General features: G+C 36.3%; 4 protein-coding genes and 4 pseudogenes across 4 annotated transcripts; all 8 read right to left on the bottom strand.

Annotated features, from left to right (window-relative positions):
* Positions 1-7,479: 7,479 nt before the first annotated feature.
* On the bottom strand, positions 7,480-8,722 carry LOC136320841 (ras GTPase-activating protein-binding protein 1 pseudogene; annotated as a pseudogene).
* Positions 8,723-16,924: 8,202 nt separating this feature from the next.
* On the bottom strand, positions 16,925-17,872 carry LOC136320842 (olfactory receptor 5B2-like). Its single transcript, XM_066253987.1, has one exon. It carries the CDS (start codon positions 17,870-17,872, stop codon positions 16,925-16,927), a length of 948 nt encoding a protein of 315 aa, XP_066110084.1.
* Positions 17,873-46,838: 28,966 nt separating this feature from the next.
* On the bottom strand, positions 46,839-47,799 carry LOC136320843 (olfactory receptor 5B3-like). The gene has a single exon (XM_066253988.1). It carries the CDS (start codon positions 47,797-47,799, stop codon positions 46,861-46,863), a length of 939 nt encoding a protein of 312 aa, XP_066110085.1. The 3' UTR covers positions 46,839-46,860.
* A 7,582-nt stretch (positions 47,800-55,381) lies between these two features.
* Positions 55,382-56,329, bottom strand: LOC136320844 (olfactory receptor 5B2-like). The gene has a single exon (XM_066253989.1). It carries the CDS (start codon positions 56,327-56,329, stop codon positions 55,382-55,384), a length of 948 nt encoding a protein of 315 aa, XP_066110086.1.
* Positions 56,330-63,072: 6,743 nt separating this feature from the next.
* Positions 63,073-112,435, bottom strand: LOC136319710 (olfactory receptor 5B2-like; annotated as a pseudogene).
* An 8,587-nt stretch (positions 112,436-121,022) lies between these two features.
* On the bottom strand, positions 121,023-121,961 carry LOC136320845 (olfactory receptor 5B3-like). Its single transcript, XM_066253990.1, has one exon. It carries the CDS (start codon positions 121,959-121,961, stop codon positions 121,023-121,025), a length of 939 nt encoding a protein of 312 aa, XP_066110087.1.
* A 6,097-nt stretch (positions 121,962-128,058) lies between these two features.
* Positions 128,059-129,003, bottom strand: LOC136320846 (olfactory receptor 5B2-like; annotated as a pseudogene).
* An 8,297-nt stretch (positions 129,004-137,300) lies between these two features.
* On the bottom strand, positions 137,301-138,231 carry LOC136320847 (olfactory receptor 5B2-like; annotated as a pseudogene).
* Positions 138,232-144,179: the final 5,948 nt, after the last annotated feature.

Genomic DNA, 144,179 nt, shown 5'->3' on the forward strand with positions numbered 1-144,179 from the left:
ACCTTAAGGAACTAGAACAAGAAGAACAAAGACAACCCAAAACCAGCCGAAGAAAGGAGATAATAAAAATCGGAGCAGAAATAAATGAAATAGAGAACAGAAAAACTATAGAAAAAATCAATAAAACAAGGAGCTGGTTTTTTGAAAAGATCAACAAAATTGACAAACCCTTGGCAAGACTCACCAAGGAAAAAAGACACAGGACTCAAATAAATAAAATCCAAAATGAAAGAGGAGAGATCACCACAGACATCATAGAAATACAAAGAATTATTGTAGAATACTATGAAAAATTATATGCCACCAAATACAACAATCTAGAAGAAATGGATAAATTCCTAGCACAATACAACCTTCCTAGACTGAGTCATGAAGAAGCAGAAAGCCTAAACAGACCAATCAGCAGGGAGGAAATAGAAAAAACTATTAAAAATCTCCCCAAAAATAAAAGTCCAGGCCCAGACGGTTATACTAGTGAATTCTATCAAACATTCAAATAAGACTCGGTTCCTATTCTACTCAAAGTCTTCCAAAAAATTGAAGAAGAAGCAATACTTCCAAACACATTTTATGAGGCCAACATAACCCTCATACCAAAACCTGGCAAAGATGGCACAAAGAAAGAAAACTACAGACCAATATCTCTAATGAATACAGATGCTAAAATACTAAACAAAATACTGGCAAACCGAATACAACAACATATTAAAAAAATAATACATCATGATCAAGTGGGATTCATCCCAGAATCTCAAGGATGGTTCAACATATGCAAAACGGTTAACGTAATACACCATATCAACAAAACAAAGAACAAAAACCACATGATCTTATCAATAGATGCAGAAAAGGCTTTGGATAAAATACAACACAATTTTATGTTTAAGACTCTCAACAAAATGGGTATAGAAGGAAAATATCTCAACATGATAAAGGCCATATATGATAAACCATCAGCCAACATCGTATTAAACGGCATAAAACTGAGGACTTTCTACCTTAAATCAGGAACAAGACAGGGTTGTCCACTCTCTCCACTCTTATTCAACGTGGTGCTAGAAGTTCTGGCCAGAGCAATCAGACAAGACAAAGAAATAAAAGGCATCCATATCGGAAAAGAAGAAGTAAAGCTATCACTTTTTGCTGATGATATGATCCTATACATCGAAAACCTGAAGAACTCCACAAAAAGATTATTAGAAACAATAAACCAATACAGTAAGGTCGCAGGATACAAAATTAACATACAAAAGTCCATAGCCTTTCTATATGCCAACAATGAAATATTAGAAAACGAACTCAAAAAAATAATCCCCTTCACGATTGCAACAAAAAAAATAAAATACCTAGGAATAAACATAACAAAGAACGTAAAGGACCTATATAATGAAAATTACAAAGCATTGTTAAGGGAAATCGAAAAAGATACAATGAGATGGAAAAATATTCCTTGTTCTTGGATAGGAAGAATAAATATAATCAAAATGGCCATATTACCCAAAGCAATATACAAATTTAATGCAATTCCCATCAAAATCCCTATGAGATTTTTTAAAGAAATGGAAGAAAAAATCATCAGATTCATATGGAACTATAAAAAACCCCGAATAGCCAAAAGAATCCTAAGGAAAAAGAATGAAGCTGGGGGCATTACAATACCTGACTTTAAACTATATTATAGGGCCACGATAATCAAAACAGCATAGTATTGGCAAAAAAATAGACACTCAGACCAATGGAACAGAATAGAAAGCCCAGAAATAAAACCACATATATATGGTCAAATAATCTTTGATAAAGGGGCCAACAACACACAATGGAGAAAAGAAAGCCTCTTCAACAAATGGTGTTGGGAAAACTGGAAAGCCACATGCAAAAGAATGAAACTTGACTACAGCCTGTCCCCGTGCACTAAAATTAATTTAAAATGGATCAAAGACCTAAATATAAGACCTGAAACAATAAAGTAGATAGAAGAAAACATAGGTACTGAAATCATGGACCTGGGTTTTAAAGAACATTTTATGAACTTGACTCCAATGGCAAGAGAAGTGAAGGCAAAGATAAATGAATGGGACTACATCAGAATTAAAAGTTTTTGCTCAGCAAGAGAAACTGATATCAAAATAAACAGACAGCCAACTATATGGGAACTGATATTTTCAAACGACAGCTCAGATAAGGGCCTAATATCCAAAATTTACAAAGAACTCATAAAACTCAACAACAAACAAACAAACAATCCCATAAAAAAATGGGAAGAGGACATGAACAGACACTTCTCCCAGGAAGAGATACAAATGGCCAACAGATATATGAAAAGATGCTCAGCTTCATTAGTTATTAGAGAAATGCAAATCAAAACTACAATGAGATACCCCCTCACCCCTGTTAGATTAGCTATTATCAACAAGACGGGTAATAGCAAATGTTGGAGAGGCTGTGGAGAAAAAGGAACCCTCATTCACTGTTGGTGGGACTGTAAAGTAGTACAACCATTATGGAGGAAAGTATGGTGGTTCCTCAAAAAACTGCAAATAGAACTACCTTATGACCCAGCAATCCCTCTACTGGGTATATACCCCAAAACCTCAGAAACATTGATACGTGAAGACACATGTAGCCCCATGTTCATTGCAGCACTGTTCACAGTGGCCAAGACATGGAAACAACCAAAAAGCCCTTCAATAGAAGACTGGATAAAGAAGATGTGGCACATATACACTATGGAATACTACTCAGCCATAAGAAATGATGACATCAGATCATTTACAGCAAAATGGTGGGATCTTGATAACATTATACAGAGTGAAATAAGTAAATCAGAAAAAAACAAGAACTACATGATTCCATACATTGTTGGAACATAAAAATGAGACTAAGAGACATGGACAAGAGTGTGGTGGTTACCAGGGGTGGGGGGAGGGAGGACATGGGAGGGAGGGAGGGAGAGTGTTAGGGGGAGGGGGAGGGGCACAGAGAACTAGATAGAGGGTGGCGGAGGACAATCTGACTTTGGGCGGGGGTACGCAACATAATTTAATGACAAAATAACCTAGACATGTTTTCTTTGAATATATGTACCCTGATTTATTAATGTCATCACATTACCATTAATAAAAATTTATTAAAAAAAAAAAGGTAGCAACAGAGTAAAGAAATATGGAACACAAACAAACAAAAACAAATGATAGAAAAACAAAAGAGAAGAATCAAACAAGATACAAAACTAACAGAAAGCAATTTATAAAATGGCAGTAGGGAACCCACAAGTGTCAATAATTACACTAAATGTAAATGGATTAAACTTACCAATAAAAAGGCACAGAGCAGCAGAATGGATTAAAAAAGAAAATCCAACTATATGCTGCCTACAAGAAACACATCTAAGCAACAAGGATAAAAACAAATTCAAAATGAAAGGCTGGAAAACAATACTCCAAGCAAACAACACCCAAAAAAAGCAGGTGTAGCAATACTCATATCTAATAATGCTGACTACAAGACAGAAAAAGTACTCAGAGACAAAAATGGTCATTTCATAATGATTAAGGGGAAGTTGAATCAAGAAGACATAACAATCCTTAATATATATGCACCAAACCAAGGAGCACCAAAATATATAAGACAGCTACTTATTGACCTTAAAACAAAAACTAACAAAAATACAATCATACTTGGAGACCTCAATACACCGCTGACGGCTCTAGATTGGTCATCCAAACAGAGAATCAATAAAGATATAGTGGCCTTAAACGAAATACTACAACACCTGGATATGATAGACATCTACAGGACACTTCATCCCAAAGCGACAGAGTATACATTTTTCTCTAGTGTACATGGAACATTCTCAAGAATTGACCATATGTTGGGCCACAAAGACAATATCAGCAAATTTAGAAAAATTGAAATTGTACCAAAAAATTGTACTAGAAAAAAAAGAACAAAGACAACCCAAAACCAGCCAAAGAAAGGAGATAATAAAAATCAGAGCAGAAATAAATGAAATAGAGAACAGAAAAACTATAGAAAAAATCAATAAAACAAGGAGCTGGTTCTTTGAAAAGATCAACAAAATTGACAAACCCTTGGCAAGACTCACCAAGGAAAAAAGGCACAGGACTCAAATAAATAAAATCCAAAATGAAAGAGGAGAGATCACCACAGACATCATAGAAATACAAAGAATTATTGTAGAATACTATGAAAAATTATATGCCACCAAATACAACAATCTAAAAGAAATGGATAAATTCCTAGCACAATACAACCTTCCTAGACTGAGTCATGAAGAAGCAGAAAGCCTAAACAGACCAATCAGCAGGGAGGAAATAGAAAAAACTATTAAAAATCTCCCCAAAAATAAAAGTCCAGGCCCAGACGGTTATACTAGTGAATTCTATCAAACATTCAAAGAAGACTTGGTTCCTATTCTACTCAAAGTCTTCCAAAAAATTGAAGAAAAAGCAATACTTCCAAACACATTTTATGAGGCCAACATAACCCTCATACCAAAACCTGGCAAGGATGGCACAAAGAAAGAAAACTACAGACCAATATCTCTAATGAATACAGATGCTAAAATACTAAACAAAATACTGGCAAACCGAATACAACAACATATTAAAAAAATAATACATGATGATCAAGTGGGATTCATCCCAGAATCTCAAGGATGGTTCAACATACGCAAAACGGTTAACGTAATACACCATATCAACGAAACAAAGAACAAACACCACATGATCTTATCAATAGATGCAGAGAAGGCTTTTGATAAAATACAACACAATTTTATGTTTAAGACTCTCAACAAAATGGGTATAGAAGGAAAATATCTCAACACGATAAAGGCCATATATGATAAACCATCAGCCAACATCCTATTAAACGGCATAAAACTGAGGACTTTCTACCTTAAATCAGGAACAAGACAGGGTTGGCTACTCTCTTCACTCTTATTTAATGTGGTTCTAGAAGTTCTGGCCAGAGCAATCAGACAAGACAAAGAAATAAAAGGCATCCATATTGGAAAAGAAGAAGTAAAGCTATCACTTTTTGCTGATGATATGATCCTATACATCAAAAACCCGAAAGACTCCACAAAAAGATTATTAGAAACAATAAACCAATACAGTAAGGTCGCAGGATACAAAATTAACATACAAAAGTCCATAGCCTTTCTATATGCCAACAATGAAATATTAGAAAACGAACTCAAAAAAATAATCCCCTTCACGATTGCAACAAAAAGAATAAAATACCTAGGAATAAACATAACAAAAAATGTAAAGGACCTATATAATGAAAATTACAAAGCATTGTTAAGGGAAATCGAAAAAGATACAATGAAATGGAAAAATATTCCTTGTTCTTGGATAGGAAGAATAAATATAATCAAAATGGCCATATTACCCAAAGCAATATACAAATTTAATGCAATTCCCATCAAAATCCCTATGAGATTTTTTAAAGAAATGGAACAAAAAATCATCAGATTTATATGGAAATATAAAAAACCCCGAATAGCCAAAACAATTCTAAGGAAAAAGAATGAAGCTGGGGGCATTACAATACCTGACTTTAAACTATATTATAGGGCCATGATAATCAAAACAGCATGGTATTGGCAGAAAAATAGACACTCAGACCAATGGAACAGAATAGAAAGCCCAGAAGTAAAACCACATATATGTGGTCAAATAATCTTTGATAAAGTGGCCAACAATACACAATGGAGAAAAGAAAGCCTCTTCAACAAATGGTGTTGGGAAAACTGGAAAGCCACATGCAAACAATGAAACTCGACTACAGCCTGTCCCCGTGTACTAAAATTAATTCAAAATGGATCAAAGACCTAAATATAAGACCTGAAACAATAAAGTACATAGAAGAAGACATAGGTACTGAAATCATGGACCTGGGTTTTAAAGAACATTTTATGAACTTGACTCCAATGGCAAGAGAAGTGAAGGCAAAGATAAATGAATGGTACTACATCAGAATAAAAGTTTTTGCTCAGCAAGAGAAACTGATATCAAAATAAACAGACAGCCAACTAAATGGGAAATGATATTTTCAAACAATAGCTCAGATAAGGGCCTAATATCCAAAATTTACAAAGAACTCATAAAACTCAACAACAAACAAACAAACAATCCCATAAAAAAATGGGAAGAGGACATGAACAGATACTTCTCCCAGGAAGAGATACAAATGGCCAACAGATATATGAAAAGATGCTCAGCTTCATTAGTTATTAGAGAAATGCAAATCAAAACTACAATGAGATACCCCCTCACCCCTGTTAGATTAGCTATTATCAACAAGACGGGTAATAGCAAATGTTGGAGAGGCTGTGGAGAAAAAGGAACCCTCATTCCCTGTTGGTGGGACTGTAAAGTAGTACAACCATTATGGAGGAAAGTATGGTGGTTCCTCAAAAAACTGCAAATAGAACTACCTTATGACCCAGCAATCCCTCTACTGGGTATATACCCCAAAACCTCAGAAACATTGATACGTGAAGACACATGTAGCCCCATGTTCATTGCAGCACTGTTCACAGTGGCCAAGACATGGAAACAACCAAAAAGCCCTTCAATAGAAGACTGGATAAAGAAGATGTGGCACATATACACTATGGAATACTACTCAGCCATAAGAAATGATGACATCAGATCATTTACAGCAAAATGGTGGGATCTTGATAACATTATACAGAGTGAAATAAGTAAATCAGAAAAAAACAAGAACTACATGATTCCATACATTGTTGGAACATAAAAATGAGACTAAGAGACATGGACAAGAGTGTGGTGGTTACTAGTGGTGGGGGGAGAGAGGACATGGGAGGGAGGGAGGGAGAGAGTTAGGGGGAGGGGGAGGGGCACAGAGAACTAGATAGAGGGTGGCGGAGGACAATCTGACTTTGGGCGAGGGTTATGCAACATAATTTAATGACAAAATAACCTAGACATGTTTTCTTTGAATATATGTACCCTGATTTATTAATGTCATCCCATTACCATTAATAAAAATTTATTAAAAAAAATTTTAGGTATTGTAAATAATGCTGTAATAAACATAAAGGTGCATATATTCATTACAATTAACTTTTTGGGATTTCTGGATAAATTTCTAGATGTGGAATAGCTGGGTCAGAAGCAGTTTCATTTTTATTTTTTTAAAAAATAATTGTACAAACTCAAGCAGTTTATAGAAGAGCAGGGTCACACTGCAAGATACCAAGGGTGGTTGAGGATTCCCCATTTTGTAGGAGCAGGTTTGTACTGCTGCGTGAAGACCAGTGAGGAGCAAGTAACTGCCTCGGAGCAACTCCCCTTCCCACTCCAAATCCTGGCTTCTGTACCATGTCTCCACAGGGAGGGCCTCTCATTCCTCCACGAAGTCCACCTCGAGGGCCTCCGGGTCCCCACAGGTGGCTGTCTTGCCGGTCCCCTTCCCAAGCAGCTCGAGTCTTCTTTTCTTCCACATTCAGACTAACGTCATCTTGGAACATGATGGGCCTGTTGCTAAGGACCTATTGAACAGGTTCAGAATCATCAAGCACAACAAAACCAAAATTGGGTAACTTCCCACCACTATTAATGTGCATCTCCACCACATTCCCATAATTTTGAAAGAAATCTTTAAGCTATGATTTGTCCATCTCATGAGGCAGGTTGCCAATGAAGAGCTGGTGACTATCAGTGTGTCTCACAATTCTTCAGGGTTCAACATCACCTTGCTCACCAACCTTATGAATTGGCCTTGGTCCCCTCTGGGGAGGAATATTTATTCGTTGTTCTTGAACTCTTTGATCCCTCTGAGTCCTCTGCAGTGGAATCTGAGATTCAGGCTTAGACTCTGGGCAAGGCTGTGAAGCTGATATTTTAACAACATGAGGTGGTATTCCAGTAACTGGAAGAGCTCCACTGGGTGGAAGGTTCTAACTGGTCACCGATGTCCAGGAAAATGTCCTCAAGTCCTTCTGCACTGTCTGCGCTATGTCAGCAGGGGCTGAGGAAGAGCTCTTCTGTGCATCCTCGGGTGCAGCTTCTTCCAATCCTGGCTCACACTTCTCCTCTTGGATCTTAGGTACAGGCTCTTGCTCTGGCTCTGGTTCAGGATCAGGCTCTGGTTCAGCAACAGGTTCTTCTAAGTGTTCTTCCAAGTCATTGCTCACAGGCTGATCATAGAAAGTTCCAGAATCATCAGGTACCACCTTAGGTGTCTGCTGTCTTTCTTCAGGTTCCTCAACTTCTTCCTCGGATTCTTCCTGAAGCTCAGTGACAAAGCCACCAAAGACCTCATCTTGGTATCTGAAGATATCATTGTGAACATAGAACTTATTTGCAACAGAGCCCTCAGGAGCAAGGACAAATGTCTGCATGAATCTCCTCAAAGCCTGGTTATTATTAGATAGCAACCCCATCACCCGGACTACTACACTATCATTCAGAGTTGCATGAGCATCAACATGGTGAATCTTAGTGTGGCAATTGGTGAAGTTTTGTGACATCACTTTTCTATGGATTTATTTCTGTCCATAGACTGCATCTTCAGGTTTTCCATTTGAGTCCAAACCCCCATGGACATAAGAAGAGTTCTTACCATAAAATCTGTGCAGTATGTCTAGGGCCTGGTTCAGCAGTGTGTAATATTGTCTCACAAATTCCCGCCTGACCAGCATGGGACTAGGCTTCTCCATAACCATTACTTTGGTCAATTCAACCTGTGAGGCTGAGTGGGAGAGGAAAAAGCTTTGCTCCACAGATCGGAGAAAGGGGAAAAAAACCTCATGTAACTGCATCTTTCCATTTCTAATATTTTGAGGTAACTCTATCCTGCTTTCCACAGTGGCTGCACCAATCTGCATTCCCACCAACAGTGCACTAGGCTTCCCCAAACCACCAACAAAATGAAGAAAACCCACTGAAATGGAGAACATGTTGGCCAGACATCTGATAAGGTGTCAATTCTCAAAATTTATAAAGAACTTATAAAATTCAACACCAAAAATTAATCCAATTAAAAAATGGGCAAAAAACTGAATAGACTCTTTTCCAAAGAGGATATACAGATGGCCAATAGGCATATGAAAAGATGTTCAATGTCACTAATCATCAGAAAAATGCAAATGAAAACCACAATGAGATATCCTCTCACATCTGTTAGAATGGCTTTATTAATAAATACAACAGATAAATAATATTTTTATTTTCCTTTCTGTATTGGCAGTGAACACACAAATATGATATAAGAATCAGAAAGATGGAGATTAAAGTAGGTTTAATACTTAAAAGTTACTCAAAAATTTGGTTCAGCTCTGTAGGCAGACAGGGTTCTTTCTAGCATGAATTATTCTCCCCTAGTATATACTGTTGGTGCTCTATCTACAAACCTATAGCAATCATTGTCTCTGGGTAGGCAAATACTCACGATAAAAATGGTAGCAACTCTTAGAATATGGGTTTATTTTGTTGCTAGAGTATTTCAGCCTATGTGCAGACCATGTACTTTCTTTGGTAGCAGCCATCACTAAATATTATATAGAAGTAGAATAATAAATATACCATATTCCTTATCTTTCAGGTAGTATAACTGTGAAGAATGTTTACACAGTCTTCAAGTGGTTCTTGGTATAATTATATTCCATTGTTAGCCTATATAACATACTCATCAATGAAATCCTGCATTGGTTTCCTTCTGTCCTTGACTCACACTTTTACTACACTATTAGTGCTTTCTGCTATTAATTCTCAAATAAACTACTTAAGATTAAATCCTTGGCTCTGGGTCTGCTTATGGGAAACCTAAACTAATATAGGTCTCTCCTTTGACAGGCAGGTGCTATCTCATTATTCATACTCTATAAAGAGAGCAAATGGAAGATCAAAAGGCATCCTGCTGCAGATAACCAAGAAGAAGAAAGAGAAAAGAGAACAAACTATGCTCTATTTCTTCTCCTGAACTCCCCATAAGATGAATCTCTTCCTAATTGCAGAAGAACTTTCACTGTGCTTCTTCACCTGTGAAGATAATACTAACTTTTGGTTTTCGTATATCTCATAATGTTTGATTTTGTCATCATGCGCAAATTGTAGTTTATCTGGGTATAAAAGCCTGAACTGATATTTATTTTTCTTCAGTTTTTTAAAGATATCAGTTCACTGACTACTGATGTTATTTTCTGGTGAGAACATGGATGTCAGGATGACATATGTATGTTACTTTCTGCTATAAACTGAGTTTTTGTGTGCCCCCTACATAATTTCCAAAGTGATAGCATTTGGGGTTGGGGCTTTGGGAGATAATTAGAATTAGATTAGATTATAAGGGTGGAGACTTTATGATAAATTTAATGCCCTTAAAAAGAAATAAAGAGCCTGACCTGTGGTGGCACAGTGGACAAAACGTCGACCTGGAATGCTGAGGCTGCCAGTTCAATCCCCGCCCCCGCCTCTGCTTGCTTGGTCAAGTCACATACAAGGAGCAACCAGCACAAGCTAATGCTTCCCACTGCCCACCCCCAACCTCCCCCCTCCCAAATCACTAAGTAAAATATTTAAAAAAGGAAGGGAGAAACATAAGATTTCTCTCTTGCCACTGTTTGAGAATGAAGCAAGAAGTTAGCCATCTGCAAGCCAAAAAGAAGGCCTTCACCAGGCACCCAATTTGCCAGCTACTTTATCTTAGACTTTTCAGATTCTCAAATGGTGAGAAATAAATGTTTCTTGTATATTTTACTTAACCCATGGTATTTTTTAATCCTTAATAATTTAAAAATCCTTAGCCTGAACTAAGGATTTTTCTCTGTTATGTAAAAAGTTTGATGGTTTAAAAAATGTTTTAAAAATATTTTTATTGTATAGATTTTAGAGAGAAGAGAGAAGGACAGGAACATTGATTTGCTCCTGTATGTGCCTTGACTGGGAATCAAACTGACAACCTATGTGCTTTAGGGCAATGCTCTAACCAACTGAGCTATTCTGCCAGAACTAAAATGTATTTTTAAGGTAATTAATCTTTAAAATAAAAGTCACATACAACATGATAAATTGATAAACATATACATAGTTAAATGGTTATAACTGTCAAGCTAACATATCCATTTTCTTGCACTGTTACCATTTTGGAGGGCATGGTGAGACCATGTGAAATCTACTTTGTCAACTGATTCCTAGTATTTTATACAGTATTATCAATTATAATCATTATGCTATACATTAAATCTCTAGACTTATTCACCCTAAATAACTTCAACTTTGTACTTTTGACCGTCTCTTTATTTTACCTACCTCCCACTCCTCGTAACCATTATACTCTCTGATTCTATGTACTTAATGTTTTTAGAGTCTACATATAAGTGAGATCATGCAGCTTTTTCTGTGTCTGGTTTATTTCACTTATTATAATAACTTCCAGATTTATCCCTATTCTTGCAAAGAACAGACTATCTTTTTTAAAGTTTGAATTATATTCCATTTTATATGCATATCAAATTGTCTTATCCAGTCATCTGTGATTGATGTTTAGGTTTTTTCCATATCTTGGCTATTGTGAATAATGTTGCAATAAATATGAGAATGCAAATATCTCTTTAAGGTATTAGTTTCCTTTTTGAAGAAAAGAGTTCATACCCTAGAAAGGGGATGCTGGCTTATATGGTAGTTCTGTTTTTTTTTTTTTTAGTTTTATGAGGAAGCTCTGTACTGTTTTTCATAAAGGATGTATCAATTTACACCCTCATCCACAGTGTACAAATATTCCCTTTTCTCCACATTTTTGCCAATACATATCATTTATCTTTTTGTGAATAGATGTCTTACGAGTCTGAGGTAATATCTCTCTGTGGTTTTGATTTACATTTTCTTAATGATTAGTGATGCTAAAAGCCTTTTTATATACCTGTTTACCATTTGTATGTCCTCTTTGAAAAAAATGTCTATTCGAGTCTATGAATTTTTACAATAAGTTGTTTTTTGTTTGTTTTGTTATTGAGTTGTATAAGTTTTATGTATATTTTTTTTTCTAGAAACTCATTATGGGATAATATTGCAATTATTTTCACACATTTTGTAGTTTGCCTTTATTCTGTTGATTGTTTTCTTTTGTTAATTGCTTTCTTCAATAAATGGTATTAGAAAAACTGATATCTACATGTAAAAAAATGTAATTGGGTCATTATTTTATGCCATACACAAAAATTAACTCAAATGGATTAAAGACTTAAATGTAAGATCTAAAATAAAAAAAATTTTAGAACAAAACATAAGGAAAATGCTCCTTGACATTTATCTTGGTAATGAATTTTTGCACAAGCAATAAAAGCTAAAATGAACAAATGGGACAATATCACACTAAAACTTTTTCACAGCAAAGGAAATATTATTATATCTTATTGATAAGCTAATGCTTTTATCATGATCTAATAACCTTTTTTTCTTATGACTGTTGCCTTAATATTTACTTTGTATGATGTAAGTATAACTTGTACCTTTTTCCATCCCTTCATTTTCAGTATATGTGTGTTCTTAAAAGTAAAACGAGTTGCTTATAAGCAGCATGTTGTTGAATCGTGTTTTTTTTTATCCATTCAGCCACTCTGTTTATTTTGATTGGAGAATTTGATACATTAACATTTAAAGTAATTATTGATGGGTAAAGACTTATTATTAACATTTTGTTAATTGTTTATTGACTATTACATAGTTTCTTTATTTCCTTTTTCCTTTCTTATTATAATATTATTTTTTATAGTGACAGGCTTTCTTTTCTTCCTTATCTTTTTATTTTTTAAGTATCTACTGTAGGTAAATTCTGTGTAATCATTACAAGGTCTACACAAACATGTTAGAGCTATAACAAGTTATTTTAAGCTGACAGTAATAATACATAAAAGAAATGAAAACTAACAAATGTTGGTTTAGGACATGAATGAATTAGAACTTGTATATTTCTGGCAGGAATATGAAATGAGACAGTTGCTGTGGGAAATAGAGTGGCCTTTAAAAATAAAACACAGAATTACCATATAAAGTAACCATTCTACTCCTAGTGATATACCCAAAGAATGAAAACAGATCCTTAAACAATACTTGTACATGAGTCTAAGTATTCATGCTGTATTATTAACAAATCTCAAAGAGTGAAAACACTCCAAACATCCATCAATTGAGAAGGGATGAACAAAATGTGGTATATGTATTCAATGGAATAATATTCAACAATAAAAAAGACTGAAGAATTGATATATGTTATAACATGGGTGAGTCTTGAAAACATTACACTAAGCAAAAGAAGTCAGACATAACAGTCACATATATGGTATTATTTACATGATATATCCATAATATGTGAATCCATAGAGGTTTAAGTCAGATTATTGGTTTCCAGAGGCAAGGGATCTTAATATGTACAGGGCTCTTCCTTGTGAATAGAAAATCATTAGAATTGCATAGATGTGATGGTTTAACAACATTTTAAATGTACTGAATACAATTGAATTTTACACTTTAAAATAGTACATTTTGTTATATAAATTTCATATAAATTAAAATGGGAAAGACAAAGGGAAATTGGACAGAAAATAAGAGGCAAAAACAATATGACCACAGAGGCACAGAGTATACTGATGCAATAATACCAAGAAATGCTGGCCCTGTGAGAATATGAATTATACAAGGGACAAGGTTTCCCCTAGAGCTTCTAAAGACTGATATCTTGGTTTCACCCTAGTGAAACTGATTTCCAACATCTGGCCTCCAAAACTGTGAGAAAATAAATGTTGTTTTAAGCCTACAGTGTATGAAACTTTGTTATAGCAACCATAGGACACTAATATAAGATTTTCATTGTGTTAAATCACAATGATTTTCAATTTAATGTGTCACTGCAGCATGGCTGAGCATGTTTTATTGTCTGTGTTCTGTTTTTACAAACAGATGATGAATTTTTCTGTTTTGTTCCTGTATTTAGTGGTCTGAATCCTCCCTATCCAGCTGATGACAAAGAATGAGAGTGAGCAGGGGATTACCTGGAATATTTCATGAGACACCTGAAGGCACATGACTCACACATTTAATTGACAAGAACACAATCACATGGTCTCAATTAACTGCATGAAAGGTGAGAAATTGAGCCTATCTATGTGCTCAGAAGTGAAAAGGAAGTATCTTGGGAAACAATCTGTCTTTTCCATTGTAATACTTTGATAGGCAAATATCTGTTTTATAGTTTCTCGATACATATTATTCACTTCCACCAGGAAGGCAACCTAAAATTCAACTTATCATTGTGGAAGTTTAATATCCAGGCTATTGAATAGTTTAAGTGTTCCTTTCCACCTAGTCCACATATGGCTTCTTAAGGTCTAATAACTTATGAACCACCCCCCCCAAAAAAAAAAACCAAAACAACTTACATCATTCTACATGAACACCCAGTAAATAAAAAATGTTGGACTAGAGTAAAGACAGTTAAAAAACAACAACAGGCCCTGGCCGGTTGGCTCAGTGGTAGAGCATCGGCCTGGTGTACGGGAGTCCCGGGTTCGATTCCCAGTCAGGGCACACAGGAGAAGCGCCCATCTGCTTCTCCACCCCTCCCCCTCTCCTTCCTCTCTGTCTCTCTCTTCCCCTCCCGCAGCCAAGGCTCCATTGGAGCAGCGTTTGCCTAGGCGCTGAGGATGGCTCTGTGGCCTCTGCCTCAGGCATTAGAATGGCTCTGATTGCAGCAGAGTGACGCCCCAAGATGGGCAGAGCATCGCCCCCTGGTGGGCATGCTGGGTGGATCCCAGTCAGGGCCATGCTGGAGTCTGTCTGACTGTCTCCCCGTTTCCAACTTCAGAGAAATACAAAAAAAAAAACCCCAAACAATAACAACAACAACAAAAATCTCCCATTCATAACAGGCAATAATAAAAAACACATTGGCCAATTTAGAAATCTTACTGAGTTGATATTAGGAAGCCCCTTCAAACCTAGCATTGGGAGGTATTTCTTTATGTGACCTGTTTTTTCCCCCCTCTAAATATAACTCAATTTTCCACTGTTTTCTTTGAGCCCTTGTTCCAACAACTTGAATGCCCTTTTCCTTATTCATTATTCTTCATTTTCACTTCTGAAGCATCGGAAACACAAAACTCGGTCCCACACAAAATTAACATGCAACAAAGAAAACCATCTTCAGTTGAGTTCAAGGGTGTTAGGGAAGAGAGTAAGTTCATAAACATGCAACAAAGAAAACCATCTTCAGTTGAGTTCAAGGGTGTTAGGGAAGAGAGTAAGTTTATTGAGTAACATGAATAAATACGGAGTCATTGTAGGGTTGACAAGCATTTTATTTATTATGATATGAATTTTGGAAGTGGTAGAGATACTCTAATTGATCTTGAGGCATCTTTTGTCAGTTGTTGATTGGCTGCAAGTAGTCAGGCAAACCGTTTGGAGAATTTCAAAAAAGGAAGGATTATTTAATGTTAAGATAGAAAGTTTATTGAGACTACTAATTTTCTGCATAAAAGTTGGAGTCGTTATAAGTGAATATTGGTGATATTCTCTCCTTGAAGGGTATAGAACTTTTGTAGTTTACTTCCACTCATATAATGCAATGTCTGAAATTGTTTCAATGCTTATTAAAAAGACTTTTAAGTCAAGGTTTAATGTTTGATGTCTAGGAAAAAAAACAGATTAGGTTAATGATCAAAGGGAAATACATGAACAGGTGAATAAGTAAATTCAAGAGCTGAATGTTGATGATTACTATGAAGAATAGAGGAGGTTTAGGGAAAATATCCATGGGAGGAAAGGGAGTATTTTATAAAATAGTTCATGGCAAGTCTCTACAACCTCCTTGAGTGAGTAACACTCACAATCTGAAATGAGTGTGGGAATATTTTGTGCAGAGGAAATGGCAGATACAAAGAAACTGAGACAAAGGCAAAGTGAGAGCTGTTCAATATAGCTAGAAACCATGGATACAGACAAAAGTGAAGTGGTTACCAGAGGGAGGGGTTTAAGGAAGGAATGATAAGAGGGCCAAAAATATGATGATAAAAAGTGTTTTGTCTTTGGATAATGGACACACAACACAATGAATAGTTCATAGGCTATGGAGATGTATAAATGAAACCTATATTTTCCTATAGACCAATGTCACTCAATTAAAATTAATTTCTAAATAAAAAAAGACAAAACAGTGTAAAGAGATGGACAGGGAGTGGGTGCTGGTATGGATGAAACAAGATTGATATGAATAAATAATTTTTGAAGTAGGTGAAAGGACATGCGATTTCTTCATTCCATTTGCTCTACTTTTATAATTGTTTGAAATTTTCCTATAATAAACAAAAAAAAAACAACAAAAAGAAAGAGTGTAAATGAAGTGGGAAAACTGGTAGAAGAGTGATAAGACATGATGGCCTAATTAAACTATAAATGAGTGAGTAGCATTAAGTATTTCAAAGTATTTATTGCCAAAAATGAGTATTATTATTATTAACTTCAGTGCAATTTTTAAAACAAAATATAAAGAATTGGTACTCAAAAGATTAAGGTAAAAATGACTTAACCATAGGTCTTTAATTCTAATGTGATTATTTACCTTTGAAAACTTTCACATGCATATACGTTTTCTTCCAAATCACTCAGGAATGACTGAAGCATTAATTTATTATGCTGTTATAATTATTTAGCCAGAGAAAAAATGCACTAATAAAAGCACACACATTATTAAATAAACTTTATTAAAGACCATTATTATATTTTTTCCTATATTTTAGATGATTGAAACTATTTCCCAACTAAAGAAATAAGTAACTAGACAGAACATTTGTTCTATTAAAGCAAGAGGCCATTGAGATTTGAGTTATTTCATGGAGCAGATGAAAGAGGGGTAAAATCAATTTTTGTAGATTCTATGCATTGTGACAAAATCTAGGGATAATTGTCTTCTCAACAATCTTCTTAAAGGCACTTTTGACCTCTTTGTTCCTCAGGCTGTAGACCATAGGGTTCAGCATGGGGATGATCATAGTATAGAACACAGATGCAATTTTGTCTGTGTCCATGGAATGACTGGAACTTGGCTGCAAGTACATAATGATGACAGTCCCATAAAATATGGAGACTGCAAGAAGGTGAGAAGCACAGGTAGATAAAGCCTTCTGGTATCCCTCTTTGGAGTGCATCTTTGAAATGGTAATAAATATGAACACGTAGGAAATAAAGATAACAAAAAGTGCAAGAAAGATATTAAAGCATGAAATAAGAATGAGAATCAGTTCGTTAATATGATTCCCAGTGCAAGTCAGAGTCATGACTGCTGGAATATCACAGAAAAAATTATGAATCACATTGGACGTACAAAAAGAGAGATAGAATGTATCTCCAATGTTAATAGAAGCATTTAGGAAACCACAGACATATGAACCTATGGTTAGACATGCACACACACCTGTAGTCATGGTGGTGGTGTAATGTAGGGGTTTGCACACTGCTGCATAGCGGTCATAAGCCATTGAGGCCAAGAGATAATTTTCCGCAGTTGCAAAAACTACAAAGAAGAACATCTGAGTGGCACATGCATTGTAGGAGATGACCTTGTTTCCTGTTAGAAATCCAGCCATCACCTTTGGTGTGACAGCTGAGGAGTAACCAAAATCCACCAGAGACAAGTTACTAAGGAAAAAATACATAGGAGTGTGGAGATGAGAGTCCAGCAGTATCAACACGATCATGCCCAGGTTCCCAATCAGAGTGATGAGGTAAATGAGGGTGAACATTGTAAAGAGGGGGACTTGCAGTTTTGGGCTATTGGTTAGTCCTAGCAGGATGAAATAAGTCACTTCTGTATGATTCTCCATAGATGATTTTTAGTGTGATTTGTACTCACAAGACAGCTGTAGCAACAAGAAGTGAGGGAACAGAGTGAAGAACAAAGAAGGGTTGCACAGAAATTAAAATGCATAACATTATTTTATTTTAGCAATAACTTGTTTTTAATATCTTCCTTTTCTACAGCATGGGAATGACAATGCAATTTAATGGATAACTTATCTATACAGCAATAGGCTTTTGTACAGAAAAGTTCTTCCTGAATCACCTTCCCAACTTAATTTTTTATGTGAGTAAACCAAGTCAAAGGAATAAGTAATAACTCTCTAAGGTCACGTGCTGGAAATGAATTAATTTCCCAAACTAGATTTTTTGAGTCTACTAATAGCTTACACTTCTTTTGTGCTCATTCAATACTCTCATTGTCCCCACTAAATTATTTACTTTTAGGTCTATTTATACTTGAAGTAATTTGGCAACAAATATATTGCATAATTTATTAATTTATTCAAATTTGCATGTTTTTAACAGTCATATTTTAGACCCAAACAGAATGGTTTTGAAACTAAATGTCATTAATAAATTTGAATTGGTAAATTTAATTTTATTTAATTTACTTTTAGTAGTTCACTCCATTCACCAAATTTAATGCTTTGGGTTGCACAGTAGTCATTCACAAATGTATACATATAATAAGGCAGTGAGATATATTAAAGTATTAGAGACAAATATAGCCAACAAAGAAAACTCTAAATAAAAGGCATAGAATTGTTTGTAAAATAATGGGCTGTTGGGTGAGGCCCATATGCATTCATGTATGAACTCTACTATTTACTGTGTGGGTGACATTGGTCCTAAACTAAATTTCCCGAGCCTCATTTTATCCATCAACATCAAAGTGATATTGGAATCTATTTCAGAATGTTGTGAGAATTAAATGAAATTATCATGACAGTTTACACAATGTGGGTGCTCAGTGAATTTCTGATGAGAACTATATTTAAAATAAAATGATGACGTCTGTTTTTTTAGGACATGTTAGGTGGTAACATGTTAGGTTCAAGGTGTGAGTGGATTTTGAAGTCCGGTAGCTTTACTCTTTAATTTGCATTTTTTTTTACACACTATAGCCATTTAGATCTTTTGTTTTTTCTAATATTTCTTATTCTGTTTTACCATATTAGTGACTTTGTCAACCATTCATATGAGAACTCAAGGATCTTTAAGTCTGTTTTTGTTTAATTTCTTTTTTTTTTCTTTTTTGATCTTGTGTTGAAAATATTCCTCTTCTGTCTTAGTCTCATTCTTACAGTCATTACTGTTATTACTTAGCTGGATCACTAAGACTAAAGGTAGAAAATTTATATCTGCAAGGTTGACTCTAGCCCTACAAATTGTTCATGAGCAAGAACAATGTTTTAAATTTATATATTTATTTATGTATATTTAAGTATATGTGTTTGAAACCTTTGGAAAGGCATTCATATTCCAATAATCTACTGCTTCTTACCATTTTCCTCTTGGCCCCTCTACACATTATTTTACATATCTGAAATTTACAGTATTTGTATTTGTAAACACATTATTCAAGTAACAGTATAAACTGCATTTCTTTGTTTAGCATTTGCTAGATTTTATTATGACTGGTATGTTCTTATTGAATACACATGGATAATCTAGTGTAATTTTGTCATCTTAAGATCTTTAACTTAATTACATTTATACATTTTACCACATAAGAGAACACAATAACCAGTTCTATGGATGAATTAGATTGTAGGCATACTTGGGCATAATTTTTCATCCTGTCACAATGGGAATAAAAAGAATATAATATAAGTAAATTGTCTGTAGCTTTGGAGTTTGTTGAAGCTGAGGCATCTTCACAGATCATGTGGTCAACCTTCTAACTGTATTTATTAATCCACAGAAGAGCAGAAAGAAGTATTAACTTGCCCAAGGTTATATATCTGGGATATATCTATTCCCAAATCAGAAATCCAAGTGTTAGTAACAGCTTTAACAAAGTGCTTATGTGCTAATTTATGTCATAGATCAGAAAGGACAGGTAGACAATCAGATAAACAGAAAGAGTCAGAAAGATGGAGGATGGATGGATGAATGTATTATAGGTGAATAGATAGATAGAAGGTAGATAGAAAGAGGGATAGAGAGTGTGTGTATACATATCCACATACAGAGTGGACTAAAAAGTATTAGCATTTGTTTAAATAAATGGTAACTAATTAAGCTCTTCTCAGAGTCTACCATCTTTTATTTATTTTTTTTTTATTTTATAATTTTATTTTTTTAAAGGGGTGACATCAATAAATCAGGATACATATATTCAAAGATAACAAGTCTAGGTTATCTTGTCGTTCAATTATGTTGCATACCCACCACCCAAAGTCAGATTGTCCTCTGTCACCTTCTATCTTGTTTTCTTTGTGCCCCTCCCACCCCCTATCCCTCTCCCATTCCCCCCTCCCCCCTGTAACCACCACACTCTTATCAATGTCTCTTAGTTTCACTATTATGTCCCACCTACGTATGGAATAATACAGTTCCTGTTTTTTTTCTGATTTACTTATTTCGCTTCGTATCATGTTATCAAGATCCCACCATTTTGCTGTAAATGTTCCGATGTCATCATTTCTTATGGCTGAGTAGTATTCCATAGTGTATATGTGCCACATCTTCTTTATCCAGTCATCTATTGATGGGCTTTTTGGTTGTTTCCATGTCCTGGCCACTGTGAACAATGCTGCAATAAACATGGGGCTGCATGTGTCTTTACGTATCAATGTTTCTGAGTTTTGGGGATATATACCCAGTGAGGGATTGCTGGGTCATAAGGTAGTTCTATTTTCAGTTTTTTGAGGAACCACCATACTTTCTTCCATAATGGTTGTACTACTTTACATTCCCACCAACAGTGTATGAGGGTTCCTTTTTCTCCACAGCCTCTCCAACATTTGCTATTACCTGACTTGCTAATAACAGCTAATCGAACAGGTGTGAGGTGGTATCTCATTGCCGTTTTGATTTGCATTTCTCTAATAGCTAAAGAAGATGAGCATCTTTTCATATATCTGTTGGCCATTTGTATTTCTTCCTGGGAGAAGTGTCTATTCATATCCTCTTCCCATTTTTTTATTGGATTGTTTGTTTGTTTGTTGTTGAGTTTTATGAGTTCTTTGTATATTTTGGATATTAGGCCCTTATCTGAGCTGTTGTTTGAAAATATCATTTCCCATTTAGTTGGCTTTCTGTTTATTTTGTTATCAGTTTCCCTTGCTGAGCAAAAACTTCTTAGTCTGATGTAGTCCCATTCATTAATTTTTGCCTTCACTTCTCTTGCCATTGGAGTCAAATTCATAAAATGCTCTTTAAAACCCAGGTCCATGAGTTGAGTACCTATGTCTTCTTCTATGTACTTAATTGTTTCAGGTCTTATGTTTAGATCTTTGATCCATTTTGAGTTAATTTTTGTACAGGGGGAGAGACTGTAGTCCAGTTCATTCTTTTGCATGTGGCTTTCCAGTTTTCCCAGCACCATTTATTGAAGAGGCTTTCTTTTCTCCATTGTGTGTTGTTGGCCCCTTTATCAAAAATTATTTGACTATATATATGTGGTTTTATTTCTGGACTTTCTATTTGGTTCCATTGGTCTGAGTGTCTATTTTTCTGCCAATACCATGCTGTTTTGATTGTCGTGGCCCTATAATAGAGTTTGAAGTCAGGTATTGTTATGCCCCCAGCTTCATTCTTTTTCTTTAGGATTGCTTTGGCTATTCGGGGTTTTTTATAGTTCCATATAAATCTGATGATTTTTTGCTCTATTTCTTTAAAAAATGTCATTGGAATTTTGATGGGAATTGCATTAAATTTGTATATTGCTTTGGGTAATATAGCCATCTTGATTATATTTATTCTTCCTAACCAAGAACAAGGTATATTCTTCCATCTCATTATATCTTTTTCGATTTCCCTTAACAATGGTTTATAGTTTTCATTATATAAGTCCTTTACATTCTTTGTTATGTTTATTCCTAAGTATTTTATTTTTTTTGTTGCAATCGTGAAGGGGATTATTCTTTTGAGTTCCTCCTCAGTTGTTTCATTGTTGGCATATAGAAAGGCTATTGACTTCTGTATGTTAATTTTGTATCCTGCGACCTTACTGTATTGGCTTATTGTTTCTAGTAGTCTTTTTGTGGATTCTTTGGGGTTTTCGATGTATAGGATCATATCATCTGCAAAAAGTGATACCTTTACTTCTTCTTTTCCGATATGGATGCCTTTTATTTCTTTGTCTTGTCTGATTGCTCTGGCTAGAACCTCTAGTACCACATTAAATAAGAGTGGAGAGAGTGGACAACCCTGTCTTGTTCCTGATTTAAGGGGGAAAGCCTTCAGTTTAGTGCCATTTAATATGATGTTAGCTGATGGTTTATCATATATGGCCTTTATCATGTTGAGATATTTTCCTTCTATACCCATTTTGTTGAGAGTCTTAAACATAAAATTGTGTTGTATTTTATCGAAAGCCTTTTCTGCATCTATTGATAAGATCATGTGGTTTTTGTTCTTTGTTTTGTTGATATGGTGTATTACATTAACTGTTTTACCTATGTTGAACCATCCTTGAGATTCTGGGATGAATCTCACTTGATCATGATGTATTATTTTTTTAATATGTTGTTGTATTCGATTTGCTAGTATTTTGTTTAGTATTTTAGCATCTGTATTCATTAGAGATATTGGTCTGTAGTTTTCTTTTTTTGTGCCATCCTTGCCTGGTTTTGGTATGAGGGTTATGTTGGCCTCATAAAATGTGTTTGGAAGTATTGCTTCTTCTTCAATTTTTTGGAAGACTTTGAGTAGAATAGGAACCAAGTCTTCTTTGAATGTTTGATAAAATTTGCTGGTATAGCCGTCAGGGCCTGGACTTTTATTTTTGGGGAGGTTTTTAATGGTTTTTTCTATTTCTTCTCTACTGATAGATCTGTTTAGGCTTTCTGCTTCTTCTTGACTCAGTCTAGGAAGGTTGTATTGTTCTAGGAATTTATCCATTTCTTCTAGGTTGTTGAATTTAGTGGCATAAAGTTTTTCATAATATTCTACAATAATTCTTTGTATATCTACGGTGTCCGTGGTGATTTCTCCTCTTTCATTTTGTATTTTGTTTATATGAGTTCTTTCTCTTTTTTCCTTGGTAAGTCTTGCCAAGGGTTTGTCAATTTTGTTGATCTTTTCAAAGAACCAGCTCCTTGTTCTATTAATTTTTTCTATAGTTTTTTCTGTTCTCTAATTCATTATTTCTGCTCTGATTTTTATTATCTCCTTTCTTCGGCTGGTTTTGGGTTGTCTTTGTTCTTCTTTTTCTAGTTCCTTAAGGTGGGAAGTTAAGTGGTTCACTTGGGCTCTCTCTTGTTTGTTCATATATGCCTGAAGCGATATGAACTTCCCTCTTATCACTGCTTTTGCTGCATCCCATAGATTCTGATATGTCGTATTGTCATTTTCATTAGTCTGTATATATCTTTTGATCTCTGCACTTATTTCTTCTTTGACCGATTCATTTTTTAAAAGTATGTTGTTTAGTTTCCACATTTTTGTGGGATTTTTTCCTCTTTTTTGCAGTTGAATTCTAGTTTCAAGGCTTTATGATCAGAAAATATGCTTGGTACAACTTCAATTTTTCTGAATTTGCTGATGTTGTTTTTGTGGCCCAACATATGGTCAATTCTTGAGAATGATCCATGTACACTGGAGAAAAATGTATACTCAATCACTTTGGGATGAAATGTCCTGTAGATGTCTATCATATCCAGGTGCTCTAGTGTTTTGTTTAAGGCCACTATGTCTTTGTTGATTCTCTGTTTGGATGACCGATCTAGAGCCGTCAGCGGTGTATTGAGGTCTCCAAGTATGATTGTATTTTTGTCAGTTTTTGTTTTAAGATCAATAAGTAGCTGTCTTATATATTTTGGTGCTCCTTGGTTTGGTGCATATATATTAAGAATTGTTATGTCTTCTTGATTCAGTGTCCCCTTAGCCATTATGAAATGGCCATTTTTGTCTCTAAGTACTTTTCCTGTCTTGTAGTCAGCATTATTAGATATGAGTATTGCTACACCTGCTTTTTTTTGGATGTTATTTGCTTGTAGTATTGTTTTCCAGCCTTTCACTTTGAATTTGTTTTTATCCTTGTTACTTAGATGAGTTTCCTGTAGGCAGCATACAGTTGGATTTTCTTTTTTAATCCATTCTGCTACTCTGTGCCTTTTTATTGGTGAGTTTAATCCGTTTACATTTATTGTAATTATTGATACTTGTGAGTTCCCTATTGCCATTTTATATCTTGCTTTCTGTTAGTTTTGTGTCTTGTTTGATCCTTCTCTTTCGTTTTTCTATCTTTTGTTTTTATTTGGTTGTATTCCATACATCTTTCCTCTGTTGCTATCTTTTTTATCTCATGTGCTTCTGTGGTGGTTTTTTTCAATGGTGGTTACCTTTGAGTAATGAAAAGGGTCCCTACCCTGTTCATTGTAGCGAACTATTTTGTGAGTACTTTTGCACTCCATCGTCCTTTGCTACTGTTAATCTCCGTCTTCTCCCCCTCTTTCTTTTTGTTGTTGTCACAGTTTAAATTTGGTTTTATTGTGTTCTTCTTGGAGCTTTTACTTGTGGCTCTGTTTTTTTTTGTTCTTTGTATCTGATTGGAGAACCCCCTTTAGTAATTCCTGGAGTGGGGGTTTTCTGATGATAAATTCCCTCATCTTTTCTGTATCTGTGAATGTTTTTATTTCTCCTTCGTATTTGAAGGATAGCTTTGATGGGTATAGTATTCGTGGCTGAAAGTTCCTCTCTTTCAGGACTTTAAATATTGGGGTCCACTCTCTTCTAGCTTGTAGAGTTTCTGCTGATAAATCTGATGATAATCAGAGGGTGGTTTTGTTGATAGTATTAATGAGATTTAATAAAGAATAAAAAGTTAAAAAAAATAAAAAAATAACAATGGGCCTTCCTTTATATGTTGTATTCTTCTTTTCCCTGGCTGCCTTGAGAATTTTTTCTTTGCTGTTGGTTTGTGTCAATTTCATTATGATATGCCTTGGAGTAGGTTTGTTGGGGTTAAGAAAACTTGGAGTTCTGTTTGCTTCTTGAACTTGAGGCTTTAGTTCTTTCCACAGGCTTGGGAAGTTCTCATCAATTATTTGTTTAAGTATGTTCTCCATTCCATTTTCTCTCTCTTCTCCCTCTGATATACCTATTATTCTTATGTTATTCTTTTTGATGGAGTCAGATAATTCTTGTAGGGCTATCTCATTTTTTTTAATTTTTGAGTCTCTTTCTTCTTCTCTCTGTTGTGCCTCAAGTTGCTTGTCTTCTATTTCTCTAATCCTCTCTTCTATCTGACCTGTTCTATTAGCTAAGCTTGTTACTTCGTTTTTCAGCTCGTGAATTGAGTTTTTCATCTCTGTTTGATTTGTTTTTATAGTTTCAATTTCCTTGGACATATATTCTTTGTGTTCATGGAGTTGTTTTCTGAGCTCCCTATATTGCCTTTCTGTGTTTTCTTGTATATCTCGGAGGATTTTTAGGATTTCTATCTTGAATTCTCTGTCATTTAGCTCCAAGGTTTCCAATATATTAAATTTTTTCTCCATAGATTTTTCCTCATCTAGCTGTGTTACATCTCTTTCTTTTGTATCCATGATATTCGATTTTCTCTTCCTTAATGGCATCTGAGGGTGGTTTTGTTGATAGTATTAATGAGATTTAATAAAGAATAAAAAGTTAAAAAAAATAAAAAAATAACAACTCGAAAAGAGTTGTTTTTTTTTAAAAAAATTAATAATGAAATAAAGAAAAATAAAATAAAATAAAAATTTTTTAAAAAAGGAAATTATTCCCCCCCTCTTTTTTTCCTCTCCTCTCCTCTCCCCTCTTTCTTGAGAAAATCTTGTGGTGGACTGTGAGTTATAACAAACAATGCCTGTGATGGAGGGCCTGAATTGGGGAAAAGTAATAAAGGGGCAAAAAAGAGAGAAAGAAAAAAAAAAAAAAAGGAAAAAAAAAAAAAGAAAAAAGAAAAAAAAAAGAGCGTATGGACCCACAAAAAGCAAATAAGGAAAAAATTTGGGTCAAGAATAAAATGATTTGCTTTTAGGTGTTGGTTTTCTAAGAGTTATGATGAGAGGAATAAGAGGAAAATGGAAAAATGGGGGGACAAATTACAAACTTACTATTGTATTTAGTGGAACAAGAACTAGATAATATGGAGAGCCAGGGATGGGAGCACTGCTAGTGAGTTAAAAAGGTGAAGTAAAAACCCCCCAAAATGCCACAAACATAGGTTTGAGTCCCAGATAAGATAATTTGTTTGTTATTGAGGTTTGAATGAGAGGAGATGTAAAGGAGAAAGGAAGAAACTAATATGGAGGGAGAAAAGAAAGAGAGAGAGAGAAAAAAAGAGGGAACCACTAAAAGAAGAAAAAAGAAAGGAGAGAGAGAGAGAGAGTTAAGGGTTTTGGAGTGCAACCCTCATAGAGAGGAAGGAAGAGAAGAGAAATGATAATGGGAGATGAAACACTTATGGGTAGTGTAGTTCAAGGAGAGGAGAGAGTAAGACCGGTAGAGAGTTAATCGGCCAAATTAGAGGAGGAAAAAAAAGTCTCAAGAATGAAGATAAGAGAAACAAATGAACAAATATAATAAAATGAGATAGGTTATAAAGTCTGCAGATTATTCTTGATTTTGAGAGGTTATCTTCTTGCTTTTTCTTTTCTCTCCCTCTTCCTGGTCGGTGACTCTGTACCCCAGGTTCTGCCCTTTTGGCACGCTCAGGTAGAGGTTTGCAGTTGATAAGTCTCTATGGAGATGTCATGTATTGTGCTTTATTCTCGTTGGGAGTCGAGGCTCATTAGCATTTATAGGCTCCGACAGTGAGAGAGTCTGTGTTCCTGGAGCCTTTCTCCTAGTCTTTCCTTCCTCAATTAGTAGCCTGATAGTCCAGGTATGGGGTTGCTGCTGCCTCTGCCTGGATAGTAAGAGGCTCAAATTGCTGGCAACTCCCCACTCTATTTCCACTCAGCACAGGGCTCTGGGTAAGGCTCAGTCAGTCAGAGCTACTAGCATAATCAGGCGGGCTTTCCGCCCACTCGAAGACCTCTGGCTCTGCCACTCTATCCGGTAACACAAGCGGGCGCCCACTTCCGGGGCGCTTGGAGGAAACTTTCACTCACTGTATGCAACCAGGATATCCGGTCAGCAGTCTCACGCTCTGAGTGAAACCCCCAACCGCAGGGAAAAGTTGCAGCGTTGGAATTGAGTCTCGCTCCGTCCCCGTGTGCGGCTTTTGCAAGGCGCTGGGGCGGCCCGAGATTCCGCTTTGGCCCACACAGAGGCCCCTGACTCTGCCCCTCTGTGCGATAACACGGGCGCGCACACTCGGAGGAATCGCTCACTCCTTATCTGCGTGCGCAAACCAGGATATGAGGCCGGCCGCGGTTCCCTCTGAGTGAAACAGCCTCCAGCACGGAAAATCTCCACCGTTGGGATTAGTTCTCACTCCCTCCCTTGCGTGGCTTTCCCAGGGCGCTGGGGCTGCCCAGAGACTCTGCCCTCAGCCCACAGAAAGGCCTCTGACCCTGCCTCTCCGTGGGGCAACACGGGCACCCACTTCCACGGCTTAGGAAGAAATCTCTCTCCCACTAACTGCGCACCGACCAGGAGACCGGGTAAAATGGCCGCTCCGCTTGTCTTTCTTTGTTTGGGTTTGGCGCGAGTGTTAGCTTGTATTGCCCGGGTTGCCACAGGATCAGATTTTTTTCGGCTTGGATCTCTGAGCCACAGCCTGGTTCGGCCGTTTTTGCTGCGGCGGCCTGGATCTATTCACCCCCTTTGCCCGCCTCAGTTTCTATATTCACAGTTACCAGAGAAAGCCGCCCTGTTTAGGTTAGTGAGGAAGGAGGAGCATTTCTTACTCCCTATTTCCTTCGGGGTTTGGTTATATATTTAGCCAATTTTTCACTCAATCATACCTTTGGGTGTATTGCGAAGAATCTGGAAGCTCCAAGTATAGGTTTTTCTGTTTCTGGTTGAAGATCTTGTTGAGTTTTGGGGGAGATTTATCGGTATCGCTTCCTACTCCGCCATTACTCTGACGTCATCCCTCTACCATCTTTTAAATCATCTTGTGGAGTCATATTAAGATTTCAGAGACTAATAAATGGGAACCAGGAGAAAATTGTAGAAGCATATTGTTCTTCCGGGAAAAGGTCCCCTGTGATAACAATCAATTCTTTTTACTTATCTAAGGGAGAAGAAATTAAACTGCACACAGGGACATAGTTTGTTATGTTGAGTAGCACAAAGATGCATTTTTAGCAATTCATCAATTTAGCATGTCAACCCTTTCATTTTTATTTAGTTTATTGTACATACATGAGCCGCATATCTAAATTATTTAATTTGTGATAATTATTGATATTTAGAAAATATTACTAAACTTTTATTATGTTTCTATAGACAAAACATTTTCTTTTTTTTTTCTATGCTTTTTTTTTAAATAAATTTTTATTAATGGTAATGGGATGACATTAATAAATCAGGGTACATATATTCAAAGAAAACATGTCTAGGTTATTTTGTCATCAAATTATGTTGCAAACCCCTCGCCCAAAGTCAGATTGTCCTCCGTCACCCTCTATCTAGTTCTCTGTGCCCCTCCCCCTCCCCCTAACACTCTCCCTCCCTCCCTCCCATGTCCTCCCTCCCCCCCCACCCTTGGTAACCACCACACTCTTGTCCATGTCTCTTAGTCTCATTTTTTATGTTCCACCAATGTATGGAATCATGTAGTTCTTGTTTTTTTCTGATTTGCTTATTTCACTCCTTATAATGTTATCAAGATCCCACCATTTTGCTGTAAATGATCTGATGTCATCATTTCTTATGGCTGAGTAGTATTCCATAGTGTATATGTGCCACATCTTCTTTATCCAGTCTTCTATTGAAGGGCTTTTTGGTTATTTCCATGTCTTGGCCACTGTGAACAGTGCTGCAATGAACATGGGGCTACATGTGTCTTCACGTATCAATGTTTCTGAGGTTTTGGGGTATATACCCAGTAGAGGGATTGCTGGGTCATAAGGTAGTTCTATTTGCAGTTTTTTGAGGAACCACCATACTTTCCTCCATAATGGTTGTACTACTTTACAGTACCACCAACAGTGAATGAGGGTTCCTTTTTCTCCACAGCCTCTCCAACATTTGCTATTACCCGTCTTGTTGATAATAGCTAATCTAACAGGAGTGAGGTGGTATCTCATTGTAGTTTTGATTTGCATTTCTCTAATAACTAATGAAGCTGAGCATCTTTTCATATATCTGTTGGCAATTTGTATCTCTTCCTGGGAGAAGTGTCTGTTCATGTCCTCTTCCCATTTTTTTATGGGATTGTTTGTTTGTTTGTTGTTGAGTTTTATGAGTTCTTTGTAAATTTTGGATATTAGGCCCTTATCTGAGCTGTTGTTTGAAAATATCAGTTCCCATATAGTTGGCTGTCTGTTTATTTTGATATCAGTTTCTCTTGCTGAACAAAAACTTTTAATTCTGATGTAGTCCCATTCATTTATCTTTGCCTTCACTTCTCTTGCCATTGGAGTCAAGTTCATAAAATGTTCTTTAAAACCCAGGTCCATGATTTTAGTACGTATGTCTTCTTCTATGTACTTTATTGTTTCAGGTCTTATATTTAGGTCTTTGATCCATTTTGAATTAATTTTAGTGCAAGGGGACAGGCTGTAGTCAAGTTTCATTCTTTTGCATGTGGCTTTCCAGTTTTCCCAACACCATTTGTTGAGGAGGCTTTCTTTTCTCCATTGTGTGTTGTTGGCCCCTTTATCAAAGATTATTTGACCATATATATGTGGTTTTATTTCTGGGCTTTCTATTCTGTTCCATTGGTCTGAGTGTCTATTTTTTTGCCAATACCATGCTGTTTTGATTATCGTGGCCCTATAATATAGTTTAAAGTCAGGTATTGTAATGCCCCCAGCTTCATTCTTTTTCCTTAGGATTCTTTTGGCTATTCGGGGTTTTTTTTAGTTCCATATAAATCTGATGATTTTTTGTTCCATTTCTTTAAAAAATCTCATAGGGATTTTGATGGGAATTGCATTAAATTTGTATATTGCTTTGGGTAATATGGCCATTTTGATTATATTTATTCTTCCTATCCAAGAACAAGGAATATTTTTCCATCTCATTGTATCTTTTTCGATTTCCCTTAACAATGCTTTGTAATTTTTATTATATAGGTCCTTTACGTTCTTTGTTATGTTTATTCCTAGGTATTTTATTTTTGTTGTTGCAATCATGAAGGGGATTATTTTTTTGAGTTCATTTTCTAATATTTCATTGTTGGCATATAGAAAGGCTATGGACTTTTGTATGTTAATTTTGTATCCTGCGACCTTACTGTATTGGTTTATTGTTTCTAATAATCTTTTTGTGGAGTCCTTCGGGTTTTCGATGTATAGGATCATATCATCAGCAAAAAGTGATAGCTTTACTTCTTCTTTTCCGATATGGATGCCTTTTATTTCTTTGTCTTGTCTGATTGCTCTGGCCAGAACTTCTAGCACCACGTTAAATAAGAGTGGAGAGAGTGGACAACCCTGTCTTGTTCCTGATTTAAGGTAGAAAGTCCTCAGTTTTATGCCGTTTAATAGGATGTTGGCTGATGGTTTATCATATATGGCCTTTATCATGTTAAGATATTTTCCTTCTATACCCATTTTGTTGAGAGTCTTAAACATAAAATTGTGTTGTATTTTATCCAAAGCCTTTTCTGCATCTATTGATAAGATCATGTGGTTTTTGTTCTTTGTTTTGTTGATATGGTGTATTACGTTAACTGTTTTGCGTATGTTGAACCATCCTTGAGATTCTGGGATGAATCCCACTTGATCATGATGTATTATTTTTTTAATATGTTGTTGTATTCGGTTTGCCAGTATTTTGTTTAGTATTTTAGCATCTGTATTCATTAGAGATATTGGTCTGTAGTTTTCTTTCTTTGTGCCATCCTTGCCAGGTTTTGGTATGAGGGTTATGTTGGCCTCATAAAATGTGTTTGGAAGTATTGCTTCTTCTTCAATTTTTTGGAAGACTTTGAGTAGAATAGGAACCAAGTTTTCTTTGAATGTTTGATAGAATTCACTAGTATAACCGTCTGGGCCTGGACTTTTATTTTTGGGGAGATTTTTAATAGTTTTTTCTATTTCCTCCCTGCTGATTGGTCTGTTTAGGCTTTCTGCTTCTTCATGACTCAGTCTAGGAAGGTTGTATTGTACTAGGAATTTATCCATTTCTTCTAGATTGTTGTATTTGGTGGCATATAATTTTTCATAGTATTCTACAATAATTCTTTTTATTTCTATGATGTCTGTGGTGATCTCTCCTCTTTCATTTTGGATTTTATTTATTTGAGTCCTGTGTCTTTTTTCCTTGGTGAGTCTTGCCAAGGGTTTGTCAATTTTGTTGATCTTTTCAAAGAACCAGCTCCTTGTTTTCTTGATTTTTTCTATACTTTTTCTGTTCTCTATTTCATTTATTTCTGCTCTGATTTTTATTATCTCCTTTCTTCGGCTGGTTTTGGGTTGTCTTTGTTCTTCTTTTTCTAGTTTCTTAAGGTGGGAAGTTAAGTGGTTTACTTGGGCTCTCTCTTGTTTGTTCATATAGGCCTGAAGTGATAGGAACTTTCCTCTTATTACTGCTTTTCCTGCATCCCAGAGATTCTGATATGTCGTATTTTCATTTTCATTTGTCTGTATATATCTTTTGATTTCTGCGCTTATTTCTTCTTTGACCCATTCATTTTTTAGAAGTATGTTGTTTAGTTTCCACATTTTTGTGGGATTTTCCCCCTCTTTTTTGCAGTTGAATTCTAGTTTCAAGGCTTTATGATCAGAAAATATGCTTGGTACAATTTCAATTTTTCTATATTTGCTGATACTGTCTTTGTGGCCCAACTTATGGTCAATTCTTGAGAATGTTCCATGTACACTAGAGAAAAATGTATACTCTGCCGCTTTGGGATGAAGTGTCCTGTAGATGTCTATCATATCCAGGTGTTGTAGTATTTCATTTAAGGCCACTATATCTTTATTGATTCTCTGTTTGGATGACCGATCTAGAGCCGTCAGCGGTGTATTGAGGTCTCCAAGTATGATTGTATTTTTGTTAGTTTTTGTTTTAAGGTCAATAAGTAGCTGTCTTATATATTTTGGTGCTCCTTGGTTGGTGCATATATATTAAGGATTGTTATGTCTTCTTGATTCAACTTCCCCTTAATCATTATGAAATGACCATTTTTGTCTCTGAGTACTTTTTCTGTCTTGTAGTCAGCATTATTAGATATGAGTATTGCTACACCTGCTTTTTTTTGGGTGTTGTTTGTTTGGAGTATTGTTTTCCAGCCTTTCACTTTGAATTTGTTTTTATTCTTGTTGCTTAGATGTGTTTCTTGTAGGCAGCATATAGTTGGATTTTCTTTTTTAATCCATTCTGCTACTCTGTGTCTTTTTATTGGTAAGTTTAATCCATTTACATTTAGTGTAATTATTGACACTTGTGGGTTCCCTACTGTCATTTTATAAATTGCTTTCTGTTAGTTTTGTATCTAGTTTGATTTTTCTCTTTTGTTTTTTTATCATTTGTTTTTGTTTGTTTGTGTTCCATACTTCTTTCCTCTGTTGCTACCTTTTTTAAGTCAAGTGTTTTTGTGGTGGTTTTTTTAAGGGTGGTTACCATTAAGTAATGAAAAGGGTACCTACCATATTCATTGTAGTACCCTATCTTATAAGTATTTCTGCACTTCATCATCCTTTGCTACTGTTAATCTCCATCCTCTTCCCCCTTTTTTTCCTTTGTTGTCACAGTTTAAGTTTGGTTTTATTGTGTTCTTGGTGGAGCTGTTACTTGTGGTGTTGTTTTCTTTTGTTCTTTGAATCTGGTTGGAAAACCCCCCTTAGTATTTCCTGGAGTGGGGGCTTTCTGTTGATAAATTCTCTCATCTTTTCTGTATTTGTGAATGTTTTTATATCTCCTTCATACTTGAAGGATAGCTTTGATGGGTATAGTATTCTTGGCTGAAAGTTCCTCTCTTTCAGGGCTTTAAATATTGGGGTCCACTCTCTTCTAGCTTGTAGAGTTTCTGCTGAGAAATCTGATGATAATCTAATAGGCCTTCCTTTATATGTTGTACTCTTCTTTTCCCTGGCTGCCTTGAGAATTTTTTCTTTGTCATTGGTTTGTGTCATCTTTATTATGATGTGCCTTGGAGTGGGTTTGTTGGGGTTAAGAAAACTCGGTGTTCTGTTTGCTTCTTGAATTTGAGGCTTTAGTTCCTTCCACAGGCTTGGGAAGTTCTCATCTATTATTTGTTTGCGTATATTCTCCATTCCATTTTCTTTCTCTTCTCCCTCTGATATACCTATTATTCTTATGTTATTCTTTCTGATGGAGTCAGACAATTCCTGTAGGGCTTTCTCGTTTTTTATTATTTTTGAGTCTCTTTCTTCTTCTCTCTGTTGTGCCTCAAGTTGTCTTCTATTTCACTAATCCTATCTTCAATCTGGGCTGTTCTGTTAGCTAAGCTTTTTACCTCGTTTTTCAGCTTGTGAATTGAGTTTTTCATTTCTGTTTGATTTGTTTTTATAGTTTCAATTTCCTTGGTAATATATTCTTTGTGTTCATTGAGTTGTTTTCTGATCTCCCTATATTGCCTTTCTGTGTTTTCTTGTATATCTCTGAGTATTTTTAAGATTTCTATTTTAAATTCTCTGTCATTTAGCTCCAAGGCTTCCAATATGTTAAGTCTTTTCTCCATCGATTTTTCCACATCTATTTGTGTTACCTCTCTTTCTTTTGTATCCATAATATTCGATTTCCTCTTTCTTATCGGCATCTGAGGGTGGTCTTATTGATAGCACTAATTAGAATTAATAAAGAGTAAAAAGAAAATAAAAGGGTAAAACACCCCACAAAAAAACAGTAATAATTTATTATTTCCCCCTTTTCTTTCTCTTCTCTTTCCCTCGTCTCCCCTCCTTAGGGAAATATCGTGCCTATAATGGAGGGCCTGATTTGGGGTGAAGAGTTCAAGGGTCAAAATAAAAGGAGTAGGGACCTACTAAATGGAGAAAAAAAAAAGAAAGAAAATCTTAGACAAGCATAAGATGATTTGCTTGTAAGTTATGGTCAACTAAGAGATATAATGAGAGGGATAAGAGGGAATCAGAAAAAAGGACCAAAAAAGAATAATAAAGAAGAAAAAATAAAAATAATAAGTAAAAATCTGTTGTAATAGGTGGAGCGAAGACTAAATACAATGGAGACCTTGTGTTGGGAGGACCCAAAATGCCACAAAAATAAACAAACAAGAGAAAAAAAAATAAAAACAAAAGCAAAATAGAGAAATAAAGCCAAAAAAAAGCCTTGAGTCCCAAATTAACTAATTTGTTCGTGATTGAGGATTATATGGGAGGAAAGTAAAATGAGAAAAGAAAAAACGAATAGAAAGGAAAAAATAAGAAAAAGAGAAAAACTAAGGAAGAAATAAAATAGGAGGAGAAAAAAACAAAATAAAGCAAGACAAAAAAAAAACAAAAAAAAAAACGAAAGAGGAGAGAGTGAGAGTTAAGTGTTTTGGAGTATAACCTTAAAGGAGGGTGAGGATGAAGAAGAAAAATAAAATGCAACACTCATGGGTAGTGTAGTTCAAGAAAGGGGAAGCATAAGATGGGCAGAGAATAGAAGGACCGAGGTGGAGGAAATAAAAGCAAAAAGATAGAAGAAACAAACAACAACAACAACAAAAAAAAAAAAATTAGTGGATCAAGTTGTAAAGTCTGTGGGTTTTTCTTGATTTTGAGTGGTTAACTTCTTCCTTTTTCTTTTCTCTCCCTCTTCCTAGTCGGTGACTCTGTACCCCAGGCTCTGCCCCTGTGTCACTCTTAGGTAGGGATTTGCAGTTGATGGGATTCTATGGCAATGTCATATAATTGGCTTTAGTCTTGCTGGAAGTAAAGGCTTGTTGGCATTTGCAGGGTCCAACGATGAGAGAGTTTGCTTTCCTGGATTCTCTCTCCTAGTCCCCCCTTTCTGAATTAGCAGCCTGGTGATCCAGCTATAAGGCTGCAACTGCTTCTGCCTGGGGAGTAAGAGGCTCAAAGAGCTGGGAAATCCCCACTCTATCCCCACTCAGTGCAAGGCTTTGGGAAAGGCTCTGACAGTCAGGGCCTCCAGTGTAATCAGGCGGGGGTGGGAGTCAGTTGTTGTCAAGGTGACTGTTCAGCGCCTATCATTTAGTTGGACCTCTCAACCCAGGCTTTCCACACTTTGTAGCCTGTTTTTGCAGGGAAGAAGAGGCACTAGTCTCTGCTTACGACTAGTATAGTATAGACCTTATTATCTGCCAAGTCCTTCTTGTTAGCGTTTATCCCTGAATATGGAGGCTCTATCAATCAGAAGTTGCCCCCGCCTCTTTAGTGAGAGGCACTAAAAAATATCACGCCTCTTGTCTTGGATCGCTGAACTGAGAGAGATCTTATCAATTAGAACCGAGGGTGCGCAGATTTTATGGGTTAAGCTAATTTCAGTGATTGGGTCGCAGCTGTGCTTCCGAAGGTATTTTAGGCTGCCTGCGCGCGCCCCTCCCCCAACGCTTGATTGTTAGCTTGAATGGCTGGGTGAGGTGCCCCGCCCACAGAGAGAATCTCCCAAGCCTCTCCCGCTCGCCCCGCCGCTGGCGGCTGGACAGCACCAGGCGCAGGATAATGGAGCCCCCTGGGTGTGCGGGCCAGCAGGGCGCCCTGGGCGCGTGGAATGCCCAAGGCACGCGCGCGAATGGGGCGCTCCGGGCATCGGTGGCCGGCGACCCCCACTCGCAGTGTGCGGGCCGCTGGGAACGTCAGCGGTGCTCAACCGGACTGGGCGCGCGCGCAGCTGCTCGCGGTGGCGGCTCGCGGGGGCTCGCGGCGGCTCACGGTGGCGGCTCGCGGTTCCCAAGTATATGGGCTGACTCACCGCAGGCGCACTCCCTCGCGGCTTGAATGAGCGTCGCTGCTGCGGTAGCTTCCTCCACACCCTCGTCTCTCAGATTCAAGTGATGACAGTCCTTTTGCTTTCAGTTTGTGTGGAACTCTGGAATGCTCCGAGGATAAATTTTTCTGTTTCTAGTTGATAAATTTGTTGTGATTTAGGGAAGAGCTGTCGGACGCGCTTCTCACGGCGCCATTTCTGTGATGTCACTCTTTCTATGCTTTTTGTTGCTCTGGCCACATAGTAGGTGACTGGAAGTCTTAGCAGTTTAATAAATAATATCTTTTTGTATTTTTTTTATTGAATTTATTGGGGTGACACTGGTTAACAAAATTCTACAGGTTTCCAGTGCCCAAACCTACATCATTCATATATTGCATGGTATGTTCACTACCCCAGGTCAAGTCTCTGTCCATCACCATTTGTCCTCCCTGTAACTCTGTTCTACCACACTCAACCCCACAATCACCACACTGTTACCTGTGTGTTCGTGAGTGTTTTCTCTCTCTCTCTCTCTCTTTCTCAATTTTTCTTGTTTATTTATTTATTTAGCTATTTGTTTTAGAAAGATCAGCTGTTAAAACTCTTTTTTGTAAGTAAGCTTTTAAAGAGCCAGAAAGCTATAATAAATGATTAGACATGGGACATGGAGTCTAGACCTTCAATAACATACTAGGTACAAGAAACAACATGTCCAACATGTCCATTGTTACAGAGTTTTGTAAGTTTTTAAATATATATACATCAAGTGAGAGGATGGGGAAAGAAAGAAGAGGTATTCTGAAAGAGTTTACATTAGCTATAGAGCAAGGGGTGGAAGAGGGTGAGGCAAGGCCAGCCTTGGGAGAGACACAGGGTTCTTTGGTAACCACTATTCTCTACCACCTTCCTCCTGGCCCCTAAACACATTATTTTGCATGTCTGCACTTCAAAATATTTGTTGACACTTTACCCACATAATAATATAACATATTATTAAAATATTATAATATATAAATTAATATCAATAGGGCTCCTGAGGATAGTAACAATTTTAAATGACTGATGAGGTCATTTTCTCATAAATGGAGAGAGAAAGATATATAGATACTAGATGGTACTGATGATGATGATGATTGATAGATGTATGATAACAGAGAAGCAAAGGGATTATATTGTGTACACATACACACACAATCTAATTTACAGTTAAGAAAATGGAGGGTTTGAGAAGTTATCTACCTTTTTTACAATTCCTCATCTAGTATGAGATAGTTAGAATACAAAATCATATGTAACTGTTCCCAATGCCTATGCATTTAATCATTGCATTGTCAGAATGTCTGGATGAGTGAGTAATGAAAGAGAGACATTATGAGGAAATGATAATAAAAATAAAGTAAGGATCTTGGTAGCTTCCTGATGATCCTTCTAGAGGCTAAAGAAGTGTCATTTTACCCTGTTGGGTTAGATGTCCCTTCAGTGATAATAAGTAAACACATAAACAGAAGTATTTACCAACTACTAAATCAGAGTATATTTATCACAGGCTTTTGTTATTCTCTTGAGGAAAGCAGCATAGAATTTCATTAGTATACTCTACTTTCTGATCATTAAAATGTTTTTCATTTAAATCCTGTACTTATGCCAATATTTCAGAAAACACGTTATTTCACATGTGTGCAAACATCAGATATGAACTGAAAAACACATAGGTGTAGTTTCCCTACTTCTTCTGCACCAATTACATTTTCATTGTGTGTGTATGTATATTGAATATAGAAGCTGACCCTGCTCTTGAAAATAAGGGAAAGACAATCCTGGATTGTGAGTCTGAAATCAGAATCTCAGCCCCAGGAGAATGTATAAATTATACAGGAGAAATTCTCTCTTCTGCACTAATCAAAGGCTTTCAAGGTCCCTGAAGCACAAAGAGATGGAGAAAAAGATCATTAACGTGGAGCTAGGAAGTCTGGGTTTAAGTAATGCATCCATTAAGGATTTTTTCTGTTTCCAAAAAATTATCTGTTGATCTCAGTTTCATTATTGTGATGTAGAGACAATAGCATGATCTTGTCCACATAGGTTACAGAATTATATCTGTGAATAGTAAATGAAGATAGATATATAAAAGACCTGGTGAGGGTTTAACTTTTTGACATGAATCAATTTAATTTTTATCTGAATTTATTTTCTCTGTCCATGGTTGCAGTCATGCCAAATACTCAGTTTGGGGAGTATTCTAAAATAATGTCATGCAGAGTCATGATGAAATTGCATAGTTTAAAGAAAAATAACAAGGAGAAAAATGGTAGAGGCATTGAGCTCTCAGGGGAGCAAGGCCCCTTTGAAGGCACTCACTTCTCATACTACCTGTGCAGAGAAGAAACAACTCACCAGTGTGTAGGGACATAATTTGACATGTTGAGTAGCACATACATCATATATTTTTAGTTCTGCTGCTTTTTCCCCCTCCACTTAAAAAATTTAAGGTGCCTTTTACATACTTGAGAGTGGTTTTGTTTAATTAGTTGACATCTATTTTAATTTTTAATATTTAAAATATATTTCTAAAATTTAATTTTGCTTTTCATTTGCCACATTTTTTATTATGTTTCCTTCCTATCCATTTTTTTAGGTGTTATAACAAAATGTTAGGCTACTAGAGATTTTAAGCATTTGATAGATAATATCTATTTTTTCCCCCTGGCTTTACAAAGAACATACAGATATAACGCATGTGTCAGAGAAATGGAGATTAAGTTCTGCCTTAATTCTGATGAGCCCATTTGAAAATCTGGTTTCTATCTATAGACACATGGTTTTCTTTTGGCTTCCAAATTATCCAAATGCGGCGGTGCTCTATCCACGTCTCCTTGGTATTCATTGTTCCCACACACAGGCCAATGCTTATTATGAAAAATTAAAAATATTCTGCAACTTTTAGGCTGAAGACTTATTTTACTGCAAGAATATGCTTAGGCCTTGTGTGCATCATTTAATTTGACTGAAAGCAGCCACAATGAAATGTCAGGGGGAAAAAGAACAAAAAATACCCAGTTTTCTCATCTTTCAGGTGGTACAACTCTGAGTCATACTGTATACCTCATAGTAGATTGAGCCTCAGATTGTACAGATAAATGCAACTGATTATACATAAATGTGGCCTTGAGAACAGTACTATTACTGCTCCTTGAATCTCAGTTTCATGCCCTATAAAAATCCAGCTCATATAATTCCCAGTATATTCAGTTCATAAACTAAAAAGATTAAATGTAAACATAATAAAAAAACCCCACTAATACAATGTCTGAGATAAGGATATTATTCCACATTGGTTCCCCTCCTCTTCTCATTTTCCTCTAGCTGTCTCTGTCTATATGCTGAACTTTCAAACAATTTATCACTTTGTAATTAAAATGCATATCTGTTTACTACTGAAAAATATTTGCCTATCTTTAACTCTTAAGGCAAAGGCTGAATCACTCTAATATAATTCACTTACATAAACTAAGTGTATTAAATCTCACTGTGTACCAGGCAATGTATTTATTACCATTATCAACAAGTAAATAACATGAGTCCTTAGTTATTACGTGGATAGAGATAGCAAGATCTACAAATTATTATTCAAATAGTGATAGTGTTGTAGTCAAATATCAATAAAGTGTTATTAAATTACCTTGAAAGTTTTCAGAACATACCAGAACATACCTAGTTTCTTCCTTTTTTGAGTTTCCATATTAGGCCCAAATAAACATATGCATCTAATTACATTTATTTTTGAAAATAGCTAATGTCTATATTCTTCTGTAGATAATAAGTGGTTAATGCATTATCTAAAGTCTTTTATTTATACTCCTGGGTATAAAGAAACACAAATGTGCTTTTTTGATCAAGGAATTCAGAAGTATAGGTTTAGGGTTAGTATTGCACTACAAAACACAAGACCAATTCCAATCTTAGTTTTATTGACAAATAGCTGTGAATAGACTTGTCATGGCCTGATATTTTCCCTTTTCTTTCTTCTTTCTTTCCTTCCTTTCTCCCTTCCTCCCTCCCTTCCTCCTTCCCTCCCTCCCTCCCTCCTTCTTTTCCTTCCTTCCTTCCTTCCTTCCTTCCTTCCTTCCTTCCTTCCTTCCTTCCTTCCTTCCTTCCTTTTTCGTTTATTTTGTTCATTAGACTCCATATATAAGTGAAATCATATGGTCTTTCTCTAACTGACTTATTTCACCTAGCATAATACTCTCCAGGTCCATCCATGCTGTCACAAAGGGTAAGATTTGATTCTTTCTATGGCCTTGATGTTTTTAATTCACAAGACAGAAACTCTCTCCATCTACTTCATAGATTGCTATCCTGCTCTGATGTGACAAATGAATATTAAGTTTCTTTGAAAGGAAACAAAGGTACTAATATTTTAAAATCAGGCAATCTGAGCCTTTCTGATGTCTACCTCATTTTTTCTTGGTTATTGCTCCAGAATATTTATTTGGTTACTTCTTATGATTTTTGTCTCTCTATTAATATTCTCTATTTTTGATACCCAATTTGTGTGATTTCCTTTAGCTCTTTGTCCAAGATTTTGTTTAGTTCTTTGAGCATATTAAAGTATTTGCCTTAGAAGTGGTAAAAAATAAAATACTGTGAATAAAAATTTAAAGAAGTGAGTGCAAAGATATATCACAGTCATGGATTGGAAGTTGACTGCTTTGCAGAGTCCATGTGATTACAGTGTAAACCCAAGTAAGGCTTTTCTTTGAAATAATTATTGACATGTTCATTATAAATTTATATGTAATGCCAAAACTATTAAATAAGCAAAACTAATTATGTAAAAGAAAAGGTATGGACATTAAACATCTCATTTTACAACTTACTATAACATATAGTAAAGAAGATAGTGTGGCATTAAAAAAAAGATAAACCCATAAATAAATGGAAGAGAATATAACATTAAAAAATCATTTACAGGGCCCTGGCTAGTTGGTTTAATGGTAGAACGTCAGCCTGGTGTGTAGAAGTCCTAGGTTCGATTCATGGTCAGGACACACAGAAGTGACCATCTGCTTCTCCACCCCTTCTCCTTCTCTGACTTTCTCCCTCTCTTCCCCTCCTGCAGTCATGGTTTGAATGATTCGAGCAAATTGGCCCCAGGCACTGAGGATGGCTCCATGGCCTTACTTCAAGCACTAAAATAGCTTGTTGCCAAGCAACAGAGTGGTCCCCAAATAAGCAGAGCATCGTCCAGTAGTGTTCTTGCCAGATGGAACCTGGGTTGGGGCCCTGCGGGAGTCTGTCTCTCTGCCTCCCCACTCCTCAATAAAAAAATAAATGACTCACAGATATATAATCAACTAAGTTTTTCTGAAAGCTGCAAAAGCAAGTGCATGGAGAAAATACATTCCTTTCAACAAATTTTGTTGCAACCGTTGTCAGTTCAGATACAATAAAACCCCTAAATGTTAAGTGTAAAGGGAAATCATATGTTCCCCCATTTACCTCTACAGAAATGTTTTAAAAAATTTTATTGAGATTAAGAATAGCCAAACTGGAAGCAACAAGTGCTAAAAAGTGAATGGTTAAACAAACTTTAGAATGTCGTTAAACTGGAACTCTGTTAAGTGATAAAACTGAATAATATTGATACATGCAACAATATGAACAACCCAACATGGATTTTAAGAAGAAAGAAGCAAGACCTAAAGGCTTCTTGTTGTGTGATTTCATTTCTATAACAGGGATGGGGAAAAACTCAATGATTTCCAAGGATTAAAGAGTAAAAAGTAGTTGTCTATAAAAGGGATAAAGAAAGATAAAGAGGGAAATTTTAATACAAGCATTCTTCATGGTATTGGGCTGGTGAACACATGACTCTACATTTGTTAAAATGCATAGAACTACATGCAGCAAAGCATGAAATTTAACATACATGCCTGTGAAATGTCAGCCAGGAGCTAAAGAGAATCTCATGAGTGAACAGTCTGTTAAAAAAAATTGTACTACAAAGGTATCAGTTAATCTCACTGAAAAGAAATAGAACAAATGAGCTGATCTAAGTAATGTTGTAGTAAATATGTATAGGAAGGCTAAAGATAAAAAACCATAAAGTTACTGTACTTTAGTAGCCAAAGTTGATTCTCATGAGGGAATAAGTTAGCAATTGTGAAACTGATTTACTTGTGAATTAGTCACACCAATAGATTAGTGAATAGGACTTGTTGAGAACCAAGTCTCTTACTGTCAGACAAGAAAGTTACAGTTAAGAAAAAAGAAAAGTTGATCCCTCCATATTGTTGCAAAAGGTAATATTTCCTTCTTTTTCATAGCTCCATAGTATTCCATTGTATATATGTGCCACAGCTTTTTTGTCTCTCTATTAATATTCTCTATTCTCTATTAATCCACTCATCCACTGATGGACACTTGGGCTGTTTCCAGATCTTTGCTATTGTGAACAATGCTGCCATAAACATGGGGTGCATTTCTTTTTTTCAGTCAGAGATATGGTGTTTTTGAGATATATTCCTATAAGTGGGATGGCTGGGTCAAAGGGCAGTTCTATTTCTAATTTTTTGAGGAATTTCCATACTGTTTTCCACAGTGGCTGCACTAGTCTGCATTCCCACCAGCAGTGCAGGAGGAAACTATTATGTTGAGTGAAATAAGCCAGGCAGAGAAAGAAAAATATCATATGACCTCACTAATTTGAAGAATCCAAGGAATAATGAGAACTGAGGAACAGAATTGAGACAGAAGAGGGATCAAAGGGACCAGAGGAAAAGAGGACAGAGGGAAAGGGGATGATAGGATGGGATAAACCTGAAGGGAAGGGGGGAGGGTGCTGTAAGGAGGAGGGCAAGGGAGATGTTGAGGGGAATAAGGGGGAGGGGAGATGTATTCGGGGTGACCCTAGAATCTATATAAACACAATTAATTAAATAAAAAATTAAAAAAAGAAAGTTGTGATGAAATAGAGTCAGAAACATTAGTACACACTCATATTTAGCTTAATATAGTAATGGTAGAAAAGTAGAGAATAACTATAAATTATGAATACAGTTTGTCTGTAAAGTCATGGTGCACTTTTGACCAGTCACAGGAAAGCAACAAAAGACAATAGAAATGTGAAGTCTGCACCAAATAAAAGGAAAACCCTCCCAGTTTCTGTAGGATGATGTGGCAGCATGTGCGCATGCGCAGATGATGACGTAACACCGTGTATACAGCGGAGCAGCCCACGGTCATGCCAGTCGAGATGTGGACAGTACAGAGGAAAGTTCAGTGTGTTCTGTGGCTCCCTAAATTTGAATCCATGACCAAAGTGCAACGTGAATATTGGCGCGTTTATAACGAAGCACCACAACATAGGAATAACATTACTCGATGGGATAAGCAGTTGAAGGAAACTGGCAGTTTGGTAGAAAACCTTGTTCTGGTAGGCCATCAGTCAGTGATGAGTCTGTAGAGGCTATACGAGATAGCTACCTAAGGAAACCTAAAAATCTGTGTTTGCGTGTGCTCGACAATTACACCTAACAAGACTACAGTTCATAAGGTGTTAAAGAAACGTCTCTGTTTTATGGGGTAGAAATTGCGGCAACAAATGGAGCCCACATCAAACTGCACTGAATAGGTATGAAACTGGGAGAGTTTTCCTTTTATTTGGTGCAGATTTCACATTTCTATCATCTTTTGTTGTTTTCCTGTGACCAGTCAAAAGTGCACCATGACTTTAAGGACACACTGTATATACAGACTACATAGATATATACCTCCAACCTCCATGGACAAGTAAAACTCCAGTATCAACAAGAATAATCAGGATTAAAATCTTGGCTTTTAAATGCCACTCTTTAATAAAAAAAGGAGATTCTTTATGGAAATAGTCAATTTTGTGATAATGAAATGGAAAATACAAGATAAACCTAGAATATTGTATAGTAACAGAAAGTAAGGGAGTGCTCAAAAACAAAAAATTAAAAAACCGAAAAGAATGAACTGTGTCTGAGGGACACAGGAATAAAATGAAAGAGCAACAAATGGTGAAAGTAGAACAATTTAAGCAAAAACTAAACAACTTAATATTGGTTATTATCCAGAGTATGAAATAAATAAATGAGAACACATCAATATAAATAACTGAGTAAATAAATGAGAGGAATAAAGAGACAAATCTGTTTATATGATGTGATGAGTCATATTAGTCTCTGAAAACTATAACCCTAGTCTCATCATGAGAAAATATCAGAAAATCACAACTGAAGAACTTTCTATAAAATACCTGACTAGTACTCTCAACACTGTCAAGGTCATCGAAAACAGGAAAAGAAAGTTTGTCACAGACCAGAAGAGAATAAGGAGACACTACAATTAAATGCAAGGAGAAGAAGAAGAAGAAGAAGAAGAAGAAGAAGAAGAAGAAGAAGAAGAAGAAGAAGAAGAAGAAGAAGAAAGAATATTAATGGGAAAACTTGTGAAATCTGAATAAAATCTGAAGTTTAGAAAATAATATTGTGTTGATTTCTCAGCTATACAAATGTACCCTGTATGGAAAATTAGGCTGGTATACAAATTACCACACACTTGGAAGCTTGAACAACACATGGTTAGTCTTTCACAGTATAAAATCCAGAAGTCCAAAATCAGTTTCTTGGAAAAAAATCAATTTGTTTGAAGAGCCATCATTTTCTCTCTCCCAAGGTCACATTGGTCACTCCTCTTTTATCATTTATCTGTCATCAAATCTCACTGACTCCCTCTTATAAATATATCATATATGGGAGTGCTTTAATGGGTCATACAAATAACTAAATTAAAATTAATTGAAATCTCAAATTAAATCCTTACGTTAGTCACATCTACATAATTTTTTAAGGCTATATAAGGTAACATTAGAAGGTTTCAGAAATTAGGATGATCTTTCTGCAAGCCATTTTTCAGACTCCCATGGAATTATATTAAACATCTGCTCTGTTTTAAATTTTTTTCTGTAATTGTGAATTAATTGTTTTGTAGAACTGGGTACCTGAAACCTGTATAATTATGTTATCCAGTATCACCCGAATAAACTCAAGGTAAATGATAAATAAAATAATAATTAGAAATGGTTCCAAGAGAAGAAATATCACCATAAAGACAGAAGTTAATGTTTGTGTTATGCTAGCAAGCTCCAAGAGTACTAGCATGCCAAATATTAATACATTCATGCACAATTTTATAAATATTGAGATACTGAAGCCTCTTATTTTATAGAGATAACAAATTAGACAAGGGCACACATTTACATAGCTAGGCTTTGTAAAGCATAAAACTCCCTGAGGATCAAAATTAAAACTATAATTATGGGCTATACTAGCATATTAAATATGCTATATTTTTGTTATTTTACAGATACTGTCAGGTTTATATTCTATATATTTAGAATCATTTCAGATGTACAAAGTATTTTCATATATAATCAGATACTAAACTTTTAAATAATGTCATTCATATTCAATGGGTTTTTGTGATTTACTGAATTGTATTTGTTTGATGTTTTACTTGCCACTTAATGAGACATCACTTCTAAGTAAAATTATAAGATTGTTGCAGGTGACTCATTTGCTTATGGGATCCAGGCAATCCTTGTGTGAAGCATTGGAGTGCACACAATGAGTGAGAATGTACATAAAAGTATTTCAGCAAAGCAGAAAATTAGCTCTGCTTCTTGAAATGTACTTATACATCTATCTAGAAAGTTTGTGTTATGGATGATACACTATAATCAATAATTTACAGATTCAACATATTGATACATTTGGACTCAAAGCTTAATTATTTTATTCATTCTCTTAACAAACATTTATTGGGAATTTACCATGAGTCTACATTCTAGTTGGGGGAGATATATAATAGAGTGAAGAAGTAAACATTTAATAGGTGATAGTTCATAAGGACTATTGAATAGCAGAGAGTGAAAGGACAGTGTATATAGAAGTAAACAATGACTATTTTATAAAAGGTCATCCAGGAAGAAATCTATAATAGAGTAACATTTAAGAACTGATCTTAATGGAATAAGGGAACATTTTACACAGGAAGTGCAAGGAAAAATATCCTGAGGCAGGAACGTGTTTAGAGTGTCAGATTGTGCAAAAATAAGAAGAAAATCTGTGTGAATGAAGTAGGATAAAAAAAATGTGGAAGTAACAAAATATTCAAATCAACAAAAGTAAACACAAAATATCAATATTAACAATTTCAAAACATTTTTCTGAAATAAAGGTATAATATTATTGATTTCTACTCTAAGATGCAGGTACCCCCCTGGGGCACATAAGTGCACTTTGTTTATGGTCTCCTTTGTGGCTTTACTTGTGTGAATTTGCATTGATTTGGTAGAAAAGAATGCATCTAGAGTAAGTGAATAAACCAGTGCTTCTCAAACTTTTTGAAGTTGGGATGCATTTAAAATCCTATAAACAATTGTTAAAATCCTATAAACAACAAAAAATCCTATAAAAATGCACTATATACAAATTTCTAAGAAATATGGTATAATAATTATGTCAAATATTAAAGAAAAGAAATAAAGTCTAAGCTTGCTTTTATGGTAATTAAATAAAATAAATATGACAAAATTAAATTTATTCTGCCATTAAAAATATTTTTATATTACATTTTTTAGTTATGCCCCAATGGGCACATATTTCTCTGGAATGCCATAGGGTGCACGTGAAAATCTTCTAGGGCGAACCAGTGCACTCTGGCGCACACTTTGAGAACCACTGAAATAAATTAATATCCTTAATAAGGTGTTTGACAAGCAGGACCCCAAACATCTTAACTTAGAGACTTTTGAGTGGGTAAAGATATTACCTTGAGACATTAATATTACTGTGGTCTTAATAAGTTACTTTACATCGCACAATGTTAATCATAATCCCAAAGACAATTTTGCCTCTAAAACAACCTTCATGAGTGCACTCTTGACCTCCTTGTTTCTCAGGCTATAGACCAGAGGGTTCAGCATGGGGATGATCATAGCATAGAACACAGAGGCCATCTTGTCTGTGTCCATGGAATGGCTGGAGCTGGGCTGTAAGTACATGAACATACCTGTCCCATAGAAGATGGAGACAGCAGTGAGGTGGGAGGCACAGGTGGACAGAGCCTTCTGATACCCTGAAGATGAGTGCATCTTTAAGATGGTGATAGATATGAATATGTAGGAAATCAAGATAACCAGAAGAGCAAAAAATGTGTTAAAGCTCACAATATAAAAAAGAACCAGCTCACTAACATGTCTATCAGAGCAAGAAAGAATCATGACTGCCGGAACATCACAGAAAAAGTGGTGGACCACATTGGACTCACAAATAGAGAGACTGAAAGTGTCTCCAGTGTGGATGGAGGCATTCAGGAAACCACAGACATAAGAGCCTATGGCCAGACGTGCACACACACCTGTCGTCATGGTAGTGGTGTAATGTAGGGGTTTGCACACTGCTGCATAGCGGTCATAGGCCATGGAAGACAACAGGTAATTTTCTACTGTGGCAAAGGCTAGAAAAAAGAACATCTGAGCAGCACAGGCATTGTAGGAGATGACATTGTCTCCTAGAAGGAATCCTGCCATGACTGTAGGGGTGACAGCTGAGGAGTAACACAAATCCACCAGAGACAGGTTACCGAGGAAAAAGTACATGGGAGTGTGGAGACGAGAGTCCAAGAGAATCAACACGATCATCCCCAAATTCCCAATCAGCGTGATGAGGTAGATGAAAATGAACATGACAAAGAGGGGGACCTGCAGTTCTGGGTCATTGGTTAGTCCAAGGAGGATGAACTCAGTCACTTCTGTAGTGTTTTTCATCAACGTGGAGAATCACAAAATGCTTGGTGGCTATGAGGGCAATGTAACAGTGATAAAGTGATAAATGTACATACAACATGTATTATTTCATTATAGCAATAACCCGAACTTTTAAATTCTGTAGCTAAAAATGGACTTGACAACAAAACCTAGTAAATTAATTATATATGGATTTGCATGTTGTTGAATCTGAAGAATCTTTATGGAAGATCGCTCACATTTTAAAGTTTTATAGATGTAGAAAATTAAACAGCTCAATGAAAGCTTGTCCAGAATGAATATATCTGTCAATTAACTTTCCCCAAACCCAGTAAAAGCATATACTTGCATATTGTTCCTTTGCCAGGAACCACTCTTGACACTTTAAAAGTGTATTCATTATAGACTCTTAAGAACATTCTAAGCTTACTTTATTTCACTCATTTAAATTAGGATGCACAAGAATTTGACTAATTTTTTATATTCAAACACATATTAATTGGCAAGTTATGCTTTAGATGCAAGCCAACCCTTGGATCCACTCTCGGTGTTCCTAAGTCCAGTGTCCTTCATTGTGTTTAAACTGAATTAAATTCAACCCAATTTGCAGTTACTCTTTGTCTCCATTGGTCCACACTTTGTGCTGGACTGTTCACAGTGTAGTAACTGAGAAATATATATATGCAGAGAAGACGTGGTAGGATAATTGGAGCAGTAGTGACATGAAAACCAACAGAGGCAGTTCTGAATGGAAGGCAAAGCATGAGGTACTGAGCGTGGGTTCTGAGATGAGGTGCATATTAGCCCTACTATTTATTACCTAGGAATCAATAATCTTAATTGAACTCACCTGCATTGTATATACCCATCTGCAAAATTAAGACAGTAATAAGACCTACTTTATTTATAGTGGTATGGTGAGAATTAAATAAGCAATTAAAAGCAATAAAATTCTGTGAGTTCAGCACAGTCTGATGAGTTCTAGCTGTAATATGTCTATTAGGATGTAATGATTATCTTTACGTTGGTTTTGGAAAAATGAGTGACAACCTGTAAATCTTCAGATATCCAAGAGTTTGAAGTCTTAAAGTCTTCTTCTTCAGTTTGCTTTTTCTTATACACTGAGATTTTCTGTGTCTCCAGTTTCTCCAGTTCTTGCTTCACCAATAGTATTGGCTGTTCCAGCAATTCCACGTGAGCCATCATTTTGCTTAATTCTTCCTTGAAATCCATATTTTACTTGAAATAGTCCCTTTTTCTTAAACTTACTCTTTCTCTCATTACTGTCATCTCATAGTGGAATCAGAGAACAAGTTGAAAGATTCTTGTTTATGGAAGGTCGTTAGCCTATAGATCTATTTTAATGGAAAGTGCTATGTTGTAAAATCTTTTATTTGAATCTGTACTGTGCAGGAACATTTTAAATATTTTTATTTCAATTTGAAAGTATTCCTCTTCCATGAACTACTAACATCTCTCTCTTAAAATCTTATTAAGTTTAAAAATTTTTTATCAAATGTATTAGGGTGACATTGGTTAATAAAATTTCAGATGTACAATTCTCTAACACATCCCCTGGATATGGTGTTATGTGTACACCACCCAACGTCAAGTCTCCTTCCATACCATACACTTGATCTCCTTTACCCTTTTCTACCTTTCCCGCCCTAAAAGTTTTGTAACTTCACTTCCCAAGCTTATCCCATGGTGACATTATGTTAACCAATCTTAACACATATGATTACTCCTGCCATATATGACATTCTATAACAAATAAGTCTTTATATATGAGTGTACATGTGTGTATGTGTGAGGTATTTAGTATTATTTTCCTACTTTACCATTAAGAAAACTGAGAATTTGTGAAGTTATGTGATGTTCTAAAATTACACAGCTTGTACAAAAATCAAGATTCAAGAGTTAAATCCACTTTTTCTCTAATCAAAAGTCTATATTTGTAGCCACTCCCTGGCTATATAAATATGCAGATGTGCTCATAACAAGGAGCATGAGATTACTGGAAAAAGTTTAAAAGATAGTTTGAATTTCTTAAATTTATATTAGACACTCTTGATTTTAAGAATCATTTCACTCTTTTGCTTCTTTTATTGTTGTTTTCTTCATTTTATTTTAAAAATTTTTATTTTTCACTTGCAGTTTACATTGTAAAGTATATCATTCTTTTTGTCTTTTTTTTTTACCTCCAATGACAGGCTCAACATTTGATGAATAAGATGAAAGTACCACTTGATCAACCACAGACTCATCTATGTTGATTGTTTATGTTCATAACTTTTGGAAAGTAGAAAGATGTTTCAAAGGTTCAGTAAACTCTTTACTGATGGAAGTTTTGACATTTATACCCCAGTCTCACAGTAGTATTTTAAAAAAAACATCAAAAATATTTTTGCTTTCAAATTAACTCAAAATAAGTATAGCTGTGCCACTGCTTTTGCATGAAGTACACTTCTTCCTAAAAATGTTCATGGATATATACAGATGCTTACCTGTCTGCTGGAAGCGAAAGTGTTGTTCTGAACAGAGAGTCTGAAGTCAGAGTATCTCCTCTGGAATAGGCATAAATATATGGGAGGGGTCAGAAGGTTCCAAAGTCACCAAAGCAGGGATCCCACTATGCATTCTTTCTGTATCTTTTGCAGGGTCACTTATTCCCTTCTTGTAATACAAACATAATAATATTAGCTTTGTTACATAATTCACAAAACTGCATCTGTAAATTACAAGTAAAGAAAACCTGTAAAACATCTGAACAAGAGATTCTTATTTTAAAGTCAATCCATGTAATTTTTATCATAGGGTGTTTCCCTGACTATGGTGGCAAGCTCATAGGATAATGCCTTTGTACTAACATGTATGAACTTTCAGATGAATAAATGATGACCAAATGCATTCAGCATGTGGACTTGTGTGTCTAAAATGATGTCACATTGAGTCATATTGGGATTTCAAAAGCTAATGTGTGGGGATATGGAGAGAATTATGGAGCCGTGGAGCTCTCTGGGAATTTCCCCTGCGACAGCATCTACAGTCCCTCCTCCCACTCCCCCAGGAAAGAAGCAATTACACTGCCTGTGGGGACATGCTGATTATTTTCATTGTACACACATGTTTTTCTAATATTTGTCTTTCTTTGCATTTTTGTCAATTTATAATTAATGTATAGTTTACATTCAGTAATCAAAAATTTTAGGGTACTGTTTTCAGAATTTTGTTAAGTTGGTGTTCAAGAAACCACTATTACCTACACAAATTCCTATGCTCTTCTCTTGGTAACCCCTTGTCCCACCTACTGCCCCTTGGAAACAATCAACAATTCTGTATAAATAATTTTGACATTTTAAGAATGTTCTTAACGCCCCAAAGGGGTCTCATAGTATGCCATCTGGGTCCTGCTTCGATAGTGGAAAAGAAGGTCATTGAGCTAAAGCCTGCCAGGCTTACATGCTTCTGCTGTGAGAAAACAGGGACACTGGAAGGTAGGCTTCCCCCTCACTCCTCTAAGGGAGGGTTCAGTCTCTTCCAGCCCTGCTTCAGCCACCTATGACCTACCCTTGCCCAGAATGCTGGGGTTTGCCACTGAAGGCTGAAGGGGCCCAGGGCCATCGGCCCCATCTACAACACTGTGGATGAGCCTAGGGTATTTCTTCCAAGAAGCAGGTAACTGATCTCATTTGCACAAGGGCCACTTAACTATGTCTTGCCTGAATAGTCAGGTTTTTTATTCTTCCCTCGAAGATCTCTGTTGTGGGTGTTGATAGTCCTAATTTCTTCTGCTTTATTTAATATATAGTGTTTCCTTTATTCCTCCTACCTCAATGCCCCACTCATATTTCAGGATGGGACCTACTCCTAATTTAGAGCTCTCTTTCCCCCTTTTGCCAACTTCTATTATGGATCTACCTTTGCACCCAGCTTAGTGTATCCCAAGGTTCTCTTTACCAAGCCACAGTTGCAGAGCTCCAGGGAAAAGCAACCTGGTCTCGTCTCTCCAGGCAGAGGAGAACAGAAGCTCTATCTCCACACATGCTGCAGATGGCTTTTCCAGTCTACCTAAATCATTACCAGCTAGAAGCAGTGGTCATTGGGACTTGGACGTGAGCTCCAAAGTATAGAATTGTGACAACAATACCAGTGCTATGCAGACTTTTCCTGGAGGTGGACTCGTCCTGGACTCCTGCTCCTAGTGACAGACTGAACTGGGGTTGGGTTGCATTTTTCAGGGATTTGGCATGGTGTTGGGGCCAAGCTGGACTTGGTGAACATGTTAAGGACACTACTCTTTTATGGATTTCTGCTGTATTGGCCAAGAGTTTGCTTAAAGGCTTTAATCACTGTTAAAAAAAAAGAAAAAAAATTAGAAGACTGGATAAAGAGGATGTGGCACATATACACCATGGTATACTATTCAGCCATAAGAAATGATGACATGGGATCACTTACAGCAAAATGGTGGGATCTTGATAACATTATACAGAGTGAAATAAGTAAATCAGAAAAAAATAAGAACCGCAGGATTCCATACATTGGTGGGACATAAAAACAAGACTAAGAGATATGGACAAGAGAGTGTTGGTTATGGGGGGGTGGGGGGAGGGAAGAATGGAGAGGGGGAGGGGAAGGGGAGGGGCACAAAGAAAACTAGATAGGAGGTGACGGAGGACAATCTGACTTTGGGTGATGGGTATGCAACATAATTGAGTGACAAGATAACCTGGACATGTTTTCTTTGAATATATGTACCCTGATTTATTGATGTCACCTTATTAAAATTAATAAAAATTTATTATTTTAAAAAACGAATGTTCTTAACTGTAACTTTAGAACGTATACTTTTGAGACTGTCATCTTTCATTTAGCCTTTGAAGTTCATCGACATTGTTACCTGTGTCATAGTGAAATATTTTCATTGCAGAGCAGTATTCTATATATGAACAGTACAGGTCATTATCCTATTCCACAGTCAAGGAACATTTGTGTTGGGTCTAGTCTTTGATAATTTCAAATAAAGCTGATGTAACCATTTGCCTAAACATTTTTGTCTAATTGTAGGTTTTCATGTCTTTTGGGTAAATATGTAGGAAAAGATTGTTTGGTCATGTTAAAAGTATATGTTTACTTGATTGAGTTTGCCAAATTGTTTTCTGAAGGGTCACTATGCCATTTTGATTTTCCAACAGCAATCCATTCAAATGGTTTTACATTGTTATCAGCATTTGGTATTTTAAATATTTAAAATTGTTAAGTGAAATAAGCCCGTAGGATAAAGAAAAACACCGTATGACTTCACTCATATGTGGAATCTAATGAACAAAACAAACAAAAAAGAAAGAGACTCATAGACACAGATGACTGAAAGAATGACAGCTGTCAGAAGGGAGGGAGTTTGGTGGGCTGGAGGAAAAAGGTGAAGAAATTAAACTGTACAAATTGGTAGTTGCAGAATAGCCACAGGGTTGCAGTTTGCAGCATGGGGAATATGTCATAGTTAATATTGTTCAGATAACAGGGAATGGACCAGATGGTGCATGAGGCAGGAAGGGGATCATGGTTTTTTGGGCACTTTGCTGTACATCTGAAACTTGTGTGTAATTGTATTGAATGGAAATGTATACTGGTTAAAAATTTTTTAAATTTAATTTAACTTTTATATTGTTTTCATTTTTGTTCTATCTCAACAACATCTCAAGAAGTCTCCTTAGCAAATCTTTTTAAGAACATACCCATGTAACCTACCATCACAGTTCTAGACTGGAAATTTTTTCTAATAAAGGAGGAACATTTATTTCTTCCTTTTCACAGATATCTCTGAGCCCATATTTCTGTCCTGACTTATCACACATTTATTAGAACAGACAAATGTCACAGTTACCCATGTTTTCTGTGCACACATTTACACAATTTCAACTAGCTTCACTTCAAATTAGGGTAAGTCATTTAGCTTCTTTAAACTTCAACTTCTCTTCCATAAAGAGGAAAGGAATAATTATCTTGTCATTCTCATAGGGTTTTCAAGATTAACGCATGGCATATATATTAAGCGTAGCACTAATTTCATCACATATTAGGTGTTTAATAAGGTTACATGTTAATATTTATTGTTATAGATATAGATATTGCATCGATCATTAAAATAGTGGTACTCAAATAATACACCTGCTTACTCATATGTGATTGTCCTTTTTCAGCTAATGAGAGACAATTAATAGTTGTCTAGACAATGGACTGTGGGAAGAATTGATGTATTGTTTAAGCATATCCATAACCCTTCAGGTGTCTTTTTTCCTGCCACAATAATTACTAGGTTAACTGTTCCACAGGAACAGCTTCTCTCTTTCTGGGACACCTATTATGCATAAATGGCAATATGGTTTCTCAAAAGTAGTTAAGCTTAAAAAAATATTCTTTTTTTCCTCGTCTGGGTAATTTTAAATAACTTGGTTACAAGTTCACTGAATCGTTCTTCTGCTTCATCAGAATTTTTCTGATTAAAAAGCTCTTTATTTAAAATATTAATTCATCATTCTATCTTCAACTCCAGAATTTGTTCGGTTATTTTTCATGATTTATATTTCTGTTGAACTCATTTTACTTATATGTTGTGTCCTGATTTTGTTTATTTATTTATGTGTGTTCTCTCATAACTCACTGAGCTTTCTTAAGATAATCATTTGAATTCCTTTTCTGGCAATTCACAGATCTCTATTTTTTTAGGATCTATGACAAATTCATTGTATTCTTTTTGTGTGTCATCTTTTCCAAATTTTTATGTTTCTTGTAGCTTTTGTTCTTCATGCACTTGAATAGGACAAGGTTTCCTCTATCTAGACTCTGGGATATTTTTAAACTCCTTTTAATGGATATACTCATCACCCACGTCTATCTGTCCTGGAGGGAAGTCTTATGTTTGTACTTTTTCCACTCTCACAGAAAAGTGTTGGCTTCAGTAAAATGTTCACCCCTTTCTCTACTGCAATGCACTTATAGGTTGGACCACTGGATGTGTATTTCACTCCTATCCATTATTTTGGAAATAACATTCAGGGTGTGCACCTTTCCCTAATATAACAGAGCCATGTCTGTTGTAGTAAACCACTGGCCTCCTTGTCCTTGGGCAATCTACTGCAAGATGTTGGACACACACTCACCTCCTCTCCCTTTCTCCTGGGGTAAGGTTTCCAGAACTAGCAGCATTCTATTTACTTCTGACAATGTCCCACTCAGTGTGAGTGCCCACATGGGGCACATACATGTGTTTTGGTGCATCAGCTTGTTTGTGACCCTGATTATAATGCATATTTGCATTGGCATGTCATAGAGACAATATAAGTGAAAGAAGTGAGTAAATTAGATAACATTAGTGACATTTGAGAAGCAGGTTCCAAAATTGCTAATGCTTTCCCTTAACCATCCTCATTTAGGTATTACATTTCTGAATATGTTTTGTTTTCAAAAGATAAAATGTTTTGAAAAGATAAATATGTTATCTGATAAATTTAAATGTAGTGTGGGGTTTAAAAATTAATTCACTTCATGGTAAGAGTTTGAGAGAAATTAAACAGTGTTATTATGCATACTCTAAAGGTTAAAATCTTAATTCTGTAGAAAAATGTGCCTTTTCAACCACAGCTTTTAATGCAATCTTGACCTCCTTGTTCCGCAGGCTGTAGACCAGAGGATTCAGCATAGGGATGACCATAGAATAAAAGAGAGAGGCCATTTTGTCTGTGTCCATGGAATGGCTGGAGCTGGGCTTTAGGTACATGAAGATGACAGTCCCATAGAAGATGGAGACAGCAATGAGGTGAGAAGCACAGGTGGACAAAGCCTTCTGGTGGCCATGAGTTGAGTGCATTTTCAAGATGGTTATAAATATAAAAAGGTAAGAAATTAATATTACCAGAAGAGCAATAAATACATTAAAGCTGGACATAAACACAAGAAATACCTCACTCTTGTGTGTATCTGAGCAAGAGAGAGCTGTGACAGCTGGAACATCACAGAAAAAGTGATTGACCACATTAGACTTACAAAAAAAGGAAAGGCTGAATATGTCTCCAACATGAAAGGAGGCATTCAGAAAACCACAGATGTAAGATCCTATAGCCAGGCGCACACACATGCCTGTAGTCATGGTGGTGGTGTAATGTAGGGGTTTGCACACTGCTGCATAGCGGTCATAGGCCATTGATGCTAAGAGATAATTTTCTGCAGTGGCAAAAGCTACAAAAAAGAACATCTGAACAGCACAAGCAATGTAGGAGATGACTTTGTTGCCTATAAGTAACCCAGCTATGACTTTGGGAGTGACAGCTGAGGAGTAAAAAAAGTCCACCAGAGACAGGTTACTGAGGAAAAAGTACATGGGAGTGTGGAGACGAGAGTCCAAGAGAATCAGCACAATTGTCCCGAGGTTCCCAACCACAGTGATGAGATAAATGAGAGTGAACATGATAAAGAGGGGGACCTGTAGTTCTAGGACCTGGGTTAGTCCAAGGAGGATGAAGTATGTCACTTCTGTTCTGTTCTCCATCAGTCCTTTGTGGGAATCATGAGATGTCTTGTAGAAGTGAGATCTAAAGAAAATAATGACAAAAAATAAGAAAATTGTTGTTAAATTAAAATGTATAAGTACCATGTGCATTATTTCATTAATCATTGGTATCTTAAAATAATCTGACCTAATGTTAAAAGCCTTACATATAAATGTGTGTGTATGCAATGGGTATTATTATTTTTGCTTTACCATTAATAATTAAGTATTTGAAAAGTTATGTGATTTTCTATAATTATATCACCAGCATTAAGAAGATTCAAGATGCAAAACTGAACTGCAGTTCTAACACAATCAAATTTTGTGTGTGTTTAGCTGCCTGAGTGTCAGCATATTTAAAGGTGCCACTAATATTAAAAATGACAGCATGGGGAAAAGTTGTAACTACAGTTCAATCTTGTGCATTCATTTTGTTTGCTTTGTAGTTTATAGATTGGTCATTACACATTTATGCTTTTTTGTAACCTCCAGTAAACCAATTGATAGTGAACAATATGAAGTTACCACCCTACCCACTCAGAGCATCATTTTTCTTATATTTTTATTCATCTTCTTCAGAGAAGCAGCAGGATATTTTATAAATACCACTAAACTCCACACTAATAGAAATTTTGACATTTATACTCTGGTCTCAATTCACTATTAAGAAAAATAGTTTAAATTACCTATTTTGGTGCTCAAATAACTCCCAATACATGTAGCTTCACTAATAGTGTATATAGAATATTTAGCTTACCTTGTTCCTTGAAGGGATGGGACTTTCAGTCCTAAATAGTGAGTATGATATTAGAAGTTTATCCATAAAATAATGGATAATGATAAACAAGCTATATTTTAGGATTTACCAAAATGTTCCAAGTTCTCTAAAATGGGGAAAGTTAGAAGAAAAAACAGTAACAAGGACCCAGAACCTGGGACTCAATTCCTGAATCCACCATGAATTCTTATTCTTCCATTGAAAGTGTTCCTTACCTTTGTCTTTAAAATAAACACAATAAAATTACTTCTCCCATGTAATTTATTGTATTGTTTCTATAAATAACAAAATAAGAGAAGGTATATAAGACAACTGTGTAAAAAGTTACCATTTTAAAGTCTCTTTTTTATCTAAGGGTGATTTTCTTGGCCATAGTTGCAGGTTTATAGCAATTCTTAAGTAGACAGAAGGCTTGGTTGTAATGACAACTATTAACATTTAGATGAATTTATGATGATCAAAGCACGCAGCGTGCCATGTTGTCCCTCTAAAATGATGTTGTGTGGAGTGTTGTTGGTATTTCAGAGGCTAATTCAGGGACCGAGGAGTGAATTTTAGAGATATGGAGCACTCAGGGAACGTGCCTCATGAGAGCGTCTATAGCTCCTCAACTCACCTTCTTTGGGAAATAATAATTAAACTGCCTATGGGGATCTAGATGTATAATGAATGTGCATTCATATTTTGCTACTGCATATAATTTCTTTTCTTTTTCTAAATGCATAATTTAGAAACTATATGATCCACAAATTTTTTTTGTATGTATAGTTTTAAGAATTTGTTCAAATGTGTAATGGTAATGTAGCTACTACCAGAATCAAGATAATAGAACATTTCCAACATGTATGCAAAAGCACAAGGTTCTTTGTTGTCCACTCCTTCCCCTACCTACTGCTTCAGTAAACCACTGAACTGTTTTGTGTAGGTAACAACCTTTGCAAGAATATCTTTCCATGGATTCTAGCATGCATAGTCTATGAGTCTTGCTTTTTTCACTTGGTATAATGCATTTAAGACCCATCAATGTTGCTCCTTTTACTAGTCATGCAAATTTTTTTGTGTAGTTTTATTTTATGTGTATTACTGATTGTTTCTCATTTCTCAATTAAGAGAAATGTTGGTTCTAGGGTTTGGTAGTTATAAATAAAGCTGATCTAAATGTATGCCTAAAGAGTTTTCTATGAACATCGGTTTGTTTATTCAAAACAGATGTAGACAGACAGGAAGGGAGAGAGATGAGAAGCATCAACTGGTCACCATGGCACTTTAGATGTTTATTGATTGCTTTCTTATATATGCCCAAGGGGTGGGGCTCCAGGCCAGCCAATGACTTCTTGCTGAAGCAAGTGACCTTGTACTCAATCTAGCAAACTTTGGGCTCAAGCTGATGAGTCTGTGCTCAAGCCAGTAACCTTGGGGTTTTGAACCTAAATCCTTAACATCCCAGGTAAACACTCTCTCCAGTAAAATATCCTTTAAAAACATGGGAAATTTTTATCAATTTGCTTTGATATTTTATTCCCCACACCCTGAATTATTTCCTAAATATAAATTTCTTTTTGTTTTATTAATTCTTTTCTTTATTCCCATTTCTTTATGTTTGAACTCAATAGTGGTTATTTGAATTATACATTGCTGGTATCACAGTACCAGATAGTGAGTTAAATAAACAACTATTTTCATTCGTTCATGTTTTATCAAAAATTAAATCTTGAAATAAAAAAGTAATTAGTAAAAATACTAGTAAAATTTCAATAAACTCAGGACTTCAATTAAGGATAGAGTACTAATGTTGAGTTCTTCATTTTGGAAAAATGCAGCACAGTAATGTATGATGATAAAACATTAGATATAAGGTTTTAGGGGAAACTGAGTGAGTAGTATACAAGAATTCTCAGTGCTATACTTGAAACAGTTGTGTAAATATGAAATAACTCCATTATTAAAATTTTATTAAAGGTAATTTTAGTGATAGGCTTTATAGATGACATTGCAAAGAGCTCTGTGGACCTTCTTTCCAGTGAAACAACAATATCATTGGTAAAACATTTTTTTAAAAAAGTAACAATTTGTAATTGTCCTAAGGACTTATAGAACATGGAGAAGCATTTATTCAGGAAAGCTATGAAAACTGCTAAAATCAGAGCCAGTGGCATTTTAGCTTTTACCTGCTCTTCCCCAAGCTGTATGGTAGAAGTTCTACTTCAGAGAAATGTGTCCAAGAAGCCAGGAGTTCTTTCTAACTCCAGGTATCAGTGTAGAGCTACAGTTTCACCTTACTACAGCCAGGGCACTGACATCTCTCATCTTCCCCAGGTGTATATTGTAGAAACACTATTCCCATCAGGCAAAGCTGAGTAAGTAAGGGCTGCCATTTTCCAGTCAGTTCCCATTTATAGTGTTAAAGATTTGCCTCCACTTTTTTATTGTGCAGTGATTTCACACTTGGAAGAATAAAAGTGGTCTTACAACAAAAAAAATAGAGTTTAACTAAAAAAACCATAAGAAGAGACAAAGAAAGACCTTGTCTTATGTTTAGAAAAGGTCAATTTGAAGACATCAGGGTAATGGTGGCATGAGACATACTCCTGATCACCCCTCTTGAATTTTCAACAAATTCAACAACTATAACTGAGCAAAGGAATCCCAGCTGGAATTGCAGGTATGTCTGAAAAACCCAGGAACACAATGGATTAAAGGTGGGATGGCGTGGGATGGGGTGGGAAGGGGGATGGAAGATAAAGTATTTTCATGGTGGGCTTTGGAGAGTAGAAGAGACAAACCCAGAGTAACTGTTTCTTTTTCTCTGCTGTATTATGAGGAAGAGGGAAGCTTGGGCTTTCTGGATTTTGTCTGAGATGCACAGAGAGGGAAACTCAGAATGACTGGGTCTCTTTCTGTCAGGAGTACCAATAAAACAGAGTGGTGGAGGGGAAGATAAACCAAAATGGTCAGAGCATGGGGTCACAGCTAGTGTTCCCACAGTCTCCTTGCACCCAGCACTTAGTGGAGACAAAGAAAGCTAAAGTAGAGCCCCTAGCTTCCCAGATCCCATCTCCCTCACCTTGCTGTACCAAGAGTAGCAGAGACAAACCCTACAGCTAGCTCTCCAGAGCCGTTCTCTCCTCTGAAGAACAGAGGTACTCCACATCGGGTTCCCAACTCTGATGAGATGTGGGAAAGAATGTCCAGAAGCCTGAGATCACCATTGTTAGAGCTAAAAAGCAGGAAAGCTGAAGCAGTAAAGCAGAAACTTGAAAGCCCTTACAACATGCTGTATCCAATTAATGACAGGAACAAAAAGGGGAAGAACAAAACAAGACACAGAGCTACCTGAAAATGAAACATAAAGTGGATCTAGAAAATCCTCAAGGATCAATAAATTATCTTAAATGTAAATGGACCGAACTCACCAATAAAGAGGCACAGAGTAGGAGATTGGATCATAAAGCAAAACCCAACCATATGCTGCCTTCAAGAAACACATCTAAGCTGCAAGGACAAAAGTAGATTCAAAGTAAAAGTTGGAAAAAGATTTTCCAAGTAAATAATATACAAAGAAAAGCTGGTGTGACCATATGTATATCTTACAAAGCTGACCTCAAGACAACAAAAGTAAGCAGAGACAAAGATGAACATTCCATATTGATAAAGAGGATACTGTATCTAACACTTTGTAATATATATACACCAAACCAAGGAGCACAAAAATATTTAAAACATCTACAAACATCTAAAAATAAAAGCAGGCAGAAACATGATGGTACTTGGAGATTTTAACCCATCTTTGATGGCTTTAGATAGATCATCCAAACAGAAAATCAATAAAAAATATTGACTTTAAATGACACTTTGAACTAAATTGACATAATAGACATTTATAGGACATTTCATCCCAAAACATCAGATTATACATTCTACTCCAGTGTGCATGGAACATTCTCAAGGATATACCATATGTTGGGCCACAAAACTAACATTAACAAATTCAGGAAGATTGATATTATACCAAGCATATTTTCTGATCAGAAGACTTTGAAATTAGAATTGAACTCTAAAAAGGGAGTAAAGAAACCCACAAAAATGGTAATTAAACATCATACTTTTAAAAAAAATGACAGGGTAAAAGTAGAAATAAAAGCAGAGATCAAAAGTTAAATACAGACAAATAAAAATGACCACGTGACATGTCAAAATTTCTGAGATGCAGCCAAAGCATTAATAAGAGGGAAGTTCATATCATTACAAGCTTTTATGAAGAAACAAAAGAAATGTGAATTAAACAACCTAACATAACACCTTACGGAACTAGAAAAAAAAAGAACAAAGGCAACTTAAAGTAAGCAGAAGAAAGAAAATAGTAAAAATTAGAGCAGAACTAAATGATATAAAGAACAAAAATAGTATAGAAAAAATTAATATAACAAAGAACTGGTTCTAGGAATAGATCTATAAAATTGACAAACCACTCACAAAGGAAAAAAGAGGAAGGACTCAAATAAACAAAATCTGAAATGAAAGAGGAGAAATTACCACAGAAATCATAGATATATATACAAAAGATCACACTAGAATATTATGAAAGATTATATGCCACCAAATTCAACCTAGAAGGAATGCACAAATTCCTAGAACTGTATAATCTTCTTAGACTGAGCCTTGAAGAAGTGGAAAACCTAAATAGACCTATAAGCAGGGAGAAAATAGAAACAACTATCAAAAACCTCCCCCAAAACAAAAGTCCAGGACCAGATAGATGGTTACACTAGTGAATTCTACCAAAGTAAAAGAACATTTGGTAACTATCCTTCTCAAAGTCTTCCCCCCCAAAAAAAGAAAAAGAAGAAGCAACACATTTTATGAGGCCAACATAGCACTCAACCCAAAACTTGGCAAGGACAACACACAAAAAACAAAACTAAAGACCAATATTTCTAATGAACACTGATGCAAAAATTCTAAACCAAATACTAACAAATGATATACAACAACACATTAAAAAAATAATACATCACAATCAAGTGGGATTCATTCCAGGAGTACAAGGATGATTCAAAATATGGAAATTGATCAATGTAATACATTACATCAACAGCATAGAACAAAAACCATATGATCCTATCAATAGATGCAGAAAAGGCATTCGATAAGATAGCACATTCCTTTATATTTAAAAAACTCAATATAATCAGAATAGACAAAAAGTACCTCAACATAATAAAGGCCATATATGACAAACCATCAGCTAATATCATACTAAATGGTGAAAAAATGAAGGATTTTCTTCTAAAATCAGGTATGAGACAAGGCTGCTTACTCTCTCCATTCTTATTCAACATAGTTCTGGAAGTTATAGCCAGAGTAATTACACAAGAGAAAGAAATAAAAAGCATTCATATCAGGAAAGAAGCAATAAAGGTATCACTTTTTGCAGATGACATGATCCTGTATATAGAAAACTGAAAGGGCTGCACCAAAAGGCTATTAAAAACAATACACCAGTACAGTCAAGTTGCATGATACAAAATCAATATTCAAAAGTCTACTGCTTTTCTATATGCCAACAATGAAATTTCAGAATATGAACTTAAATACAAAAACAAAACAAACACAAGTCGGTGAGGTCAGAGAAATGGCACTATGAGGAGGGCTCCCGATACCTCTCCTCAAAATTTCAACAAGTTCGACAACTAGAGATAGAAAAATGATCCCAGGATCCTCTGTAAGACACACAGACTGAACAAAGGTACGATTGGGTGAAAAGGTGGCTAAATATATAATCGACCCTGAAGGAAATAAGATGGAAAATGGAACACTTCACCTTCCTCACTGACCTGAGAAAGGGCTACTTTCACTTGGAACCCAGAGAAAGTCAGGGCTGGGGGAATGGAAAGAGCTGTTCAGAGACGTTCAAGCTGAGGAAAGAGTGTGCCTGCGGCAACTCAGCCCATGTTAGCTAACGCCATCAGCGGACCTCGGCAGAGGCGGGTGAGTGGTTGCCTTCATTTCTCCCAATATCCTGGTCGGCGAGCGTGGACAGTGTGTGAGTGGTTCCTCCTAGCACCTTGGGCGTGGGCACCCGCGTTCCCTGACAGATGGACAGGGTTGGAGACTGTCAGCAGTAGCCTTTTGCATGAGCTGAGACCAGAATCTCAGTGTAATCCCTGCTCCCCGAACAACAGCGCACGGGGAGTGTGAGAAAGCCAATTTGCCTATACCCGGACTTCTTCTGGCAGGCGGAGCACCTCCACCAGCCATACAAGCTAACAAAGCACATTCCCAGGGAAGAAAAATACAAAAGTGCTAGGGGGAGGGGTGGGCAGGCAGCTTGCAGACAGTCTCTGGAGCAGATCCGTGGATCCAGTTGCTGAAATTAACTTAACCCACAGTCTGCTCACTGCCCAGCTGGCTGACGCCAGCAGCGGCTCTGGCTGACAAAGTCTTTTTTCTCAGGTCAGTGATCTAAGAGAACATGATGGAGAGACATCATATTTTTAAGGCCTCTTGCTCTGCTCGCAGTAGCTGGGCAACTTCCTGCCAGCAGATACAGGGTAAAAAGCACATTCCTACGGAACAGACCTCAGAGAACACTGCAGAAGTTATAGGCTCTAGGCCAGGGGTCCCCAAACTACGGCCTGTGGGCCGCATGTGGCCCCCTGAGGCCATTTATCTGGCCCCCACGTACTTCTGGAAGGGGTACCTCTTTCATTGGTGGTCAGTGAGAGGAGCATAGTTCCCATTGAAATACTGGTAAGTTTGTTGTTTTAATTTACTTGTTCTTAATTTTAAATATTGTATTTGTTCCCATTTTGTTTTTTTACTTTAAAATAAGATATGTGCAGTGTGCATAGGGATTTGGTCATAGTTTTTTTTATACTCTGGCCCTCCAATGGTCTGAGGGACAGTGAACTGGCCCCCTGTGTAAAAAGTTAGTGGACCCCTGCTGTAGGCTTTTTAACAAGGAAGAAGCCTGCAGAGAGCAATCCCATGAAACGCTAAGGCAAATTTAACTAGACATGCCCGGGGAAACTTAGAAAGGAGCTTAAACAGAAGTCAACACACCCACCTATCTGCTTAAGCAGGTGGCTCTGATCAGCAGAGCTTTCATACTCAGGACTTTGTGCTAAAAGGAGGGACTTGGCAGCTTTTAAGACCTCCTGTTCTGCAGGCATCTTCCTGCCAACCAGTAAAGGTTAAAAAGTGCAAAAATCCTGGGCAGATTGCTCCCACAGAGTGCTGAGGCATACTAGACATGCCTGAAGGCTCATAGAAAGACACTTTGAGAGCAGTTGGCTCCCATTCTGCCTGATTACACTGGCAGCTCTGGCTGGCAAAGCCTTACCTAGAGCCCTGTGCTGAGTGGGGATAGAGTGGGGATTTGCCAGCTCTAAGGGTCTCTCACTCCAGGCAGTGGCAAGGGCAACTTCATAGCTGGATCACCTGCTATTTCAGGAAGGAGAGACTTGGAGAGAGGCTCCGGGAAAACAAACTCTCCCATTGTTGAAGCCTGCAAATGCTAACAAGCCCCAAACAGCAATGAGACTGAGGCTTAGTATATGACATTGCCATAGCAACACATCAACTGTAAATTTCTACCTAAGCATGCCACAGGGGCAGAGCCTGGGGTAAAGTGCCACTGACCAGAAAGAGGGAAAAGAAATAAAAAGGAAGAAGATAACTTCTCAAAATCAAGAATAATCCACAGTCTTTATAACTTTTTCCACTTTTTTTTCTATCATTTCCTTATCTTTAAATTTTTTCTTCCACCTTGGTCCTTTTATCCTCTTCTCATTTTATGCTTTTCTCTTCATCTTGAACTACATTACCCATAGTGTTACATTTCTCATTTTTTTCTTTTCTTTTTTCTTTCTCTCAATGAGGGTTACACTCCAAAAACCTTAACTCTCTCTTTTTTCTTCTTCTTCTTTTTCTTTTTTCTTCCTCTCTCTTAGTTTCTTCTTTTCTCTTTCACTTTTCCTCTCATTAGATCCCCAGTTGCAAATTATTTTATTTTGGATTCAAATTTTTTCTATGTGGCATTTTGTGTGCTTTTTACTTTGCTTTTTAACTCATTAGCATTCCCCCCAACCCTGGCTCTCTATTCTATGTAGTTTTTGTTCCACTTAATACAACAGTATCTTTTTTATTTCTCTTGTTTTCTTCTTATCTTTTTCACTATATCTCTCATTTGACCGTCATTTATAAGCAAATTATTTTTTCTTGATCCAAATTTTTTTTCTGCATTCTGTGGGTCCTCACCTCATTTTATGTCCCTTTGTCACTTCTCTCCAACTCAGGCCCTCTGTTCTAGGTAGTTTTTGTTCCATTTAGCACAATATAATTCTTAATTTTTCACATTATTTTCTCAAAAAAAGAAATAATAAATTTTAAATTATTTAATTAATTTATTTATTTTTCTTTTTATTCTTTATTAATTATCATTAGTTTTATTAACAAAATTACCCTCAGATGCCATTAAGGAAAAGAAAATTGAATATCATGAATACAAAAGACAGAAATGTAGCACAAAGAGATGAGGAAAAATCTATAGAAAAAAAATTTAACAGATTGGAAACCTTGGAGTTAAATGACATAGAATTTAAAATAGAAATTCTAAAAATACTCAGAGATATATAAGAAAACACAGAAAGGCAATTTAGGGAGCTCAAAAAACAATTCAATGAACACAAAGCATATATTACCAAGGAATTTGAAACTATGAAAACAAATCAAACAGAGATGAAAAACTCAATTCATGAACTAAAAAATGAGGTAACAAGCTTAGCTAATAGAACATGCCAGATAGAAGAGAGAATTAATGACATAGAAGACAGGCAACTTGAGGCACAACAGAGAGAAGAAGAGAGAGATTCATGAATTAAAAAAAATAAGAAAGCCCTACAGAAATTGTCTGACTCCATCAAAAAGAGCAACATAAGAATAATAGGTATATCAGAAGGAGAAGAGAGAGAAAATGGAATGAAGAATATATTCAAACAAATAATAGACGAGAACTTCCCAAGTCTATGGAAAGAACTAAAGCATCAAATTCAAGAAGCAAACAGAACACTGAGCTATTATAAACCCAACAAACCTACTCCAAGGCTCATCATAAAGAAATTGGCACAAACCAATGACAAAGAAAAAATTCTCAAGGCAGCCAGGGAAAAGGAGAATACAACATATAAAGGAAGGCCTATTAGATTGTCATCATTTTTTTTCAGCAGAAACTCTGCAAGCTAGAAGAGAATGGATCCCAATATTTAAAGTTCTGAAAGAGAGGAACTTTCAGCCAAGAATACTATACCCATCAAAGCTATCCTTCAAATACAAAGGAGAAATAAAAAAATTCACAGACACAGAAAAGATGAGGGAATTTATCAGCAGAAAACCCCCACTTCAGGAAATACTAAAGGGAGTTTTCCAACCAGATACAAAGACACAACAAAACAAAACCACAAGTAAAAGCTCCACCAAAAACACAATAAAACCAAATTTAAACTGTGACAACAAAAACAAAAAAGGGAGAGGAAGGAGATAAACAGTAGCAAAGGACGATGGAGTGCAGAAGCACTCATGAAATAGTGTACTACAATGAACATGGTGGGTACCCTTTCCATTACTTAATGGTAATCAACTCTGAGAAAACCACCACAGAAGCACATGACTTGAAAAAAGAATAACAGAGGAAAGAAGTATGGATTACAACCAAACAAAAACAAATGATAAAAAAACAAAAGAGAAGAACCAAACAAGATAAAAAACTAACATAAAGCTATATATAAAATGGCAATAGGGACCTGTGGTAGCACAGTGGATAAAGCATCGACCTGGAAATGCTGAGGTCGCTGGTTTGAAACCCTGGGCTTGCCTGGTCAAGGCACATATGGGAGTTGATGCTTCCAGCTCCTCTCTCTCTGTCTCTCTCTGTCCCTCTCTGTCTCCTCTCTAAAATGAATAAATAAAATAAAAAATCTAAAAAAAAAAAGTCTCCTAAATTATAATTCCTTGCCTGACCTGTGGTGGCGCAGTGGGATAAAGCGTCGACCTGGAACACTGAGGTTGCCGGTTCGAAACCCTGGGCTTGCCTGGTCAAGGCACATATGGGAGTTGATGCTTCCTGCTCCTCCCCCTTCTCTCTCTCTCCCCTCTCTCTAAAAATCAATTAAAAAAAATAAAATGGCAATAGGAAACCCTGAAGTGTCAATAATTACACTATATATAAATAGATTGAACTCACAAATAAAAAGACACAGAGTAGCAGAATGGATTAAAAAAGAAAATCCAACTGTATGCTGCCTACAAGAAACACATCTAAGCAACAAGGACAAAAACAAATTCAAAATGAAAGGCTGGAAAAGAATACTCCAAGCAAATGACATCCAAAAAAAAGCAGGTGTAGCAATACTCATATCTAACAATGCAGACTACAAGACATCAAAAGTAATCAGAAACAAAAATGGTCATTTCATAATGATTAAGGGGACACTGAATCAAGAAGACATAAAATGGCCCTGGCCGGTTGGCTCAGCGGTAGAGCAACGGCCTGGCATGCAGGGGACCCGGGTTCGATTCCCGGCCAGGGCACATAGGAGAAGCGCCCATTTGCTTCTCCACCCCTCCGCCGCGCTTTCCTCTCTGTCTCTCTCTTCCCCTCCCGCAGCCAAGGCTCCATTGGAGCAAAGATGGCCCGGGCGCTGGGGATGGCTCCTTGGCCTCTGCCCCAGGTGCTAGAGTGGCTCTGGTCGCAGCAGAGCGACGCCCAGGATGGGCAGAGCATCGCCTCCTGGTGGGCAGAGCATTGCCCCTGGTGGGCGTGCGGGGTGGATCCTGGTCGGGCGCATGCGGGAGTCTGTCTGACTGTCTCTCCCCATTTCCAGCTTCAGAAAAATACAAAAAATAAAAATAAAAAAAAAAGAAGACATAAAACTTTTTAATATATATGCACCAAATCAAGGAGCACCAAAATATATAAGACACCTACTGACTGACCTAAAAAAAAAACTGACTAAAATACAATCATACTTGGAGACCTCAACACACCACTGAAAACTCTAGATCACACTTCCAAACAGAAAATTAATAAAGAAATATTGCTGTTATACAAAACACTAGAACATTTGGATATTATAGACATCTACAGGACATTTCATCCCAAAGTGCCAGAGTATACATTTTTCTCAGGTGTACATGGAACATTTTCAAGAATTGACCATAATTTTGGCCACAAAAATAACATCAACAAATTCAGAAAAATTGAAATTATACCAAGCATATTTTCTGATCATAAAGCTTTGAAACTGGAATTCAACTGCAAAAAAGAGGTAACAAAGCCACAAAACTGTGGAAACTAAACAACATACTTTTAAAAATGAGTGGGTCATAGAATAAATAAGTACAGAGATCAAAAGATACTTACAGAAATAAAAATAACAATAGGTCATATCAGAATTTCTGGGATGCAGGAAAAGCAGCAATAATAAGAAAGTTCATATCACTATAGGCCTATATGAACAAACAAGAAAGCCCAAGTAAACCACTTAACTTCACATCTTAAGGAACTAGAAAAAAGGAAAAAAGACAACCAGAACCAGCAGAAGGAAATAATAAAAATCAGAGCAGAAATAAATGAAATAGAGAACAAAAAAACTATAGAAAACATTAATAAAACAAAGAGCTTGTTCTTTGAAAAGATCAACAAAATTGACAAACCCTTAGAAAGAGTCACCAGGAAAAAAGAGAAAGGACTCATATAAACAAAATCCAAAATGAAAGAGGAGAAATCACCATAGATATACAAAGAATTATTGTAGAAACTATGAAAAACTATATGCCACCAAATTCAACAATCTAGAAGAAACAGATAAATTCCTAGAACAATACAATCTTCCTAGACTGAGTCATGAAGTAGCTGAAAGCCTAAACAGACAAGTAAGCATGAAGGAAATAGAAAAAACTATTAAAAATCTCCCCAAAAATAAAATTCCAGGGCCAGATGGCTATACTAGTGAATTCTATCAAACATTCAAAGAAGACTTGGTTCCTATTCTACTCAAAGTCTTCCAAAACTTTTTTTTTTTGTATATTTTTTCTGAACTTGGAAACGGGGAGAAACAGTCAGACAGACTTCCGCATGCGCCCGACCGGGATCCACCCGGCACGCCCACCAGGGGCAACGCTCTGCCCACCAGGGGGCAATGCTCTGCCCCTCCGGGGGCATCGCTTTGTTGTGACCAGAGCCACTCTAGTGCCTGGGGCAGAGGCCAAGGAGCCATTCCCAGCGCCCAGGCCATCCTTGCTCCAATGGAGCCTTGGCTGTGGGAGGGGAAGAGAGAGACAGAGAGGAAGGGGGGGGGGTTGGAGAGGCAAATGGGCGCTTCTCCTATGTGCCCTGGCCGGGAATCAAACCCGGGTCCCCCGCAAGCCAGGCTGATGCTCTACTGCTGAGCCAACCGGCCAGGGCCAAAGTCTTCCAAAACTTTGAAGAAGAAACGATACGTTTAAACACATCTTATGAGGCCAGCATTACCCTCATACCAAAACCTGGCAAGAACGGCACAAAAAATACAGACCAATATCTCTAACGAGTAGAGATGCTAAAATACCAAACAAAATACTAGCAAATCGAATACAACAACATGTTAAAAAATAATACATCATGATCAAGTGGGATTCATTCCAGAATCTCAAGGATGGTTCAACATACGTAAAACAGTTAACATAATACACCATATCAACAAAACAAAGAACAAAAGCCCACATGATCTAATAAAAAATGCAGAAAAGGCATTTGATAAAATACAACACAATTTTATGTTTAAAACACTCAACAAAATAGGCATAGAAGGAAAATATCCCAACATGATAATGGTCATTTATGATAAACCATTAGCTAACATCATATTAAATAGCATAAAACTGAGGACTTTTTCCCTTAAATCAGGAACAAGACAGAGTTTTCTACTCTCTCCACTCTTATTTAATGTGGTGCTAGAAGTTCTAGCCAGAGCAATCAGACAAGATAAAGAAATAAAAGGCATCGATATCAGAAAAGAAGAAGTAAAGGTTTTACTTTTTGCAGATGATATGATCCTATACATTGAAAACCCCAAAGACTCCACAAAAAGATTACTAGAAACAATAAACCAATACAGTAAGGTAGTAGGATACAAAATTAATATACAAAAGTCCATTGCCTTCCTATATTCCTACAATGAAATATCAGAAAACGAACTAAAAAAATAATCCCCTCATGGTTGCAAAAAAACCAAACAAACCTAGGAATAAGCATGACAAAGAATGTATAGGACCTATATAATGAAAATGACAAAGTAAGGAAAATTGAAAAAGATACAATGAAATGGAAAAGTATTCCTTGTTCTTGGATAGGAAGAATAAATATAATCAAAATGACCATTTTACCCAAAGCAATATACAAATTCAATGCAATTTCCATCAAAATTCCAATAAATAAGTAAATCAGAAAAATCTAAGAACTGCTTGATTTCATACATAGTTGGGACATAAAAACGAGACTTAGAGACATGAACAAGAGTGTGGTGGTTACAGTGGTGGGGGGAGGAAGGAGAGGAATGGAGAGGGGATGGGGGGCACTAAGAAAACCAGATAGAAGGTGACGGAAGACAATTTGACTTTGGGTGATGGTTATGGAACATAATTAATGTCAAAATAACCTGGAGATGTTTTCTCTGAACATATGTATCCTGATTTATTAATGTCACCTCATTAAAATTAATAATAAAAAACAAACAAAAAAACCCAAACACAACTACTTTTATAATTGCAACAAAAAAATAAATACCCAGAAATAAACTTAAGGAATAATGTGAAGGACTTATATACTGAAAACTACAAAACATTACCAAAAGAAATTTAAAAAGACACAATGAACTGAGAAAATATTTTGTGTTCATGGATTGGAAAAATCAACATAGTTAAAATGGCCATATTACCCAAAGCAATATACAAATTTAATGCAATCCTCATCAAAATCCCAATATCATTCTTTAAAAAAATAGAACCAAATATTACTACTTTCGTACTGAACCATAAAAACACCCAAATAGCCAAAGTAATCTTGAGGAAAAAGAGTGACGCTGGAGGTATCATAATACCGGACTCCAAATTATACTATAGAGTCACAATAAATAAAATAGCATGGTATTGGCAGAAAAACAGACATACAGACCAATGGAACAGAATTGAGAGCCCAGAAACAAAACCACATATATATGGACAAATCATCTTTGAGACAGGAGCCAAAAACACACAATGGAGAAAAGAAAGCCTCTTCAATAAATGGTGTGGGGAAAATTGAAAAACCACATGGAAAAAAAATAAAACTGGACTCTAGTTCGTCCCCCTGCACAAAAATTAATTTAAAGTGGATCAAAGACCTAAATATAAGACCTGAATTTATAAATTACATGGAAGAAAACATAGATAGTAAGCTCATGGACCTTGGCTGTAGAGAACAATGTATGAATTTGACCTCAAAGGCAAGAGAAGTTAAGGCAAAAATAAATGAATGGGACTATATAAAACTAAAAAGCTTTTGAACAGCAGAAGAAACTGACAACAAAACAAATAGGCAGCCAACTAAATGGGATATAATATTTGCAAAAAACAGCTCAGATAAGGGATTAATATCCAAAATATATAAAAAGCTCACAAAGCTCAGCAACAAACAAGCAAACAATTCAATTAAAAAATGAGGGAAGTACATGTACAGACACTTCTCCCAAGAGGACATACAAATGGCCAACAGATATATGAAAAAATGCTCATCTTCACTAGCTACTTGAGAAATGCAAATCAAAACTACAATGAGATACCACCTCACATCTGTTAGATTGGCTATCATCAACAGGACAGGTAATAACAAGTGTTGGAGAGGCTGTGGAGAAAAAGAACCCTCCTTCACTGCTATTGGGAATAGAAATTAATACGACCATTATAAAATAAAGAATGAGGGTTCCTTCCTCAAAAAATTAATAATAGAATTACCATATGACCCACAAATTCCTCTACTGGGTATCAATCCCCAAAATGCAAAAATATTTGAACATTAAGAGTCATGTACCCCCATGTTCATCACCGCATTATTCACAGGGGCCAAGACATGAAAACAACCAATGTGCATCTTTTTTTTTTTTTTAATAAATTTTTATTAATGTTAATGGGATGACATTAATATTTCAGGGTACATATATTCAAAGAAAACATGTCTAGGTTATCTTGTCATTAAATTATGTTGCATACCCCTCACCCAGAGTCAGATTGTCCTCCGTCACCCTCTGTCTAGTTTTCTCTGTGCCCCTCCCCCTCCCCCTAACTCTCTCCCTCCCTCCCTCCTGCGTCCTCCCTCCCCCCACGCCTGGTAACCACCACTCTCTTGTCCATGTCTCTTAGTCTCGTTTTTATATTCCACCAATGTATGGAATCATGTAGTTCTTGTTTTTTTCTGATTTACTTATTTCACTCCGTATGATGTTAACAAGATCCCACCATTTTGCTGTAAATGATCCGATGTCATCATTTCTTATGGCTAAGTAGTATTCCATAGTGTATATGTGCCACATCTTCTTTATCCAGTCTTCTATTGAAGGGCTTTTTGGTTGTTTCCATGTCTTGGCCACTGTGAACAGTGCTGCAATGAACATAGGGCTACATGTGTCTTTACGTATCAATGATTCTGAGGTTTTGGGGTATATACCCAGTAGAGGGATTGCTGGGTCACAAGGTAGTTCTATTTGCAGTTTTTTGAGGAACCACCATACTTTCCTCCATAATGGTTGTACTACTTTACATTCCCACCAACAGTGTATGAGGGTTCCTTTTTCTCCGCAGCCTCTCCAACACTTGCTATTACCCGTCTTGTTGATAATAGCTAATCTAACAGGGGTGAGGTGGTATCTCATTGTAGTTTTGATTTGCATTTCTCTAATAACTAATGAAGCTGAGCATCTTTTCATATATCTGTTGGCCATTTGTATTTCTTCCTGGGAGAAGTGTCTGTTCATGTCCTCTTCCCATTTTTTTATTGGATTGTTTGTTTGTTTGTTGTTGAGTTTTATGAGTTCTTTGTAAATTTTGGATATTAGGCCCTTATCTGAGCTATTGTTTGAAAATATCAGTTCCCATTTAGTTGGCTGTCTGTTTATTTTGGTATCGGTTTCTCTTGCTGAGCAAAAACTTTTTATTCTGATGTAGTCCCATTCATTTATCTTTGCCTTCACTTCTCTTGCCATTGGAGTCAAGTTCATAAAATGTTCTTTAAAACCCAGGTCCAGCCCTGGCCGGTTGGCTCAGCGGTAGAGCGTCGGCCTAGCGTGCGGAGGACCCGGGTTCGATTCCTGGCCAGGGCACACAGGAGAAGCGCCCATTTGCTTCTCCACCCCTCCGCCGCGCTTTCCTCTCTGTCTCTCTCTTCCCCTCCCGCAGCCGAGGCTCCATTGGAGCAAAGATGGCCCGGGCACTGGGGATGGCTCTGTGGCCTCTGCCTCAGGCAATAGAGTGGCTCTGGTCGCAACATGGCGACGCCCTGGATGGGCAGAGCATTGCCCCCTGGTGGGCAGAGCGTCGCCCCATGGTGGGCGTGCCGGGTGGATCCCGGTTGGGCGCATGCGGGAGTCTGTCTGACTGTCTCTCCCTGTTTCCAGCTTCAGGAAAATGGAAAAAACAAACAAACAAAAAAAACCCAAAAAAAAAAAAAACCCAGGTCCATGAGTTTAGTACCTATGTCTTCTTCTATGTACTTTATTGTTTCAGATCTTATATTTAGGTCTTTGATCCATTTTGAATTAATTTTAGTACACGGGGACAGGCTGTAGTCGAGTTTCATTCTTTTGCATGTGGCTTTCCAGTTTTCCCAACACCATTTGTTGAAGAGGCTTTCTTTTCTCCATTTTGCGTTGTTGGCCCCCTTATCAAAGATTATTTGACCATATATATGTGGTTTTATTTCTGGGCTTTCTATTCTGTTCCATTGGTCTGAGTGTCTATTTTTCCACCAGTACCATACAGTTTTGATTATTGTGGCCCTATAATATAGTTTAAAGTCAGGTATTGTAATGCCCCCAGCTTCATTCTTTTTCCTTAGGATTGCTTTAGCTATTCGGGGTTTTTTATAGTTCCATATAAATCTTATGATTTTTTGTTCCATTTCTTTAAAAAATGTCATAGGAATTTTGATGGGAATTGCATTAAATTTATATATTACTTTGGGTAATATGGCCATTTTAATTATATTTATTCTTCCTATCCAAGAACAAGGAATATTTTTCCATCTCATTGTGTCTTTTTCTATTTCTCTTAGCAATGTCTTGTAGTTTTCGTTATATAGGTCCTTTACATTCTTTGTTATGTTTATTCCTAGGTATTTTATTTTTTTTGTTGCAATCGTGAAGGGGATTATTTTTTTGAGTTCGTTTTCTAATATTTCATTGTTGGCATATAGAAAGGCTATGGACTTTTGTATGTTGATTTTGTATCCTGCGACCTTACTGTATTGGTTTATTGTTTCTAGTAATTTTTTTGTGGAGTCCTTTGGGTTTTCGATGTATAGGATCATATCATCAGCAAAAAGTGATACCTTTACTTCTTCTTTTCCGATATGGATGCCTTTTATTTCTTTGTCTTCTCTGATTGCTCTGGCCAGAACTTCTAGCACCACGTTAAATAAGAGTGGAGAGAGTGGACAACCCTGTCTTGTTCCTGATTTAAGGTGGAAAGTCCTCAGTTTTATGCCGTTTAATATGATGTTGGCTGATGGTTTATCATATATGGCCTTTATCATGTTGAGATATTTTCCTTCTATACCCATTTTGTTGAGAGTCTTAAACATAAATTGTGTTGCATTTTATCGAAAGCCTTTTCTGCGTCTATTGATAAGATCATGTGGGTTTTTGTTCTTTGTTTTGTTGATATGGTGTATTATGTTAACCGTTTTACGTATGTTGAACCATCCTTGAGATTCTGGGATGAATCCCACTTGATCATGATGTATTATTTTTTTTAATATATTGTTGTATTCGATTTGCCAGTATTTTGTTTAGTATTTTAGCATCTGTATTCATTAGAGATATTGGTCTGTAGTTTTCTTTCTTTGTGCCATCCTTGCCTGGTTTTGGTATGAGGGTTATGTTGGCCTCATAAAATGTGTTTGGAAGTATTGCTTCTTCTTCAATTTTTTGGAAGACTTTGAGTAGAATAGGAACCAAGTCTTCTTTGAATGTTTGATAGAATTCACTAGTATAACCGTCTGGGCCTGGACTTTTATTTTGGGGGAGGTTTTTAATAGTTTTTTCTATTTCCTCCCTGCTGATTGGTCTGTTTAGGCTTTCTGCTTCTTCATGACTCAGTTTAGGAAGGTTGTATTGTTCTAGGAATTTATCCATTTCTTCTAGATTGTTGTATTTGGTGGCAAATAGTTTTTCATAGTATTCTACAATAATTCTTTGTATATCTATGATGTCTGTGGTGATTTCTCCTCTTTCATTTTGGATTTTATTTATTTGAGTCCTGTGTCTTTTTTCCTTGGTGAGTCTTGCCGAGGGTTTTTCAATTTTGTTGATCTTTTCAAAGAACCAGCTCCTTGTTTTATTGATTTTTTCTATAGTCTTTCTGTTCTCTATTTCGTTTATTTCTGCTCTGATTTTTATTATCTCCTTTCTTCGACTGGTTTTGGGTTGTCTTTGTCTTCTTTTTCTAGCTCCTTAAGGTGTGAAGTTAAGTGGTTTACTTCGGCTCTCTCTTGTTTGTTCATATAGGCCTGAAGTGATATGAACTTTCCTCTTATTACTGCTTTTGCTGCATCCCAGAGATTCTGATATGTCGTATTTTCATTTTCATTTGTCTGTATATATCTTTTTATCTCTGCACTTATTTCTTTTTTGACCCATTCATTTTTTAGAAGTATGTTGTTTAGTTTCCATAATTTTGTGCGTTTTTCCTCCTCTTTTTTACAGTTGAATTCTAGTTTCAAGGCTTTATGATCAGAAAATATGCTTGGTACAATTTCAATTTTTCTAAATTTGCTGATATTGTCTTTGTGGCCCAACATATGGTCAATTCTTGAGAATGTTCCATGTACACTAGAGAAAAATGTATACTCTGTCGCTTTGGGATGAAGTGTCCTGTAGATGTCTATCATATCCAGGTGTTGTAGTATTTCGTTTAAGGCCACTATATCTTTATTGATTCTCTGTTTGGATGACCGATCTAGAGCCGTCAGCGGTGTATTGAGGTCTCCAAGTATGATTGTATTTTTGTTAGTTTTTGTTTTAAGGTCAATAAGTAGCTGTCTTATATATTTTGGTGCTCCTTGGTTTGGTGCATATATATTAAGGATTGTTATGTCTTCTTGATTCAGTGTCCCCTTAATCATTATGAAATGACCATTTTTGTCTCTGAGTACTTTTTTGTCTTATAGTCAGCATTATCAGATATGAGTATTGCTACACCTGCTTTTTTTTGGGTGTTGTTTGCTTGGAGTATTGTTTTCCAGCCTTTCACTTTGAATTTGTTTTTATCCTTGTTGCTTAGATGAGTTTCTTGTAGGCAGCATACAGTTGGATTTTCTTTTTTAATCCATTCTGCTACTCTGTGTCTTTTTATTGGTAAGTTTAATCCATTTACATTTAGTGTAATTATTGACACTTGTGGTTCCCTGTTGCCATTTTATAAATTGCTTTCTGTTAGTTTTGTATCTTGTTTGATTCTTCTCTTTTGTTTTTCTATCATTTGTTTTTGTTTGTTTGTGTTCCATACTTCTTTCTTCTGTTGCTACCTTTTTTAAGTCAAGTGTTTTTGTGGTTGTTTTTTCAAGGTTGGTTACCATTAAGTAATGAAAAGGGTACCTACCATATTCATTGTAGTACCCTTTCTTATGAGTATTTCTGCACTTCATCGTCCTTTGCTACTGTTAATCTCCATCCTTTCTCCCCCTTTTTTTCTTTTGTTGTCACAGTTTAAGTTTGGTTTTATTGTTTTCTTGGTGGAGCTGTTACTTGTGGTTTTGTTTTCTTTTGTTCTTTGTATCTGGTTGGAAAACCCCCTTTAGTATTTCCTGGAGTGGGGGCTTTCTGATGATAAATTCTGTCATCTTTTCTGTATTTGTGAATATTTTTATATCTCCTTCGTACTTGAAGGATAGCTTTGATGGGTATAGTATTCTTGGCTGAAAGTTTCTCTCTTTCAGGGCTTTAAATATTGGGGTCCACTCTCTTCTAGCTTGTAGAGTTTCTGCTGAGAAGTCTGATGATAATCTAATAGGTTTTCCTTTATATGTTGTATTCTTCTTTTCCCTGGCTGCCTTGAGAATTTTTTCTTTGTCATTGTTTTGTGTCATCTTCATTATGATGTGCCTTGGAGTGGGTTTGTTGGGGTTAAGAAAACTCGGTGTTCTGTTTGCTTCTTGAATTTGAGGCTTTAGTTCTTTCCACAGGCTTGGGAAGTTCTCATCTATTATTTGTTTTAGTATATTCTCCATTCCATTTTCTTTCTCTTCTCCCTCTGATATACCTATTATTCTTATGTTATTCTTTCTGATGGAGTCAGACAATTCCTGTAGGGCTTTCTCGTTTTTTATTATTTTTGAGTCTCTTTCTTCTTTTCTCTGTTGTGCCTCAAGTTGCTTGTCTTCTATTTCACTAATCCTATCTTCTATCTGGGCTGTTCTATTAGCTAAGCTTGTTATCTCGTTTTTCAGTTCGTGAATTGAGTTTTTCATTTCTGTTTGATTTGTTTTTATAGTTTCAATTTCCTTGGTAATATATTCTTTGTGATCGTTGAGTTGTTTTCTGATTTCCCTAAATTGCCTTTCTGTGTTTTCTTGTATATCTCTGAGTATTTTTAAGATTTTTATTTTAAATTCTCTGTCATTTGGCTCCAAGGCTTCCAGTATGTTAAATCTTTTCTTCATAGATCTTTCCACATCTATTTGTGTTACCTCTCTATCTTTTGTATCCATAATATTCAATTTCCTTTTTCTTATTGGCATCTGAAGGTGGTCTTGTTGATATTGTTAATTAGAATTAATAAAGAATAAAAAAGGGGGGGAAAAAGTAATGATTTATTATTTTCCCCTTTTTCCTTTCTTCTTCTCCCCTCCTCTCACCTCTTTAGGTAAATATTGTGATGACCTGTGAATTATATTATGCTAAATGGAACAAAAACTGCCTATAACAGAGGGCCTGATTTGGGGTGAAGAGTTCAAGGGGCAAAAAAGGGAGTAGGGACCTACTAAATGCAAAAAAAATAAAAAATAAAAAGGAGGATATCTTAGACAAGCATAAAATGATTTGCTTGTAAGTGATGGTCGACTAAGAGATATAGTGAGAGAGATAAGAGGGAAACTGAAAAAAGGAGAGAAAAAATAATATTTAAAGAAGAAAAAATAAAAATAATAAGTAAAAATCTGTTGTATTAAGTGGAGTGAAGACTAAATACAATGGAGACTTTGGGTTGGGAGGAATGCTAGTGAGTTAAAAAGCAATGTAAAAAGTACCCAAAATGCCACAAAAAGAAACAAACAATGGAAAACCAAAAACAAAAGCATAAAATAAAAGAAAAATAAAGAACAAACAACAAAAACAAAAAAAAACTTGAGTTTCAAATTAAATAATTTGTTCGTGATTGAGGATTAAATGAGAGGAAAATAAAAGGAGAAAAGAAGGAACGAATAGAAAGGAAAAAATAAGAAAAAGAGAAACGAAGGAAGAAAAAAAGGAAGGGAAAAAAACAAAAAAGAACAAAAAGAAATCAAAAGGGGAGAGAGTGAGAGTTAAGGGTTTTGGAGTGTAACCCTAAGGGAGAGTAAGGATGAAGAAAAGAAATAAAATGTAACACTCATGGGTAGTGTAGTTCAAGAAAAGTGTAGCATAAGATGGGCAGAGAATAAAAGGACCGAGATGGAGGAAATACAAATAAAGGCAATAAGAAAGAAGAGAGAAACAACAACAACAAAGAATTAGTGGAACAAGTGATAAAGTCTGTGGATTTTTCTTGATATTGAGAGGTTAACTTCTTCCTTTTTCTTTTCTCTCCCTCTTCCTGGTCGGTGACTCTGTACCCCAGGTTCTGCCCCTTTGTCACGCTTAGGTAGGAATTTGCAGTTGATGGGATTCTATGGCAATGTCATATAATTGGCTTTAGTCTCGCTGGTAGTCAAGGCTTGTTGGCATTTGTAGAGTCCAACAATGAGAGAGAGTTTGCTTTCCTGGAGTTTCTCCCCTAGTCTCCCCTTTCTGAAATAGCAGCCTGGTGATCCAGCTATGAGGCTGCCACTGCTTCTGTCTGGGGAGTAAGAGGCTCAAAGAGCTGGGAAATCCCCACTCTATCCTCACTCAGCCCAAGGCTCTGGGTAAGGCTCTGACAGTCAGAGCCTCCAGCGTAATCAGGTGGGGCTGGGAGTCAATTGTTGTCAAGGTGACTGTTCAGCGCCTACCATTCAGTTGGACCACTCAACCCAGGCTTTCCACACTTTGTAGCCTGTTTTGGCTGGAAAGAAGATGCACTATTCGCTGCTTGCTATATAGATCTTAATATCTGCCATGTCCCTCTTGTTAGGTATATCCCTGAATATGGAGGCTCTGTCAATCAGATATTGCCCCCGCCCCTTTAGCGAAAGGCACTGAAAAATATTATGCCTCTTGTCTTGGATCACTGAACTGGGAGAGATCTTATCAATTAGAGCCCCGTGGGTGCGTAGATTTCGTGGGTTAAGCTAATTTCAGTGATTGGATCCGCAGCTGTGCTCCAGAGAGTATTTCAGGCTGCCTACGCGCCCCTCGCCCAACGCTTGATTGTTAGCTCGAATGGCTGGGTGAGGTGCCCCATCCACGGAGAGAATCTCCTGACTAGGAAAGACAGGTTTGGCGCCCCTCCCAGACTATGGCACGGGGCCCGCGGCTTCTCAGAGCACGCCGGTGGTTGCCGGCACTCCCCGGGACGCGGCTGGGGGGGGCGCGGCTTCCCAGAGCACTCCGGTGGTTGCCGGCACGGATGTGGCCGCTCGGGGCGCGCGCGGCTTCTCAGAGCACGCCGGTGGTTGCCGGCACTCCCTGGGACTCGGCGGCTCGGGGCGCGCGCGTGGCTTCTCAGAACGTGGTTGGCGGGGCGCGTGGCCTCTCAGAGCACGCCGGTGGTTGTGGGCACTCCCCGGGACACGGCAAGTGGGAGGGGGCGTGCGGCTTCTCAGAGCATGCTGGTGGTTGCTGGCACTCCCCAGGAAGCGGCGCGGGCAGCTGCACGCGTGGGTTGACTCACCACAGGCGTATTCCCTCCTCAGCAACAGTCCTTTTGCTTTCAGTGTGTGTGTGGAACTCTAGGATGCTCCGAAGATAATTTTTCTGTTTCTAGTTGACAAATTTGTTGAGATTTTGGGGAGATCTGTCAGACGCGCTGCTCACGGCGCCATCTTCGTGACGTCACTTTTTTTTTTTTTAATAAATTTTTATTAATGGTAATGGGATGACATTAATAAATCAGGGTACATATATTCAAAGAAAACATGTCTAGGTTATTTTGTCATTAAATTATGTTGCGTACCCCTCGCCCAAAGTCAGATTGTCCTCCGCCATCCTCTATCTAGTTCTCTGTGCCCCTCCCCCTCCCCCTAACTCTCTCCCTCCCTCCCACCCATGTCCTCCCTCCCCCCACCCCTGGTAACCACCACACTCTTGTCCATGTCTCTTAGTCTCATTTTTATGTTCCAACAATGTATGGAATCATGTAGTTCTTATTTTTTTTCTGATTTACTTATTTCACTCCGTATAATGTTAACAAGATCCCACCATTTTGCTGTAAATGATCCGATGTCATCATTTCTTATGGCTGAGTAGTATTCCATAGTGTATATGTGCCACATCTTCTTTATCCGGTCTTCTATTGAAGGGCTTTTTGGTTGTTTCCATGTCTTGGCCACTGTGAACAGTGCTGCAATGAACATGGGGCTACATGTGTCTTCACGTATCAATGTTTCTGAGATTTTGGGGTATATACCCAGTAGAGGGATTGCTGGGTCATAAGGTAGTTCTATTTTCAGTTTTTTGAAGAACCACCATACTTTCCTCCATAATGGTTGTACTACTTTACATTCCCACCAACAGTGAATGAGGGTTCCTTTTTCTCCACAGCCTCTCCAACATTTGCTATTACCCATCTTGTTGATAATAGCTAATCTAACAGGGATGAGGTGGTATCTCATTGTAGTTTTGATTTGCATTTCTCTAATAACTAATGAAGCTGAGCATCTTTTCATATATCTGTTGGCCATTTGTATCTCTTCCCGGGAGAAGTGTCTGTTCATGTCCTCTTCCCATTTTTTTATGGGATTGTTTGTTTGTTTGTTGTTGAGTTTTATGAGTTCTTTGTAAATTTTGGATATTAGGCCCTTATCTGAGCTGTTGTTTGAAAATATCATTTCCCATTTAGTTGGCTGTCTGTTTATTTTGATATCAGTTTCTCTTGCTGAGCAAAAACTTTTTATTCTGATGTAGTCCCATTCATTTATCTTTGCCTTCACTTCTCTTGCCATTGGAGTCAAGTTCATAAAATGTTCTTTTAAACCCAGGTCCATGATTTTAGTACCTATGTCTTCTTCTATGTACTTTATTGTTTCAGGTCTTATATTTAGGTCTTTGATCCATTTTAAATTAATTTTAGTACACGGGGACAGGCTGTAGTTGAGTTTCATTCTTTTGCATGTGGCTTTCCAGTTTTCCCAACACCATTTGTTGAAGAGGCTTTCTTTTCTCCATTGTGTGTTGTTGGCCCCTTTATCAAAGATTATTTGACCATATATATGTGGTTTTATTTCTGGGCTTTCTATTCTGTTCCATTGGTCTGAGTGTCTATTTTTCTGCCAATACCATGCTGTTTTGATTATCGTGGCCCTATAATATAGTTTAAAGTCAGGTATTGTAATGCCCCCAGCTTCATTCTTTTTCCTTAGGATTGTTTTGGCTATTCGGGGTTTTTAATAGTTCCATATAAATCTGATGATTTTTTGTTCCATTTCTTTAAAAAATCTCATAGGAATTTTGATGGGAATTGCATTAAATTTTTATATTGCTTTGGGTAATATGGCCATTTTGATTATATTTATTCTTCCTATCCAAGAACAAGGAATATTTTTTCATCTCATTGTATCTTTTTCGATTTCCCTTAACAATGCTTTGTAATTTTCATTATGAAGGTCCTTTACATTCTTTGTTATGTTTATTCCTCGGTATTTTATTTTTTTTGTTGCAATCGTGAAGGGGATTATTTTTTTGAGTTCATTTTCTAATATTTCATTGTTGGCATATAGAAAGGCTATGGACTTTTGTATGTTAATTTTGTATCCTGCGACCTTACTGTATTGGTTTATTGTTTCTAATAATCTTTTTGTGGAGTCCTTCGGGTTTTCGATGTATAGGATCATATCATCAGCAAAAAGTGATAGCTTTACTTCTTCTTTTCCGATATGGATGCCTTTTATTTCTTTGTCTTGTCTGATTGCTCTGGCCAGAACTTCTAGCACCACGTTAAATAAGAGTGGAGAGAGTGGACAACCCTGTCTTTTTCGTGATTTAAGGTAGAAAGTCTTCAGTTTTATGACGTTTAATATGATGTTGGCTGATGGTTTATCATATATGGCCTTTATCATGTTGAGATATTTTCCTTCTATACCCATTTTGTTGAGAGTCTAAAACATAAAATTGTGTTGTATTTTATCAAAAGCCTTTTCTGCATCTATTGATAAGATCATGTGGTTTTTGTTTTTTGTTTTGTTGATATAGTGTATTACGTTAACCGTTTTGCGTATGTTGAACCATCTTTGAGATTCTGGGATGAATTTCACTTGATCATGATGTATTATTTTTTTAATATGTTGTTGTATTCGGTTTGCCAGTATTTTGTTTAGTATTTTAGCATCTGTCTTTATTAGAGATATTGGTCTGTAGTTTTCTTTCTTTGTGCCATCCTTGCCAGGTTTTGGTATGAGGGTTATGTTGGCCTCATAAAATGTGTTTGGAAGTATTGCTTCTTCAATTTTTTGGAAGACTTTGAGTAGAATAGGAACCAAGTCTTCTTTGAATGTTTGATAGAATTCACTAGTATAACCGTCTGGGCCTGGACTTTTATTTTTGGGGAGGTTTTTAATAGTTTTTTCTATTTCCTCCCTGCTGATTGGTCTGTTTAGGCTTTCTGCTTCTTCATGACTCAGTCTAGGAAGGTTGTATTGTTTTAGGAATTTATCCATTTCTTCTAGATTGTTGTATTTGGTGGCATATAATTTTTCATAGTATTCTACAATAATTCTTTGTATTTCTATGATGTCTGTGGTGATCTCTCCTCTTTCATTTTGGATTTTATTTATTTGAGTCCTGTGCCTTTTTTTCTTGGTGAGTCTTGCCAAGGGTGTGTCAAATTTGTTGATCTTTTCAAAGAACCAGCTCCTTGTTTTATTGATTTTTTCTATAGTCTTTCTGTACTCTATTTCATTTATTTCTGCTCTGATTTTTATTATCTCCTTTCTTCGGCTGGTTTTGGGTTGTCTTTGTTCTTCTTTTTCTAGTTCCTTAAGGTGTGAAGTTAAGTGGCTTACTTGGGCTCTCTCTTGTTTGTTCATATAGGCCTGAAGTGATATGAACTTTCCTCTTATTACTGCTTTTGCTGCATCCCAGAGATTCTGATATGTCGTATTTTCATTTTCATTTGTCTGTATATATCTTTTGATCTCTGCGCTTATTTCTTCTTTGACCCATTCATTTTTTAGAAGTATGTTGTTTAGTTTCCACATTTTTGTGGGTTTTTCCCCCTCTTTTTTGCAGTTGAATTCTAGTTTTAAGGCTTTATGATCAGAAAATATGCTTGGTACAATTTTAATTTTTCTAAATTTGCTGATATTGTCTTTGTGGCCCAACATATGGTCAATTCTTGAGAATGTTCCATGTACACTAGAGAAAAATGTATACTCTGTCGCTTTGGGATGAAGTGTCCTGTAGATGTCTATCATATCCAGGTGTTGTAGTATTTCGTTTAAGGCCACTATATCTTTATTGATTCTCTGTTTGGATGACCGATCTAGAGCCGTCAGCGGTGTATTGAGGTCTCCAAGTATGATTGTATTTTTGTTAGTTTTTGTTTTAAGGTCAATAAGTAGCTGTCTTATATATTTTGGTGCTCCTTGGTTTGGTGCATATATATTAAGGATTGTTATGTCTTTTTGATTCAACTTCCCCTTAATCAGTATGAAATGACCATTTTTGTCTCTGAGTACTTTTTCTGTCTTGTAGTCAGCATTATCAGATATGAGTATTGCTACACCTGCTTTTTTTTGGGTGTTGTTTGCTTGGAGTATTGTTTTACAGCCTTTCACTTTGAATTTGTTTTTATTCTTGTTGCTTAGATGTGTTTCTTGTAGGCCGCATATAGTTGCATTTTCTTTTTTAATCCATTCTGCTACTCTGTGCCTTTTTATTGGTAAGTTTAATCCATTTACATTTAGTGTAATTATTGACACTTGTGGGTTCCCTACTGCCATTTTATAAATTGCTTTCTGTTAGTTTTGTATCTTGTTTGATTCTTCTCTTTTGTTTTTCTATCATTTGTTTTTGTTTGTTTGTGTTCCATACTTCTTTCCTCTGTTGCTACCTTTTTTAAGTCAAGTGTTTTTGTGGTGGTTTTTTTCAAGGGTGGTTACCTTTAAGTAATGAAAAGGGTTCCTACCCTGTTCAGTGTAGTACCCTATCTTATGCGTATTTCTGCACTTCATTGTCCTTTGCTACTGTTAATCTCCATCCTCTCCCCCCTTTTTTTCCTTTGTTGTCACAGTTTAAGTTTGGTTTTATTGTGTTCTTGGTGAAGTTGTTACTTGTGGTGTTTTTTTTTTTTGTTCTTTGAATCTGGTTGAAAAATCCCCTTTAGTATTTCCTGGAGTGGGGGCTTTCTGCTGATAAATTCTCTCATCTTTTCTGTATTTATGAATGTTTTTATATCTCCTTCATACTTGAAGGATAGCTTTGATGGGTATAGTATTCTTGGCTGAAAGTTCCTCTCTTTCAGGGCTTTAAATATTGGGGTCCACTCTCTTCTAGCTTGTAGAGTTTCTGCTGAGAAATCTGATGATAATCTAATAGGCCTTCCTTTATATGTTGTACTCTTCTTTTCCCTGTCTGCCTTGAAAATTTTTTCTTTGTCATTGGTTTGTGTCATCTTTATTATGATGTGCCTTGGAGTGGGTTTGTTGGGGTTAAGAAAACTCAGTGTTCTGTTTGCTTTTTGAATTTGAGGCTTTATTTCTTTCCACAGGCTTGTGAAATTCTCGTCTATTATTTGTTTGAGTATTTTCTCCATTCCATTTTCTTTCTCTTCTCCCTCTGATATACCTATTATTCTTATGTAATTCTTTCTGATGGAGTCAAACAATTCCTGTAGGGCTTTCTCGTTTTTTATTATTTTTGAGTCTCTTTCTTCTTCTCTCTGTTGTGCCTCAAGTTGTTTGTCTTCTATTTCACTAATCCTATCTTCAATCTGGGCTGTTCTGTTAGTTAAGCTTGTTACCTCGTGAATTGAGTTTTTCATTTCTGTTTTTGTTTTTATAGTTTCAATTTCCTTGGTAATATATTCTTTGTGTTTACTGAGTTGTTTTCTGATCTCCCTAAATTGCCTTTCTGTGTTTTCTTGTATATCTCTGAGTATTTTTAAGATTTCTATTTTATATTCTCTGTCATTTAGCTCCAAGGCTTTCAATATGTTAAGTCTTTTCTCCATAGATTTTTCCACATCTATTTGTGTTACCTCTCTTTCTTTTGTATCCATAATATTTGATTTCCTCTTTCTTATTGGCATCTGAGGGTGGTCTTGTTGATAGCACTAATTAGAATTAATAATGAGTAAAAAGTAAAAAAAAAAAAGAGGTAAAACACCCCACAAAAAAAAACAGTAATAATTTATTATTTCCCCGTTTTTTCTTTCTTCTGTTTCCCTCCTCTCCCCTCCTCAGGGAAATATCGTGATGACTTGTGAATTATATTATGCTAAATGGAACAAAAACTGTCTATAATGGAGGGCCTGATTTGGGGTGAAGAGTTCAAGGGGCAAAAAAGGGAGTAGGGACCTACTAAATGCAAAAAAATAAAAATAAAAATAAAAAAAGGAAGAAAATCTTAGACAAGCATAAGATGATTTGCTTTTAAGAGATGGTTGACTAAGAGATATAATGAGAGGGATAAGAGAGAACCAGAAAAAAGGAGGAAAAAAAAAGAATAATAAAGAAGAAAAAAATAAAAATAATAAGTAAAAATCTGTTGTATTAAGTGGAGCGAAGACTATGCAATGGAGACCTTGGGTTGGGAGAAATGCTAGTGAGTTAAAAAGCAACGTAAAAAGTACCCAAAATGCCACAAAAATAAACAAACAAGAAAAAAACAAAAACAAAAGCGAAAAAGAAAAATAAAGCCAAAAAAACCCGTTGAGTCCCAAATTACCTAATTTGTTCGTGATTGAGGATTAAATGGGAGGAAAGTAAAATGAGAAAAGAAAAAACGAATAGAAAAAAAAATAAGAAAAAGAGAAAAACAAAGGAAAAAAAAGAAAGAGAAAAAAACAAAATAAAACAAAACAAAAATACAAATGAGGAGAGAGTGAGAGTTAAGTGTTTTGGAGTATAACCTTAAAGGAGGGTGAGGATGAAGAAGAGAAATAAAATGTAGCACTCATGGGTAGTGTAGTTCAAGAAAAGGGAAGCATAAAATGGGCAGAGAATAGAGGGACTGAGGTGGAGGAAATAGAAATAATAATAATAAAGGCAATAAGATAGAAGAAACAAACAACAACAAAAAAATTAGTGGAACAAATTGTAAAGTCTGTGGATTTTTTTTTATTTTGAGAGGTTAACTTCTTCCTTTTTCTTTTCTCTCCCTCTTCCTGGTCAGTTATTCTGTACCCCAGGCTCTGCCCCTGTGTCACACTTAGGTAGGGATTTGCAGTTGATGGGATTCTATGGCAATGTCATATAATAGGCTTTAGTCTTGCTGGTAGTCAAGGCTTGTTGGTGTTTGCAGGGTCCAATGATGAGAGAGTTTGCTTTCCTGGAGTCTCTCTCCTAGTCCCCCCTTCCTGAATTAGCAGCCTGGTGATCCAGCTATAAGGCTGCTACTGCTTCTGCCTGGGGAGTAAGAGTCTCAAAGAGCTAGGAAATCCCCACTCTATCCCCACTCAGCGCAAGGCTTTGGGAAAGGCTCTGGCAGTCAGAGCCTCCAGTGTAATCTGGCGGGGGTGGGAGTCAATTGTTGTCAAGGTGACTGTTCAGTGCCTAGCATTCAGTTGGACCACTCAACCCAGGCTTTCCACACTTTGTAGCCTGTTTTTGCTGGGAAGAAGAGGCACTAGTCTCTGCTTGCGACTAGTGTAGTAAAGATCTTATTATCTGCCAAGTCCCTCTTGTTAGTGTTTATCCCTGAATATGGAGCCTCTATCAATCAGAAGTTGCCCCCGTTCCTTTAGCGAGACGCACTAAAAAATATCACGCCTCTTGTCTTGGATTGCTGAACTGAGAGAGATCTTATCAATTATAACCCATGGGTGCACAGATTTCATGGGTTAAGCTAATTTCAGTGATTGGGTCCGCAGCTGTGTTCCCGAAGGTATTTCAGGCTGCCTGCGTGCCCCTCCCCCAATGCTTGATTGTTAGCTTGAATGGGTGGGTGAGGTGCCCCGCCCACGGAGAGAATCTCCCAAGTAGGGAAGACCGCCCTGGCGCCTCTCCCGCTCGCCCCGCTGCTGGCGGCTGGGGCGCACCGGGCGCAGGATAATGGGGCACCCTGGGTATGCGGGCCAGTAGGGCGCTCTGGGTGCATGGGATGCCCAGGGCACGTGCGCGAATGGAGTGTTCCGGGCACCGGTGGCTGGGGACTCTCACTCGCAGTGCGCGGGCCGCTGGGAACGTTAGCGGTGCTCGCTCTGCAACCGGACCAGGCGGGCGCCGGCGGCTGCTCGCCGCTCCCGAGTGTGGGCTGACTCACCACAGGCGCACTCCCTCCGTGGCTTGAATGAACATCCCTGCTGTAGCTTCCTCCACACCCTCGTCTCTCAGATTCAAGTGATAACAGTCCTTTCGCTTTCAGTTTGTGTGGAACTCCGGAATGCTCCGAGGATAAATTTTTCTGTTTCTAGTTGATAAATTTGTTGTGATTTTGGGGAGATCTGTCGGACGCGCTGCTCATGGCGCCATTTCCGTCGGGAAAGTCTTATGTTTGTACTTTCTTCCCATCTCACAGAAAAGTGTTGGCTTCAGTAAAATGTTCATCTCTTTCTCTCCAGCAATGCACTAATAGATTGGACCACTGGATGCATATTTCACTCCTTTCCACTACTTCTGGGGAAGAGATTCAGGGTGTCCATCTTCCCCTAAAATATCTGAGCCATGTCTGTTGTAGTAAACCACTGGCCTTTTTGTCCTTGGGCACTCTACTGCAAGATGTTAGACACACACTCACCTCTCTCCCTTTCCCCTGGGATAAAGTTTCCAGAACTAGCAGTATTTCATTTACTACTAACAATATCCCACTCTATTGTGAGTGCCCACATGGGGCACATACATGTGCTTTGGTCCATCAGCTTGTTTGTGCCCCTGTTTAGCATGTATATTTGCATTTTCATGTGGTAGAGACAATGTAAATGGAACAAGTGAATAAACAATATATCATTAGTGACATCTGTAAAGCAGGTCCCAAAATTTCTAATGCTTTCCCTTAATTATCTTCATTCAGGTATTACATTTCTGAATATGTTTTCTTTTCAAAAGACAAAGAATTCTGAAAAACTAAAGATGTCATCTTAGAAATTTAAATGCAGTGTGGGGTTTAAAAAGTAATTCACTGCATGGTAAAAGTCAGAGAAATTAAACAGTGTTAGTGTGCATACTACGAAGTCAAAATTTCATTCCCATTGAAAAATGTGCCTTTCCTACCGCAGTTTTTAATGCACTCTTGACCTCCTTGTTCTTCAGGCTGTGAACCAAAGGGTTTTGCATGGGGTGACCATAGAACAGAAGACAGAGGCTATTTTGTCTGTGTTCATAGAATGGCTGGAACTGGGCTGTAAGTACATGAAGATGACAGTCGTAAAGGAGATGGAGACAGTAATGAGGTGAGGAGGTGGACAAAGCCTTCGAGTGACCTTGAGCTGTGTGCATCTTCAAGGTAGTTAAATATATGACTATGTAAGAAAAAAATATCACCAGAAGAGCATAAAGGACACTAAAGCTGGACATAAAAACAAGAAATACCTCACTAATATCTGTGTCTGAGCAAAGAGAGCCATGACAGCTGGAACATCATATAAAAAGTGATTGATAACATTAGACTTACAAAAGGAAAGATTGAAAATGTCTCAAACATAGAAGGAGGCATTAAAGAAACTGTAGATGTAGGAGCCTATGGCCAGATGCACACACACTCCTGTTGTCATGATGGTGCTGTAATGTAGGGGTTTGCTCACTGCTGCATAGTGGTCATAGGCCATGGAGGACAACAGGTAAGTTTTCTCAATGACGAAGGCACCAGAAAAGAACATCTGAGCAGCACGGGCATTGTAGGAGATGACGTTGTTGCCTATAAGTAACCAGGCCATGACTTTGATGGTGACAATTGAGGAGTAAACAAAGTCCACCAGAGACAGGTTACTAAGGAAAAAGTATAATGCATAGGAGTGAGGAGATGAGAGTCCAAGAGAATCAGCACAATTGTCTCAAGGTTCCCAACCACAGTGATGAAATAAATGGGACTGAACATGATAAAGACGGGGACCTGTAGTTTTAGGACATGGGTTAGTCCAAGGAAGATGAAGTGTGTCACTTATGTCCTGTTCTCATCAATGCTTTTTGGGAATCATGAGATGTCTTATAGAAGTGGGAGCTAAGGGAAAAAATGAAGGAAAATAAGAATCTGTTGTTAAATAAAAAAATATAAATACCATGTGTGTTATTTTGTTAATCATTTATACCTCAAAATTATCTTGACCAAATGTTAAGAGCCTTACATATAAATGTGTGTGTATGCAATGGGTAGTATTTTTTTTTACTTTACCATTAAAAATTAAGGATTTGGAAAGTTTGTGATATTTTACAATTATATCACTATTATAAAGAAGAGTCAAGATGAAAACTGGACCCCAGTACCAAAACAATAAAATTCTGTTTGTGTTTCACTGCCTGAATGTCAGCATATTTGTAGGTGCCAGTAGTAATAAAAATGACAGCATGAGAAAAAAGTGGAATTACAGTTCAATCTTGTCAATTCATTTTGTTCACTTTGTAGTTTAAAGAATGGTCATTTCATACTTATGCTTTTTCTATAGCCTCCGGTACACCAAATAGTGAACAAGATGAAGTTACCATCCTACCCAATCAGAGCATCATTTATCTTATATTTTTACTCATCTTCTTCAGAGAAGCAGCAGGATATTTTATAAGTACCATTAAACTCTCCACTAACAGAAAGTTTGACATTTGTACTCCAGCATCAACTCACTATTTTAAAAATAGTTTAAAACAACTATTTTTGTACTCATGTAACACACAGTATTTGTTGCTGCACTAATAGTGTATATAAATTATTTACCTTAGGATGTCAGAGTAATGGCGGGGTAGGAAGTGATACCAATAAATTTCCCCCCAAACTCAACAAGATCTTCAACCAGAAACAGAAAAACCTATCCTTGGAGCCTGCAGATGTTTCGCAATACACCCAAAGGTATGATCGAGTGAAAAATTGGCTAAATATATAACCAAACCCCGAAGGAAATAGGGAGTAAGAAATGCTCCGCCTTCCTCACTAACCTAAACAGGGCAGCTTTCACAGGAAACTGAGAATATAGAAACTAAGGCGGGCAAAGGGGGTGAATAGATCCAGGCCGAGGCACAAATGGCCAAACCAGGCTGTGGCACGGAGATCCAAGCCAAGGAAAAACTGTTCCTGTGACAACCCGGGCAATACAGCTAATACTCGCGCCAAACCCAGACAAAGAAAGACAAGCGGGGCAGCCATTTTACCCGATCTCCTGGTCGGCGAACGCAGATAGTGGGCGAGAGATTCCTTCCAAAGCCCCGAGAGTGTGCACCCGTGTTGTACCACAGAGAGGCAGAGTCAGAGGCCTTTGTGTGGGCCAAAAGTGGAATCTCCAGGCCGCCCCAGCACCCTGGGGGAGCCACGCATGGGGAGAGAGTGAGAACTAATTCCAACACTGGAACTTTTCCATGCGGAAGGAGGTTTCACTCAGATAGTGAGCGAGAGATTCCTCCGAGTGCCTCGGCAGTGCCTGCCCGTGTTATCGCACAGAGGGGCAGAGTCAGGGGCCTTTGTGTGGGCCTAAAGTGGAATCTCAGGCTGCCCCAGCGCCTTGAAAAAGCTGCAAACGGGGACGGAGCGAGAACCAATTCCAACGCTGGAACTTTTCAGTGCAGGCGGGGGGGGGGGTTTCACTCAGAGGGCGAGACTTCCGGTCTGACATCCTGGTCTGCGCACACAGATAGTGAGCGAAAGATTCCACCGAGTGCCTAGGCAGTGCCTTCCCGTGTTATCCCACAGAGGGGCAGAGTCAGGGGCCTTTGAGTGGGCGGAAGCCCCGGCTGATTATGCTAGCAGCTCTGATTGACTGAGCCTTACCCAGAGCCCTGTGCTGAGTGGGAATAGAGTGGGGAGTGGCCAGCTCTTTGAGCCTCTTACTATCCAGGCAGAGGCAGCAGCAACTCCATAGCTGGATTATCAGGGTACTAATTGAGGAAGGAACACGGACTCTCTCACTGTCAGAGCCTATAAATGCTAATGAGCCTCAACTGCCAACGTGATTAAAGCACAATACATGACATCGCCATAGAGAATTATCAACTGCAAACCTCTACCTGAGCGTGCCAAAGGGGCAGAACCCGGGGTGCAGAGTCACCAACCAGGAACAGGGAGAGAAAAGAAAAAGCAAGAAGATAACCTCTCAAACCAAGAATAATCCGCAGACTTTATAACCTATCCCATTTTATTATATTTGTTCATTTGTTTCTCTTATCTTCATCCCTGATTTTTTTTTCCTCCTCCAATTTGGTCGTTTAACTCTCTACCAGTCTTACTCTCTCCTCTCCTTAAACTACACTACCCATAAGTGTTACATCTCCCATTATGTTTTCTTTCCTCTTCCTTTCTATGAGGGTTGCACTCCAAAACCCTTAACTCTCTCTCTCTCTCTCTCCTCTTTTTTCTTTTTTTTCTTTTAGTGGTTCCCTCTTTTTTTTCTCTCTCTCTCTTTCTTTTCTCCCTCTATATTAGTTTCTACCTTTCTCCTTTACGTCTCCTCCCATTCAAACCTCAATAACGAACAAATTATCTTATCTGGGACTCAAACTTATGTTTGTGGCATTTTAGGGGTTTTTTACTTCACCTTTTTAACTCACTAGCAGTGCTCCCATCCCTGGTTCTCCATTATATCAAGCTCTTGTTCCACTAAATACAATAGTAATTTTTTAATTTGTCCCTCCATTTTCCTGTTTCCATCTTATTCCTCTCATCATAACTCTTAGTCAACCAACACCTAAACACAAATCATTTTATTCTTGATCCAAATTTTTTCATTATTTGCTTTTTGTGAGTCCATACCCCCTCTTTTTAAAAAATTTTTATTTGATTTAATTTTAATTTTTTTATATATTTTTTGCCCCTTTATTACTTTTCCCCAATTCAGGCCCTCCATTACAGGCATTGTTTGTTCTATTAAATACAATATAATTCACAGTTCACCATAAGATTTTCTCAAGAAAGAGGGGAGAGAAGAGGAGAGGAAAAAAGGAGGGGGGAATAATTTCCTTTTTTTAAATTTTTTAAAACTTTTTTTATTATTTTATTTTTCTTTATTTCATTATTAATTTAAAAAAAACAACTTTTTAATTTTTTTAACTTTTAATTCTTTATTAAATCTCACTAATACTATCAACAAAACCACCCTCAGATGCCATTAAGGAAGAGAAAATCAAATATCATGGATACAAAAGAAAGAGAGGTAACACAGCTAGATGAGGAAAAATCTATGGAGAAAAAATTTAATATATTGGAAACCTTGGAGCTAAATGACAGAGAATTCAAGATAGAAATCCTAAAAATACTCAGAGATATACAAGAAAACAGAGAAAGGCAATTTAGGGAGCTCAGAAAACAACTCAATGAACACAAAGAATATATGTCCAAGGAAATTGAAACTATAAAAACAAATCAAACAGAGATGAAAAACTCAATTCACGAGCTGAAAAACAAGTTAAAAAGCTTAGCTAATAGAACAGGCCAGATAGAAGAGAAGATTAGTGAAATAGAAGACAAGCAACTTGAGGCACAACAGAGAGAAGAAGAAAGAGACTCAAAAATTAAAAAAAATGAGATAGCCCTACAAGAATTATCTGTCTCCATCAGAAAGAATGACATAAGAATAATAGGTATATCAGAGGGAGAAGAGAGAGAAAATGGAAAACATACTCAAACAAATAATAGATGAGAACTTCCCAAGCCTGTGGAAAGAACTAAAGCTTCAAATTTATGAAGCAAACAGAACTCAGAGTTTTCTTAACCCCAACAAACCTACTCCAAGGCACATCATAATGAAATTGGCACAAACCAATGGCAAAGAAAAAATTCTCAAGGCAGCCAGGGAAAAGAAGAATACAACATATAAAGGAAGGTCCATTAGATTATAATCAGATTTCTCAGCAGAAACTCTACAAGCTAGAAGAGAGTGGGCCCCAATATTTAAAGTCCTGAAAGAGAGGAACTTTCAGCCACGAATACTATATCCATCAAAGCTAACCTTCAAATATGAAGGAGAAATAAAAACATTCACAGATACAGAAAAGATGAGGAAATTTATCATCAGAAAACCCCTACTCCAGGAATTACTAAAGGGGGTTCTCCAATCAGATACAAAGAACAACAACAAAAAAAACAACAACAAAGCCACAAGTAAAAGCTCCAAGAAGAACACAATAAAACCGAATTTAAACTTAACAACAACAAAAAGAAAGGGGAGGAGAGGATGGAGATTAACAGTAGCAAAGGACAATGGAGTGCAAAAGTACTCACAAAAGAATGCGCTACAATGAACAGGGTAGGAACCCTTTTCATTACTTAAAGGTAACCACCATTGAAAAAACCACCACAGAAGCACATGAGATAAAAAAGATAGCAACAGAGGAAAGATGTATGGAATACAACCAAATAAAAACAAAAGATAGCAAAATGAAAGAGAAGGATCAAACAAGACACAAAACTAACAGAAAGCAATCTATAAAATGGCAATAGAGAACTCACAAGTGTCAATAATTACACTAAATATAAACGGATTAAACTCACCAATAAAAAGACACAGAGTAGCAGAATGGATTAAAAAAGAAAATCCAACTGTATGCTGCCTACACGAAACTCATCTAAGTAACAAGGATAAAAATAAATTCAAAGTGAAAGGCTGAAAAACAATACTCCAAGCAAATAACATCCAAAAAAAAAAGCAGGCGTAGCAATACTCAAATCTGATAATGCTGACTACAAGACAACAAAAGTACTCAGAGACAAAAATGGACATTTCATAATGGCTAAGGGGACACTGAATTAAGAAGACATAACAATTCTTAATATATATGCACCAAACCAAGGTGCACCAAAATATATAAGACAGCTACTTATTGATCTTAAAACAAAAACTGACAAAAATACAATCATACTTGGAGACCTCAATACACCGCTGACAGCTCTAGATCGGTCATCCAAACAGAGTATCAACAAAGATATATTGGCCTTAAACAAAACACTAGAGCAACTGGATATGATAGACATCTACAGGACATTTCATCCCAAAGTGACTGAGTATACATTTTTCTCCAGTGTACATGGATCATTCTCAAGAATTGACCATATGTTGGGCCACAAAAACAACATCAGCAAATTCAGAAAAATCGAAGTCGTACCAAGCATATTTTCTGATCATAAAGCCTTGAAACTAGAATTCAACTGCAAAAAAGAGGAAAAAATCCCATAAAAATTTGGAAACTAAACAACATACTTCTAAAAAATGAATGAGTGAAAGAAGAAATAAGTGCAGAGATCAAAAGATATATACAGACTAATGAAAATGACAGTATGACATATCAGAATCTATGGGATGCAGCAAAAGCAGTGATCAGAGGGAAGTTCATATCACTTCAGGCATATATGAACAAACAAGAGATAGCCCAAGTGAATCACTTAACTTTACACCTTAAGGAACTAGAAAAAGAAGAACAAAGACAACCCAAAACCAGCTGAAGAAAGGAGATAATAAAAATCAGAGCAGAAATAAATGAAATAGAGAACAGTAAAACTATAGAAAAAATTAATAGAACAAAGAGCTGGTTCTTTGAAAAGATCAACAAAATTGACAAACCCTTGGCAAGACTTACCAAGGAAAAAAGAGAAAGAACTCATATAAACAAAATCCAAAATCAAAGAGGAGAAATCACCACGGACACCATAGATATACAAAGAATTATTGTAGAATACTATGAAAAACTCTATGCCGCTAAATTCAACAATCTAGAAGAAATGGATAAATTCCTAGAACAATACAACCTTCCTAGACTGAGTCAAGAAGAAGCAGAAAGCCTAAACAGACCTATTAGTAGAGAAGAAATAGAAAAAACCATTAAAAACCTCCCCAAAAATAAAAGTCCAGGCCCTGACGGCTATACCAGTGAATTTTATCAAACATTCAAAGAAGATCTGGTTCCTATTCTACTCAAAGTCTTCCAAAAAATTGAAGAAGAAGCAATACTTCCAAACACATTTTATGAGGCCAACATAACCCTCATACCAAAACCAGGCAAGGATGGCACAAAAAAAGAAAACTACAGACCAATATCTCTAATAAATACAGATGCTAAAATACTAAACAAAATACTAGCAAATCGAATACAACAACATATTAAAAAAATGATACATCATGATCAAGTGGATTCATCCCAGAATCTCAAGAATGGTTCAACATACGCAAAAACGGTTAATGTAATACACCATATCAACAAAACAAAGAACAAAAACCACATGATGTTATCTATAGACTCAGAAAAGGCTTTCGATAAAATATAACACAATTTTATGTTTAAGACTCTCAACAAAATGGGTATAGAAGGAAAATATCTCAACATGATAAAGGCCATATATGATAAACCATCAGCTATCATCATATTAAATGGCAATAAACTGAAAGCTTTCCCCCTTAAATCAGGAACAAGACAGGGTTGTCCACTCTCTCCACTCTTATTTAATGTGGTACTAGAGGTTCTAGCCAGAGCAATCAGACAAGACAAAGAAATAAAAGGCATCCATATCGGAAAAGAAGAAGTAAAGGTATCACTTTTTGCAGATGATGTGATCCTATACATCGAAAACCCCAAAGAATCCACAAAAAAACTACTAGAAACAATAAGCCAATACAGTAAGGTCGCAGGATACAAAATTAACATACAGAAGTCAATAGCCTTTCTATATGCCAACAATGAAACAATTGAGAACGAACTCAAAAGAATAATCCCCTTCACAATTGCAACAAAAAAAATGAAATACTTAGGAATAAACATAACAAAGAATGTAAAGGACTTATATAATAAAAACTATAAACTATTGTTAAGAGAAATCGAAACAGATATAATGAGATGGAAGAATATTCCTTGTTCTTGGTTAGGAAGAATAAATATAATCAAGATGGCCATATTACCCAAAGCAATATACAAATTTAATGCAATTCCCATCAAAATTTTAATGACATTTTTTCAAGAAATAGAGCAAAAAATTATCAGATTTATATGGAATTATAATAAACCCCAAATAGCCAAAGCAATCCTAAAGAAAAAGAATGAAGCTGGGGGCATTACAATACCTGACTTCAAAGTATATTATAGGGACATGACAATCAAAACAACATGGTATTGGCAGAAAAGTAGACACTCAGACCAATGGAACAGAATAGAAAGTTCAGAAATAAAACCACATATATATAGTCAAATAATTTTTGATAAAGGGGCCAAGAACACCCAATGGAGAAAAGAAAGCCTCTTCATTAAATGGTGCTGGGAAAACTGGAAAGTCACATGCAAAAGAATGAAACTGGACTACAGTTTGTCCCCCTGTACTAAAATTAACTCAAAATGGATCAAAGATCTAAACATAAGACCTGAAACAATAAAGTACATAGAAGAAGACATAGGTACTAAACTCATGGACCTGGGTTTTGAAGAGCATTTTATGAATTTGACTCCAATTGCAAGAGAAGTGAAGGCAAAAATTAATGAATGGGACTACATCAGACTAAGAAGTTTTTTTTTTTTTCCTTTTTTTCTTTATTCATTTTTTTTAAAGAGGAGAGAGAGAGGGAGAGAGAGAGAGAGAAGGCGGGAGGAGCTGGAAGCATCAACTCCCATATGTGCCTTGACCAGGCAAGCCCAGGGTTTTGAACCGGCGACCTCAGCATTTCCAGGTCGATGCGTTATCCACTGCGCCACCACAGGTCAGGCAGACTAAGAAGTTTTTGCTCAGCAAGAGAAACTGATAAAATAAACAGAAAGCCAACTAAATGGGAAATGATATTTTCAAACAACAGCTCAGATAAGGGCCTAATATCCAAAATATACAAAGAACTCATAAAACTCAATAACAAACAAACAAACAATCCCATAAAAAAATGGGAAGAGGACATGAACAGACACTTCTCCCAGGAGGAAGTACAAATGGCCAACAGATATATAAAAAGATGCTCATCTTCTTTAGTTATTAGAGAAATGCAAATCAAAACTGCAATGAGATACCACCTCACACCTGTTAGATTAGCTATCATTAACAAGACAGGTAATAGCAAATGTTGGAGAGGCTGTGGAGAAAAGGAACCCTCATACACTGTTGGTGGGAATGTAAAGTAGTACAACCATTATGGAAGAAAGTATGGTGGTTCCTCAAAAAACTGAAAATAGAACTACCTTATGACCCAGCAATCCCTCTACTGGGTATATACCCCCAAAACTCAGAAACATTGATACGTAAAGACACATGCAGCCCCATGTTCATTGCAGTATTGTTCACAGTGGCCAGGACATGGAAACAACCAAAAAGCCCGTCAATAGAAGACTGGATAAAGAAGATGTGGCACATATACACTATGGAATACTACTCAGCCATAAGAAACGATGACATCGGATCATTTACAGCAAAATGGTGGGATCTAGATAACATTATACGAAGTGAAATAAGTAAATCAGAAAAAGCAGGAAGTGCATTATTCCATACGTAGGTGGGACATAAAAGTGAAACTAAGAGACATTGATAAGAGTGTGGTGGTTACGGGGAGGGGGGGGAAGGAGGAAAGGGAGAGGGAATGGGGGAGGTGGAGGGCCACAAAGAAAACTAGATAGATGGTGACAGAGGACAATCTGACTTTGGGTGATGGGTATGCAACAAATTGAAAGACAAGATAACCTGGACTTGTTATCTTTGAATATATGTATCCTGATTTATTGATGTTGCCCCATTAAAAAAAATAAAATTAAAAAAAAATTATTTACCTTACCTTGCTCATTGAAGAGAAGGGACAGTCAATCCTTAATAGTGAGTATGGAATCATAAATTTATCCATGAAATAATGAATAAATAATGATAAACAAGCTATATTTTAGGAGTTTATGAAGTTTTCCAAGTTCTGTAACATGGAGAAAGTTAGAGGAAAAAAAACTAACAAGGACTCAGAACCCGGGATTTAAGTCCTGAATCCACAGTGAATTCAAATTCTGCCTTTGGAAGAGTCTACTACTTTTGTCTTGTTTGTAAAATAAATAAAATAAAATTGTTTCCCCTACATAATTACAGGATTCTGTATGTAAATAGCAAATAAGAGAAGCTCTGTGAACTGTGTAAGTGGTTACCATTTTAAAGTCCTTTTTTAAATCTTGGAGTGTTTTCCTTGGCCATGGTTGCAGGATTATAGCAATTCTTAGTAGACACAGGCCTGTGTGTAATGAGAAGTATTAACATTCATATGAATTTATGATGATCAAAGTACCCAGTGTGCAGTGTGGTCCCTCTAAAATGATGTTGTGTGAATTGTTGTTGGTATTTCAGAGGCTAACGCAGGGATCCAGGAGTGAGTTGTAGAGATATGGGGCTCTCAGGGAATGTGGGCATCTATAGCTCCTCATCCCACCTTTTTAAGGAAGAAATAATTAAACTGCCTATGGCAGGGATGGCCAACGTATGGCCCATGGGTCCAATCCGGCCCGCGTAATGAGTTTATGTGGCCTGCGATTAAATTTTTAATATTCTCCGCTACTTTAAAATCTCAGCTACTCAGAAGCAGAAGTGTCTTTGATTAATTTATTGGAAATCGAGATATTTAAGAAGATAGTGATATGTGGAAAAGAATTCCGCTTGTGACTAATCTAGGGTTAACTCTCAATAACTGGTTGAATGGAATTGTCATACTTCTTTATTTTTTTAAAAAAATTTCATTATAAATTTTTACAACTTTTGTACTACTCTGTACTCGATATGAACTTTTTGATGTTTAGCAGCGATGTGAAACCCACATTCTGTTAGGCGGAGTTTGACAGTGTGCACCCAAGGTCAAACAATTCGTTATTTTTGTGGTCAAGTGTGCTGAATCAAGTGGAATTGTAGCATAGACAATAGTTGCAGTTGATAACTGCAAACGTGTCCAAGCTGTTTGTAAAATGAAATAATTGTTTTATTTGTGATATAACCCCCTTCAAGCTCATTCTATTAATTAAATATTATTTCAATTGATTGCAATAGAGTTTGGATATTTATATGGTATGTAATTATATTTTTATTAAAATAATATTGTATATTAAATTTTTTTCACTCACATTTATTCATAAACAAATTACATAAAAATTTTGTTTACTTAAAAAATCGCTTTTGTATTTAACATTTTTTAATTTTAATATTTCATCCGGCCTGTGAAAAATGTTTTCTTTCTAATCTGGCCTGGGGGCAAAACTGTTGGCCATGCCTGGCCTATGGGGACCCAGCTGTATAATGAATGTGCATGCATATTTTGCTACTACATATAATTTCTTTTCTTTTTCTAAATGCATAATTTAGAAACTGTATGATCCACACATTTTTTGTGTGTGTATAGTTCTAAGAATTTGTTCAAATGTGTAATGGTAATGTAGCTACTACCAGAATCATGATAATAGAACATTTCCAACATGTATACAAAAGTACAAGGTTCTCTGTTGTCAATTCCTTCCCCTACCCACTGCTTCAGTAAACCACAGAACTGTTTCGTGTAGGTAACAACCTTTGCAAGAATATCTTTCACTGGACTCTAGCGTATGTAGTCTATGAGTCTTGCTTCTTTCACTTGATATAATGCATTTACACCTCATCAATGTTGCTACTTTTACTGGTAGTGCAAATAGTTTTCAGTAGTATTCTATTTTACTGATATTACAGAATGTTTAATCGTTCTTCAGCTGAGAGACATTATGTTGTTTCTAGGGTTTGATAGTCATAAAAAAGGCAGATCTATACATAGGCCTAAAGGTTTTTCTATGAACATAAGTTTTGTTTTTTTTTCCAAAGAGAGAAAGACAGACACACAGATAGGAAGGAGAGAAATGAGAAGAATCAGCTGGTCGTCGTGGCGCATTAGTTGTTCACTGTTTGCTTTCTCCTAAGTGCCTGTGGGGTGGGGCTCCAAGTGAGCCTGTGCCCACTTGCTCAAGCAAATGATGTTGGGCTCAAACCAGTTACTACTATGGGGTCATTTCTATGACCCTACACTCAAGCCAGTGACCCCATGCTCAAGCTGGTGAACCAGTGCTCACGCCAGTGACTTTGGGGTTTTGAACTTGGGCCTCACCATCCTAGGCCAACGTTCTCTCCAGTAAAACATCCTTTAAAAACCTGAGAAATTCTTATAAATTTGCTTGCATAGTCTAGTCACTATACCCTGAATTGTTTCCTAAATATGACTCTATTTCCTGCTTTATTAATTTTCCTTTATATTACCATATCTTTATCTTTGAACTAAATAGTGGTTATCTGAATTAGACATTGCTGGCAACACAGTACCAGATGGTGAGTTAAATAAAGAGGATTTTTTTTATTTTTCAAGGTTTATTAAAATTAGATCTTAAAATTAAGAAATCATTAGTGAAAATATTAGTAAATTTTCAACAAACTGGACTTTAGTTATAATATTGGATTCTTTGTTTTGGAAAAATGAAGCCAGTAATGTATGATGATAAAATTTAGATGTAAAGTTTTAAGGGAAACCAAGTGAGTGATATACAGGAATTTTCAATGTTATTTTTGAAACACTTGTGTAAATCTGAAATAACTCCATTATTAAAATTTTATTAAAGGTGATTGTAGTGATAGGCTTTCTAAATGACATTATAAAAAGCTCAGTGGACCTTCGCTTACTGAAACAACAATACTACTGGTAAAAAAAAATTTTTTTTAAAGCAACAATTGGAAATTTTCCTAAAAACATATGAAACATGGGAAAGCATTTATTCAAGAAAAGCTATGCAACTTGGTAAAAACAGAGCCAGTGGCAGTATAGCTTTGACCATGTTCTTTTAAAAAAAAATTTAATTTATTTTATTTACATAGATTCCAGTGTCCCCTCAAATGCATGCCCCCTCCTCTGTGTTCCCTCAACGTCCCACTTGCATGCCTCCCCACAACGCTCTCCCCCATATCCTCCAGGATTTGCTTTTCTGCTCTCTATAACGCTGTGTTATGCATATATAATTTCACCAATCTCTTTCCCTCTTTTCCTTCTCTGATCCCATCCTATAATTTCCTTTCCCTCTGTCTGCTTTCCTTCTGGATCCTTTGATCCCTCCTCTGTTGCTATTCTGTTCCTCAGTTCATATTGTTCGTCGGATTCCTCAAATGAGTGAGGTCATATGATATTTTTCTTTCTCTGCCTGGTTTATTTCACTTAACATAATAGTATCAAGGTCCATCCATATTGTTGCAAAAGTTAAGATTTCCTTCTTTTTCATGGCCCCATGGTATTCCATTGTCTGTACCACTGCTTTTTAATCTACTCGTCCACTGACAGGCACTTGGGCTGTTTTCAGATCTTGGCTATGGTAAAAAAATGCTGCCATAAACATGGAGGTGCATTTCTTCTTTTGAATCATTGATGTGGTGTTATTGGGATATATTCCTAAAAGTGGGATGGCTGGGTCAAAGGCAGTTCAATTTTTAATTTTTAGAGGAATGTCCTTACTGTTTTCCACAGTGGCTGCACCAGTCTGCAATACCACCAGCAGTGTAGGAGGGTTTCCTTTTCTCCACATCCTCACTAGCACTTATTATGTTTTGTTTTGTTTATGAGCACCATTCTGACTAGTGTGAGGTGATATCTCATTGTGGCTTTAATTTGCATTCCTCTAATGATTAGTAATGTTGAACATTTTTTCATCTGCCTATTGACCATCTGTATGTCCTCTTTGGAGAAGTGTCTATTCATTTCTTTCACCCATTTTTGATTGGATTGTTTATCTTCCTGGTGTTGTGTTTTACTAGTTGTTTATAAATTTTGGTTATTAACCCCTTATCAGACGTATTGTCGAATATATTCTTCCATTGTGTGGTTTACATTTTTATTTTGTTCATATTATCTTTAGCTGTGCAAAAGCTTTTTAGTTTGATATAGTCCCATTTGTTTATCCTGGCCTTTATTTCCCTTGCCGTGTAGATAAATCAGCAAATATATTGCTGCAAGTGATGTCAGAGAGCTTATTGCCTATCTTCTCTTTTAGGGTGCTTATGGTTTCATGACTTACATTTAAGTTTTTATCCGTTTTGAGTTTATTTTTGTGAATGGTATAAATTGGTGGTCAAGTTTCATTTTTTTGCAGGTAGCTGTCTAATTTTTCCAACAACATTTGTTAAAGAGACTGTCTTTACTCCATTGTATGCTATTACCTCCTTTGTCAAATATCAATTGTCTATAATGGCGTTGGTTTCATTTTGGGTTTTCTGTTCTGTTCCATTGATCTATATGCCTATTCTTATGCCAGTACCAAGGTATTTTGAGTATAATGGTCTTGTAGTATAACTTGATATCAGAAAGTGTTATATCATCCACTTTATTCTTCTTCTTCAAGATTTTTGAGATTCCCGGCCAGGGCACACAGGAGAGGTGCCCATCTGCTTCTCCACCTCTCCCCCTCTCCTTCCTCTCTCTCTCTCTCTCTTCCCCTCCCACAGCGAGGCTCCATTGGAGCAAAGATGGCCTGGGCGCTGAGGATGGCTCCTTGGCCTCTGCCCCAGGCGCTGGAGTGGCTCTGGTCGCAACAGAAGTGGTGCCCTGGGTGGGTGTGCTGGGTGGATCCCGGTCAGGTGCATGCGGGAGTCTGTCTGACTGTCTCTCCCTGTTTCCAGCTTCGGAAAAATACAAAAAAAAAAAAAAAAAGATTGTTGAGGCTATCCGTGTTCTTTTTTGGTTTCATATGAATTTTTGGAATATTTGTTTTACATCTTTGAAGTATGTCATTTGTATTTTTACAGGAATTGCATTGAATTTATAAATTGCTTTGGTTTATATAGACATTTTAATGATGTTTATTCTTCCTAATCATGAACATGGTATATTCTTCACTTGTTTGTATCTTCCTTGATTTCTTTTATCAATGTTTTATAATTTTCTGAGTACGAGTCTTTAACCTCCTTGGTTAAGTTTACTCCTAGGTACTTTGTTTATTGCAATAGTAAAAGGGATTGTTTTCTTAATTTTTCTTTCAGACAGTTTATTGTTGGTGTATAAAAATGCCTCTGATTTCTGAGTATTAATTTTATTTCCTGCCACCTTGCTGAATTCAGTTATCAGGTCCAGTAGTTTTTTGACTGAGACTTTAGGATTTTCTATGTACAGTATCATATCATCAGCAAATAATGATAGTTATACTTCTTTTCCAATTTGGATGCCTTTTATTTCTTCTTCCTGTCTGATTGCTGTGGCTAGGACTTCCAGGACTATGTGTAATAACAGTGATGAAAAGGGGCACCCCTGCCTTGTTCCTGATCTTAAGGGGATTGCTTTTAATTTTTGCCCATTGAGTATGATGTTGGCTGTGGGACTGTCATAGATGAGGTATGTTCACTATATTCTCACTTTGCTAAGAGTTTTGATCATAAATGGGTGCTGGATTTTATCAAATGCTTTTTCTGCACCTGTTGATATTATCATGTGGTTTTTCTCCTTCCTTTTGTTTATGTGATGAATCACATTGATTGATTTGCAAATATTGTAGCAGCCTTGCCTCCCCAGAATAAATCCCACTTCATTATGATGTATTATTTTTTCATGTATTGCTAAATTCGGCTTGCTAATATTTTGTTGAGAATCTTAGCATCTAAATTAATCAGGAATATTGGCCAATAATTTTTTTCTTTGTGTTATCTTTGCCTGGTTTTGAAATCAGAATTTTGCTCACCACATAAAAGGAACTTTGAAGTCTTTTCTTCACTTTAATTCTTTGAAATAGCTTGAGAAGGATAGGAGTTAGTTCTTTTTTGAATCTTTGGTAAAATTTGCCTGTTAAGCCATCTGGTCCAGGACTTTTGTTTGTTGGGAGTTTTTTGATAACTGTTTTGATCTCATTTGTTGTAATTGGCCTATTTAGGTTTTCTGATTCTTCCAGATTGATTTTTGAAAGATTATATTTTTCAGGAAATTTACCATTTCACCTATGTTGTTTAATTTTTAGGCATACAGATTTTCATAGTATTTTCAGACAATCTTTTGTATTTCTGCTGTGTCAGTTGTTACTTCTCCACTCTCATTTCAAATTTTATTTATTTGAGTCTTCTCTTTTTTTTTCTTGGTGAGTCTGGTTAAAGGTTCAATGATTTTGTTTACCAGCTTCTGGTTTCATTGATCCTCTGTATTTTTTTTTAGCCATTCTGTCATTTATTTCTGTTCTGATCTTTATTATTTCCTTCCTTCTACTTCCTTTGGGCCTTATTTGCTGTTCTTTTTCTAGTTCTTTTGGTTGCTGAGTTAAGTGGTTTATTTGATCTTTTTCTTGCTTCTTAAGGTATGCCTGTAATGCTATAAACTTTTCTATCAGGATCACCTTTGCTTTGTTCCATAAATTTTGAGTTGTATGCTCATTATTATTTGTTTCTAGGATTTTTTTTATTTCTTCTTTGATCTCATTGTTAACCCATTCATTATTTATTTATTTATATTTTTAAATTTATTTTAATGTGGTGACTTTGATAAATAAGGGTACATATGTTCAGAGAAAACAACTCCAGGTTATTTTGTTATTTGATTATGTTGCATACCACTCACCTAAAGTCAAATAGTCTTTTGTCCCCTTCTATCTGCTTTTCTTTGTCCTCCTCCCCTCCACCAACCCCCTCCCTTTCCTCCTCCCCCCCAAGTAACCTCCACACTCTTGTCCATGTCTCTGAGTCTCATTTTTATGTCTCATCTATGTATGGAATCATATAGTTCTTAGTTTTTTCTGATTTACTTATTTCACTCAGTATAATGTTCTCAAAGTCCATCCACATTCTTGGAAATGATCTGATGTTATTATTTCTTATGGCCGAGTAGTATTCCATAGTATATAGGTAACAAACCTTTTTAATCCTCTCGTCCACTGATGGACACTTGGGCTGTTTCCAGATCTTTGCTATTGTGAACAATGCAGCAATACACATGAGGGTGCATTTCTCCTTTTGGAACAGTGTTATGATGTTCTTAGGGTATATTCCGAAAAGTGGGATAGCTGGGTCAAAAGACAGTTCAATTTTTAATTTTTAGAGGAATCTCCATACTGTTTTTCACAGTGGCTGCACCAGTCTGCATTCCCACCAGCAGTGCAGGAGGGTTCCCTTTTCTCCACATCCTCGCCAGCACTTATTCTGTGTTGTTTTGTTGATGAGCGCCATTCTGACTGGTGTGAGGTGATATCTCATTGTGGTTTTCATTTGCATTTCTTTAATGATTAATGATGTTGAGCATTTTTTCATATGCATATTGGCCATGTGTATGTCCTCTTTGGGGAAGTGTCTATTCATTTCTTTTGCCCATTTTTTGATTGGATTGTTTGTCTTCCTGATGTTGAGTTTTACAAGTCCTTTATAAATTTTGATTATTAACCCCTTATCAGACGTATTGTTGAATATGTTCTCCCTGTTTGTAGTTTGTCTTTTTATTCTGTTCTTATTGTCTTTAGCTGTGCAAAAGCTTTTTTGTTTGATATAGTTCCATTTGTTTATCCTGTTGTTTTATTTCGCTTTCCGGTGGAGATAAATTGGCAAATATATTGCTGCGAGAGATGTCAGAGAGCTTACTGCCTATGTTTTCTTCTAAGATGCTTATGGTTTCACGGCTTACATTTAAGTCTTTTATCCATTTTGAGTTTATTTTAGTGAATGGTTTAAGTTGGTGGTCTAGTTTTATTATTTTGCAGTTAGATGTCCAATTTTCCCAACACCATTTATTAAAGAGGCTGTCTGTACTCCAATGTATGCTCTTACCTCCTTTGTCAAATATCAGTTGTCCATAAAGCTGTGGGTTTATTTCTGGGTTCTCTGTTCTGTTCCATTGATCTATATGCTTGTTTTTATGCCAGTACCAGGTTGTTTTGAGTACAATGGCCTTGTAGTATAACTTTATTTCAAGAAGTACCCCCACTTTATTCTTTCTTTTCAAGATTGCTGAGGCTATTCGTGTTCTTTTTTGGTTCCATATAAATTTTTTGAATATGTAATCTATATCTTTGAAGTATGTCATTGGTATTTCAATTAGTACTGCATTAAATTTATGAATATCTTTGGGTAATATAGACATTTTATGTTTTTGTTTGTTTTTTTACAGGGACAGAGGAAGATATATTCAGAAAGAAGGATAGATAGGGACAGACAGACAGGAACGGAGAGAGATGAGAAGCATCAATCAGTTTTTCATTGCAACACCTTAGTTGTTCATTGATTGCTTTCTCATAGGTGCCTTGACCGCAGGCCTTCCACAGACAGAGTAAAACCCCTTGCTTGAGCCAGCAACCTTGAGTTCAAGCTGGTGAGCTTTTGCTGAAACCAGATGAGCCCATACTCAAGCTGGCGACCTCGTAGTCTCAAACCTGGGTCCTTTTGCATCTCAGTCTGATGCTCTCTCCACCACACCACCACCTGGTAAGGCAATATAGATATTTTCATGATGTTTATTCTTCCTAACCATGAGCATGGTATTTGCTTTCACTTGTTTGTATCTCTCTTGATTTCTTTTATCAATGTTTTATAATTTTTCGAGTACGTCTTTAATCTCCTTGGTTAAATTTACTCCTAAGTACTTAATTTTTTTGGTTGCAATAATGAAGGGGATTGTTTCCTTAATTTCTCTTTCTGACTGTTCATTGTTGGTGTACAAAAATGCCTCTGAATTCTGAGTATTAATTTTATATCCTGCCATCTTGCTGAATTCTTTTTTCATGTACAGTAGTTTTTTGACTGAGACTTTAGGGTTTTCTATAGACAATATCATATCATCTGCAAATAATGATGGTTTTACATTTTCTTTTCCAATTTGGATGCCTTTTATTTCTTTTTCTTGTCTGATTGCTGTGGCTAGGACCTCCAGAGCTATGTTGAATAAGAGTGGTGAAAGGGAACACCCTTGCCTTTTCCTGATCTTAAGGGGATTGCTTTTCATTTCTGCCCATTGAGTATGATGTTGGCTGTGGTTTGTCACATATGGTCTTTATTATGTTGAAGTATGTTCCCTGTATTCTCACTTTGCTTAAAGTTTTGATCATTAATGGATGCTGGATTTTATCAAATGCTTTTTCTGCATCTAAGGTTTTTCTCCTTCCTTTTGTTTATGAGATGTATCACATTGATTGATTTGTGAATATGGTAGCAGCCTTGCCTCCTCAGAATAAATCCCACTTGATCAAGGTATATGATTTTTTAAAATATATATTGCTGGGTCCTGTTTGCTAATATTTTGTAGAGGATTTTAGCATCTAAATTCATCAGGGATATTGGCTTATAATTTTATTTTCTTGTGTTCTCTTCACCTGGTTTTGGAATCAGAATTATGCTCGCCTCATAAAAGGAGCTTGAAAGTCTTCCTTCCTCTTGAATTTTTTGAAATAGCTTGAGAAGGATAGGAGTTAGTTCTTCTTTGAATATTTGGTAGGATTTACTTGTAAAACCATCAGGCCCAGGACTTTTTTGGGGGGAGGGAATTTTTTGATAACTGTTTTGATCTCATTTTTTGTAATCAGTCTGTTTAGGTGTTTTGATTCTTTCAGATTGATTTTTTGAAGATTGTATGTTTTAAGAAACTAGGTTGTCTTGTTTTTTGTCATTCAGTTCTTCATAGTATTTTCTTACAATATTTTGTATTTCTGTTGTGTCAGTTGTTATTTCTTCATTCTCATTTTTAATTTTATTTATTTGAGTCCTCTCTTTTTTTTTCTTGGTGAAATTAGTTAAAGTTTCATTGATCTTGTTTACCTCTTCAAAGAACCAGGTCTTGGTTTCATTGATCCTCTGTATAGTTTCTTTAACCTCTATATCAGTGGTTCTCAACCTGTGGGTCACAACCCCAGCAGGGGTCGAACGGCCAAAACACAGGGGTTGCCTAAAGCAATGAGAATACATAATGCATATCAGGTATTTACATTCCGAATCATAGAAGTAGCCACCAAAATTATTTTTTGGTTTGGAGTCACCGCAACATGAGGAACTATATTGCAGGGTCATGGCATTAGAAAGGTTGAGAACCACTGCTCTATATCATTATTTCCACTCTGATCTTTATTATTTTATTTCTTCTACTATTTCTGGGCTTTACTTGCTGTTCTTTTTCTAGTTCTTTTAGAAGCAGGGTTAAGTTGTTTATTTGAGCTTTTTATAGCTTCTTAAAGTATGCCTGCAGTGCTATGAACTTCTCTTTCAGTTCTATTTTTGCTGTGTCCCATGAATTTTGAGTTAATTTATGCTCATTATCATTCATTTCTAAAATTTTTTTTATTTCTTATTTGATCTTATTGTTAATTCATTTGTTATTTAACAACCTGTTATTTAGTTTCCATGTGTTTGAGAATTTTTGAGTTTTTCTGTTATGGTTGATTTCTAGTTTCATGCCATTGTGATTAGATATAATGCTCGATATGATTTTAATCTTCTTAAATTTGTTGAGACCACTTTTGTGCCCTAACATGTGGTCTATCCTAGAGAATGTACCATGAGCACTTTAAAAGAATGTATATTTTGCTTCTTTAGGGTGAAAGGTTCTGAAGTTATCTATTAAATTAGGTTGATCTAGTGTTTCCTTTAAGTCTACTGTTTCTTAGTTAATTTTTTTTTGAGGATCTATCTAGTGATGTTTGTGGGGGTATTGAAATCCCCTTCTATTACAGTATTGCTGTTTATCTTGCTCTTTATGTCCATCAAAATCTGCTTCATATATTTAGGTGCTCCTATATTAGGTGCATAGATATTTATAACAGTTATATCTTCCTGTTGAATTGCTCCCTTTATCATTATTTAGTGGCCTTCTTTATCTCTTACTATATCCTTTGTTTTAAAGTTCATTTTGTCTGATATATGTATTGCTACCCTAGCTTTTTTTTTCATTTCCATTTAGATGAAATATTTTTTTTCATCCTTTTACCTTCAATCTATGTGCATCTTTTGTTTTGAGGTGTGTCTATTGTAGACAGCATATGTATGGGTCCTGTTTTCTTATCCATGCAGCTATCCTATGGTTTTTGATTGGATCATGTAATGTGTTGATATTTAAGCTTATTATTGATATGTAGTTGGATTTATTCCTATTTTTTCTTTAAATCTACTTTCCTCTTTTACTAGATTTATTTTCCACTTTGTTCTGTCTACAGCAGGTCCCTTAACATTTCTTGCAACATTGGTTTGGTTGTAATAAATTTCTTAAATTTTTTTGTTTTGTTGTGTTTTGTTTTGTTTTTGTCTGGGAAGCTTTTTATTTCTCCTTCATCTTTAAATGATAGCCTTGCTGTATAAAGAAGTCTTGCTTGTAGGTTCTTGTTCTGCATGACTTTGAATATTTCTTGCCATTTTCTTTTGGCCTCAAGTGTTTCTATTGAAAAGTCGGATGTCATCCTTATGGGGTCTTTTTTGTAGTTGATTGACTGCTTTTCTTTTGCAGCTTTTAGTATTCTTTTATCTCTTTGCTTTGCTATTTTGATTTTGCTGTGTCTTGGTGTAGGGCTTTTTGGGTTATTTTTTAATGGGGTTATTTCTGCTACTTGAATCTGTGCGACTCTTTCCTGCATCAATTTATGGAAATTTTTAGCTATGATTTCTTCAGTCAGGTTCTCTATCCCTTGTTCTTTCTCTTCTCCTTCAGGAACCTCTATTATGCAGATATTGTTTCTCTTCATGTTGTCACAGTGCTTTCTTAGATTTTCCTCAGACATTTTGATCCTCTTTTCTTTTTGCTGTTCTGCTTCCATGGTTTGCTTATCATGTCCTCTTAGTCACTGATTCGATACTCTGCTTCATCCAGCCTGCTTTTAATTCCTTCTAGTGTTGTCTTCATTTCTGATATTGTGTTTGTCATTTTTATCTTGTTATTTTTTATGATTTCTGTGTCCTTTTTGATGCTTACAATTTTTTTATTTAGGTGTTTATTAAGTTCATTTATTGTAGCTTTGAGATCCTTAAGCATCCTAACAATCATTATTTTAAACTCTGAATCCGGTAATTTGATTATATCCAGATCCTTTTCTGGGGATTTTTCTTGTTGATTCATGTCTTAAGTTACCCTGTCTTCCCATTGTTTCTGTTTGTGGTTTGCAGGCTTGTTTGAGTTGTAGTCTCCGTAACTAGGTGAGCCACTTTAACGACTCAGTTTGCTTGCTTTCAGTTTGCTTAACTCAACAGGGAGTTTGTTAGCTGATCTCAACAGGGGGCTTAATTGAAACTATATAGAGGAATGTGGTGGGTGTGACCTCTGAGAATCTGAAGGCGTGTTCTGCCAGTTGCTTTTTGGGGGTGGGATGCATTCTTGGTTTCAGAAAGGGGAGGTGTAGCTCAGGTCTCTCTGGAAACCTGAGTTACTGACCCTCTCCCTTACTACCTTCTTTTCATTGTGTCCTTTGTGCTTATTGGAGCTGGAGAGCTTTTTGGAAGTGGGACACCCAGAACCACTTTTGACTTGTGCTGGGTGGAAGGGTCAACCCCTCCCCCAGCTATGACCACCTCCACAAAGGAGAATGAATTAACTTAACTCAGGTCATCCCAGGCACTCCTCTACTTGTCTACATTTGTCTTGGTCTCTCCTCTTTTCTCATGCAAGCCGAGTCAGTCCTCTCAGCCTTCCTTACCCCCAGAGCCCCAGGCAGGTGGCTGTGAGCAATATTTTCTGCTCTGTCACTTTAAGAATACCCAGATGCTTCCCACATACAAAACTTTCACTCTTTTCCTCACTCTGTGTTGTCTCCTCCAGTCCCTGGGTTTCTTAGCTGGGTCTCTGGTCCTAAGACTGAAGGCCCCCATCACTTAGGGTCTCTCTCCTTTTAATGAGAGCCCTTCCGGCCCCTCAGCCTCAGTCTTCCCTCACTTCTGGGAGCAGGGGAACCACCATGTCCCTACCACACACTTTATCTGAATGGGTGTGGATTCTTTTGTGCTACTTGGTTTTTGAAACCTGTTCTTTTAGTTAAAGTTAGTTTTTCACAATGATTGTTTCTAAATGAATTGGTAATCCAGTTTGGTGGTGGTAGCTGGCAGTTGTGCATCAGCCTACTCTGCTGCCATATTGAAATTCTGCCAGATATTTTTATACTTTGTGCCTTATGTTTTATTAATTCCTTTCCATCTAATTTCTTCTAGGGGCCAGGAACTCAAACTGGCATTTATAATTGCAATTGTTTTACAGCTCTTTCCAAACATGGCTGTGTTTGTAATTGCTTTCCCTTAGGTTTTGGGGAAGAGTCACATCTGACCCAAGCAGTAAATTGACACCTGACAACATCGCAAGAGCAAACTACATGTGACCAAGGAGGGCAGACCTCAAGTGCCCAGAGCCAGCCCAGCTTGGCACCTCCGAGCCTTCTGACCATGAGCATGCTATTTTTGACCTCTTTCCCAAGCTCTTTGGTAGAAGTTCTACTTCAAGGAAATGAGCTCAAGAAGTCAGAATTTCTCTCTAAATTTAGATATCAGTGTAGAGCTACAGTTTCACCTTATGACGGCGAGGGCGCTGGCATCTCTCATCTTCCACAGGTCTATGTTGTAGAAACACTATTCCTATCAGGCTAAGCTGAGTGAATATGGGCTACCATTTCCCATTCAGTTCCCATTTGTAGTATTAGAGGTTTGCCTTGACTTTTTTGTTGTGCAATGATTTCACACTTGGGAGAGTAAGAGTGGTCATAGAATCCACAAAATAGACTTTAATGCAAAAACCATAAAAAGAGACAAAGAAAGATATTATCTAATGATTAAAAAAGGTCAATTCTTCTGGAAGGTATAACAATTATAAATATATATGCATCAAATATCCCTAAAGTATGAAGTAAATATAAACAGAATGGAAGGGAGAAATAGTAACACAATCATAGTGGGAGATTTCAATATCCCACATTTAGTAATGGAAAAAAAGGTAGAAGATTGATAAGAAAACACTGAATTCAATTCAGTAAAACATACAATTATCATCTGACGAAGCAAGCTAATTCATATAAATTATGTAAATGAAACACAAATTTATTTTTACACAAACAACTTGAAGCTGATGGTTAGTAAGTTTATTCAAATAACCAGATCTTGGAAACAACCTTGGTGACCTACAAATGGGAAATGTAGTTATGATCTGTGAAATCTATGTAATGTAATACCATTTAGCAAGAATAAAAAATATTTTACTACTGATTGATTATGGGTTGAATTGTATTTCTTAGAAATTGATTTGTTGAATCCTAACCCTAGGTACTTCAGATGATGATAAAATTTTTGTAGATTTAATTAGGTAAAATTAAGTCATAATAGAAAAGGGTAAACTTCAAATCAAGGATGACTCATGTTTTTTTAAAAAGAAAAAATTTGGGTGATGTTGTTAGAAGAATGGCATATGAGCCGTCCTCTTGCCCTCTCCTTGGAATTTTCAACAGTTTGAACAGATTTAATTCAACAAAGATTCCCTGCTCAATGCACCAACATATCTGAGAGATCTGTGTGTTGAAACATCTGAAGATGAGCAAATGGGAATGAACAGGGAGGTTGGAAGGTAGAAGAATCGAAAGGGTGCCAGGGACAAAGCACTCATGTGGGATATTAACTAAAAGCTACAAATGAACAGACAAGATCAAGTAAGCAAAAACTCGTAGACACAGACAACGGTATCGTGGTTACCAGAAGAAAAGGGATGGGTGGTAGTAAAGTATAAAGGGTCAAACAGATGGTGATTGAAGATGATTTGACTTTGGGTGGTGGACACACAGTTCAATATATTGATCATTTATCTTAGAAATATGCATGGAACCCATCTGATCTTATTAAACAATGTCACCCCAATACATTATAAAAAAATAAAAAATTACCTAAGAAAAAATTTGAACACAAACAGTCACAAAAGAAAACACTGTGTGAAGATAAAGATAGAGATCATGGTCTTGCAACAACAATCAAGAAATGCCAACAACTTCCAGTGAATCACCCAAAGTCTCAGAGACAGACATGAAACAAATTCTTTCTTACAGGATTCACAGGGAACCAACAGAACAACCCTGCTGACACTTGAATCTTAGACTTCTAACCTCCAGAAATATGAGATAATAAATTTCTGTTGTCTAAGCCACACAGTTTGTGGTACTTTTTATGGCAGTTCTAAGAAATTAATACATTAATGATATCAATGGATCTCAAATATAGCATGCTAACATACTATGATTTTATTTATAAGACACCCTTGCAAAGGCAGAATTATATGGACAGAACAGTTAGTGGTTGGGGCAGTGGGTAGGAGAAGGGGTTGATCACAAGGAAAAGCTTAGAGGTTTTGTTTAGCTGATGAAACTCTTCTATATGGTGATTGCAGCAATGGTTACATAACCACATATGTTTAACAAAATTTGAACATTTGTACACAAAAAACTATAGATATTATTATTGGTTATAAATTATATTTTAATTAGAAAATAGGAAAAAATAAGAAATAGCTGGTAATATGAAAGCATGTGTATACTCTCATTCTTTTCTAAGAAGTTGAGATGAGAGCTGTAGAAGTCTTGTAGGTTACATCCTCAAAGAATTCCATGTCTCTATGACTCCCTCTTGATTCCAGTAAGCCAGCCTCTAAAATTCCAATATGAGACAAGGAGATATCCATTTAAAAGAACTAGACTGTGTGCTGAACCCCGCTGGTCATCATTTACTCATGTTGATGTGAGTAGTTGTTATTGTGTGCAGGCCTTCTATCTGACCCCTGAAGTGAGGATTTTCTATGAGCCTACAATCATATCCAGGGAAAACATCTCAAGATTAGTATTATATCGATGGACTTTAAAATGATAACCCTTCTTTGTTTTACAGAGATTTCTTCATTTGCTATTCATTGACACAATTCTGTAAATTATATGGTAGAAGTAATTTCATTATTTTAGAAGTAAGAAAAAGACACGTGACTCCTCCATAAGCACAGGAAAAATTAATGGTGGTTTTGTGACTTGTATCCAGTTTTCTGACTTTATGTTGAGGCTTTCCTTCATGTTTACTTGTCTTAGAGATCTTGGAATCTTTGACTAGTTCTTGATAAAGAACATCACCAAGAGTATATATGCATTATTCTATAGGTAGTTCTCAGATTTCAGAACCACTATTCAGGATTGACTATCTTTGTTTTTTAGCAGCAAGGTAAACTTTTATGTTTTATGCACATTTTTAGTGAGAACTGTAATGCAAAATCCATGGGGCAGCTATACCTCCTATGAGTTACTTAAGAGCATAACTAAATATATTGGACATTTTTTTCTGAAACTGTGACTTGAAGCTAGGGTTTTAATGTCAGAACTTCATCAATAGAAAGTATAGTGATATTTATGAAATATTATTCTGTTGATTTTCTTAAAATGTTTTGCAAAAGAAAAAAAGTACTTCTCTTATTGAGTGAGTCTTAATTTTACCTTATATACTACCTGTTTTCCATTCACTGAAGTTTAAAAAAAATGGAAGAGAGTAAAATGAACTTCCTTTAAACTACAGAAATGTTGCAATTGAATTGTCATAATTTATTGTCATCTTTTCCCCATATCCTCATCCTTATTATTACTAATATATCTATAATTGTTGATGGTGAGGTGACAAAAAATATAGGCTTTTTATTTGGTCTCATGTGGATTTGAATCGTGAATCTTGAATTATCTTTATGTTAGTTGTGCAGTTGTAGAGATTTACATAGCTTCCTAAGTCCTCAGATCCCTTAATGGTAAAATGGGAGTTATAATATTATCTATTTCACATAATATGTTTATTTATATACATATGTATAAGATACATACCTAAATATAATTATATATACCTATAGATTTTATTATTGTTTATAAAACATTATATTCTATAAGCAGTTATGATTGCCAAAGGTTCACAAACCTAATGACTTTAGGGGCTAGGCTTGTAAAGTGAAAGAGATAAGAGGATAATGGTAGAAAATAATTAGTGAATGATGTTCCCTTCTAAAAACATCAAATTTAGCTTAAAAAGATTTGAAATATTCTTATGACTTAAGAGCATATTTTTATAAAAAAATTGAACATGTTTCTTAACACTAAAATAGACATGGAGGCTAAAGGCAACTAACGAATTACAAACCCTCAACCTTTGATCTCTGTGATTCAACTATGAGATGAGAGCAATGAAAGAAAAAAATGAGTTTAATAAATGATAGTCTTCAACTCATGTTAATATATGGAATTTTGAAATTAGGCAATATGAACCTTTCTGATATCTACCTCATTTCTTCTTGGTTATTGCTCCAGAATTTTTATTTGGTTACTTCTTATAATTTTTGTCTATTAATATTTTCTATTTTTTGAGAACCAACTTGTCTGATTTACTTTAGTTCTTTTTCCAAGATTTTGTTTGGTTATTTGAGCATCTTAAAGTATTTGTCTTAAAAGTAGAAAAATATAAAATACTGTGAATGAAGTTTTAAAGAAATGAGTGTAAAGGTATACCATAGTAATGGATTGAAAGACTTAAAGATTGACTGCTTTGCAGAGTCCATATGATCACAGGATAAACCCAAGTAAGGCTTTTGTTTTATAATAATTGATGACATATTCATTATAAATGTATATGTAATGTCAAAACTAGTAAATAAGTAAAACTAATTATGAAAAACAAAAAGTATGAACATTAAACATCTCATTTTACAACTTATTATACCATATAATGAAGATAGAGTGTCACTAAGGAAAAGATAAGCCCATAAAAAATGGAAGAGATTATAACATCAAAAAATGATTCACAGGGCGCTGGCTAGTTGGTTTATGGTAGAATGTTTGCCCAGAGTGTAGAAGTCCTGGGTTCGATTCCCAGTCAGTACACACAGGAGAAGTGACCATCTGGTTCTCTCTCTTACTCTCTCTCTTTGCTTTCTGTGCCATGGTTTGAATGGTTTGAACAAGTTGGTCCTAGGCATTTGGGATGGCTCCACAGGCTTGCTTCAAGCAATAAAATAGCTTTGTTGCTGAGCAACAGAGTGGTCCCCAAATGGGCTGAGCATCACCCAGTAGTGTTCTTGCCAGTTGGATCCTGGGTTGAGGCCCTGTGGGAGTCTGTCTCTCTGCCTCCCCGCTTCTCAATAAAAAAGGAAATGACTCACAAATATATAATCAACTAAGTTTTTTTGAAAGATGCAAAAGCAAGTGCATGGAGAAAATACATTCCTTTCAACAAATTTTGTTGCAACTGTTGTCAGTTCAGATACAATAAAACCTCTAAATGTTAAATGTAAAGGGAAATCATATGTTCCAGCATTTACCTCTACAGAAATGTTTTGAAAAATTTTATTGAAGTTAATAATAGCCATACTGGAAGCAACAAATGCTAAAAGGTGAATAGTTAAACAAACTTTAGGATGTCATTAAACTGGACTCTGTTAAGTGATAAAACTGAATAATATTGATACATACAGCAATATGAATGGCCCAACATGGATTTTAAGAAGAAAGAAGCAAGACCTAATGGGTCCTTGTTGTGTGATTTCATTTTTATAACAGGGATGGGGAAAAACTCAATGATTTCCAAGGATTGAAGAGTTAAAAGTCATTGTCTATAATAGGGATAAAGAGGGAAATTTTAATATGAGCTTTTTTCATGGTATTAGGCTGGTGAACTCATGACTCTGCATTTGTTAAAACACATAGAACTATATGCAGCAAAGCATGAAATTTAACATACATACCTGTGAAATGTCAGCCAGGAGCACAGGAGAATCCCATGAGTGAACAGTCTTAAAAAAATTGTACTACAAAGGTATCAGTTAACCTCACTGAATAGAGATAGAAAAAATGAGTTGATCTGAGTAATGTTGTAATAAATATGTATAGGTAGGCTAAAGGTAAAAAAGCCCATAAAACTACTGTACTTTAGTAGCTAAAGTTGATTTTCTTGAGGGAATAGGTTAGCAATTGTGAAACTGATTTACTCGTAAATTAGTCACACCAATAGATTAATGAAAAGGACTTGTTGAGAATCAAGTCTCTCACTGTCAGACAAGAGAGTTACAGTTAAAAAAAGGAAAAAATAAAATAAAAAACCCAAAAAGAATAAACTATGTCCTAGGGACACAGGAACAAACTGAAAGAGCAACAAACGGTGAAAGTGGAACAATTTAAGCAAAAACTAAATAACCTAATATTGGTTATTATCCAGAGTATGAAATAAATAAATGAGAACACATCAATATAAATGACTGAGTAAATAAATGAGGGGAATAAAGAGACAAATCTTGTTTATATGAAGTGATGAGTCATGTTAGTCTCTTGAAAAGTATAACCCTAGTCTCATCATGAGAAAATATCAGAAAATCACAACTGAAGAACTTTCTATAAAATACCTGACTAGTACTCTCAACACTGTCAAGGTCATCAAAAACAGGAAAAGACACAGCTTCTCAAAGACCATAAGAGAGAAAAAAGACACTACAATTAAACGCAAGAAGAAGAAAGAATATTAATGGAAAAACTAGTGAAATCTGAATAAAATATGAAGTATAGAAAATAATATTGTGTCAGTCTTGGTTTCTTAGCTATACAAATGTACCCTGTATGGAAAATTAGGCAAGAATTTTATTAGTTTTTCTGTCTGGTATAACAAATTACCACACACTTGGAAGCTTGAACAACACATGGTTAGTCTTTCACAGTGTGGAATTCAGAAGTCCAAAATCAGTTTCCCTGGACAAAAATTAATTTGTTGGAAGAGCCATCATTTTCTTTCTCCCAAGGTCACATTGGTCACTCCTCTTTTATCAATTATCTCTTATCAAATCTCACTGACTTCTTATAATATATATGGGAGTGCCTTTATGGGCCATACAAATAATTAAATTAAAATTAATTGAAATCCCAATTTAAATCCTTACCTTAATCACATCTACATAATTCTTTTTGGCCATATAAGGTAACATTAGAAGGTTTCAGAAATTAGGATGATCTTCTGCAAGCCATTATTCAGACTCCCACAAGATTACATTGAACATCTACTTTGTTTTTAATTTTTTGTAACTGTAAATAAACCAATTATATTTTCTTAAATCAATCACCTCTCAATAAACATGGTTTTTTTGAAAAAATTCTAAAATTAAAAAATTATTTAAGATAATTATTCAGAAGTTGACTTGGAGAGGGCTGTAAACACACAACACGGTATACAAAACTGTGTTTTAGAACTGGGCACCTGAAACCTGTACAATTAGGTTATCCATTATCATCTCAATAAACTCAAGTTAAAAGATAAATAAAATAATAATTAGAAATGGTTCCAAGAGAGGAAATATCACCATAAAGACAGAAGTCAATGTTTGTGTTATGATAGCAAGCTCCAAAAGTACTAGCATGCCAAATATTAACATATTCAAGCACAATTTTACAAATATTGAGATACTGAAGTCTCTTATTTTATAGAGATAACAAATTAGACAAGGGCACACATTTACATGGCTATGCTTTGTATAGCATAAAACTCCCTGAGGATTAAAATTAAAATCATAATTATGGTTTGTACTAGCATATTAAATATGCTATATTTTTGTTATTGACAGATATTACCATGTTTATATTCTATATATTTAGAATCATTTCAGATGTACAAAGTATTTTCATATATAATCAGATACTAAACTTTTAAATAATGTCATTCATATTCAATGGTTTTTTTGTGATTTACTGAATTGTATTTGTTTGATATTTTCCTTGCCACTTAATGAGACATCACTTCTAAGTAAAAGTATAAGATTGTTGCAGGTGACTCATTTGCTTATGGGATACAGGCAATCCTTGTGTCAAGCATTGGAGTGCACACAATGAGTGAGAATGTACATAAATGTATTTCAGCAAAGCAGAAAATTAGCTCTGCTTCTTGAAATGTACTATACATCTTCTTGTGTTATGGATGATACACTATAATCAGTGTATAGATTTGCCATATTGATACAATTGGACTCAGAGCTTAAGTATTTAATTTGTTATTTTAGCAAACATTTATTGGGAATTTACCATGAGTCTACATTCTAATTGGGCAAGATATAAAATAGAGTGAAGAAATAAACATTCAATAGATGATAATTCATAAGGACTATGATGAATAGCACAGAGTGAAAGGACAATGTATATAGAAGTAAAGAATGATTATTTTGTAAAAGGTCATCAGGGAAAATATCTATAATACAGGTAGAGTAACATTTAAGTACTGATCTTTTTTTTTTTTTTGTATTTTTCTGAAGCTGGAAACGGGGAGAGACAGTCAGACAGACTCTTGCATGCGCCCGACCGGGATCCACCTGGCACTCCCACCAGGGGCGATGCTCTGCCCACCAGGGGGCGATGCTCTGCCCCTCTGGGGTGTCGCTCTGTCGTGACCAGAGCCACTCTAGCGCCTGGGGCAGAGGCCAAGGAGCCGTCCCTTGGCTGCGGGAGGGGAAGAGAGAGACAGAGAGGAAGGAGGGGGGGTGGAGAAGCAAATGGGCGCTTCTCCTATGTGCCCTGGCTGGGAATCGAACCCGGGTCCCCCGCACGCCAGGCCGACGCTCTACCGCTGAGCCAACTGGCCAGAGCCTAAGTACTGATCTTAATGGAGTAAGGGAACATTTTACACAGGGAAGGGCAAGGACAAATGCCATGAGGCAGGAACGTGTTTAGAGTTGTCAGATTGTGCAAAAATAAGAAGAAAATCGGTGTGAATGAAGTAGGATAAAAAAATGGGGAAGTAACAGAATGTCATTCAAATCAATAAAAGTAAACATGAAATATTAACATTAAAAATTTCAAAACATTTTTCCGAAGCAAAAAGTACAACATTACTGATTTCTATTGTAACATGCAGGTACCCCCTTGGGGCACATAAGTGCACTTTGTTTATGGTCTCCTTTGTGGCTTTACTTGTGTGTATTTGCATTGATTTGGTAGAGATGAATGCATCTAGAGTAAGTGAATAAACCAATATCCTTAATAAGGTTTTTGACAAGCAGGACTCAAGACGTCTTAACTTAGAGACTTTTGAGTGGATAAAGATATTACTTTGAAACCTTAATTTTACTGTGGTCTTAATGAAATAGATTACTTTACACAGCACAATGTTAAAGTTATAATCCCAAAGACAATTTTGCCCCTAAAACAACCTTCATGAGTGCACTCTTGACCTCCTTGTTCCTTAGGCTGTAGACCAGAGGGTTCAGCATGGGGATGATCATAGCATAAAACACAGAGGCCATCTTGTCTGTGTCCATAGAATGGCTGGAGCTGGGCTGTAAGTACATGAAGATAAGAGTCCCATAGAAGATGGAGACAGCAGTGAGGTGGGAAGCACAAGTAGACAGAGCCTTCTGATACCCTGAAGATGAGTGCATCTTTAGGATGGTGATAAATATGAAAATGTAGGATATCAAGATAACCAGGAGAGCAAAAAAAATATTGAAGCTCACTACATAAACAAGAACCAGCTCACTAACATGTCTATCAGAGCAAGAAAGAATCATGACTGCTGGAATATCACAGAAAAAGTGGTGGACCACATTAGACTCACAGAAAGAGAGACTGAAAGTGTCTCCAGTGTGGATGGAGGAATTCAGGAAACCACAGACATAAGAGCCTATGGCCAGATGTGCACACACACCTGTCGTCATGGTAGTGGTGTAATGTAGGGGTTTGCACACTGCTGCATAGCGGTCATAGGCCATGGAAGACAACAGGTAATTTTCCACTGTGGCAAAGGCTACAAAAAAGAACATCTGAGCAGCACAGGCATTGTAGGAGATGACCTTGTCTCCGTGAAGGAATCCTGCTATGACTGTAGGGGTGACAGCTGAGGAGTAACACAAATCCACCAGAGACAGGTTACCGAGGAAAAAGTACATGGGAGTGTGGAGATGAGAGTCCAAGAGAATCAACACGATTATCCCCAAATTCCCAACCAGCGTGATGAGGTAGATGAAAGTGAACATGACAAAGAGGGGGACCTGCAGTTCTGGGTCATTGGTTAGTCCAAGGAGGATGAACTCAGTCACTTCTGTAGTGTTCTTCATCAACGTGGAGAATCACAAAATGCTTGGTGGCTATGAGGGCAATGTAACAGTGATAAAGTGATAAATGTACATACAATACATATTATTTCATTATAGCAATAATTTGTACTTTTAGATTCTGTAGATAAAAATGGGCTTGACAACAATCCTTGTCCATTGATTATATATAGTTTTACATGTTGTTGAATCTGAAGAATCTTTATGGAAGACCTCTCACATTTTAAAGTTTTTTAGATGTAGAAAATTAAATAGCTCAATTGAAAGCTTGTCCAGAATGAATATATCTGTCAAGTAACTTTTTCCAAACCCAGTAAAAGCGTATATACATACTTGCATATTGTTCCTTTGCCAGGAACCACTCTTGACACTTTAAAAGTGTATTTATTATAGACTTTTAAGAACATTCTAAGCTTATTTTATTACATTCATTTAAATTAGAATGCACAAGAAGTTGACTAATTTTTTATATTCAAACACATATTAATTGGCAAGCCATAGCCAACCTTTGGATCCACTCTCGGTGTTCCTAAGGCCAATGTTTTTCATTGTATTTAAATTTAATTGAATTCAACCCAATTTGCAGTTACTCTTTGTCTCTACTGGTACAGACTCCATGCTAGACTGTTCACAGTATAGTAACAGGAAATATATATATGCAGAGAAGATGTGGTAGGACAATTGAGGCAGTAGAGGTGTGTACAACCAACAGACACAATTCTGAAGGGAAGGTAAAGCATCAGGTACTGAGTTTGGGTTCTGAGATGAGGTGCATATTTTCCCTACTATTTATTACCTGGGAATCAATAGTTTTAATGGAACTCACCTGAATCATATATGCCCATCTGTAAAATAAAGATAGTAATAAAACCTACTTTTCTTATAGTGTTATTCTAAGAATTAAATAAGCAGTTAAATTAAAAGCTATAAAATTCTGTGAGTTCAGCACAGTCTGATGAGTTCTAGCTGTAATATGTCTATTAGGATGCAATGATTATATTTATGTTGGTTTGTGGAAAATGAGTGATGACCTGTAGATCTTCAGGTATACAAGAGTTTGAAGTCTTAAAGCCTTCCTCTTCAGTTTGCTTTTTCTTTATTCACTGAGATTTTCTGTTTGTTTAGTCCTTGCTTCACCAATAGTATTAGCTGTTCCACAAATTCCACATGAGCCATCATTTTGCTTAATTCTTCCTTGAAATCCATATTTTAGCTTGAAATAGTCCCTTTTTCTTAAACTCATTCTTTCTCTCATTATTGTCATTTTATAGCAGAATCACAGAGACCAGGATTGAAAGGTCCTTGTTCATGGGCGACCTTTAGCCTATAGATCTATTTTAATGGAATGTGCTATGTTTTAAAATATTTTATTTGAATCTGTTCTGTGTAGAAAAAGCATTTTAAAACTTTTTATTTCAATTTGAAAGAATCCCTCTTCTGTTAACTACTAACATCTCTCTCTTAATGACAATGGTTAATAAAATTATATAAGTTTCAGATGTACAATTCTCTAACACATCCCCTGTATATGGTGTTATGTGTACACCACTCAACGTCAAGTCTCCTTCCATTACCATACCCTTAATCTCCTTTACCATTTCCTACCTTTGCCGCCCTAAAAGTTTTGTAACTTCACTTCCCAAGCTGATGCCATGATGACATTATGTTTACCAACCTTAACACATATGATTACTCCTGCCATATAGGACATTCTATAACAAATAAGTCTTTATATATAAGTGTACATGTGTGTATATGTGAGGTATTTAGTATTATTTTTCTACTTTACCATTAAGGAAACAGAATTTGGGAAGTTATGTGATGTTCTAAAATTACACAGCTTGTACAGGAATCAAGATTCAAGAGTTAAATCCACTTTTTCTCTAATGAAAAGTCTATGTTTGGAGCTACTCCCTTTCTATATAAATATGTAGGTGTGCTCGTAACAAGGAGCATGATATAACTGAGAAAAGTTTAAAAGGTAGTTTGGATTTCTTAAATTTATATTAGACACTCTTGATGTTAAGAATCATTTCACTCTTTTGCTATTTTATTTGTTAGTTTTTCTTCATTTTATTTTAAAAAATTTATTTTTCACTTGTAGTTTACATTGTAAAGTATATCATTCCTTTTGTCTTTTTTTTTTTTTACCTCCAACGACAGGTTCAACATTTCATGAATAAGATGAAATTACCACTTGATCAACCACAGACTCATCTATGTTATTGTTTATGTTCATATCTTTTGGAAAGCAGAAAGATGTTTCAGAAGTTTCAGTAAACTCTTTACTGTTGAAAGTTTTGATATTTATACCCCAGTCTCACAGTACTATTTTAGGAAAAACAAAAAAATAGTTTTTGCTTTCAAATTAACTCAAAATAAGTATAGCTGTGCCACTGCTTTTGAATGAAGTACACTTCTTCCTAAAAATGTTCATGGATATAGATGCTTACCTGTCCGCTGGAAGCGAAAGCGTAGATCTGAACAGAGAGTCTGAAGTCAGAGTGTCTCCTCTGGAATAGGCATAAATATATGGGAGGGGTCAGAAGGTTCCAAAGTCACCAAAGCAGGGATCCCACCATGCATTCTTTCTGTACCTTTCATGGGGTCACTTATTCCCTTCTTGTAAAACAAACATAATAATATTAGCTTTGTTACATAATTCACAGAACTGCATCTGTAAATTACAAGTAAGAGAAAACCTGTAAAACATCTGAACAAGAGATTCTTATTTTAAAGTCAATCTATGTAATTTTTATTGTAGGGTGTTTCCCAGACTATGGTGGCAAGCTCACAGGATAAGGCCTTTGTACTAACATGTATGAACTTTCAGATGAATAAATGATGACGAAATACATTCTGCATGTGAACTTGTGCGTCTAAAATGATGTAACATTTAATCATATTGGGAATTCAAAAGCTAATGCATGGGGATTTAGGGAGAATTACGGAGACGTGGAGCTCTCTGGGAATTTCCCCTGTGACAGCATCTACAGTCCTTCCTACCAATCACCCAGGAAAGAAGTAATTACACTGCCTGTGGGGACATGCTGATTATTTTCTTTGTATTCACATGTTTTTCTATTATTTGTCTTTATTTGCATTTTTGTCAATTTATAACTAATGTGTAGTTTACATGAAGTAATAAAAAATTTTAGGGTTCTGTTTTAAGAATTATGTTAAATTGGTGTTCAAGAAACCACTGTTACCTACACAAATTCCTATGCTCTTCTCTTGGTAACCCCTTGTCCCACCCACTGCCCCTGGCAACCAATCAACAATTCTGTATAAACGATTTTGACATTTTAAAAATGTCCTTAACTGTAACTTTAGAACGTATCATTTTAAGACTGTCATCTTTCACTTAGCCTTTGAAGTTCATTGACATTATTACTTGTGTCTTAGTGAAATAATTTCATTGCAGAGCAGTATTCTATATATGAACATTACAGTTCATTTTTCCTATTCCACAGTCCAGGAACATTTGTGTTGGGTCTAGTCTTTGATAATTTTAAATAAAGCTGAAGTAAACATTTGCTTAAACATTTTTGTCCAATTGTGGGTTTTCATGCCTTTTGGGTAAATATGTAGGAATATTTACCTTTGTTTGGTCATGTTAAAAGTATATGTTTACTTGATTGAGTTTGCCAAATTGTTTTCTGAAGGGTCACTATACCATTTTGATTTTCCAACAGCAATCCATTCAAATAATTTTACATTGTTTTCAGCATTTGGTATTTTAAATATTTAAAATTGTTAAATGAAATAAGCCAGTAGGAGCAAGAAAAACACCGTATGACTTCACTCATATGTGGAATCTAATGAACAAAACAAACAAAAAAGAAAGAGACTCATAGACACAGATGACCGACAGAATGACAACTGTCAGAAAGGAGGGAGTTTGGTGGGCTGGAGGAAAAAGGTGAAGAAAATAAGCAGTACAAATTAGTAGTTGCAGAATAGCCACAGGGTTGCAGTTTGCAGCATGGGGAATATAGTTAATATTGTTCAGATAACAGGGAATGGACCAGGCAGTGCATGAGACAGGAAGGGGATCACTCTGTAAGGGGCATGGTTTTCTAGGCACTTTGTTGTACATCTGAAACTTGTGTGTAATTGTATTGAATGGAAATGTATACTGGTTAAAATTTTTTTTAATTTAATTTAAATTTTATATTGTTTTCATTTTTGTTCTATCTCTACAGCATCTCAAGAAGTCTCCTTAGCAAATCTTTTTAAGAACATACACATGTAACCTACCACCAACATTCCAGACTGGATATTTTTTTCTAACAAAGGAGGTAAATCCATTTTTTCCTTTGCACAGATATGTCTGAACCCATATTTCCATCCTGACTTATTACACATTTATTAGAACAGAGAAATGTCACAGTTACCCATGTTTTCTGTGCACATATTTACACAATATCAAATGGCTTCACTTCAAATTAGGGGAAGTCATTTAGCTTCTTTAAACTGCAACTTCTCTTCCATAAAGAGAAAAGGAATAATTATCTTGTCATTCTCATAGGTTTCTCAAGATTAACACATGACATGTATATTAAGTGTAGCACTAATTTCATCACATATTAGGTGTTTAATAAGGTTACATGCTAATATTTATTGTTATAGATATAGATATTGCATCTATCATAAAAATATTGGTACTCAAATAATAAACCTGCTTTCTCATATGCGCTTGTCCTTTTTCAGCTAATGAGAGACAATTAATAGTTCTAGACAGTGGACTGTGGGAAGAATTGATGTATTGTTTAAGCATATCCATAACCCTTCAGGTGTCTTTTCTTTTGCCACAATAATTACTAGGTTTACTGTTCCACAGGTAAAGCTTCTCTCTTTCTTGGACACCTATGCATATATGGCATTATGGTTTTTCAAAAGTATTTAAGCTTAAAAAATATTCTTTTTTTCCTCTGTCTGGGTAATTTTAAATAACTTGTTATCAAGTTCACTGAATCGTTCTTCTGCTTCATCAAGTTTGATTAAAAAGCTCTTAATTAAAAATATTAGTTCATCATTCTATCTTCAACTCCAGAATTTTTTTGGTTATTTTTCATAATTTATATTTCTGTTGAACTCATTTTACTCATATGTTGTGTCCTGATTTTGTTTATTTGTCTATGCTCATTCTCTCATAACTCACTGAGCTTTCTTAAGATAATCATTTTGAATTCCTTTTCTGGCAATTCATAGATATCTATTTTTTTAGGATCTATGACAAATTCATTGTATTCTTTTTGTGTGTCATCTTTTCCAAATTTTTATGTTTCTTGTAGCTTTTGTTCTTCGTGCACTTGAATAGGACAAGGTTTCCCCTATCTAGACTCTGGGAGATTTTTAAGCTCCTTTTAATGGATATACTCACCACCCACATCTATCTGTCCTGAAGGGAATTCTTATGTTTGTACTTTTTCCACTCTCACAGAAAAGTGTTGGCTTCAGTAAAACATTCACCTCTTTCTCTACAGCAATGCATTTATAGGTTGGACCACTGGATGCGTATTTCATTCCTCTCCATTATTTTGGGGAAAACATTCATGGTGTTCACCTTCTGCTAATATAATGGAGTCATGTCTGTTGTAGTAAACCACTGGCCTCCTTGTCCTTGGGAAATATACTGCAAGATGTTGGACACATACTCACCTCCTCTCCCTTTCTCCTGGGGTAAGGTTTCCAGAACTAGCAGTATTCCATTTACTTCTGACAATGTCCCATTCCAGTGTGAGTGCCCACATGGGGCACATACATGTGTTTTGGTGCATCAGGTTGTTTGTGGCCCTGATTATAATGCATATGTGCATTGGCATGTGGTAGAGACAATGTAAGTGAAACAAGTGATTAAATCAGATATCATTAGTGACATTTGAGAAGCAGGTCCGTAAATTGCTAATGCTTTTCCTTAACCATCCTCATTCCGGTATTGCATTTCTGAATATTTTATTTTCAAAAGACAGAATGTTTTAAAAAGATAAATATGTTGTCTGATAAATTTAAATGCAGTGTAGAGTTTAAAAATTAATTCACTTCATGGTAAGAGTTTGAAAGAAATTAAACAGTGTTATTATGCTTACTCTAAAAGTTAAAATCTTAATTCTGTAGAAAAATGTGCCTTCTCAACCACAGCTTTTAATGCACTCTTGACCTCCTTGTTCCCAGGCTATGAACCAGAGGATTCAGCATAGGGATGACCATAGAATAGAAGAGAGAGGCCAATTTGTCTGTGTCCATGGAATGGCTGGAGCTGGACTTCAGGTACATGAAGATGACAGTCCCATACAAGATGGAGACAGCAATGAGGTGAGAAGCCACAGGTGGACAAAGCCTTCTGGTGGCCATGAGTTGAGTGCGTTTTTAAGATGGCTATAAATATAAAGAGGTAAGAAATTAATATTACCAGAAGTACAATACATACATTAACGCTGGACATAAACACAAGAAATACCTCACTCTTGTGTGTATCTGAGTACGAGAGAGCCGTGAAAGTTGAAACATCACAGAAAAAGTGATTGACCACATTAGACTTACAAAAGGAAAGGCTGACTATGTCTCCAACATGGAAGGAGGCATTCAGAAAACCACAGATGTAAGATCCTATAGCCAGGTGCACACACACGCCTGTAGTCATGGTGGTGGTGTAATGTAGGGGTTTGCACACTGCTGCATAGCGGTCATAGGCCAATGATGCTAAGAGATAATTTTCTGCAGTGGCAAAAGCTACAAAAAAGAACATCTGTACAGCACAAGCAATGTAGGAAATGACCTTGTTGCCTATAAGTAACCCAGCCATGACTTTGGGAGTGACAGCTGAGGAGTAAAAAATGTCCACCAGAGACAGGTTACTGAGGAAAAGGTACATAGGAGTGTGAAGACGAGAATCCAAGAGAATCAGCACAATTGTCATGAGGTTCCCAACCACGGTGATGAGATAAATGAGAGTGAACATGATAAAGAGGGGGACCTATAGTTCTAGGTCCTGGGTTAGTCCAAGGCAGATGAAGTATGTCACTTCTGTTCTGTTCTCCATCAATTCTTTTTGGGAATCATAAGATGTCTTGTAGAAGTGAGATCTAAAGAAAATAATAACAAATAAGAAAATTGTTATTAAATTAAAATGTATAAATACCATGTGCATTATTTTATTAATTATTGGTATCTCAAAATAATCTTGACCTAATGTTAAAAGCCTTACATATAAATGTGTGTGTATGCGATGGGTATTATTATTTATTTATTATTAAAAGTTAAGTATTTGAAAAGTTATGTGCTTTTCTATAATTATATCACCATGATTAAGAAGATTCAAGATGCAAAACTGAACCGCAGTTCTAACACAATCAAATTCTGTGTGTGTTTAGCTGCCTGAGTGTCAGCATATTTAAAGGTGCCATTAATATTAAAAATGACAGCATGGGGAAAAGTTGTAACTACAGTTCAATCTTGTGCATTCATTTTGTTTGCTTTGTAGTTTATAGACTGGTCATATCACATTTATGCTTTTTTGTAACCTCCAGTAAACCAATTGATAGTGAACAATATGAAGTTACCACCCTACCCACTCAGAGCATCATTTTTCTTATATTTTTATTCATCTTCTTCAGAGAAGCAGCAGGATATTTTATAAATACCACTAAACTCCACACTAATAGAAATTTTGACATTTATACTCTGGCCTCAATTCACTATTAAGAAAAATATTCAATAGTTTAACATGCAGCCCCATGTTCATTGCAGCATTGTTCACAGTGGCCAGGACATGGAAACAACCAAAAAGCCCATCAATAGATGACTGGATAAAGAAGATGTGGCACATATACACTATGGAATACTACTCAGCCATAAGAAATGATGACATCGGATCATTTACAGCAAAATGGTGGGATCTTGATAACATTATACGAAGTGAAATAAGTAAATTAGAAGAAACCAGGAACTGCATTATTCCATACGTAGGTGGGACATAAAAGTGAAACTAAGAGACATTGATAAGAGTGTGGTGGTTGTGGGGGGAGGGGGGAGAGGGAGAGGGAAAGGGGGAGGAGGAGGGGCACAAAGAAAACTAGATAGAAGGTGACAGAGGACAATCTGACTTTGGGTGATGGGTATGCAACATAAGTGAATGACAAGATAACCTGGACTTGTTATCTTTGAATATATGATATGTATCCTGATTTATTGATGTGGCATCATTAAAAAAATAAAATTATTTAAAAAAATAAAAAAATAAAGCAATAATGTGAAAATTCAAATAAAAAAAAGAAAAATAGTTTAAATTACCTATTTTGGTGCTCAAATAACTCACAGTACATGTAGCCTCACTAATAGTATATATAGAATATTAGCTTACCTTGCTCCTCGAAGGGAAGGGTTTTTCAGTCATAAATAGTATGATATTAGAAATTTATCCATAAAATAATGGATAAATAAACAAGCTATATTTTAGGAGTTACCAAAATGTTCCAAGTTCTCTAAAATGGGGAAAGTTAGAAGAAAAAACACTAACAAGGATCCAGAACCTGGGACTCAAGTCCTGAAGCCACCATGAATTCTTATTTTGCCTTTGCAAGAGTCCCTTACCTTTGTCTTTAAAATAAACACAATAAAATTACTTCTCCCACATAATTTACTGTATTGTGTCTGTAAATGACAAAATCAGAGAAGGTCTATAAAACAACTGTGTAAGAAGTTACCATTTTAAAGTCTCTTTTTTTTTTTTATCTAGGTGTGATTTTCTTGACCATAGTTGCAGGTTTATAGCAATTCTTCAGTAGACAGAAGGCTTGGTTGTAATTACATCTATTAACATTCCAATGAATTTATGATGATCAAAGCACCCAACGTGCCGTGTTGTCCCTCTAAAATGATGTTGTGTGGAGTGTTGTTGGTATTTCAGAGGCTAATGCAGGGATCCATGAGTGAATTTTAGAGATATGGGGCTCTCAGGGAACGTGCCTCATGAGAGCGTCTATAGCTCCTCAACTCACATTCTTTGTGAAATAATAATTAAACTGCCTATGGGGATCTAGATGTATAAGAATGTGCATGCACATTTTGCTACTACATATAATTTCTTTTCTTTTTCTAAGTGCATAATTTAGAAACTGTATGATCCACAATTTTTTTTGTGTGTATAGTTCTAAGAATTTGTTCAAATGCGTAATGGTAATGTAGCTACTACCAGAATCAAGATAATAGAATATTTCCAACATGTATGCAAAAGCACAAGGTTCTTTGTTGTCAACTCCTTCCCCTACCTACTGCTTCAGTAAACCACTGAACTGTTTTGTGTATGTAACAACCTTTGCAAGAATATCTTTCCTTGGATTCTAGCATGCATAGTCTATGAGTCTTGCTTTTTTCACTTGGTATAATGCATTTAAGACCCATCAATATTGCTACTTTTACTGGTCATGTAAATTTTTTTGTGTAGTTTCATTTTATGTATATTATGGATTGTTTTTCATTTCTCAATTAAGGTAAATGTTGGTTCTAGGGTTTGGTAGTTATATATAAAGCTGATCTAAATGTATGCCTAAAGGGTTTTCTATGAACATAGGTTTGTTTTTTTGAAACAGATATAGACAGACAGGAAGGGAGAAAGATGAGAATCATCAACTGGTCACCATGGCACTTTAGATGTTTATTGATTGCTTTCTCATATATGCCCAAGTGGTGGGGCCCCAGGCCAGCCAATGACTTCTTGCTTAAGCAAGTGACCTTGTACTCAATCCAGCGAACTTTGGGCTTAAGCTTATGAGTCTGTGTTCAAGCCATTAACCTTGGGTTTTGAACCTAGGTCTCAGTATCCCAGGTCAACACTCTCTCCAGTAAAATGTCCTTTAAAAACCTGGCAAATTTTTATCAATTTGCTTTGATATTTTAGTTCCCACACCCTGAATTATTTCCTAAATATAATTTTCTTTCTGCTTTATTAATTCTTTTCTGTTTGAATTCAATAGTGGTTATTTGAATTATACATTGCTGGTAACACAGTACCAGATAGTGAGTTAAATAAACAACTATTTTCATTCGTTCATGTTTTATCAAAAATTAGATCTTCAAATAAAGAAGTAATTAGTAAAAATACTAGTAAAATTTTAATAAACTCAGACTTCAATTAAGGATAGAGTACTAATGTTGAGTTCTTCATTTTGGAAAAATGCAGCACAGTAATGTATGATGATAAAACATTAGATATAAGGTTTTAGGGGAAAGTGAGTGAGTAGTATACAAGAATTCTCAGTGCTATACTTGAAACAGTTGTGTAAATATGAAATAACTCCATTATTAAAATTTTATTAAAGGTAATTTTAGTGATAGGCTTTATAGACTACATTGCAAAGAGCTCTGTGGACCTTCTTTCCAGTGAAACAACAATATCACTGGTAAAACATTAAAAAAAAAAACTAACAATTTGTAATTGTCCTAAGGACTTATAGAACATGGAGAAGCATTTATTCAGGAAAAGCTATGAAAACTGCTAAAATCAGAGCCATTGACATTTTAGCTTTTACCTGCTCTATTGGTCCTCCTCCCCAATCTGTGTGGTAGAAGTGGAACTCCTGATCACTCTTCTTTTTTTTTCTGTATTTTTCTGAAGCTGGAAATAGGGAGAGACAGTCAGACAGATTCCCGCATGTGCCCGACCGGGATCCACCAGGCACGCCCACCAGGGGGCAACGCTCTGCCCACCAGGGGCCGATGCTCTGCCCCTCTGGGGCATCACTCTGTTGTGACCAGAGCCACTCTAGTGCCTGGGGCAGAGGCCAAGAAGCCACCCCCAGTGCCCGGGCCATCTTTGCTCCAATGGTGCCTCGCTGCGAGAGGGGAAGAGAGAGACAGAGAGGAAGGAGAGGGGGAGAGGTGGAGAAGCAGATGGGCACTTTTCCTGTGTGCCCTGGCTGGGAATCGAACCCAGGACTTCTGCATGCCAGGCCGACGCTCTACTACTGAGCCAACCATCCAGGGCCCCTAATCACTCTTCTTGAATTTTCAACAAATTCAACAACTATAACTGAGCAAAGGAATCCCAGCTGGGATTGCAGATATGTCTGAAAGACCCAGGAACTGAATGGATTAAAGGTGGGGTGGGGCGGAATGGGATGGGAAGGGGGATGAAAGATAAAACACTTTCATGGTGGGCTTTGGAGAGGAGAAAGACAAACCCAGAGTGACTGTTTCTACTCCACAGCTTGGGGAAGAGGGCCAAAGGAGCAGGTAGAAGCACAGCTTCAGGGAAATGTGTCCAGAAGTCAGGAGTTCTTTCTATCAGTATTTGGTATTTTAAAAGTTTAAAACTTTTAAGGGCTATAAGCCAGTCAGAGAAGATAAACACTGTATGATTTCACTTATATGTGGAATCTAATGAACAAAACAGACAGAAAAAATAAAACCGACTCACAGACACAGAGGACAGATGGACAGCTGTCAGAGGGTGAAAGTTTAGGGGCTGGGTGAAAAGGGTGAAGAAATAAAGCAGTAAAAATCAGTAGTTGCAGAATAACCAGAGAGATGTGGTTTGCGGTGTGAGTAATAGAGTTAATAATGTCGAGATAACAGGGCTTGGATGGTGCTTTGGGCAAGAAGAGGATCACTCTGTAAGGTGCATGGTTTTCTAGGCACTTTGTGGTACATCTGAAACTGGTGTGAAATGGTATTGAATGTAAACTGAGATTGAAAAAAATTAAAATAATGTAATTCAACTTTTATTTCATTTTCATTTTTGCTTTATCTCAAAGACATCTCTAGAAGTTTCCTTAGCAAATCTTTCAAAAAGCACTAACTTAACTTGCCATTACAGTTTGGGACTGGGAATTTTTACTCTATCAAAAGAGGTACATCAATATGATCCTATACATCGAAAACCCCAAAGAATCCACAAAAAGACTACTAGAAACAATAAGCCAATACAGTAAGGTCGCAGGATACAAAATTAACATACAGAAGTCAATAGCCTTTCTATATGCCAACAATGAAACAACTGAGAAGGAACTCAAAAGAATAATCCCCTTCACGATTGCAACAAAAAAAATAAAATACTTAGGAATAAACATAACAAAGAATGTAAAGGACTTATATAATGAAAACTATAAACCATTGTTAAGGGAAATCAAAAAAGATATAATGAGATGGAAGAATATACCTTGTTCTTGGCTAGGAAGAATAAATATAATCAAGATGGCTATATTACCCAAAGCAATATACAAATTTAATGCAATTCCCATCAAACTTCCAATGACATTTTTTAAAGAAATAGAGCAAAAAATCATCAGATTTATATGGAACTATAAAAAACCCCGAATAGCCAAAGCAATCCTAAAGAAAAAGAATGAAGCTGGGGGCATAACAATACCTGACTTCAAACTCTATTATAGGGCCACGACAATCAAAACAGCATGGTATTGGCAGAAAAATAGACACTCAGACCAATGGAACAGAATAGAAAGTCCAGAAATAAAACCACATATATATAGTCAAATAATTTTTGATAAAGGGGCCAACAACACACAATGGAGAAAAGAAAGCCTCTTCAATAAATGGTGCTGGGAAAACTGGAAAGCCACATGCAAAAGAATGAAACTGGACTACAGTCTCTCTCCCTGTACAAAAATTAACTCAAAATGGATCAAAGATCTAAACATAAGACCTGAAACAATTAAGTACATAGAAGAAGACATAGGTACTCAACTCATGGACCTGGGTTTTAAAAAGCATTTTATGAATTTGACTCCAATGGCAAGAGAAGTGAAGGCAAAAATTAATGAATGGGACTACATCAGACTAAGAAGTTTTTGCTCAGGAAGAGAAACTGATAACAAAATAAACAGAAAGCCAACTAAATGGGAAATGATATTTTCAAACAACAGCTCAGATAAGGGCCTAATATCCAAAATATACAAAGAACTCATAAAACTCAACAACAAACAAACAAACAATCCAATAAAAAAATGGGAAGAGGATATGAATAGACACTTCTCCCAGGAAGAAATACAAATGGCCAACAGATATATGAAAAGATGCTCATCTTCTTTAGCTATTAGAGAAATGCAAATCAAAACGGCAATGAGATACCACCTCACACCTGTTCGATTAGCTGTTATTAGCAAGTCAGGTAATAGCAAATGTTGGAGAGGCTGTGGAGAAAAAGGAACCCTCATACACTGTTGGTGGGAATGTAAAGTAGTACAACCATTATGGAAGAAAGTATGGTGGTTCCTCAAAAAACTGCAAATAGAACTACCTTATGACCCAGCAATCCCTCTACTGGGTATATATCCCCAAAACTCAGAAACATTGATACGTAAAGACACATGCAGCCCCATGTTTATTGCAGCATTGTTCACAGTGGCCAGGACATGGAAACAACCAAAAAGCCCATCAATAGATGACTGGATAAAGAAGATGTGGCACATATACACTATGGAATACTACTCAGCCATAAGAAATGATGACATCGGAACATTTACAGCAAAATGGTGGGATCTTGATAACATGATACGAAGCGAAATAAGTAAATCAGAAAAAACCAGGAACTGTATTATTCCATACGTAGGTGGGACATAATACTGAAACTAAGAGACATTGACAAGAGTGTGGTGGTTATGGGGGGGAGGGGGGAATGGGAGAGGGATAGGGGGTGGGGAGGGGCACAAAGAAAACAAGATAGAAGGTGACAGAGGACAATCTGACTTTGGGTGGTGGGTATGCAACATAATTGAACGACAAGATAACCTGGACTTGTTATCTTTGAATATATGTATCCTGATTTATTGATGTCACCCCATTAAAAAAATAAAATTATAAAAAAAAAAAAAAAAAGAGGTACATCCATTTCTTCCTTTGCACAGATATCTCTGAATCTATATTTCCATCCTGACTTATCACATGTTTACTGGACCAGACAAATGTCACAGTTACCAAGTTTTCTGTGCATACATTTGCACAATTCCATTTGGCTTTACTTCAAATTACAGTTAAGTCATTTAGCCTCTTCAAACTTCAACTTCTCTTCCATAAACAAGAAAGGAATAATTATCCTGTCATTCTCCTAAGATTTCAAGATTAACACATGACAAATATATTAAGTGTAGCGCTAATATATTAGGTGTTTCATAAAGTTACACACTAATATTTATTTTTATAGATATGGATATTGCATTGATCATAAGAACATTGGTAATCAAATAATACACCTGCTTACCCATATCTGCTTGTCCCTTTTCAGCTAATGAGAGACAATTAATACTTCTAGACAATGGACAGTGGAAAGAAATTATATATTGGTTGCAGCATACCCACTTACCTACACTTGTCTTTTATCCTACTGTGATAATTACTAGGCTTACTGTTCCACAGGTAAAGCTTCTTTCTTTCTGGGACACTTATAATGCTTATACTGCATTATGGTTTCTCATAAAAATTTAAAGTTTCAAAAATATTTTTTTGTTCCTCTGCCTCGATAATTTTAAATAACTCATTTTCAAGTTTTCTTGTTCATTCTTCTGCTTCATCAAGTCTGTTTATAAAGTACTTTATTAAATTTTTTAGTTCATCATTGCATTCTTTATCTCCAGAATTTGATTTTTTTATATAGTTTATATCCTATTGTCAAACTTCTCCTTTTGTTACAGATCATGTCCTGATTTTGTTTAGGTGTCTATGTGTGTTCTCCCCCACCTCAATGAGCTTCTTTAAAACAATCATTTTGAATTCCTTTTCTGGCAATTCACAGATCTTTATTTCTTTAAGATCAATGACTAATTTATTTTATTCTTTTTGTTGTGTCATATTTTTTTAATTTCTGTGTTTCTTGTAGCTTTTATTCTTTGTGCACTTGAATAGGACAAGGTTTCCCCCAACTAGCATACTGGGAGATTCACAGGCTTTTTATAATGGATTTAAAGGTTTCAGAACTAGCTATATTTCATTTACTTATGACAATGTCCCACTCCAGTGTGAGTGCCCACGTGGGGTACATATATATGCCTTGGTCCATCATCTTGTTTGTGCCCCTTTTTACAGTGCATATTTGCATTGGCATGTGGTAGAGACAATGTAAGTGGAACAAGTGAATAAACAAGGTATCATTAGTGACATTTGGCCAGCAGGTCCAAAACTTCTAATGCTTTCCCTTAACCATCCTAAGTTAGATATTAGATTTCTGAATATGTTTTCTTTTCAAAAGACAAAAACTTTTGAAAAGCTAAAGATATTATTTTAGAAATTTAAATGCAAGATGGAGCTTAAAATGTAATTCACTGCATGGTAAAATTCTGAAAGAAATTAAACAGTGCTATTCAGCATACTACAAGCTTAAATTCTTAATCACATTGAAAAGTGTGCCTTCTCAACCACAGCTTTAAATGCACTCTTGATGTCCTTGTTTCTCAGGCTGTAGACCAGAGGGCTCAGCATGGGGATGACCATAGAATAGAAAACAGAGGCTATTTTGTTTGTGTCCATTAAAATGTCTCAAGCTGGGCTGTAAGTACATGAAGATGACAGTCCCATAGAAGATGGAGACAGTAGTGAGATGAGAAGCACAAGTGGACAAAGCCTTCTGGTGGCCTTGAGTTGAGTGCATCTTCATCATGGTCATAAATATAAATAGATAAGAAATTAATATCACTAGAAGAGCAAAAAAGACATTAAAACTGGACATAAAAACAAGAAATACCTCACTTATATGTGTATCTGAACTAGAGAGAACCATCACAGCTGGACATCTCAGAAAAAGTGATTGACCACATTAGGCTTACAAAAAAAAGGCTGAATATATTTCCAACATAGAAGGAGGCATTTAAGAAATTACAGATGTAGGAGCCTAGCCCTGACACACATATATGCCTGTCGTCATGGTGGTGGTGTAATGTAAGGGTTTGCACACTGCTGCGTAGTGGTCATAGGCCATGGAGGACAACAGGTAAATTTCCACAGTGGCAAAGGCACCAAAAAAGAACACCTGAGCCACATAGGCATTGTAAGAAATGACCTTGTTGCCTATAAGTAACCCAGCCATGACTTTGGGAGTGAGAGCTGAGGAGTAACACAAATCCACCCCAGACAGGCTACTGAGGAAAAAATACATAGGAGTGTGGAGATGAGAGTCCCAGAAAATCAGCATGATTATCCCAAGGTTCCCAACCACAGTGATGAGATAAATGAGAGTGAACATGTTAAAGAGGGGGACCTGTAGTTCTAGGACATGGGTTAGTCCAAGGAGGATGAAGTATGTCACTTCTGCCTTATTCTCCATCAATTCTTTTTGGCAATCATGAGATGTGTTGTATAAGTGAGAACTAAAGGAAAAAAAATGGTTATTAAATTAAAATGTATAAATACAATGTGCAGTATTTTCTTAATCATTTATCTTTCAAAATTATCTTGACCTAATGTTAAGAGTCTTACATATAAATGTGTGTGTATGCAATGAGTAGTATTATAATTTTTACTTTACTATTAAAAATTAAGGATTTTGAAAATTGGTGATATTTTTAAATGATATCACTAGCATAAAGAAGACTCAAGATGCAAAACTGAACCTCAGTTCTAACACAATCAAATTTTGTGTGTGTTTAGTTGCCACTGTTTCAGCATATTTAAATGTGCCACTAATAATAAAAATGATAGCAAGGTAAGAAGGTGGAACTACAGTTCAATCTTGTTAATTTATTTTGTTCCCTTTGTAGTTTATAGAATGGTCATTTTAATTTATGCTTTTCTGTAACCTCTAGTAAGCCAATTGTTAGTGAACAAGATGAACTTACCACCCTACCCACTCAGAGCAACATTTATCTTATATTTTTATTCATCTTCTTTAGAGAAGTAGCAGGATATTTTATAAGTACCATTAAATTTCCCACTAATAGAAAATTTAACATTTATATTCCAGCCTCTATTCACTTTTTAAAAAATAGTTTAAAACACCTATTTTTGTACTCATGTAACACAGTATATATAGCTTCATTAATAGTGTATATGGAATATTTAGCTTACCTTGTTCCTTAAAGAGAAGGGACAGTCCATCCTGAATAGTGAGTATGAAATCAGAAATTCATCCACAAAATAATGGATAAATAATGATAAACAATCTATATTTTAGGAGTTACCAAAATTTTCCAAGTTCTCTACAATGGGGAAAGTTAGAGGAAAAAACTCTAACAAGGACCCAGAACCAGGGGCTTAAGTTCTGAATCCACCATAAATTTGGCCCTTGGAGGAGTCCACTACCTTTGTCTTGTTTGCAAAGTAAACAAAATAAAATTGCTTCTGTCACATAATTTACAGCATTGTGTCTGTAAATATGAAATAAGAGAAGGTCTATAAAACAACTGTGTAAAAGGTTATCATTTTAAAGTCCCTTTTTTTTTTATCTTGGGGTGATTTTCTTGGCCATGGTTGCAGGTTTATAGCAATTCTTCATTAGACATAAGGCCTTTGTGTAATGATAAGTATTAACACTCAGATGAATGTATGATAATCAAAGTACCTAGCATGCCATGTGGTCCGTCTAAAACAGGGATCGGGAACCTATGGTTTGTGAGCCAGATGTGGCTCTTTTTTGATGGCTGCATCTGGCTCGCAGACAAATCTTAAATAAAAAATAATAACGTTAAAAATATAAAACATTCTCATGTATTACAATCCATTCATTTCCTACTGCTCATGTTAATGATTGTGGGTGGCTGAAGCCAATTACGGCTGTCCTGCAGGACAACACCAAATTTTTATTGGATAATGCTTAACATACATGGATCCGTTGTATGGCTCTCATGGAATTACATTTTAAAATATGTGGCATTTAAAGCTCTCTTAGCTAAAAAGGTTCCTGACTCCTGGTCTAAAATGATGTAGTGTGGAGTGTTGTTGGTATTTCAGAGGCCAATGCAAGAGATCCAGGAGTAAATTATAGAAATATCGAGCTCTCAGGGAATGTGTTCCATGAGGGCATCCATAGCTCCTCATCCCACTTTCTTAGGGAAGAAATAATTAAACTGCCTATGGGTATCTAGCTGTATAATGAATGTGCATGCATATTTTGGTATTACTTGTTAATTTTTTCCATTTCTAAATGCATAACTTACAAACAATATGAATCACACATTTTTTTTTTTATTTTTTTTCATTTTTCTGAAGCTGGAAACAGGGAGAGACAGTCAGACAGACTCCTGCATGCGCCCGACTGGGATCCACCCAGCACGCCCACCAGGGGGCGATGCTCTGCCCATCCTGGGCGTCGCCATGTTGCGACCAGAGCCACTCTAGCGCCTGAGGCAGAGGCCACAGAGCGCGGCGGAGGGGTGGAGAAGCAAATGGGCGCTTCTCCTGTGTGCCCTGGCCGGAATCGAACCCGGGTCCTCCGCACGCTAGGCCGACGCTCTACCGCTGAGCCAACCGGCCAGGGCCGAATCACACATTTTTATTCTGTGTGTATAGTTCTAAGAATTTGTTCGAATATGAATGGTAATGTAGCTACTACCAGAATCAAGATAATAGAACATTTCCAACAAGGTTCTTTGTTGTCAACTCTACCCTACTCACTACCTCAGGAATGCACTGAACTGTTTTGGGTATGTAACAACCTTGCTTCTTTCACTTGGTATAATGTGTTTAAGACCCATCAATGTTGCTACTTTTACAGATAGTGGAAATATTTTTGACTAATATTCTATTTTATGGACATTACAGATTGTTTATTCATTCCTCAACAGAGAGAAATTATGTTGGTTTTAGGGTTTGGTAGTTATAAATAAAGCTGATCTAAATGTATGCCTAAAAGTTTTTCTATGAACATAGGTATTTTGTTTAGTTCATTGTTTTTCATAGAAAGAGAGACAGACAAACAGGAAGGGAGAGAGATGAGAAGCATCAACTGGTCATTGTGGCACTTTAGATATTCATTGATTGCTTTCTCATATATGCCCAGGGGTGGGGCTTCAGATGAGCCAGTGACTCCTTGCTCAAGCAAGTGACCTTGTGCTCAAACCAGCAACCTTTGGTCTCAAACCGGTAAGCCTATATTCAAGCTAGTGACCTTGGGGTTTTGAAGCTTGGTCTTCAGCATCCTAGGTTGACACACTCTCCAGTAAAATAGCTTCTAAAAATCTAAGAAATTCTTATCAATTTGCTTAAATATTCTAGTCACCACACCCTGAATTATTCACTCAATATAATTTCTTTTCTTCTTTGATTAAGTCTCCTCTATATTACCATATTTTATCTTTGAACTCAACAGTGTATTACTCAAATAATACATTGCTGATAACACAGTACCATATAGTGAGTTAAATAAACAAGTATTTTTTCTTTGTTCATGTTTTATCTAAAGTAAGGTCAGAAATAAAGAAGTCATTAGTGCCTGACCAGGCAATGGTGTAGTGGATAGAGCATTACACTGGGATGCAGAAAACCTCGGTTCAAAACCCCAAGGTCATCAGCTTAAGTGTGGGCTCATTTGGTTTGAGAAAAGCTCACCAGATTGAGCCCAAGGTCACTGGCTTGAGCGAAGGATCACTTGCTCTGCTGTAGCCCCCTGGTCAAGGCACGTATAAGGAAGCAATCAATGAAGAATTAAAGTGCTGCATCAAAGAATTGATGCTTCTGATCTCTCTCCCTTCCTGTCTATTTGTCCCTTCCTCTGTCTCTCTTTGTCTCTGTCCAAAAAATGAAATTAGTAAAAATACTAGTGAAATCTCAATAAACTCTGGACTTTAGTTCAGGATAAATTACTAATGTTAGGTTTTCTGTTTTGAAAAAATTCAGCACAGTAATATATGATGATAAAACTTTAGATATAATATTTTAGGGGAAACTGAGTGAGTGGTAAATAGGATTTCTCTGTGGTGTTTTTGAAACACTTGTGTAAATCTGAAAAACTCTATTATTAAAATTTTATTAAAGGTAATTTTAGTAATAGGCTTTCTGCATGACATTTTAAAGAGCTTGGTGGACCTTCTATCCAGTGAAACAACAATATCACTGTTAAAAAAAAATCTTTGTAAGAAAACCAACAACTTTAAATTGTCCTAAGGACATATGAAACATGGAGAAGCATTTATTCAGAAAAAGTTATGCAACTTGCTAAAATCTGAGCCAGTGGCATTTTAACTTTTACCTGCTCCTTTGGCCCTCTTACCCAAGCTGTATGGTAAAAGTACTACTTCAGGGAAATGTGTCTAAGAAGTCAGGAGTTCTTTCTAACTCCAGGTATCAGTGTAGAGCTACAGTTTCACCTTAAGACAACAGGGCGCTCTCATCTCTCATCTTCCCCAGGTCTATGTTGTAGAAACACTATTCCCACAGGCAAAGCTGAGTGAAATGGGCTGCCATTTCCCATTCAGTTCCCATTTGTAGTGTTAGAGGTTTGCCTTGACATTTTGGCTGGACAGTAATTTTATATTTGGAAGAATAAGAGTGGTCATATAACCCACTATATATATATATATATTTTAACCCAGAAACCACAAGAAGAGACAAAAAGGACATTGCCTAATGATTTAAAATGGTTAAGTTGATGACATCAAGGTAACAGTGGCATCAGAGTTACTCCTGATCTCTCCTCTTGAAATTTCAACAAATTCAACAACTATAACTGAGCAAATGAACCCTAGCTGGGATGGCAGGCATGCCTGAAAGATTCAGGCACTGAATGGACTAAAGTTGGGATGAGGTGAAAAGGACGATGAAATGCTTTCGTGGTTTGCTTTGGAAAGGAGAGGAGACAAACATGAAGTGACCATTTTTCTTCTTTCCCTGCTGTGCTGTAGGGAGGAGGGAAGCTTGGCTCTCTGGATTTTGTCTGAGAGGAGCAGAGATGAAAAATCAAAGTAACTGGGTTTCCTTCTGCCAGGAGGAGCAGTAAAACAGAGGAACAGAGGAGGAGGTAAACCAAAGCGGCCAGAGTATGGAGTCACTGCCAGTGTTCCCATGGTCTCCCTGTACTCAGCACTTGGTAAAGACAGAGAAAGGTAAAGTGCAGCCCCCAGCCTCCCAGATCCTATCTCCCTCACCTCTCTGTACCAAGAGTGGCAAAGACAAACCCTATAGCTAGCTCTCCAGAACTGCTATCACCTCTGAAGAACAGAGGTACTCTACATGTGGTTTCCAACTCTGATGAGATGTGGGAAAGAATGTCCAGAAGCCTGAGATCACTATTGTTAGAGCTAAAAAGCAGGAAATCTGAAGCAGTAAAGCTAAAACTGGAAGAAGCTGTAAAGTCCCAAGAACACACTGTACCCAACTACTGACAGAAGAAAAAAAGGGAAGAATTAAACAAGACACAGAGCTACCTGAAAATGAAACATAAAATGGGTCTAGGAAATCTTACAAGATCAATAATGATCTTAAATGTAAATGGACTGAACTCACCAATAAAGAGGCACAGAGTAGCAGTTGGATGAAAAAGCAAAACTCAACCATATACTGCCTTCAAGAGACACATCCAAGCTGCAAGGACAAAAGTAGATTTAAAGTAAAAGTTGGAAAAAGATTCTCCAAGTAAATAATATACAAAGAAAAGCAGGTGTGAATATATATATATATATATATATATATATATATATATATATATATATATATATTACAATGCTGATGACCTCAAGACAACAAAGTTAACCAGAGACAAAGATGATCATTTCATAATGATAAAAATATAGTATCAAAAAGATGTAACACTTTTTAATATATATGTACCAAACCAAGGAGCACTAACTGATCTAAAAATAGAAGCAGGCAAAAACTGATTTTACTTGGATTTCAACACAACATTGATGGCTTTATATAGATCATCCAAACAGAAAATGAATAAAAAAATATTGGCCTTAAATGACACTCTGAACTAAATGGATATAATGGACATTTACAGGACATTTCATTTCAAACATTGAATTATACATTCACTCCAGTGTGCATGGGACATTCTCAAGGATAGACCATATGTTGCACCACAAAACTAACATCAACAAATTCAGGAAGATTGACATTATACAAGCATATTTTCTGATCATAAGGCTTTGAAATTAGAATTCAAGTGTAAAAAGGAAGTAAATAAATCCAGGAAAATGTGGAAATTAAACAACATCCTTCTAAAAAAAGAAAGGGTCAAAGAATAAATAAAAGCAGAAATAAAGAAAATATATACAGACAAATAAAAATGGCAACACTTTATGTCAAAATTTGTGAGATGCAGCCAAAGAATTAATAAGA

This window comes from Saccopteryx bilineata, chromosome 1 (genome assembly GCF_036850765.1).
Source record: "Saccopteryx bilineata isolate mSacBil1 chromosome 1, mSacBil1_pri_phased_curated, whole genome shotgun sequence".
Taxonomy (NCBI): domain Eukaryota; kingdom Metazoa; phylum Chordata; class Mammalia; order Chiroptera; family Emballonuridae; genus Saccopteryx; species Saccopteryx bilineata.

Coding starts and splice junctions, on each gene's coding strand:
- LOC136320842 (XM_066253987.1), bottom strand. CDS start 17,872: ATGGAGAATCATACAGAAGTGACTTATTTCATCCTGCTAGGACTAACC.
- LOC136320843 (XM_066253988.1), bottom strand. CDS start 47,799: ATGAAAAACACTACAGAAGTGACTGAGTTCATCCTCCTTGGACTAACC.
- LOC136320844 (XM_066253989.1), bottom strand. CDS start 56,329: ATGGAGAACAGAACAGAAGTGACATACTTCATCCTCCTTGGACTAACC.
- LOC136320845 (XM_066253990.1), bottom strand. CDS start 121,961: ATGAAGAACACTACAGAAGTGACTGAGTTCATCCTCCTTGGACTAACC.